Source organism: Hippopotamus amphibius, chromosome 12 (assembly GCF_030028045.1).
Source record: "Hippopotamus amphibius kiboko isolate mHipAmp2 chromosome 12, mHipAmp2.hap2, whole genome shotgun sequence".
Classification (NCBI taxonomy): domain Eukaryota; kingdom Metazoa; phylum Chordata; class Mammalia; order Artiodactyla; family Hippopotamidae; genus Hippopotamus; species Hippopotamus amphibius.
The window spans coordinates 4,130,327-4,272,305 of record NC_080197.1 but is presented as its reverse complement, the minus strand read 5'-3'; the positions used below and the strand labels follow the sequence as shown (position 1 = coordinate 4,272,305).

The window sequence follows — 141,979 nt, the reverse complement described above, 5'->3', positions numbered from 1 at the left end:
ATGGGGAAGCGGGGCAGGGGCTGCGGGCTTGGGTTCCACTGGGGTTTACCTGGTACCAGGCCACCCAGGACAGGAAGAGGAAGATGCAGACCACCTTGTATGCCACCACCTTGCCGGTGAATCCGACGGCAAAGACCATGGCGGCACAGGTGCAGATCCAGTGCTTGACGAGGAGACCCTTGAGGACGGAGGCCAGCACGCCCCTCAGGATGCCGCCGGGCCCCATGCAGGGGGGAGAGGCGGGGGGTAGCCAGGGCCGGGGCCCCCAGTTCCGGCTCTCTCGCCCTCTCCTAGCTCCTCCCCAGCTCCTAACCACGGTGCTGATCTCTGGGGCACTAGTCGCAGCGGTCGCTTCTTCGGGGTTTCTCCCCTCTTCCCTTCCGACGGGAGCTGGCATAGCCGGCAGGTCAAACGCCTCTGGGAGGCAGGAGCAAGGGGACTGTGGCATCAGAGGCCAGCCGGACACCCCCACCATCTTCTGGCCCTGCCCAGCGGCTGGGGAGGTAGTGGGCCCAGAGCTGCGGCACTGGACTCTTGAAGCACGAGGGATCGGAGAGCCTCCGACAAAGGCCCCTACCACCCAGGGGGATGGCCCTTCTCAGGATGAGGGCTGTGGCTCTCTCTATATAGATACACCGCCTGCGACCAGAGAGCTCTAGATCCAAACTCTTGAAGGACAATGCCCAACGCGGAAGAGCCCTTGCCTGATGTGGGCGCCCCCTGGACAGTGGGCTGCCCTTGAGCCCTGCTCTGTGTTTCTGGGCGTGACCCAGGTCACCTGGGACCACAGCTGTGTCCTCTGAGACCTAGCAGGGGGCCAGACGAAAGTGGGCCAGGGCAAGGGCCTGGGGGCTCCCTCACTTTGCCCTAAGATTCTGGGATCCCTGGGGGAAATGGTTAACTTCAAAACATGCACATAAATGTTCTGCAGAGGGGCAGGAGGTGGGCCGTCCAGGGTCCTCACCACTCGCTTCCCCAGGGTCCTCCCTCCAGGCCTCTTCCTCAGCCTCCACCGTCCTCCGCGTCTCCGAGACCCGCGGCCTCAGCAGCAGCCAGGATGCGGACGCACAGAGACTCTGCGGGGGAACGAGCACAGCCTTTACGGCTCACCTGCCATCCCCCCGGGAGACGAATCACCAGTTTCCACCCCGTCGCAGGGGCCAGGGCTGGAGACAGCCTTCTGTTTCTTGCGGAGCCCTGTCGTCTGGGGTGCCTGAGCCACAGTGGCTCGGTGGAAGGGGTGTCGGGGGACAGCTGGGACGTGTCCCTCCGCGGCCTGCTGTGCCCCAGGCTCACATCACCTGTGCCCCTTGGAGATAACGGGGGTCAGAGTGGAGGTGTTCATGCTGCCCCCCCCAACTTGCAGAGGAGGAATCTGAAGCCCAGAGTGAAGACAAAGGCACACAGGGTCCCCTGGATCTGGGGGCGGAGCCGAGGCCAGGCCCCAAGCGCTGCCTCCCTCCCTGCCCGTGCGCCACCGTCCCTAGCCCTGTGCTGCGGTCTCTTCTGCAATGGAAAATCCCCAGGCCCCATCCCCACCCCAGGCCCCATCTTTGCACCCAGGTGGAGACATGGCTGTGGGTAGGGTTTGAGGTCCAGGTCGGTGAGGACCCAGCCCGGGACCCCCGGGAACAGCTCTTCCGGGGACCCTCGGAGGCCCACCACGAAATTGAGGAGGACCAGGAGGTTGGCATAGCCGACCAGGAAGGGTGAGCTTCGCAGGGCCAGGTGGCGGTGGTCCCGGGCCATCCAGACAACGCATGCCCAGAGCAGCGCGGAGCCCAGCCAGCTGGGATAGGAGACACTCCACGCCTGTGGGCAAGCGGCACAGGGGCCAGCTCCTCTCTGAGCACATCTCAGGGACCAGGGGTTCGGAGGCTTCCTGAAACTTCCCGATCCAGCCCCCCCATCTCACCAGGAGCCCCCATGATTGAAGCAGCCGAGCGGGGCTCCCTACATGACATACACTGATTGGATCCCTCTCTCAGATCCACCCTGGCTGTAAAAACTTGGATAAATGCATTTTGTCAATAGCCAAAGCTCTCTTCTGAGCAGGGTAGCTGGAAACTCGGGGTTCCCAGTCACTCTCCCAATCTCAGAGCCCCGTCGGGAGTCACATTCCAGCACAAGAGGACGGGCCGCGCGGCCCAGCCCTCTTCCGAGACCCTCCCCGACCAGCGAGACGTGTTCCTTACGAGAGGTCTTTCCTTCATTTGTAATGGTGATGAAAGCTTGGCCATCCCAGGGACAAGGACAAGCAGAAGAAGCATTTTACCCCAAAAAGGCCTCTGTGAAAAGGACACGTGGGCCTCCATCCCAACCCCTCAGGCCCCTCAGGTCAGGATACTCCCAGCTCGCGTGGGATCTTTCATGATGGATGCCAAGGGCCTTCCACCTCTCTGAGCTGCATTCCAAGTGCCAGGACCAAGAACAAGCAATGGAGAACAGACAGTCTCCTCAGCAAGTGGTGCTGAGGAAGCTGGACAGCCTCCCCTAAGTCAGTGAAGTTAGAACACTCCCCACACCAGACACAAAACTCAAAATGGTTAAAGACGAAATAGAAGACATGACACCACAAAACGCCTAGAGAAAACATAGGTAAAACATTTTTGGACATAAATCGTAGCAATATTTTCTTAGATCAGTCTCCCAAGGCAAAAGAAATAAAAGCAGGGACTTCCTAGGTGGCTCAGTGGTTAAGAATCTGCCTGCCAATGTAGGGGACACAGGTTTGATCCCTGTTCCAGAAAGATCCCACATGCCATGGAGCAACGAAGCCCGTGCACCACAACTACTGAGCCTGCGCCCTACAGCCCGTGAGCCCCAACTACTGAGACCGTCTGCCGCAACTACTGAAGCTCACACATCTAGAGCCCATGCTCTGCAACAAGAGAAGCCACAACGGCAATGAGGAGACCACGCACCACAACGAAGAGTAGCCCCCGCTCTCTGCAACTAGAGAAAGCCTGCACACAGCAGTGAAGACCCAACACAGCTAAAAAATTAATTAATTAATTAAAAAAAAAGAAATAAAAGCAAAAATAAATAAATGGGACCTAATCAAACTTAAAAGCTTTTGCACAGCAAAGGAAACCATTAACAAAATGAAAAGACAGCCTACAGAATGGGAGAAAATATTTGCAGATGATGCAACCAACAGGGGCCTAATTTCCAAAATATACAAGCAGTTCATACAACTCAATATCCAAAAAAAAAAAAATCAACTCGATCAAAAAAAGGGCAGAAGACCTCAGTAGACATTTCTCCAAAGAAGACATACTGATGGCCGACAGGCACATGAAAAGATGCTCCACATCACTAATTATTAGAGAAATGTAAATCAAAACTACAGTGAGGTAACACCTCACACCGGTCAGAATGGCCATCATCATAAAGTCTACAAATAACAAATGCTGGAGAGGGTGTGGAGAAAAGGGAACCCTCCTGCACTGCTGGAGGGAATGTACATTGGTACAGCCACGATGGAGAACAGTCTGGAGGTTCCTTAAAAAACTAAAATTAGAGCTACCGTGTGATCCAGAAATCCCACTCCTGGGCATATATCCAGAAAAGTCAAAAACTCTAATTCGAAAAGATACATGCACCCCAATGTTCATAGCAGCTATGAACTATTTACCATAGCCAAGACATGGAAGCAACCTAAATGTCCATCAACAGATGAATGGATAAAGAAGATGAGGTACATATATACACATACGCACACACAATGGAATACTAGTCAGGCATAAAAAAATGAAAAAATACCATTTGCAGCAACATGGATGGACCTAGAGACTGTCATACTAAGTGAAGTAAGTCAGACAAAGAAAGACAAATATCATATAATATCACTTACATGTGGAATCTAAAAAACTGATACAAATGAATCTATATACAAAACAGAAACACTCACAGACACAGAAAACAAATTTACAGTTACCTAAGGGGAGAGGGAAGTAGGAAAGGGATAAATTAGAAGTTTGGGATTAACAGATTCAAACTACTGTGTATAAAATAGATAAGCAACAAGGATTCACTGTATAACACAGGGAACAATATTAAATATCTTGTAATAACCTATAATGGAAAATAATCTGAAATATATATATATGTATAACTGAATCACTTTGCTGTACACCTGAAACTAACACAATATTGTAAATCAACTATACTTCATTTAAAAAAAAAATTTCCAAGTGTCAGGACCAAAAATGCACTTTCTCCATAAACCCGAGCCTGGCCATCTCCAAGGGCCATGTGATCAGGCAAAGCCCAGGTGGGCTGTCTTCAAGCCCACCCACCAAAGCGCCTTGGATCCGCCTCCAGGATCAGAGGCTGGTAGTTGTGTGGGATGCAAATTAATGTAGATCCACCGGGTGGTTTTTTCCTCAGCCTCGGTAAGCAGAGTCAAGGAAGGCTTCGCCCCTGAACCCTCTCTCCTCCCCTTAAAGGATGAACCGCACGTTCCTGTGCCAGCACTGGGCACACGACAGCCAGAGCCCACACCTTCCCCTTGGTCAACCCCATGGCCGTGCAGTCCACCCAGGTGGCCTCGGGGTTACAAGGGGCTCTGAACATCCGAGTCTCCTTTCGCTGAAGACCTCAAGGAGGGGCTCCTGTTTCCTGGCACGCAGCCCTCTCCCGAGGGAGTGTCCCCCCCGGGCCACCCTCCCCAAGGCAGCATCCCTCCGAGGACTCACCACCATGGTGATCAGCGCGGGGACGTGGCTGTGCCTCGTGGCGAGGTGGCCCAACATCGAGGCGCCACTCGGCCTTGACCCCATGCGGGTGGCGGCAGCAGCCTGTCCTGCAAGCAAAGGGCACCGACAGACTGCGGGTGGCAGTGGGGCCGCTGCTGCAGGACGGACACACCCGGGGCCTGTAGCCAGCAGGGGGGCTGTCGGGGGGCTCTGTCCTCAGCACACAGAGGGCTCGGATCACGGTGCAGCTCACACCCACCCCCGGGGCCACACAAGAGAACCCTGGCTGGCCTGGGCCCTGCCACCCCACCCACAGCTTCCCTCCAAACAGAGAGCACGTCCTTCGAGTCTCGCCTGAGCCTCTTGTGGTGCCTTTGCCAACACCCTCGAGCCAACGTGGCAGCCGTGAGCACCTACCCCTGGAGCCTCCTGGGGGGCCTGGCGATCGGTTGGTTCCCACCAGATGTTTCCAGGATAAATGACCGGGACAGATGTCCCCACTGCAGCTGCCCGGTGCAGGGTTAGGAACTCCCTCTAAGCAGTCCACGATGTACCATCATTCAGGAAGCTATTATTAGGTGCCTTCTGTATGCCCAGCCTGTGCCGGGCATCGCAGGGAGCGCTGAGGGCATCAGCTGTGTCCTCCGAGGAGCTGACATCGTGTTGGACAGAGACGGTCCCAGGACCTCGCTGGAGGACCTGATAAGATAGTGTATCTGTGCTGCAGCTCTCTCACCTCTGTCCCAGAAGGAGGTGAAGACGGGAGACGGGACCACGACCGCCCTCACGTCTTTGGGTCATCAAAGCTTTGCAAAGAACAGCCTAGAGTTCTCAACCTAGGGCGGTTTTGCACCTCCCCCACCAGGGGACACTTGGCAACGTCTAGAGACACTGTGGCACGGGGGGGCGGGGGTGGGGGGGCGACGATGCTGGTAACTAGTGGGTGGAGGCCGGGGTGCCCCACATGGCACAGGGCAGCCCCCAGCAAGGAAGCACCCCACCCGGAGGGCGGCCGTGCTGAGGTGGGGAAGCCGCTCTCGCCGGGATTAAGTTAGGATTAAGTTAAGAGCATGGGTTTTAAGTCAGCCAGACACAGTTTCCTGTGGGCCAGAGTCTTAAGCACTGTGATCCTCTACTTCCTCCTCAGCAGAAAGTCACGACGATAACACTGATTTATGAGGCCCCTTTCATCCCACGAGGACGGAATAAGGGCCACGTGCTCCAGGGCGAAAAGATGCCATTCTCGCCGTTACGGTGAACCTAAAAATGTCAGGCTGGGGCGGACACGCATGCGCTCCACGCCCCCCGCCCGGGCTTTTCTTGCCCAAAGAAGGTTCCCCAAGCAAGTGTGAGGCGTGGCTCTGCCTCTCCCCCGTCCCATCTGAACGGCCTGTGGCCTGGGTGATCGGGCTGCCTCTGGGTGAGGGCTGCTGTCCAGCAATTCACATGCACGCCTTAGTGCCCTGCCCGGGGGGTGGGTTCTGGAGGACAGAAATCCAGCTTTCTCTGTAGCCTCCACAACCCCGCACCTGGGGACTGGCCTGGAGCCGTCCCCCAACCTCCTCTTGGAACTCTGAGGGGAGAGAGCCCCAGAGCCCATGGGAGGTGTGCTTGCTGAAGAACCGCTCCATCTTCTCCTCGAGCAGCGCTGAGGCTGGGCAAATGGCTCTGTGCCGAAAACGCTCTTTAAAATGCATTAAGTGCAGGAGTTTAAAGCGACGGCCGCTGCTTGGTGAATTTCAAAAAGGAGCAAGTGGGTGATGAACGGCCTTGGGTTGTTACCAGGCTGAGGAATCAGGGGCGCTGTCTGTCTGCAGTAAATAAAGTGCAGACGTATATCACCTGTGGGGCTCTCCCGGAGGGAGGCTCCTGAACCCGTTGCACAGGAAAGTGCAGCTCCCAGTTCATCCGAGCATCACACAAACAAGTTCTTATTTTGGATGAAATGTGAAAGGAGTCACAGTGGTGGTAGTGAGGGGGTCTCCTTGCCCATCAAGGGGGACAGTGTCTCAGGTTCATGGCTCCTTTGCAGAGAACTTCTGAGAGGCTGCCTCAAGGCATGGACAAACAAGTGTGATTGCTTTTTGGTTTTTAATTCATCCAGAAGATCCTATGTTTGAAATTTTCCATCCTGGGCACCACTTAGGATGGAAAATTGAGATAGGTCTAAGGCAGTTTTAACCTAGCTGGCTTAGCGGGGGAAGAAATTAGAGTTCATCTATAGTGTATTAGCAACAGCCTTCTGTTTTCCCTCCTCCTGGAGCTATCTGCGAGATTAAATCCAGGGCAAGCCAAAGGCATCTTTTATTGACTACGCCCTGTGCCCAGAGCAGTAGGTTAGGCACGGTGGGGAGAGGAGGAAGAGCTCTCCCAGGGTCTGTAAACAGATGCATGTCCCCAGGTCCAAAGGGACAGGCCCGACCCTGAGAAGTGGCGCTTAGGAAGGCGCTTGGCCTGGGAGTGATGGGGCAGAGTTGGGGAGGTTTGCTCTCACTTCGGGGAATACAGCTGGCTGGTGGCAGATGTCTTTTTTTCATGTATTACGAATCTGTCCCCGGGGTTCCTCTGGGCCTGGGCCCTGGGAGCCGTCATGGGGCTATGCCCAGAAAGAGATCCGAGGTGCAGCACGGGCTCGTCCCGCCCAGGGGAGCAGGGGTGCCATCGCCCTGCAGCGGCGAGTTTGCGGGCAATTACTCACGCAGACCACGTCTCCAAAGATGGGCGGCTTCTCATCTGGGCTGGGGAGGCTGGGCTGGTGACCTTGGGCGAGTGATGTACTTCTGGGAGTGCCCCGCCCCGCGCCCCCCCTCCACGCCCCCCCCAACGGATGAGAGGTGCCTGCCGACCACTCCTCGATGTCTCTGGGAGCCGCCGCCACGCCTGCCACTTCAATATTCCCACCCACGTCTGTCACGTGAAGCAGCACCGGTGCAGAGGGGCTGGCGCCTTGCTCTGCTGCCCGAGGCTACTTGCCATGTGCAGGCCGAGGCCAGACCTCTGTCTGTGCTGCCCAGAGGCACCATCTTGGTTTGCTGAGCTTGGGATTTTCCGGGTGATTTAACTCAACTTTGGCACATTTTTACTGTTAAGACAGAAGCTCTGGCGTTGCACTGTCTGGGTTCGAATTCCAGTTTTACCACCTAACACGGGCGTAACCTGAGCGGGTGATGCTCCCTCTGCCTCAGCTTGCTCTAGAATCACAGTTTTTCTATGAAACAAGGACGATGATGATGTAAAGCACTTGAAGTGGTACCGGACATGGAGGAAACCCTCCACAACTTCCCTTCTTTTAGCAGCTGTTACTGCTACCATGATGCCATACCCGGATGCCGTACGCGGCTGCCGTCGCGGGTGCCCCTGGGGGTGTCTTACCTGCCCCTCCTCACTGCCCGAGGTCCATAGCACAGAGCACAGCTCCCCGGCTTCACCTTCGCTCGGCGACTGCGTGGGGAGTGGCTCCCTCTCTTCTCGCTTCTGGAGGAAAACATGTCTTTTAAATCCCCAGTTATCTGCCCTATGCCACCCACAAGGCTGCTGGGTACCTAAGATGCCCTCCCTCCACGGGAAGAAGAGGCCATGGAGGGGATGTTCAAAACTGAGGCTTGCCCATGGAAATCCTATCTCTGAGGTCTCCAGACCATCAGGTAGGAATCTCTTCCCCCAAATCCTCACTCTGTTCAGCACTTGGGGCTGGGGCTGCTCTCCACCACCGTGGCAGCAGGGCCAGGAGCCCCGTGCCTGTTTGAAACACACAACCACTATTATTTCAGCAGGTAAGCAACACGGAGCGACAGCTCACCTTCTTTTCGCCATAGCAAGTTTTCACAATCTGGTGTGCGTTTTGCACTCCCAGCATGTTGCAATTTGGATACTAAATTTTCGTCGGAAGTACTCGATCTGTATTTAGATTTCATAAAATTTAAAGTGGAAAACATAGGTCCACGCACCCACGTTGTTCCAAACAAACTTTCAAGTTTTCCAATAAGTGTCAAGTGTTAGTTTTGGATTTTCATTTTAATTAAGTAAAATGAAACATCTGTTCCCCAGTCACAGGAGCCATGTTTCAAGTGCTCAAAAGCCACATGTGGCTGGTGGCGGCTGGCGGGCTGGATGGTGCGGATAGAGAATGTTTCCTCCAGCATCATAGAAAGTTCTGGCTACAGGGCAGCGCTGCCCTAGAACAGTGCCCTGGGGGGCCCAGTGAAGATGCAGACCCTGGTCAGCAGATGGACAGGGGCGCCAAGAGTCTGCATCCCTGACAAGCTCCCGGCCAGGACCGTGCTGTAGGTTTACGGACCAGGCTCAGAGTGGCGATACTCTGGAGGAAAGCACGCATCCCATTCCGGCCCTGCCTCCTAGTAAAGCAGCCTACCCACCCCCTCCACATTTCCCCGGGGCTCCTGCCCCATTGCAGATCGGGGCTGGCAAAATCTCCAGGGATTTCCGTGAGCAAGTCATAAGGTAACAGGGCTCGCACAGGTGACGCTCAGTGACCTGTGCCTCCAGCTACAATGTTTTGCAGTCCTTTTGCTCATTCAACTGAAACTTGCCTCTCCGTGACTTACACCCTCCCACCTTCCTTCTGTTCTCCAGAGCTGAGTGGAACCAAGTTGTTCGGCCGCATGATAGCCCTTCAAACATTCTAAGGCATCTATCACATCTCCTTAATCTTCTCTTCTCCAGCTTTGAACCATCATACCCTGTCTGTTTAGTTCCACTGGATGAGAAACCTAGTAAGCAACTATCGGTCATTCACCCTCTAGTGAGAATTTGCTCATCCACTTGCTTTCCTCTGTAGGAGTGGGCAGGTGAACAAATGGTCCCGGCTCTCTGGTAACAACTTACCCTGGGCTGTGGGGCCTGCTGTTGCGGCAGGAGGACCAGTGTGTAGTCGGACAACAACAGGACCAGAGGGTTTACCATCTCTGGGCAGTCGAGGCCGGGATGGAAGTGGAGCTTCCAGAACTCCGTGTGGTTGGTCCTGATAAGTGCCATCACCCCCAGCAGCCTGCACACAGAGAGCCAACTGGGAAGTCACCAGACGCTGCCGTGGACCCCCCAGGTCGGGCACCGCTTCCTGGCAGCACCTACATCTTAGCCTTCTCCGCCCCAAGGAGCCCTTTGCCTGGGGGGTGGAGGGTGGAGACAGGGCAAGGGCGCTCCGTGGGGCCCTGGCTGCCTTGCAGCAAACCCTGCTTAGCTGGCCTTGCCTCCCCAGTGTGCCCCGAGGGCCACCTGCAGGAGTCTCCTTTTGCGTTCCCACGGCCCCTTCCCCTGCCCTGCCATGGTACTGGTCACGTCATCTAGCTGCTCATCTGCCCCCCTGTCAGACTGTGAGAGCTGTCTGCCTCGCGTGTTGCCCTCAGTGCTCGGCCCCCAGCTGCCAGCCACCGTCCTTCTGAAGGGCACTAGGAGCCCGTCTAGAGGTGAGAAACCTAAGCAAGGTCACATCTCTCCTGTTTGTCCCTACATCACCTGCGGCCAATGCCTGGGATACTATAGGACCTTGCTAAAGCTTGCTGAGTGAATGAATGACGTGAGAGCAGGTAGCCAAAAATGGAGGTAGGCGGGCTTCTCTCCCTCTGCAAGGGCACCATTGTGGGCACAGACCTTAGATTTCCCGCCCACGTGTGGCCTCCTCCCAAGCTGGCCACGGCTCTATCCGTGGCTCTCAGGACGTGGAAGCTGGTAGACCTGTCTTCCTCACTCTCCCTCATGTGGTCGAGAAAATACCAGTAGAAGAAGGCTTTGCTAGCTCGAAGCCAGTCCTTTTGGGGGACACGAAAATGCAACCCTGGCTGTCTGAAGAACAGCAACCCCCCCCCCCCCGCCCTGAGGGAGCTTAGGCCCTCTGCATTCCATGGTGGGAGGATGGGCGGGCCAGTACCTGGCATAAATGTCGTCAGGGGGCACGCAGTCCTGGAAGAAGGGGAGCTGGTAGAGGTACCGGCCTCCCAGGTGGCCAGTGGTGAAGATGGCCGTGAAGACACAGAGGGTGCTGAAGGCCACGGCGCTCAGAGCCCAGCAGCATGCCCACCAGGAGCCCAGGCCCAGGAAGGCCCCGAAGTACATAGGCGAGGTCACGGAAGGGGAGATCATCCCTGGGGAGACACCCCCACCCATGTGACGGGCAGCCCTGCCCAGCCTGGAGCTCCGGCCACGTGCTCCGAGACCCGGCCCTGGGGAAGCCAGCTCTGGAAACAGCCTGCGAGACTGGCCCCCACAGCCGCAGGTCAGAGAGGAGGGGGCACCCTGCAGACACCCCAGCTTGGGTTTCCATGGGGTGACCCGAACCCTTCTGTCTGAACACAGACGGAGCTAATGGGCCACGCCACCCCGTCTCCAGGGGCTGCTGTCGCTCTCCAGCCCTCTTCTGCACCAGGCAACCCACCGTCCAGTCCTCGGCTGGGCCTCTGTGTCCCCTTTCTCTCCGCAGCCGTGGCCTCATTCCTTGGGTGCCCCCAGCCCGCCCCAGCCTCCCCAGGGTCTGTCCACCCCATCGGGCGGCCCAGCCCTGGCCCCGCCACCGGGACCGCTCGGTACCTGCCGCGCCCAGGAGCAGGGTCACCAGGACCTTCCATGCGGTGGGGAGGCCGGGCTCCTGGACAGCGCTCAAGCCCGAAGCAAAGGCAGCGACTTTCGGGACCAAGCCCTCACGTGTCCTCTCGGCCTCCTTGGCCTCCTTATCACTGACATCAGAGCACGGGCTGGCGACGTCATTCTCAGAATCGCTCTCGTGATCCTGGAGAAGTCAAAGGAAAAGCCAGAAGGAATCCCGACATCCTTCCCAGCCTGGCCGATGAGCGGCTCTCCTACCCGGAAGGGTCTGGAACGAGCGTCTGTGGTGCGAGGGGCCCAGAGAGGGGGAGTGACTCGCTGATGGTCACACAGCGAGGTCCAGATCTGGGCGAGAGCCCACGCCACGGGGAAGCCAATCTCAGCACTTGACCTGCACTCTGCCTTCACATCTTCCTCCGCCCTCACGGTGATCACCCTGCCTGCGAGGATAAGCCTTGCTGAGTTCTGGGAGGACTTCTAATAAATTCCTGAACCTGAGGGTGGCCTTGGGGACTCTCAAGAGGTGCCGTGGGACGTCCCTGGTGGCCCAGTGGTTAAGACTCTGCACTCCCAATGCAGGAGGCCCGGGTTCAAACCCTGGCCAGGGAACTAGACCCTGCATGCCACAGCTAAGAGCCTGAATGCCGCCACTAGAAGATCCTGCATGCTGCAACTAAGACCCAGTGCAGCCAAATAAATAAATAAATATTTAAAAAAAAAAAAGAAAACAAGAGAGGTGCAGTGAGCTTACAGATCCATCCTCCACCTGGGCCTCTGCTTCCACCCCAAGCTGAGAAGGATGAGGCAGAAAGTCTCCCCGGTCCTTCCAGGGATGGCTGTACTTAACCTGCCTGTGCGTGTGCACTCGTGTTTCAGCTGAAAGAATGAATCCCTAATGCTGGAACTTCAGGCAGCGGCGTGTGGAGGGGGAGTCAGGGGTGCTTCAGCAGCCCAGGAAGCATCCTTCCCCACCTCCACCCTCACGCCCGTGCCTGTCAGCGTGGGCACCGCTGGCTGCAGAGGAGCCCCTGCGGCAGCGCCCTGCTACGTGCTCCAGCCTCACTTGCAGTGGAAGCTGTTCTTGTCCTGCTGCTTACTGAGTAGCTAGCGCAGACCTGGCTTGGTCCAGGTGTCGGAGACACAGAGGCCAGCAGACAAAGCTGCTGCCTGAGAGCCACATCCTCCTGGGAGGGTCAGGGCCCTATCGGCCTTTGAGAAGTGCTGACAAGGCCCTGACAAGGCCCTGCAGGGCTGACCCTTTTTAACTTTGAGGAACTCCGCATTTCTCTCTTTTATGTAAGAAGTGCTGATACGGCCTGCAGGGTTGATCTTTTTTAACTTTGAGGAACTTGGCATTTCTTTTTTGTGAAGGCCACTCAGCGTCTTGTGGGGCACGTGGTCGCACCCGCCTCCTGGCGCCCTTTTCCCACCTGCCTCCACGCTGTCCCCTCTCCCGCAGTCTCGTCCTCCACGTGGCGCACGGCGTCGAAAGGGGAAGACGCTGTGTTCCCAGGAGACTCTGCCAGCTTGCGGCCCAGCCTGGAGCTGATGAGGCCCACAAGGGCCATCCCGGTGTCTGGAGCCAGGAGGCGCACAACGTCCGCTGCATCGAGCCGGCTGAACCTGAGTGGCAGGAGAGAGTGTCCAGCCTGGTGCCTCCCATCCCCCAGCTCCCACCCTTCCCAACAGAGGCAACCGCCATCCCGCCCGTCCTAGGAGGCTTCCCCTCATCTAACCTCCCTGGGCCTCAATTTCCTCATCTGTAACGTGGGGGTATAGCAGAGTCTACACCCTGGGGGTGCGGTGAGAATCACGCAGATAGATTTGTGTTGCCAACACTGGTATTGGCAGCATCGCTGTGATACTACGTGGTACCAACCAGAGTGAACAACTGAGCACACGGTGAAGAGCGGGGATGCTGGGCTCCCCTGCGTGTTGAACCCCCAGCTCTGCCGCTTATACACTGTGTAGCTGGCGAGCTACCTGCTCCCCCACCGGCCTTTTCCTCACCTCCAGGGCTGTTGCGAGATTAGACGGTGCGTATATGTGGATTATTTCAGGTATGTGGAGTGTGGGTGGCGCCGGGCAGATGCTGTGGTGGTCCCTCGCTGACCCCTCCCAGGCCCTTTCCTGATCTCCTCGTGCCTGGGTTATTTTTCCGGGGTGTGGGGCCTGCTTCCTCCCTGGGGTCAGGTCCTCCGGGGAAGGACCGGCCTCACTCTGCTGTCTGTCTCAGAACGCCTCACGTGGGACTGGGCCCCCGGACCCTCCTCAGGCGACAGGAGCTGGGGGGTCTGCATTTGCCCGAGGCCCCTCACCTGATGACCCCAAGATGCTGGAGGGCCTCCTCCCAGACAGCTCCTGCAGAGGACACAGTGGCTCAGGCTCCGGCCGCCGAGGTGCTCTCAGGCTGCGGGGATGCTGGGTGGTCAAGGACAGCGCGGGTCTCCCTGTGGCGGCCCCAGGACGCCTGAGGACCTCCGCTGTCTGCAGGGGGTGGGGACGGCCTTGTCCACATTTCCTCTTGGTGCCACCGGCAGGTAGGGGAGCATTGTGCCCTCGTCCCTGCCCGCGACCTCGCTGGGGGCCAAGCACAGCGTCAGGCATCACCCAGGGCCAGAAAGCGCCCCAGCAGGACGAGGCGGGAGGGGCCTGAAGTAGGGGGCAGGCAGGGGCGCCTCAAGTCTGAGTCCTGGGGACAAGGGGGGCGCGGAACCCTGGGGAAAAGGGGTGGGGGTCCCAGGAGCCAAGCGGCATCCCCCGGAAGACATCCCAGGCAGGCAAGTCAGAAATCGCCCCCGCAGTGTGTTCTGTAGAAATATGGGGAGAAGCCGCTAAAAGAGCGGATTAAGGACCCAAGGGCGTGACAAAGGACTGTCTTTTCCTCGGGAGCATATGGGACTCTTTGGCTTTTAAATCATGTACATGCATTACTTCGATCAAAAGAAAAAGTTTGAGCGGTACTAGGTTTCCTTCATTCATATAATCAGAGCAAGAGGTTCCGAGATGCGGTGATACGGCGGCGGGTGACATCAGGTTCAGCCGCGGGGCGTTACTTACAGGATGGGGAGCTTATCACCTGTGCGTACGCGGCAGTTAAAAAGCACGAGGTAAAGCTGATGTACTGATGGGGGAAGATGTCCACCACATGTCATTGCACGGAGAAGCTGACCGAGCAGAGGGCCTCAGTGACATCACACCTCACTCCAGGCGTGGGGGAAACGCGGCGGGCCGCCCCGCACAGCTCGAGGGAGGCAGGCAGTACCCAGTGGCCAGATCATGGATGCTTTCCCCTCATGTATGACCCATTTCATCAAGGATTTAATTTTTTTACCATAAGCATGGATTTCTGTTGCAATTAGAGCAGAGCTTATGCCATAAAAGTATAGAAAAATCAATTCGGAGGAGATAAATGTAACTTCATGTTTTGACTAGCCCACTACATGACTCGAGGAACACGGGTGGGGGAGGACGGGGGCGGGGAGGAAACAGGAGAGCAGACGGCATCAGCTTGGGGGTGGCGGGGGGGAGAGTGAGAAGGGGATGCTTGGGCGCTGGTCCCCTTACTCTTCCGGTCGGGGTGCCGACACACAGGCCCACGGGATCACATTGGAATTTCAGATGAACAATGGATACGTTTTTAGCAGGAGTCTGTCCCAGGAAATATTTGAGACATCCTCATATAAAAAAGTATTTCTTGTTTATCTGAAATTCTGATGTAACTGAGTCTCCTGTGTTTACATTTACTAACTCTGGCAGCCCTGTGTTTTGGGGACCTGGGCCCTGTGAGAACGTGATGGAAACTGTAGGCCTTTCTCTGAAAAAATGTCCAGGCCCTACTTTGCAAACAATTCCAGGGAATTCACAGAACCCTCTGCAAATCCATCCATGGGTTTAGACCAGGGCTCAGGAAACCTTTTCTATAAAGCACCAGATACAACAAAAGCAGCCATAGACAATACGTGTACACCAACGGGCGTGGCCACACGCCAATAAAACTTTACGGGAAATTCAAATTTCAGTTCCCATAAATAATTTCCGTGAGTCAAGAAAAATATTCTCCTTCTTTTGATGTGTTTTTTTTTTTCCCACCAACCACTTAAAAATATAAAAACCACGCTTGGCTGGCAGGCAGGACGTGGCCCCCGTGCCCTCCTGGTCCTGCTGCAGCCCTGGTGCCCCTGAATGGAGAGGGTGATCCGTGGTGCCCCCAAGAAGCGTGAGGTCTTTGGAAGGTGCCAGGGAGGTGTTTTTAGGTCTCATTTGTCGTGGAAGGAGCACAGGCTGGTTCCAGAGTGTTCTTTCTCTAATGATTAAATCACACGGGAGCCCACAGCCTCAGGGGCCAGGGATGAACGTGAAAGGGGTCTTTACCGTCGGGTGGCCCGGAGAGCAAGGCGACCTGCAGGGCCCCTGCAGCAGGAGGAAGAGGAGGCCAGTGCCCCACACAGCTCACAGGACGTGCTCGGTGCTCCCTGGAAAAGGGGTGGAGGAGACAGGTAGTCAGGGGGCCGCGCGGCCTGGGAAGGCCCGGGCAGCTCTCTTTCTGACGCCGGGCCCTGCTCTCGGCTCCAGCTGCGTCACTGGAGACGTGTCCCCAGGCGGGTAGTGGCTTCACGGGCTCGTTTAGGAGGAGAAATGAAGTGGGCTGCCTCCTGTTTCCTGTCACCCCCTCTCCTCGAGCTCTTCCCTCCTTCGCTGCTGCTCTGCTCTCTGGCAGGACTCACAGCTGGTCTGTGTCCAGCCTGGCCACACGGGACCCCAGGGTGGGACGACGTTGGATCTGTGACCGGGCGCGTCACCATCCAGAGACACGTGACTTCCCCGTGGTGGGGGGAGGGCACAGACTTGCTGGCCAAGTGCCGGCTAGCACAGCAAGGCCTCGACCCGCTGGTCCTGCTCTTCGGGGATGTGAGCCCGACGGGGACAGAGAGTGAGCTTTCACGAGGCCGCGTATCTTCAGTGCAGAGGGTGGTCTCTGCAGGCAGCGGACCTGGTTTGCCCTGGGAGGCTTCTGGCAAATACTGGTCGAGTGAATACGTTATTTCATCAGGCCTGAGATTCAGCCCCTCTTGTTCGTGCCGCCCTTAGGGAGTCCAGATGCTCCTCCTTGTATGCGAAGTGGCCTTAGAAGGTGGCTGCTTCTTAATGGCCTTTCTTGATGAAATAAAAAGTGGCAATCTCCCCCCTAACTTTTTTTTTTTACTAGCCTGTAAAATCCCAAATCTGGGGATCGGTGCCCTAAGTGAAGAGTAAGAACCAGCTCCCAGGTCGTTATTACTGGAAAGGAGAATCCCTAGAGCCCCTGAGACTATTCCACATTTATCCATCCCTCCTATTGCCTCCGAAGGACTTTCTGACATGGGACGCGCCTGCGCTCCTCCCCGGCTTTGTAAGACAAGGCATGGAAAAGTGTTTGACTTCGATCCCTACGAGGATGCTGAGGAAACTCCCTGGCTGGAGCCGAAACGCATGAAAAGACTACTTTTTGGAGGCTGGATGGTGGAATCTACGAGTTTGTCTTGTGATTCTGTTCACGGCCCCCAACCCACCTGCTTGCCATGGGGCGTGGGGGTGACCCACCTCTCACGGAACCGGCCGAAGGGGCGCGAAGCAGTGGGCTTAGCAGCAGAAACACCAGGTAGACCACTGAGAAGCCATCGTACCTGGATACAACAGCTGGAGGAGAAAGACAAGGGAGCTGGGTCCAAGGTACCGAGGAGCCCCCGCCGTGGAAATGAAGAGAAACAGGGGAGGGAGCGGGGAACAGATGTGCTGAAATTTCATGAGGAGGGTCTTGAAAATCAACCTGTCAGGATTAGACGCTTGTTCTTTCTGAATTCTCAGGGTGTGTTTTTTTTTTTTTTTTAAGGAAATAAATAATTCTATAGATTCTTCTCCCCAATCAGTTGCCTGCCTTTGAAATTAACCACGTCTCTGGCTCTTCCTCTGATTGCGATGGCCTCCCCCTCAGTCTTTCTGAAGCACTATTGTGCCGGCCAGGATTCGCTCAGCCACACACAATGTAACTTTGAAATGTGATGGAAAAAAAATTAGCATTTCCAGTGAACTGGAAAGAATGCATCTGATTTCAAAATGTGTACTTAAAAAACGAAAAGAGCACCCAAATTGATTCTACCAACTATAGGGCTTATTCTGCCAAGCCAAATCTGAAATGCATTTTTGCAGAGGGACAACTTTATTTACGATTTTTTTTTTTTTTAAGAGAAAGGAAATATGAAGATCCAGGTACAGGGAAGGGGTGAAAAAAAAGCATCTTGAGGATTTAATATAGCTTGGATTAATCAAAGCGCCGGCTTTTAAGCTGTGTGCCCCCACGGAGGAGTGAATTAATGAGCGATTTATGCAATGAATATATTTTTTTCTTTAATTATCTAAGTATTTCAGACGAATGTGCTTCTTCTGACTTGAATTCTCCAGATACTTCTCTGAAATTTTAGCTTCACTTTGCATGTATAATTACAGCCTCAAGTTGTTCGGAGAGCAAGTCTCAAGGTGGTAGAAAACCGTATCCGGCCCTCCTACCCCCATGCAAATCAAGCCAGTTGCTCACCACTCAGCCTCAACTCTCTCCTGAATCCCTTTGAATGAAGAATCCGTTTTGGGATTATCCTTAGGCCAGGGTCTCCACGGCTGCTTGGCAGGGAGGTAGGGAGAGGTTAATCAGAATCTAGGCCCTGGACCCCACCGCTGGAGACGTGGAGCCTGGGAAGCTGTATTTCTAAAGGTCCACGTAGCAGAGTGGCCAAGCCCTCCCCAGCCCCCCACTCACACACACAGTGAGAAGAAAATGCTCAGTTAGGCAAGTTCGCTTCTCTGCCGCCTTCCAAGAGTGTTGTGTAGACCCAAGGCTGCAGCCGAAGACTGAGAAGATGGCGTTTCCCCTCTCCCAGCACAAACTCAGCTGCAATTTGGATCCCCAAGGAATGAGGGGTGGGGCTGCCTGTGCGGCTCCACGGGCCCCTAAGCACCCCGGGGCCGGTTCGGCCGTCATTGTCCTGGCTTCCAGGGAATGGGGAGGGGGCTGGTGGAACTCCCAGGCCAGGCCCCATCGTGTGTCACGGTCAGCCTTATCTTCCCCTGCAGCTTTACCACCGTGGACGGCCAGGGTGCGAGAAACAATGGGTGAGGACCGCCGAGGTGGCTGGAGCCACCGAAAGCTCGGGCGGCAGGTGTCGGCGGGTGCAATGTCCCTTCCTCCCTCAGAGACAACCGAGCATCTTACCTGAGAGCAGGGAGCACGGCAGCAGGACTCGGAAGAGGAGCCTGGAAGGCACCTCTGCGGCCATGGCCTCCGGGCCACACGGCCAACGTCCTTGTCTCCGCAGGGTCTCTCGCACTCTCCTAGGCGCCCTCCCCGACCCAGCCCCTGTCTTAAGGCAGAGGAGGGGCGTCTGGGAGGGGGTGGAGCTCACTATGATCCAACGTGGTCAGTGGAAAGAATCGATCCTTCTGCCCTGCCCCTCTCCCTGCGGAGTCCGGAGGCTCCAGCACTGATCCCTGGCCTCACCTCTTTCCACCTTGCCCCCCTTCGGGGTGAAGGCGGGGCCTGGTTTTGAGATGAGCTGAGATGAATGCCCCCGCTGGCCTCTCTCGCCTCTCCCCCACCTGAGAACTTTCGGGAACCAGAAGCTTCACGTTCAGGAACGTCCAAGAGTGGCCGTGTTTCCATTAGCACTGACATCGCAGCCTCCGGGGCCTGGGCGGCTTCCTGGCTTGGATAATTATCTTTTCATGAGTTCCATTCACACCCACCTGCAACGTGCATTAGACCCTGGGGTACAAAAGGGCCCTCTCTCGGCACACACGGCCGCTTTGTCCGTGGCCCTGCCCGCCCACCCTCCACCCCACACCCGCTCCCCCCACGGTGCAGGGCGGGCGTCTGGGCCCCGGCCTGCCCTGCACGTTGCACTGGGAAGGAGCTGGGCCCTGTGGCCTGCACACCCTCCCTGGATGCCTCCCCTGATGCCCAAAAGGCCCCTGGGACCCGGGCATTGAGTCACCGTATTCCTGGGCCTGGGGACGTGTGTGGGAAAGATCCCGGCGGGGGTGGGGAGGCAGCGGCTCCCCAACCGCAAGGGACAGCCAGAGCACCTTCAGAGTCTGGAGGGTCCTACCTCTGGGGCTCCGAAACAGCCACCTGTATACACTCACTCACCAGCATGTACTGAGCGCCTGCTTCGTGGCGGGCACCGTTCTTGTGAGTGGACTTGGGCAGGGAACCAAGGAGACCCATCTATGTGGTGACAACTCAGGAGAAGCCTGGCTGGGCCTGGGCCCACCTCCTCATTCTGCCTCTCGGGGTGGCTACCACCTCTGGGGTCAGACCTGGATCTGAGTCCTGTGCCCACGTTCTGGTTCCGAGGGAGCAAGGGCAAGCTGCCCACCTTCTCCGAACCTCCATGTGCCCGTCTGTGAATGGGGATCACACCAGCACCTGCCTCAGTAGATCTGATGGGATGGTGTGAGCACGTCGGCAGCCCGTGCTCAGCCACAGCGCCTGGCAGGGGTTATTTGCTGTTTTCTACGGGAGAGCTGGAGGCCCCCACACAAAGTCTGCTCCCGTCTGTCTGTGCCTAGTGGCCACAGCACTGTTTTAAAACCTCAAAAAGACCTTCCAGGAACTTCTCCATAAACCAGCCAGAAACCCTAGCTCCCCGAGAACCTGCCTTTCTCAAGCTCAAGCCTAAATCAAAGCTGGGCTGAAGGATTAACTAGGCTTTCTGGATGAAAATCACCAACGAATGGGAAGGTGACTGAGAGCTCAGGCGCGGGAGACCAGGCTGTGACCAGTGCCAGATGAGCAGGCACACTGTGTATTTTGAAGGCAAACGGAAGAGCTGGGGGCCTGAGGGATGCTGCCTTTGGGTAGCAGTGACTCCACCTGGCACCCTTAGCCTGCCCCGCTGGAATTCCCTTTGCCCTAATCAGGACAAGCCCCTTCTCCATTAGAACCCTCCATGTGTTTCCACAATGTGATTTAGAGCTCACTTGCATTTAAGTATCCTGTAAAACAATATAGCCATCTAATTTGTTAACCAGTTTTTAGATCTTCTGAGGGGAGTTTCATCCCGAGACCCATCTCTGGCCTTATCTGTCTGCAATATCTCTGAGAATGGGTTTCAGGCAAGTGTTGATCCAGCCACATGCTGGAGTTCCTTAGACTTCCCTTATCAGCTGAGGATTTTGCAACACTTAAGGCATGATTGACATCAGAGAATGAACAATACACTCTAGAACAGAACAGAAAATACATCCTAAAATGGAATAGAAAATGAGGGTCATCGTCTCTGAACAGAGGTGGACAGACCCAGCAAAAGAACACAGTGTACTTTGGCGAACCTCCCCCACCCACCCACCTGATTACAGGACACCGGGATTTGCTTCTCGGCCTGGTAATTGAAAGCTCACTGCAAATGCCTGTTTTTTCCTCTTTTCTTGATCATATTGAGTGAGAGGGTCCAAGAGGCCAGCTCATCAAAAGTCAAGTAGATTTGCAGGGGAAATGGGGCGCTGCTGTGCAGAGCTGTGTGTCCCCAGTTTCAGGGCTCAGGGATCCAGCTCTGTGGTGTGTGCTTATCTGCAGGCTTAGCTGGGCTATTATTTACTTAATATTGTTTTGCTCTTGCATTACTTAAATAAATTATTTGAAAGGGAACTTTTACAGTCCCGTAGTAGCGAATGGAAAAATCTATATCGCTTGCCACACATAGGAAATACCCATAAAAACAAATCCACGCCTATCAGCGTAAGAACCCACCACGTACCAGCCAGAAACCTCACCACCTTGCTTAGAGGAAGGAGGTTCAGAGACAAGAGTTCTAGAATAAGTTGTGGCCCACGACTGGAGGCTGTTGTCAGCACATTGCAATTTGGAGACACCAAAAGATCACAGCGTGTTAGCAAAGCAATGAGTCTGAGAAAACAACTGCAAAATGAAACATTCCAAGACCCAGAGAGGGGCCCGGGTTGGCCCCAGGCGATACACTGGAGTTGGTTTCATAGCAATTCATCATCCCTTCCGCGTGGTGTGTTTTTCAGAACAAATTAGCACGGTGTGTGGTTGTTTTTTCTTTTTAAAAAAACAATTTTATATATTTATTTCTGAGCACTTCTGGTTCAAAAAATCAAAACATAGAAAAGGGCGTGCAGGAAAAAAAAAAGAAAGAAAGAAAGAAAAGGGTGCGCAGGGAGGCGTCCCTGGCCGCCTCTCCCCCAGGTCTTCCCGTTCCCCTCCTGGGACCCAGCCAGCCCCGTTCACTGGTATATACACCCTAGGTATATACAAGCCAACAACACACACGTGTATATGTTTTCCTTTTTTTATAAACACAGATGGTAGCACACTATAAACACTGTTCCCCGCCACGCTTCAACAATGTGGTGACGATGACGCATCTCCTCTCACTGTACAATGAATCTCCTGTTGTCTGTGTTTAGCGCAATGTGGTGATTCCGTCGCAGAGAGGAAAGGGGGCTGTGTTACCGGCCCTCTGTGGCGGGTATCCGTGTGGTTTCCAGTCTGTTGCTATCACCAGCCGCTCTGCAGTGGATAAACCTGCGTACTCAGCACAGACAGCCAGAGCAGGGGCAGCAGCAGGACAAATTCCTGGCAGTGCAATTAGCATGCGTTTCAGAATGCTGTTTCGCAGGTGTCTGTGATGTTCCCATCCCCAAGGGAAGGAGACCTGGGCCGAGGAGGTCAAGGCCGGGGGACATGCGCTCCCGCGTTGCTTTTTATTTTCCCCATTTCAGGAAAATGCCTCTCCCAGCCTCAGTCTTTGGTGGGGGTGAGGGATAATTCCATGTGAGCTGCACACCCCCTGACTGGGTTCTCTATGAATTATGGATCTTTAAAAAGACAGGAAGGGAGGTGAGATATTGAATTTCCAAACTGGTTTTATCTTACTCGGTGTAACGTCCGTCTCCTGCTTCTGAGGCAAGTGCTGGCGTGCCAAGTGGCCGCGGTGGCCCCCGGCCAGGCCCCCTCCCCGCTCCCGGGGGGCCTTGTGCACGGCCAGCAAACGCGGGTCTGCTCCTTGGTCGCTCGGCTGGGGCACAGCCTGTCTGACTGTCATTATTTGCAGGGAAACCGGAGCCCCAGGCCCCACCACCTCTTGGTGGGACTTGTCCAGAGGCCTCGGGGGCTCCCGGACCACCACGGGTCCCTGCCTGGATGAGGGGCTGTGTCTCAGGTTGGAGAGCCACAGAGGGAAGACTTTTGAAGAAGGAAAACATGGGTGGTGACTCCGAAGTGCAGCAGACGGGCGTCCTGTCAGGAGGCTGTACCATTGCTTTGAGGGCCTCTCGTTAAAACACCAGGCGTGCCCGGCCGGTGGCTCCGCACCAGCGTGACCTTGGCACGCCCCCGCCGGACCGTTTGGCCTTGACCGGAGACATTTCGAGTTGTCCCGACTTGGGGGAGGAGGGGTGCTATTAGCATCTTGCGGGTGGAGGCTGGGAGGCTGCTGGACACCTAGAGCGTCCCTGCCCCTCCCCCGCCCCGAGGAGAGACTTATCCCACCTGAAATGTCAACAGTGCCCTGGTGGAGAAACCCCAGCCCTAGCCTGGCCTAGAGATGAAATCAAAATGGCCTGGGAGCTAAATGCGATCTCAGAAAGGTGGGAGCACCCGTTCCGCCCGCCCACTCTGTTTCCCAGTCCCTGGCACATAGAAGACCCTCACTGAATACCAGTCTCCTGAATTTCTATGCTGCAAAAACGTACACATCACCTCAGAGGGAAATATATGGGGAAAGCAATATCTCAGCGTTCTCAACAATTTTTCTCCTCTGAGCTCGGAGAGCCTCTTTCCGAGACAGTGTTACTTTATATTCCTACAATATCACGCAGGAAGGATCGTTCTTCTCACTTTCCAGATAGACATATTTTCCAGAGAGCTGTTCCTGACAGCTAGTTAGTGAGGGAACCGGATCAGAATCGATAAGTCTTGGATCCCTTTTTTCTTTTTACAAAATGAAAACAGCTCTTCTTTTCGAATTATTAAAATGATACATGCACCTTATTCCTTACAAAATTCAAACAGTACCAAAAACATAAGGAAGAAAAATAAAAAATGACCAAAACCTGTTCACCAAGAGATAAACAAACGGAGACACTTTGGTCCTTTCTTTCCAGCCCTTTCTCTGCGCTGGAGCAGACGCATATATTTCACCCACACCGGGGGGCTCCCGACCTGGAGGGCGTTTACATGCTGGGCTGGGTAAGCTCTGCTGTGGGCCGTCCTAGGTATGCGTACAATGTTAACCAGCGTCCCTGGCCACCAGATGCCGGTGGGATCTCCCCACCCCTAAGCTGTGACAACCAAAAATGTCCCTAGAGATTGCCAAATGTCGCCGGGGGGGGGGGGGGGAGGGCAAAACTGCCCTGAGTTGAGAACCACTGAAATCAGTGGAACCCCGTACCCACTGTTCTGTACACACCCGGTGTTCAGCGAGAGAGAAGGGTGAGGCTTATGACTGTTGTGTCCTTTGGCTTTAGCGTCAGAAGTGGGCAACAAAGCCCAGCTCTGGTATTTACGAGGTAAGAGCTCTAGGAAATTAGTTGACTTCTCTGAGCCTCAGTTTCCGGTCTGCAGCCTGGGACAGTGGTAGGACCTCTGTGCCAGGACTGAGCCCATGGGGCCCATCCGAAGGCGGTGCAGCCAGGTTGGTCCCACGTAGGCCCCGCTCGGTGCGGCCTGCTGCAGGGACCCCGGGACCAGAAGGAGGCTGGCCCCTGCCCAGGCGGGGGAGGCGGCCTGCAGCATGATTTAGTCCAGGCACCGAGGCCAGGGGAGCAGCGAGGGGCCTGGCGCAGACCGTGTCGTGATGTTGTGTTTGTGGGCTTTGTTTTTTAATTCAATTCTTTCGGAAAACAGATAAGTGCACGTCTGCTTCAATCTAGTAGGCTAGGTTTTTTTCTTTTCGTGTAAACTTTGGTTTCTTTTGAGCTTCAGATATTAAAAAAAAAAAAGACAAATGTACTAGATCAGTGGAGGTTTAAGCAAATTGGTTTATTCCACTGCCGGGGGAACTGGGGTGGATGAGTCACTATCTGGGTTTGTCGGATTTTTACCAAGAAGTGTATGGTTTCCGTGCTGATGAAGGAGAGGCCTGCAGCCTCCTGCTGGATGGGAAGTCAGGCCCCTGAGCCCAATGGCCCGTTCGGGACCCTCCCTTCTCGACCCCAGTGGCCTTGGCTGGGCCTCTGCTCACTCTGGCCTACGGTTGTCCATAAAATGATCGTGGAGACAGATCTGACCATGTCCCCTCTTCTTATAGCATCAGTGCATCCCCTCCCTCGCAGGACACGAAGCACAGCTCTTCCCGGGACCCCCGAGTCCTGAGCTCTGAGCCCTGCCCCTGCTCCACCAGCTCGTCCGGCCTTCCTTGGGCCCTGCCTGCCTCCAGGGTTCCGTCCCACGGGGCCTTTGCATCTGCTGTCACAGCCGTCGGCCTGGCTGAGCCTCCCCGCCCTCAGCTCTCAGCCCCACGTCCCCTCCTGGTTGGGGGCTGCGGGGCAGGACCAGCCTGGTGCACACATCCTCATCTGCAGCGGTTTGGCAGGTGCGTCTGTGATTAGCCAATTAGTGTCTGTCTCCCATTCGGCCACAAGCAGCCAGGGGGCTGGGGCCCTGTCCAGTTTTGTTCATTACCCACCACCGGCATTTCACATGATGCCAGGCAGAGTCAGTGAATAAAGCTGGAAGAAAGGAAGGAGGGAAGAGGACCCTCCCATCTTTGAGAGAGTGTTTCTTTTTTAACCTTCCACATCTCACTCTTCCATATTCAAGTGGGACATGAGCGGAAGCTCTCTCGGAGGCCCCCTCCTCTCCTGGCCCGAGAGGAGCATCTTCCATTAGTGATCGGTAGCTGCATCTGTTAAGCCACCTGCGAGGGCCCTGCGCCACCAGCCAGCGAGTGGGCGAAGCGATGACTCAGCACTTCCCCGGCACGGGTGACCACGAGGCCCGCCAGCCTTCCCGGGGAGCTGTCCTCGCCAGTAATGGAGAAATTATGTGAGGTGTAATTTATAGTAAAAATCAAATGAACATTAATTCTGGTGAGTCACCCATGCAGAAAGGGCACCCGGCGGCTGTGGACGTGGGCTGCGGGTGAGGGTGGCTGGAGGTTTAATCAAAGGAAGGAAGGCGCTGCTGTCATGGTTCCTGAAGTTTGGGGGCTGGAGCCGGGGGTCCAAGCTCTCCACGGTGACCACAATCTCACATCCGTGCCACCTCCGGGCTCCCAGGCTCGGAGGGGATTTGGCCAGTAACCCACCCCACTCCCTTATTTTACAGATGGGGACTCAAGAGCAGAGGGAGACACCAAACTCTTCGGATGTCTGGCCCCAGAGCACCCCTTCCCCAGCCTTGCCCACCCCTGCCACATCCTTGGTGGCCCCTCTGTGCAGTCCCGGCGGCCAGGGCCACCTGCGCCCAGCACTCTGCCCTCCTCCTCCTGCCAGCTCCTCCCTGGCCCAGCGCTGTCACCTCTCAAGGGGTGACTCCAACAGCCCCCTGCCCACTTGGGTCCCCACTTGCCCTCTGGCCTCAGACGGCATTCTCGAAGGAACTTTCTAAAATGCAAATGTGTTGATGCTTGCCTGAAACACTTCAGTGGCTCTCTCTTCCCTAACTCTTCAGTCAAATCCAAGCTGGGGGCAGGGCTTGGGGGTGCAAGGTCAAGGTCTTCCCACTTGCTGCCCCCTCCCCCATGGGCACACTTCCCTTCTACCTAGTTATCTGGCTATCTCCTTCTCATCCCCTGTACATGCCACCTCCTCCAAGAAGCCCTCCCTGCTTCTCCTGGCCAAGACCCTGCTATTCCCATGGTGAGGATCTTTGTCAGGCATGGGCTCTATGCTCCATGAGGACAGGCCCGTGTCTAGCTTGTCCTCCCCTGTGTCCCTGGGGCCCATGGTAGGGCCTGGCTTGCAGCAGGTGCTCTTATGTCTTCTCACACTGTCTGCAGGGAGAGGTGGGTAGTAACTGGCCCCAGAGAGCTGGCAATGGTGCTGGGCACTCCTACTCTTCTTCTTCCCCTGGCCTTTCCGGGCTTCTCCCCAGAAGGGAGCTGGTCCTCAGGAAAGTTGATGGGCTCCTGGGCTCACACCCACCTGCCCCCCACAGGTCTCTGACTGCCCCATGCCAGCCCCGCTACTTGGCAGCAGGCGACACCCTGCCTCCCAGCCCCAGGCCTGACCGCAGGCCCAGACATCACAGTCAGATGTGAAGGAACAGGCCCCAGATGGCTCCCGTTCACAGGTGGGTGAGAGTGCCCAGGACATGGGCACGTTCTCTTCTTGAGAGTGTGGCATCAGTCGCAAGCCACCAGGATGACGACAACATCCTGCCTTTCAAGAAAGGGAAGAAGGTAGGGGCGGGGAGGGGAGGGATATTTGGGGCAGACCGGGCCTCCCCGCCTCTCCTTCTCCAAGAGGGTGCTCTGAGTTTGCTTTAACTTGTGGAAACCCGTGCCAGCTGCCAGGAAGGCTGGCGCGATGCAGCCTCGGGGCCGCGGGTGGGCTCTGCTAGGGAGCCCGGCCGAGAGGCTCGGGAACTAGCCGTTCCGGCCCGAGGAGGCTGCAGCCTTTCCCCCAGGGTGTCCTGGAGCACACGTCGGGGGCGTGGGGTAGCTTCCAGGGTGTGAAAACACACCACACCTGTCACGTACCTTAAACTCAGACCCAACGCTGCCCCCGCCCCGACTTGCCCATTCCCCTCTTTGGTGCCAGAGCCCCAGGAGCCTCCTGTTCCCCGATGGCCTCGCTCCTGCCCACAGACACCCCCTCATAAGGGACTGTCTCCCTCACCTCTTCCACTTGGATGTCGGCTGTGCCCCTGCCGGGTGCCAGCACACCTGGGACTTGGGAGATGCAGTAGGCGGAGCATAGCAGAGCGTGCAGCCTGCATCCCGGCAGAGGAGGCCCCCCAAGCCCTGTGAATATGCAAGTGTTATAGTGGATGCGGAGACCAAGCGCCAAGAGCTGTCGGGGTGGGGGTGGGGATGGCGGTGGGCAGGCGCTGCTCGAGGGCCGGCTCTGTCCAGGAAGGACAGGTCCTCTGCTACTGTTTCTCACGAGGCTGCGCCCAAACTGTTTCCATGTGTATATGGCTACGTATTTTTTTTATGGTGTCATCTCCTAATTTTACTTCTGTATTGCTTTTCTGTTGTTGTTTACCATTTCAAAGTGCCTTTTTCTTTGCCTTTCTTTTGTTAAACTTTATTGGAGTATAGTTGATTTACAGTGTTGTGTTAGTGTCAGGTGTACAGCAAAGTGATTCAGTTACACATACACATATATCCATTCTTTTGCAGATGCTTTTCTCATAGAGGTTGTTACAGAGTATTGAGTAGCTTCCCTGTGCTCTGCAGTAGGGGTAGGTCCTTGTTGCTTACCTGTCGTGTGTAGAGCAGTGTGTGTGTTCATCCACAACTCCTGATTTATCCCTCCCCTTTGCTAACCACAGTTATTTTTCGATTATCTGTCAGTCTGTTTCTATTTGTAAATACGTTCATTTTATCATTTTTTAAAAATGAGATTCCACATGTGAGTGACATCATATGATATTTGTCTCTGTCTGACTTACTTCACTTAGTATGATCATCTCTAGGTCCACCCATGCTGCAGCAAACAGCATTATTTCATTCTTTTTTATAGCTGAGTAGTAGTCCACTGTGTGTGTCTGTGTGTGTGTGTGTACACACCACATCTTCTTTATCCATTCATCTCTGAATTTTTTTTATTAAAGTATAGTTCATTTACAACATTGTGTTAATTGCTGCTGTACAGCAAAGTGACTCAGTTACACACACACACACACACACACATTCTCTTTCATATCCTTTTCCATCGTGGTTTACTACAGGATATTGGATATAGTTCCCAGTGCTGTATAGTAGGATCTCGTTGTTTATCCAGCCGATATTTAAGTTTGCTGTACATCTATATTTTATCCTATTTTATTTTATTTTATTTTATTTTATTTGGCTGCACTGCATGGTTTGTGGCATCTCAGTTCCCCGACCAGATATTGAACCTGGGCCATGCCAGCGAAGGCCCAGAATCCTAAGCACTAGGCCACCAGGGAACTCCCTGTACACCTATATTTTAAGCCAACTTTGTATTTTAGAAGCTGTGGATTTGCAGAGACGTTGCCAGACACCAGGTCCTGTGTGCCAGCGCCCCGCTCTGCTCTGTCACAGCCGTGGGAATTCATCACAGCTGAGGAGCCGATATCTATACATTATTAGTAACTGAACTCCACCCGTTATTCTGGTCTCACGAGTTTTCCTCTGATGCCCCTTTTCCGTTCCAGAATCCCCTGGGAGACCAATGACCATTTGGAGGAGCACTGGAATGTATTTTGTAGGATGCCCCTGACGTCTGGGTCATGGGTTTGGGGGAAGCCCACAGATGCGAAGGCCTTCTCATCACGTCCCTTCAGGTCCACGCTCTCAACACGGCCCCACCACTGACAGGGGATGTGGCACCGGGCTGTGACATTCCCTCTCCCTCCTTTCTACCCTAGGCTCTGGAAGCAGGTCCCCCGCGTGCTGCCCAGACTTCAGGGCTGGGGAGTTATGTGCCCCTCCTTGAAGGGGCATCTACATGAATTCTTCGGAGCTACTGACATCCGTGTGGTCTCATGGACATCGATTTTACACACTGGGTTATGACCCAGTACTACTTGATTAGTCAGATGGTCCTAGTCTGGGGCTCCAGGCTCATCTTGCAGTCCTTGTCCCAGCCCAGGAATAAGTGCTTTTTGCAAGGAGCCTGGTTCCTTTTATTGGAAAATGGTATTAGAAACCAAAATCTGAGTGTGGGGTGTGGTTGTGGCTACTGGGCGTCATTGCTTCTCAGAGCCCTGGATAGAGCTAGGAAACTTATGTATGTACACTAGCCAGTGTAGACACACCGCTCTAGGACCATTTCTTCATCCATCCATCAGTCTCTAGATCCTCAATCGTTCTCAATTATCAAGACCCTTGAAGGGCATTTTCTTTACAACTCAGCTGCCCTGGGACATTAGAGTCTAGGGCAGGTGTAAAGATGGCAAGAAGTGATGTGCTGAATCTTTTATTTTCCGTTTTTCCCTCCTAAGCAGGTCAAGGTAAAATTTGTGTAAGCTACTTGTACACCAGGAGTTCTCAACTAGGCATGAATGTCCCCCAGGAGGACACTGGGCAGAGTCTAGAGAAATCTCTTTTTCGGCTGTGCTGGGTCTTTGTTGCTGCGAGCGGGGGCTACTCTTTGTTGCGGTGCTCAGGCTTCTCAGTGCAGTGGCTTCTCTTGTTGTGGAGCACAGGCTCTAGGCGTGCAGGCTTCAGTCGTTGCGGCATGTGGGCTCTGTAGTTGTGGCGCACAGGCTTAGTTGCTCCGTGGCATGTGGGATCTTCCCGGCCCAGGGCTCAGACCTGTGTCGCCTGCATTGGCAGGCGCATCCTTAACCACTGTGCCACCAGGGAAGCCCAGGAGACACTTTTGATTGTTACAGCTGGTGAGGGTGGCATCTCGTGGGTGGAGGCCAGGGATGCTACTCAACATCCCACGGTGCCCAGAGCGGCCCCCACAGCAGAGGATGATGCAGCCCCAGGTGTCCGTAGCGCTGGAGGCGGAGAAGCCTTGGGGCAGAAAGATGCACATGGGAAGGAACACTCGAGGGGCCCCCATTTAAAGTCATAACCTGTTTTTTTTCTCATGACATAATACATAAATTTAATACAGTGATGCATTCTATTTTCTCATCTATTAAATTAATTTTAAAAACTTAACTATAGTTAATTTACAATATTGTGTTAGCGTCAAGTGTCCAGCTTCAGACTCTTTTCCACTATAGGTTATTACAAGATATTGACCACATTTCTCTGTGCTATACATTAAATCCTTGGTGTTTATGTGTATATAGTGGGGTGTATCTGTTGATCCCAAGTTCCTAATGTATCCCTCTCTCCCTGCTTTCTCCCATAAGTTCATTTTCTGTGTGTGTTTCTGATTGTAAATATGTTGATTGTATTATTTTTTTAGATTCCACATATAAATGATACATAATATTTGGCTTTCTCTGTCTAACTTACTTCACTAGATCCATCCATGTTGCTGCAAATGGCCATAACTTATTCTCTTTTATGGGTAATATTCCATTGTGTGTGTATATGTGTGTGTATATATATATAAAAACATCTTCTTTATACATTCATCTATTGATGGATACTTAGGTTGTTGCCATGTCTTGACTGTTGTAAATAGCACTGCTACAAAAGTTGGGGTGCCTGTATCTTTTTGAATTAGTTTTCATTTTTTCTGGAAATATGTCCAAGAGTGGGATTGCTGGATCATATGGTAACTCTATTCTCAGTTTCTTAAGGAACATTCATACTGTTCTCCACAGCGGCTGCACCAATTTACATCCCCACCAACAGTGTAGGAGGGTTCCCTTTTCTCCACACCCTCTCCAGCATTTATTATTTGTAGACTTTTTGATGGTGGCCATTCTGACTGGTGTGAGGTGATACCTCATTGTAGTTTTGATTTGCATTTCTATAATAATTAGATATTGGGTATCTTTTCATGTGCCTGTTGGCCATCTGTATGTCTTCTTTGGAGAAATGTCTATTTAGGTTTTCTGTCCATTTTTTATTGGATTGTTTGTTTTTATAATTTTTTAAACCATTTTTAATTTTTTTATTCATATATATATATGAATTGCTCAGCTGTGCACTTGAAACTAACACATTGTAAGTTAATTATACACATATCCATTCTTCTTCAGATTCCTTCCCCTTACAGGTTATTACAAGACGTTGAGTATAGTTCCCTGTGCTCTATAGAGCAGGTCCTTGCTGTTAACCTAGTTATATACAGTAGTGTGTGTATCTTAATTCCAAACTCCTATTTATCCCTGCCCCCCACCATCCCCTTTGGTAACCATAAGTTTCTTTTCTATGTCTGTGGGTCTATTTCATAAATAATTTCAATCATTTTTAGACGCCGCGTATGATATCATATGATAGTTGACTTTCTCTGACTTTCTTCACTTAGTGTGACAATCTCTAAGTCCATCCATGTTGCTGCAAATGACATTGTTTCATTTTTTTATGGCTCAGAAATGTTCCGTTTTATACATACACCACATCTTCTTTATCCATTCGACTGTCAGTGGACATTTAGGTTGCTTCCATGTCTTGGCTATTGTAAACTGTGCTGCTGTGAACATTGGGATACATGTTTTGGGATTTTTTATTTTTGCTTTTTTTAAAAAAATTATTTTATATTGGAGTATAGTTGATTTACGATGCTGTGTTAGTTTCAGGTGTACAGCAAAGTGATTCAGTTATACATATACATATATCCACTCTTTTTCAGATTCTTTTCTCAAACAGGTTGTTACAGAGTACTGAATAGAGTTCCCTGTGCTGTATAGTAGGTCCTTGTTGATTATCTGTTTTATATACAGTAGTGTGTATATGTTAATCCCAACTTCCTTATTTATCCCTTCCCCCTACCTATCCCCTTTTGGTAACCACAAATTTGTTTTCTGAGTCTGATTCTGTTTTGTAAATAAGTTCATTTATATCATTTTTTAAGATTCCTCATATCATATTTGTGTTTCTCTGTCTGCCTTACTTCACTTAGTATGATCATCTCTAGGTCCATCCATGTAGCTGCAAATGGCATTATTTCATTCCTTTTTATAGCTGATTAATACTCCATTGTATATATGTACCACATCTTCCTTATCCATTCATCTGTTGGTGGACATTTAGGTTGCTCCCATGTCTTGGCTATTGTAAACAGTACTATAAACACTGGGGTGCATGTATCGTTTCAAATTAGTTTTCTCTGGATATATGCCCAGGAGTGGCATTGCTGGATCATATGGTAGTTCTATTTTTAATTTCTTAAGGAACCACCATACTGTTCTCCGTAGTGACTGCACCAATTTACATTCCCAACAGTGTAGGAGGGTTCCCTTTTCTCCACACTCTCTCCAGAATTTATTTGCAGACTTTTTGATGATGGCCATTCTGACCGGTGTGAGGTGGTACCTCATTGTAGTTTTGATTTGCATTTCTCTAATAATTAGTGATATTGGGTATCTTGTCACGTGCCTGTTGGCCATCTGTATGTCTTCTTTGGAGAAATGTCTGTTTTGGTCTTCTGCCCATTTTTCGACTGGTGGTTTGTTTTTATGATACTGAGTTATCCGAGCTGTCTGTACATTTGGAACTTAAGCCCTTGTCTATTGCATTGTTTGCAAATATCTTCTCCCAGTCTGTAGGTCGTCTTTTCGTTTTGTTTCTGCATGACCTGTTTTGTTTCTCCTACCCCACTTCACTTTTCTGCAGAATCTATCAGTTTCTAATACACGACATAATTCCTATTTCTCATTTAGGCCTTCCTCTTCCCACCAGAGGAAACTCCACGTGGAAGGGATGCTGGCCTCTCTTGTGTGCTAAGGGACCCACAACGGGCCATGTGCCCACTAGCTTATGGGGGTGGTGGGAAGGGGGAGTGGGAGTGGGGTGGAAGCCATGAGAAGGATGGTCGGCCTTGGCGAGGATGGTCGCATTGTTTTCCCTGAGACAGAAGGAAAGTCTGCAGTGAGAAAGGGTTGACAGTCGGTGTTACAGACGGAGGGAGGCCAAGCCAGCAGCAGTGCCAGGGCAGCAAGAGATGTGGGCCTTGAAAACAGAAAAGGTTTGGAGTGATGATGGGGCAGGTGGGAGGGGAGCAGGTGATCGAGGTGGACAGCTCTGTGCCCCATTCTTGGTGTGGGGGAGCACTCAGAAGAGAAGGCTCGGGAGAGGGGGTGGCTGCAGAGCTCCTGACCTGTCTCTTACACAGCTCCCAGTCACATGACTGTGCTCCTCCCAGCTGCAAGCATGGCCTGGGAGGGAGGGTCTCATCTTAAACCTCATCTCTTGGCCTCTCCCAGAGCCCTTGGCCTCCCTGTGCTGTTCGCCCAAGGCCTCTTCTGCCTGGTACCTTGCTGTGGGGGCACCCAAGCCTGGCTGGCGCAATTCCTGGGGCGGGCACAGGGGCAGCCGTGTCTGAGGGCCTGGCTCCCAAGCCGGCACAAAGCCACTGTGGACCTGCCACCTTTCCTGCGGGCCCCTCAGCTCCACTTCCCCAGCCTGCAGAACCAGGCCACACCCTGCGCAGCTAGTGAATGGGCCCCAGCAACTGGACATGGCGTTGCTGTTGTGGGGGGGGGGGTGGGGGGGTGGGGGGTCAGTTTCTCAGAGGAACCTGTTTTAAAGAATTCATTGCTCTCCTGCGAACAAGGTGTCTTCCTCTCCCCTCTGCCCATACACCCCGGGGACACCTCCTGTCCCCACACCTCCTGCCCGTGCCCAGAGTGTCCCTGGAATTGTCAAGAAGCCACCCTGCACTTGTGACACATTCTTCAACTTCAGGTGCCTTTTTTCATGCCCTCAAGGGTCTGCATCTTTTTGTGCTGTCCCTCCATCCGTCCATCCACCCATCCAGCAATCACCTGAAAGCCTGTTTGGCTCTGCGTATGCTCCTTGGGGGTTAGTGTGGTCGGGAAGACCGGCAGTGAGGAGTCAAGCATAGGATTCCCTGCTGTGCTAAGTGGCAGGAAGGGAAAGAACAGACGGTATCTAGAGAAGTGGCAGAGGGGCCTGGGTGGTCAGGGGTGCAGAAGGTGGGCGTCAGGCCTCCCACGGGACTCCCACAGCACTGACCGTGAGTTCGGAGCACACTGGGAAGGGCAGGCAGGGACAAATGCATATACATGGGCTTCGAGGGCTCCCACGTGCAGAGCTGAGCTCAACGGAGAAAGAACAAAGAGAAAGAGACGCACCTACTCGTTCCACACAAGTTTATTAGGACCTGCGGGGTGCCACGCACGTGTGTAGACAGAAGCTGGAGAGCGTAGCAGTCCACGCGGCGGCTCTGGCATTGCCCTGGGGCTCAGTCTAGAAGGAGCAGAGGCGTGGGCAGCAAACAGTCATCCAGCAAAGAGGTCAAGACGAGGGGGCTGCGACGCCCCGGAGGGCTGGCCGGTCGGGGGCGGGGAGGGCTGGCCGGGTGCAGGTCTGCAGGCAGCTGCAGGCTAAAGAGCGTCAGGGGCCTTTGGAGAGCTGCGGATGCTCCAGGCCAAGGCTGGGTGGACTGCCTTCCAGGTGGTGGGAGACACCAGAGGCCTGGAGCAGCAGAGCGACAGGCGGGGTTTCATCTTGATGCCCGCAGGCCGCCACAGGGCGGCTGACCAGGTCGGGGCCTCCATGGGGGCAGCAGGCAGACAGCGTGGCCAGGCTGGCCTTTCCCTTGTCCTACGCCCCATGTCCTACCTCCTGAGCACACAGCCTGTGGGCGCAGCACTCCTCAGAGCCTTCAGGAAAGCCTCCGCCCAACCCTCTGAACCAAGCACAACAGGATTGGGGGGGGCCCTCCGGAAGGGTCCTTCACGGTCACTTCCCACAGGGCTGCGTCTCATGCCCCTGCCCAGCCCGGCCCAGGGTGGACCCAGACGGACACGGATACCCTGTCTGCACCGCAAGTTCTCACATGGTCATAAACCAAAGACCACCCCCACCCCATTCAAACATGCGCGTGGAAACCTGCTTCCCTACTGCCCGCTTCCCTTCCCAGTTCAAAGGCAGACTGTTTACTTTGAAGAAACAGCCTTTGAACGTGGGCTTGGCAGCAGGCTCAGGGCACCATGGAAAGGAAAAGAATGTGCTGGCGGCTCTACCACAGCCTCACGCGCGACGGCGGCCTCCACATTTCACTTCTGAAGGCTTCTCTCAGAAGGTTCTGGGGCTGCCTTGATTTGAGTGGCGGGTCGCGTGAATGACGTGGTCCCGTGTGGGGCCCCTGGAGGAGAGCTGTGATGTACCTCCCACCCCCAATACCAAACAAAAGCTGCAAATCAAAATGGGCCTGGCAGTTCACCCCGAAGCCAAGCAAAAGGCTCATCCTTCACGGTCACAGGAAGCCCGCCTCGGCCGATGCTCCCGTGTCCTGCCCCGCGGGCCAGCCTCCACGACAGGTCCACGTGACTGACGGCAAGGACTCTTGGCGGATGGGGCTGGACACCCTGCCTGGGGACAGTCGCTGTGGTGTAAAGAAGAGAGGTAGACGTCCATGCATGCAGCCAAAGCGGGAGGAGGGAACCTGGGTGGGGCCGGGGTGGGAGGGACGCCCAGGGCCAGGGGGCCCTGCCCTGCGGGGTGCTGCGTGGGGGCTGCAAGGCCACGCATCTGAGCAGCCTGGCGCCCGGGCGAGCAGGGATGGGGGAACAAGCCCGTGGCTACCTCAGCCAGGGTCGCTGCATCCAACCACCTCGTTTACTACGCAGCAGTACAAAGTGTCTGCTCTAGGGCTGTGCTGCAGTTAATTTTTTATTTTACTTTTATGTTTAAACAGATGGTCCGGAGTTTCCTGCTTATCAACTGATACAGCCTGGCAATAAACTGGTACAGTAAATCCTCTTGTCTAGGCGGCTACGGGCGGTGGGGTGGCCACCATGAATTAATCAGGGCATCTTAAAGAAGCCCAGTGGCTGTGATGAGGTATTTCTAAGAGGCACCCTGCTGGGCCTTTATTGAAAGCCAGACGTGACCTGACTCTAAGCGCCACGTGCAGATCATGCAACATCGAAACCTTAAGAACAGGTGGGCTCTGGTGGAGGGTGAAGGGCATGCCTTACCTCCCAAGACTTTATGCATAAAACTCTATTTTCTTAGCAAACCTTTCCTTCAGAGGGCAAGGCTAGACTCCCATCAAGAAGAGGCTGAAGCTTTAAGATTTCAAATCAAGGAGGTGGCATGAAGGAGGCTCAGTGATACCACACAGAGTAGCGTCAGGGCCCCGGAGGAGACACGGCTGCTGACCGCTCCAAGGACACTTGAAAGCAGAAAGGCTCGGGGTAGGGAGAAAGAGGAAAGGGAGCAAAGGGTTAACAGGATAGACAACCACCACAACACAACACACACCACAACACCCCAAGGACACACTTGGATGGATCTTCAACTTGGTGTCCTTCTTCCAATGGCCAAAACAGCCCTCAGTGCAACGTATATTTACCGACCATCTTTAGGCTGTTGTCTGCTGCTGATTTAAGAGAGAAGTGGTCATGGTTTTGAAAATGTGGCCCCTTTTCAGATGAAGCAGAGCAGGTTATGAATGAAATGGGTTGAGTCGAGATCTCCCAGGCCCTCTATGTGATCTTAGACAAATCACCTGCCAGGAGTTGGCTCTTTTGAGGCCCTCAGTGGGGCAAGGGCACAGCGCAAGAAGCCAGGCTTAGAGGAACTTCTCTGAAGCCCTTCCAGGTGCCCAGAGGAAGGAGTCGGAGCCACGAGCTCCTGCTGATCCTGTAGAGCGGGAACCGGGGTGGGGAGCCGCACCCCGTGGCCTCACTCGTGATGGAACGACAGAGCTGGTGAAACCCATGATCCCTGCACCCAACCATCACACAGACAAGGAAACCCACACGGGTCACGTCACTTACCTGTGACCCCACGGCCAGGTCCAAGAGCAGGTCCAAGAGGTGTCCAGGGTAGGGGGGGCTGCGGCAGCCCTACCCTCCAGGAGTCTCCTGAGACGGGCACCCCCAGCATGGTCACTGCAGCTGCACCATCCAGTGTCCAGGAGACCCCTGCAGGGTGGGCCCACAGCCCCAGGCACCCCCCAGCCCACCCGGCCTCCGGTTTCTGTCAGGGGACTAGAGAAGTGGCTCCCAGCAGTGACCTCTCTCAGGATCACTTTCCTCGCTGGTCAAGAAACCCTGGAAAACCTGTAACACCCAGTCAAGAGGATGAAGATGAGTGGGCCCTGCAGAAGGGGGCGGGTGGGAGGGAGGCGCTGCTGGAGGCCAGGTCACCGTGTACACTGGTGTCGCCAGTCCTGGCTGTCTCCCTGGCGGGGACAGCCTCCCCACCACGTGGGCTCCAGGCCAGAAGGAACGAGCTCCGAGGTCAGGATGAGCCCCAAAAGGCTGAGGAAGGGTCTGGAAGTACCAAGGACCCTCTTCTACACTGTCAATAACCAGGCCTCGGAGGGAAAGCCTCCCAGAGACTGGCCTCGGGAAGCAGATCCCAGCCACCCTGAGTCACGTCAGTCAACTCGGACCTCTCTGACGTGCCCACTGGCAGGGCTGTGAGCCCCCCAATCATCTCAGACACTCTCCCCATCCACGGACGGCTCCAGCCAGGCCTCAACTGGACCAGCTGGTCCCTCATGGCTCCTTCCCGCCTGACCACCCCTCTCCATGGCAGCAGGGAGACTTTAGGAGACGCGGGTTCCGACCACGGCTGAGACCCCCTCCGTGCTCCCGCTGCCCCGCTCACCCTCCCTGCACCGCTCCCCCCCCGACTTCCTGCGCCAGGCTGGCCTCTCGCTGGCCCTACAGCCCACGGCCAGCGCTGCCCACGCCAGGGCCTTGCCCCGGCTTGCCACTTGGCAGGCTCCTGACTCAGCCCAGGCACCGTCTCAGACCCCTCACTGAAGCCCCTCATCTACGAGCAGCATTTGAAGGCGCTGGGTTGGGAAGTGAGCTCGGGAGCCGGACCCGCCACCTGAGTTCACATCTAGGCTCCCCCGCCTTCCAGCTGTGCGGTCTCGGGCAAGTCAGTGGGCACCTCTGTGCCTCAGCTTCCCCGTGAGCTTACTGAAGCGGGCATGAGCGAGTGGATCCTCCGGGCGTCCGGGGAGGGCAGGCGCCACGGGACACATCTGATAAAGAGGAAGGGACACATCAGGAGGAAGGCTTCTCCGCGCCAAGGCCGAGCGTGGGGCAGGCCGGCGGGGACAGCCGACCCTGGGCTCCTCCCACAGAAGACTCAGCCCCTCAAGAGCGGGGCACCCCCTCAGCCTCCGTGTAGGTGGTCCTGAGGCCCAGCCGCGGTCATGGCTGCCGGGGCTCCTTCCAGGGGCCTGACGAGCAACACAGTCTGAGCCGCAGGGAACGGGGAGCACAGGCTGCACCGGAGTAGGGGTTAACTCAGGGGCCGCCTGCCGCCAGCCAAGGGCCCCCTGGGCCCCCTGAGGACCCCTAGCGCAGCGCCCCCTCCTTCCCCGTGCCCAGGAGCCACGCCCCGCCTCAGCCCTGCCCTGGCCCCTCGGCGCCTTCCTACGCCCCACCGGGCCACGGCAGAGAGGCCCAGAGACGCGCGGGCGGCGCTGCAGCCGCAGTCCCTGCCCGGACCGTGTGCAGTGTCTGTCCGGGCCACTGAGTGGCCACGTGGACAACGCTGGGCCCCCCTGCTGGCCCCCGGGCCCGGCTGCGGCCCAGCCACCTGGGGCACACCCGGGAGCCCCGGTCTCCCAGCCCAGCGTCACGGCAACGTCAAGGAGGCCCCGGCCGGCGGCTCCGAGGCTAATTCTGACGGCCCTCGTTCCTCCTGAGATAATCATAGCTGCACGTTAGTGCGGGAGGGCGAGGGCAAATGCCGACAGAGGCCAGGCCCCGCTCGGCCTTGAGCGACGGGGCCAGGTGGCGGCGCGCTGGCGCGTCTGCGGGTCTGCGGGGCCGACGGGGGGCGGCCGCCCCTCGGCTTCGGGGGCCTGTGGACGGCGGGCCCAGACACCCAGAGGCTCCCTTAGGCCAAGAGAAGTCAAATCTCCACAGCTTTTGGTAAAATCTCCTACTATCGAAGCGTCGGCGGCTATCAGAAGTCAGACCTGAGAGAGCCTGTGCGGTGGAAAGCCGCCGTCCCCGGGGGCGGGGGGCGGGTGTGCACGGGGAGCGCTTGCTGTTGACAGCAGCAGCAGCAGCGGCTCGGGCCCTTGATCTCCCGGAGCCCTGGGCCTTCGCGAGAAGGCAGGAAGCGCCCGCGCAGAGGAGCGGTCGCCCAGGGCTGCGGAGTAGACAGGCGGGGCGCTGAGGCTGGTGCTCGGGTCTGTTTGACACCAAAACCAGGGGCCTGGCCCCCCGGCTGCATTGCCACCCCGTCCCTCTGAGCTGGGGGCTTGGTCCCGCCGACCTCCCACCTCCAGACCTGTCCTTGGCGTGTCCCCGGCCCCCAGCACCTGCTCAGAGTCCTCACCTGCCCCTCCTCCGCCGGCCAGGGGCCACCGCTCACTCACATGAGCCCCCTGCTACCTCCTCACAGGCTGGGCTTCTTCCCAGATGATAATCCTGCCCAGCTCTCCTGACCAAATCTAGCCACGGCGAAGCGGTGTCCTCCAAATCCCCCTGCCCCTCTATCCTGCTGCCGACTGGGCTTCCATCTGTCCTGGGACATTTAAAAATATCTGTCTGGCCTTGGCATATAGAATCCAATACCGCCAGCTGTCTGAACACCAGGGCCTCACCCAGCCGGCACATGCCTCCGCTTCCAGTAAACGCATCAGCTGACCCGGAACACGGGGCCGGCCGAACCCTCCATCCCCAACCCGCCACTCTTAGCTTGGCTCCTGCAGCAAGTGTACTGTGAGCTCGAGCCCATTCCCGACCCTACAAGGAGAAGACAGGCGCGGGCTAGGGGCCTCTGGGCCACCTGTGTGCCTGTGACACAGAGCACATGCCCAGAGCGTGGTGTGATGTCCGCCACAGCTGTCCCTCTCTCCCTGGGTTCCCACCCGATGGGCCCCGTGGCCCTGGTGTTAATATAGCACAAAGAGGCCCGGCAGCTGGCCGTGGCAAAATCTTTCCACCCGGACAGTGACAACTGACATCACACTGATTCGGGCCCCGTATGTTCCGAATGTGCATTCTTTTAGAAAGATCATGGCTACAACCTGCCTGGTCACTGGAAATGTGTCTTCGCTTTGGGAACAGGGGACATCTCCAGTGAACAATCGGGGGGGGGGGGGGAGACCCAAACGATGGGTGGTGGCTTTAGGAGCCTCCTGGGGCTCAAGGGAGTGCAGGTCTACTCCCGCGCGGACGGTCCCCTCAGTCCGTGCGGTGACTAAACGCGCTGGGGGAAGAGGAAGAGGAAGCAGGGCCATGACTCCGACACACTCCCCAGGGGTGGCGGAGGAGGGCAGCTTCCACAGACCCCCAAAGAACTCAAAAAGAGTGGGGGTGAAATGGGATGATTTCTGGGATTTAGATGCTTTCAAAGCCGCCCAGAGAAAAGGTGGGGGGACGAAGGAAGCAGGGTACAGGGCTGATGGCCACACAGCTGTGCTGGGGCCCGGGGCCTCATCTCCGCCTCAGGGCGCTTGGAAATTTCTGTAACAAGTTTACAAATATCCACGTGAAACAAATATTCAGCAAAAGTTAGCTGAGGGCCTAGTGTGCACTGGAAGTCTCCAGGCGCTGGTTGGTTTGTACAATTGGCAGAGAAGCGAGCAGGGCCTGGCGGGGCCACTCCCCACACACCCTGGATTGCTGTCAGATGTCCCATTCCACTGGTGCAGACCTCTTAGTCTTAAAAATACTACCGTGAGCCCAGTAACCCTCCAGCCAGCCCAAGAAAGCACAGCTGGTGACCTTATCCACTAGCACCCCCGCTCCCCCGCCCCGCCCGCCTTCTCCGCAGAGGCAGCAAAGACGTGGCCCGGGGTTCACCGTGTGCTACCGCGGACATCGTCTCAGCCTCATCACGCACACTGCTCGCTTCTGAACTTTATGAAACGCAGACCCTACCATGTCTGACTATGGACTTTTAGGCACAAGTTCTTTTCTGGCATTTTCTGGCAACCAGTCAAGAACAGAGAGCACGATGGAAGAAAAGACCCCCCTCTCTGACGGAACCCCCAGAAAAGCCCTGAATGAGAGGAGAGGCCGTGGCTCTGCGGGGAGAGGGCGGCCCCATGAGACGCCTGCGGGAAGGAAGAGGTGCCTGAGCCCGGGAGGCCGCTGCTTGCAATGTGGCTCTGCAGGGGCCAAGGGCACAGGGTGAAGCCTCTGGGGAAAGCCTGTTTCTTGGCTGTGTCTGCAAACAAAAACGTGTGAGGTGACAGGAAATGTCACGGTAAAGGCAGAGCAAGACAACTATATCTGTCGATTTATTATTAGAAGGCAAATGTCATGGAAAGAAAATCCGCCCCAAGTCATTCGGTCCTGCTGAAATTCAACAGGGTGCAGCTGGTAGGAACCAAACGCCTTCCCACCACACCTCCGTTAGGAGCGGCCTTACTCAATCCTGGGGTCAAATCTAATTTGTGCCCTTGGACGGCAAAAAGCCACTGGCAAGGGAGACAGGAAGACCACCTGTCTTCCCTGCCTCCCTGGGGTCCACAGGGGTATCCGTCGCGGGGAAGAGGGTGCTGGCCTAGATCCAGGAGGTGCCCGCGGCGACTCAGAGGGGCAAGGGCGAAGGGGCTGTTGTTTTAAGAGCCACGCGTCGATCTTGACGTGTAGTTAAAAAATGCTCAGCCAGAAGCTAAGTCATGCTGGTATAATTTTCCTTTAAAACCAACCTCGTTTACATAAAAAAAGCAAGTCAGTTTAAAGAACACCATCACGTGGTTAGAGGATGGGAATACGGCAAAGATCGTGAAGGAGAACAGAAATAAGTCAAGTCTGAGCACAAATGGTCTCGATATTTCTAAGAGACTGTAAAGGCTTTTCTAATTTCTACGGTACTGTTGAGCTCAGAAAGTTTTGATGATATCCTCTGCCTAAAAACGGCTGTGTCACAGGGCAGGCCAGCCTCCCGGGCCTGGGCTGAGCCTTCTCTGCGCAGGGAGCTCTGCCAGCCCAGGGGCCCCCACCCCCGCGGCTGCTGCTGCAGGGACTCCCCAGCTACAGGGGCCGCTGGGCTCAGCTCTCGGTCAGGAACCCCAAGGAATGCCTGCAAAAGCTCCTGTGCGTCTCTCCTGAGCTTGCTCTCCTCCCCAGGTTTCCGTCATGACTTCAGAAAGAAACACAGATGAACAAATGTCTCTCTCCATGCAGGTAGTTCACCTCATTTAACAAGCGCGCTCAGTGGCGGACCTTGCTCTCATCACACACGTCTATTTTAAAAATACTTGAGATAGGAAGTGACTCTCTTTTAAACGTGTTAAAAAACAAATATGTTATTGTTCATTGTATTACCTCATTTATTTCTGTATTTGTAGTGTCACATTATTAATAACAGTATCATTTAGGAAAAGCCAGGGTGCCCACACAACCCAGTTTGCCAGGGAAGTCCTGGTCTGCCTGTCATCCCAGAATCCCCCCTCCTCCCCGGTTAGCACTGCCTGGCACGCTCAAAAATGTCCTGGTAGGATGACAAGTGATACGGCTGCCCTGGTTATGCACCATGACTACCTCGCGTCCGCCTGCAGTGAGGAGCACAGGGAGCAGGGGGAGGACCCAGACCTGGATTTCAAAGGCTGGAGAGCATTCTTTAAACTGTGGCCATTCCCAATTTAAACTGCCTAGATCTGGGATTAGGAGGGAGGCCTACCGCGCAGGTGCAAAACCATCAAATGAGGAGGGCTGCGGTCTTCAGAGCCCCGCTGAGTTCTCCACCCCGTGGCAGCGAGTGAACGGTGCTGTTTCTTAAAGAGCTCAGTTACCTTCCGGAAGAACTGAAAGCGGCCCCGACCCCAGCACGCGCGGCCTCTCTCTCCTCAGACCCTTCAGTGAGGTTTCCCTGCCCCTTGTCTTCATGGCAGATCTCTGAAACGAACTTCACTGAAGTTCAACGTTTACTGTTGACTGGTTAGAGACAAGAATGATGAAGCCAAGGTCACGGCCTCACAGACCCAGCCCCAAGCCCTCACTCCCACCCCAGGGAGGTCTGGGCTCTCTGGGCCAGAGGGACAGGGTGATATTGAGGGTGGGGACACCTGTGCTGCTGGTGGGGACAGGCTGGTGGCCTTGTATGGAAGGGCAGCTAGGCCAAAGCCCCATGTCTACCTGTCACCCAGCAGTCTCACTGCTAGAGACTGACTGGACAGACACCCCTGAGAACACATATACAGCAGGTGTGGGATGGGGTGATCTTCCAACAGGGACCAAGCACATGTCAACAGGGAGGTGACTGTCAGCATCTTCTAGTCAGACCAGAGATGACAGGTGACAATTTAAGAGCCAGGCAGCTTATGTGAACCAGCACAGAAGGGTCTCCAAGACATGGGGCCAAGTGAAAAGCCACAAGGTGGCACAGACATTACTTGTGTTTTTTTTTTTTTAAAGCCATTTTTCTGTGGAAACTGGCCGGTGTGTGAAGTCGGTAACCTCAGGTGGATTTGAGAGGTGGATTATGGAGACCACAGCTGGTGGAGGTTCACTAAGGCAGCCTTTAGCCTTAGCTCTACTTAGGATTTTTAACTGCTTACGTAGTGTATCTCATTCACATATTCCACGTGCAATTAAACATTCAATTTTTTAAAGTAATGGCTGGGAGAAGCTGCTGATGTGTCACGGGTTTCGTGGAGTAGACATCTTGAGAATGGGCCCTGAGGAAAATTGACTTGCTTTTCTTGTACCTAATTCCCATATCTGGGGGATGAGCTTTAAGTAATAACTGGTGCTTCTGGAGTTGGCTGGGTGTTTGAATGACCGGCAGAAAGAGAGAGTCACCATGTAATGTTTGCTTGCCCCAGTCGTCCTCCGGGCTGCCATGTGGATGTTGCCAGGCTTGATTACTAAGGGCATGGTATAGTTCTATTTCTAGCTTCCAAACCACTTCTGGCCAGGTCTTGCTTTGCTCTTTCTTTAATAAGGAGCCGGCAGGATGTCACCTCTAAAGTGATGCAGAAAAGAATGTGAAGCTGTGAACTGTCCATTTGGATGCTCACAAAAAACAGATCTGATATCAGGGGGCTGAATCCAAGCCCTTGGCTGGCATTCGTGTCTCCATGAAGGTTCCCCACATGGCGCAGGGAGCCAGGCACTGAACCTGGACCACACAGAAGACCCCGCCTGAGAGGCGGTTTTGCTGCGAGCTAGCAGGTCCCACCCGCCTCTGGGCCCATCTCCTCACCTGTACAGTCAAAAGCTAAGCTTTGATCTCCCAAGTCCCTCCCAGCACGGGGACAGCTTCTGTCCCGCACCAGGGTGCACCCTTGCGTATCCCCTTAGCACCAGATTTCTTCTGCCCCCTCGGCCACCCCTCCAGTGAGCTCCAGACCCATGACCTCTTTCTGCCTAGTCAACTCCTCCTCGCATGTGGTCCAAAGGCACTTCTAACTCCACAGGTTAGGGAATTCCCTGGCACCCCAGTGGTTAGAACTCAGTGCTTCCACTGCAGGGGGCACCGGTTCAATCCCTGGTCGGAGACTAAGATCTCGCAGGCTGTGTGGCACAGCCAAAAAAAAAAATAGGACACTAACTCCGCAGGTTAGTTAGAGTGGCTGCCTCTCACCCCGCTCACCCCGTCAGAACTTGAGGGCCCCCGCCACCGCGAGCCCAGCGAAAGGCACTGACTCCGGCCAGTTCTCCCGGGTGTCATCCTTCACACAGCCCGTGCCCTGCACATCCATGCTGTTGCCAGGCCTTCTTGGTCAGCCTCCTTTAGTTATTTATAACTCCAGCCACCACCATCTCTCCGCCCCTCACATTCCAGCCCCCTACCCTGTGGCCAGAGAGACTTTTGAAACTGACAACTTGATAATGTCACCCCCTGTGCATCAGGACAGGGGCGTCCCTGTTCAAGACACAATAAAGATGGCACTTTGTCCTGCCAGGCCAACAAGGCCCTGCACGCAGCTCTCCCCCCCACCCCACCCCCCAGACCCAGCTCACTCTGTGCCCCGGTTCTGCCAACCTTCAGCTGGTTCCCCTAACACGCCATCCTCTCCACCAGAGGGCCTGCGAACACGCTACTCTTGCACCTGGAACTGGACTCCCCACCCCCACCCCACGCTCATCCTTCCGTTCACAGCTCAAGTGTGCACGTATCCGTTTCCCAGGAAAGTATTCCCTGACGTGCCCGAATTCAGGGTGGCTTCCTCTGCCGTACACTCTGAAAAAAACCACATTTCTTTTCCAGGGCCCTTAGCTCAGGTCAGGTTGTAATGAGAACCTCCTGAGACCCTCCTTCACGTGGTGATTCATTGTTTCCAGGTCCCCAGCTCCGAGTGCAGAGACAGAGTGCGCGAGAGCTCCCCTTCATATCCTGGTGCCTACTACAGGGTATGGCCCAGAGCAGGTACTCAGTGCGTTTCTACAGATCAAACTATGGCTTCTAAGACCTTCCATTGAGAGGCCACAAAGAGCTCACACAGCTTACTATCAAAAAAACAAACAACCCAATCAAAAAACGGGCAGAAGACCTAAATAGACATTTCTCCAAAGGAGACATACAGATGACCAACAGGCACATGAAAAGATACCCAATATCACCCATTATTACAGAAATGCAAATCAAGACTACAACGAGATATCACCTCACACCAGTCAGAATGGCCATTATCAAAAAGTCTGCAAAAAACAAATGCTGGAGAGGGTGTGGAGAAAAGGGAACCCTCCTACACTGCTGGTGGGGATGTAAGCTGGTGCAGCCACTATGGAGAACAGTATGGAGGTTCCTTAAAAAACTAAAAACAGAGCTACGCTTTGACCCAGCAATCCCACTCCTGGGGATACATACGGACAAACTATACTTTGAAAAGGTACCTGCACCCCTATGTTCACTGCAGCGCTATTTACAACAGCCAAGACACGGAAGCAACCGCAGTGCCCACTGACAGGTGGATGGATAAGGAAGATGTGGTGTATAAGAGGCCACTAAGAGACAAGACCCAACATGCCTGGCCACTCCAACTTTCCGTTAGCTTCGTTCTGCCTCGCCAGGCTCCTCCCTTCCTGATTCTTGGCCTTTACCACCACCACCATCAGTGACAGCTACCGTCCACTGAGCTACCAAGTCAGCAGCTCAGCACCGGTTTGCTTGCTGTTACCCACTGCTAAGCACTTCCTGTTTCTTTTCTCATCTGATCACCTCCACCACCCTGGAAGGCAGGTTTCTTTGGACCCTAGAAGGACCTTAATTTGCAACTGTGGAGGCCGAAGACCAGATAGGTAATGTCACTGGTTAACTATGAAGCAGAAGGAGGCAAGATGTATATCCAGCCCAGCCGGTCCCAAATATGGCTTCTTGCCTCTCATCCCAACTCCCCCTGTTGAGTTCCTCGCATCAGATACCATCTTGTTTCCTTTTAAAACCCACCTAAATACTGTCAGAGAAAAGACATTAAGAGAAAACCCCTTCAAAGAAAGAAACACAATGAGGAAGCCCCGTCGCACCCATGTCATTTAGAAAAGGAGCAAAGATTCTTGTCTCATAGACTTTCACAGAACATGGAGACACAGAAAGGAAGGGTGAAGAAACCAGGAAACGATGAAAGAAAAAATAAAAACATCAATCTAACTAAATGATATGACTAATTAGAAGACAAAAGAATAAACCAAACATTATTTTAAAATTTAAAAGAGAAGCCTAGAATTACCAAATATCACAAAACTGTGAAGTCTGAAAGAACATGATTTGGAAGTTACCGGTTCTGAGGTTTTGGACAAAATGCTAAAATCATAAATAAACATGGAATGCCAACCTGGGTTGCCCACCAGTTGTTTTTTTTTTAATATGCTAAATCATTTAAAAAATTAAATAAAAGCCAAATTAAAAAAAAATCCTCAAAATACCCTCTAAAATCTTAAAGCAAAAAAACCCAAATTACTATCTATTGTCATTCACAAAGAAATAACGCTGAGATACCAAAACGTAGGAAGCTCATGAAGCCTCTCTTTCAGGGACAGTCCCTTCCCTGAATAAATTTAACCTGATAAAAACCCCACTACATCATCTTTATTTCTCTCACTTCACTGCGCGTTGGCATTTGGCAACCACTGACTTGGCTCAACTCTCCCTCGTGCAGGATTCCCTTCCACAAAGTCCTCCCGCCACCTCCTCTGAGGCTTTGCTCAAGCAGGCTTGCGGCTGCCTCACACACCAGCCAATGCTAAAGGCAGCAGAATAGGAGAAAAATGCACAAAAATCAATGCCATTCCTATAAACACATAGTAAACAGCCTGAAATATAATGATAAAAGAGAGCCCGTTCACAACAGCAACAAAACACATCAAATATTTGGGAAACATCTAATACATATTCACATGCCAAACTCCACATGTATATACTAGAATCATATAAAGAAAACACAAATCCTCAATGGGAGAAACAGAAACTCAAATAAACGAAGAGAGACCATACTTCTGGCTGAAGGCTAAATACAGAAAAAAAACGATGCTATTTCCCAACTTATAGATTGAATGAAATTCCAGTCAAGGCATCACCAAGGTCATTATGGAACTTGATAAGAACGATTCTTAAATTCTATAGAAAAATAAATGGGCAAAATCATCAGAGGATTCTGAGATAACACGCAGTAAGAAGATTCTTGCCCCAGCAGATCTTAAAATGTAGTATGAAGTGATGATCGTTAAGGCTGTGAACCAACTAAAACTCTGGGGAAAGAGGCCACAACTTCACAAACACAGCAGGAATACACTCGCCACCAATAAAAAAAATACATAAGCCACACTATGTCTCCAGTCTGAGGACAGATTGATGTTTTTCAAAACCTTCCCGTCTCAATTTTGAACAGGAAGTTTTAGAGTTTTTTTGTTGTTGTTTTTTGTTTTTAAACTAATTAAGCAACATCAGAAAATTTCAAAGTGGCAAAGATGAAGATTTCTTGACAATCTAAAAATATGTTTCGAATTCCTGTGAATTTTCCTAGGGTCACCCTAAGCCCCCACCTCCTCGTTCCTAGGCTCTCCGAAGCACAACCGGAAATCCTTTAGATTCACGTTGTTTTCTAATTGTGAGTGTGAGGGTGGGCTTGGGAAGACACTGGCAGCAGGCGCCGGAGGATCTTCCGGGCTTCTCAGCCAGGGTCCCCAGGCACCCAGCAAGGCCCCCCACAGCCCTCTTGCTGGTCCCGAACCACACAATTAGGCTTGAGGTCCTCACTTGCTGCAAACCAATCAGACCTCAGCAATTTGGAAAAACAAAAGTCTTGGTCTTCCTTCTTCCCTCATGAAAGAAGAGCTGGGAGGAAAGTAATGGCTCTTTTAGGAAGGAATTTCTAGACCAGCAAAGGGAAAACTCCCATTTTACAATGATTTTTAGCCCCCCTCCCTCCCCCCCCAAAAAAAAACATTTAAAAAAAGGATGAAGGTGGGAGGGTCTAGAAGTCATCACCAGCCAATAATGAGTTTTCATGTCTGATTTGAGAAGACCTGTTCTTTTATTCTTCCAGTTTCGTGACTTTTTTTTAACCTTGGGCAGTTCCTGTCTAACTGTGGGCCCTGCTGGGACCCGTATTAGCCTGCTACTGGAGGTGACCTTGTCTATCATCTGCTCCAGCATCTCAGGACCCTCATGTGCGAGGGAAGGGGGCAGGGGCTGGCCTCCGCCGGAAGCAGGAAGCAGAGGTCCGTCACCAGGACCACACCCGGCCGTGGACCAGCTGATGGGGAGCTGACCCAGAGCACCCCCGGCCCCTGCCTGGCTGACAGGTTCCACGGCTTCAGGGGCCACAGCCCCTCACACCTGTGAGGGCAGGACGGCCCTTCCCCGACCGCCTTTGGGAAAAACAAAGCCGAGTGCACCTAACAAACAGATACCTTAGAATCCTCTTCAACTTGAAGCACTGCCACGTGAATGAGGCTGATCCCCCCGTTACCAGGACAGACTGATTACAGAGCCAGCGTCATCTGCCTGAAGATAATGGCCTCAGTTCTCCACTTCACTTCGCACGTATAGAAATGGTCCCAATCTGCCGAAGCCTTGGTGACTAGACATGTAAAATTGGTCTAATCATGTCTTGAAGAGCTTGGGCTGAAAGAACAGCTCTGAGCGCCAGCCTGAACCATGACACCAGCGACTCTCTTTCCCTCGGGCCCGCTGCCGCCTCACTCCCTCAACAAGCCTGAAGGGGTGAGTCAGACCCTTAGCAGAGGAGAGAAAAACAACTTTGAGGCTCTCTGTCAGTGCCAGTGTCCGGGGGACAAGGTGGGAGAGCGGACGAGCTGCACAAAAGCGAAACCAGGCGCCAGAGGACATTCCTGACAGCTGAGTGGTCCTCTGCCACCAGCAGCGTCTTCACCGCCGCCCACCAGCCCCAGGAGGGGGCTGCTGCCCAGGGCCGAGGGCACGGCTGACACCAGCATTCCCTAGGCCGTGGCCAGTGCTGGCCATGGAAGAGCACCAGGCAAGCTGCGCAGGGCACGTGAGAGGACCCAGTCCCCAATACTCCAGGACAGAGCCAGGAGGCGGGCCAGGGGCCAGTGTGAACCAGGGACCACATCACATGGAGCTGAGAGCCAGAGCCAAAGCAGAGACAGGGAGGCACCACGCCCCAGGAGGACCTGTCCACCCAAGCTTACACTCTGCGTGGGGGAGGGGCCGCCTTCTGTTGGATCAGAAGCCTAGAAATTGCTCCTCCCGTGACAGGAGTAGGTACGTAGGTAGGTAGGCAGGCAGGTGGATGTAGGGTTGGTGGGAGAACCTCACCAGAGCACAAAGTCAAGGGAGAAGAAGGCCCACTTCTGAAAGGACAAGCCCAGCAGCTCCGCACAGGGACGGTTCACTTCTGATCCTATCTCCCTTGAAAAACAAAGGGCACAAGCAGAGCATTGTAATCCCAACAAAGGCCTGGGCAAAAGCCAGCCATGTCAAAAAGATGATGATTTCCCCCTATTGTTTGCTCCTGGATCTAGATGGCATGCCCCCAAAATCACAAAACCAGGAGCCCGGGCTTGTGGCCTTTTCTACTGGTGACAGCCAATGATAGCAGCGCCATCTGAGTGACAGCCACGTGGCGCCCTGGGGAAGCAAGCCAAACGCTCCCGTATTGCACCCCGACCTCTGGGCGGGGTGGGGGGGAAGGAGGGCAATGCCCGATTCCCAGTGGAGTCGAGCCTTTCTGATTGATCGCCACAGTCAGCGGTGGGGAGCACTTCAGACTCCCTGAATTCATTTCTACCCAAAGGAAAGTCTGAAAAGCTCTCCATCTCCAGAAATAGTCCTTACAAATGACTGTCCAAAATATATGTTCAAGAGTGATCGTACCCACTTGCCTGGAGGAGCAGGACCAATCTTTTATCTTGTGCCTTATCTTGGAAAATGTATTGGTGCCAAGGGAACCCACGACAATGGCCTGGCAAGCCCTTTGAGAATTCATGTGAGTCATCTGTCTCCCCCAGAGGGACCAGAACAGGGCTTTGCATACAGTAGGCGCACAGGACCAGGTGGCTTGAAAGCACTCCTCTAATGGGCTTCAAAAAAAAAAAAGAAGAGAAAACCTCAAAATCCAACGAGGTAAAAGCCCACCCTTCTGAAAACCACCAGATGAACTCCCCCTCGATTGTAACCACTGCCAGGCAGCTTCCCTCCCTGGTTTATGTATCTGGGGAGGATTTAGAATCTGGCCCCCGTTGGCAATCCACCAGTTAATAGTTGGGGGCATTTCACATTGACATGCGTGCTGTCAGATGGCAGGAGGTGGTCACTTCTCAGTCACCTCCATCTCCCCATGATGCCTGGAAGAGTGTCTTGGTCACAGAAGTGACTCAACGGGCGATTGATAAATAGCCAATTTCGTTTTTAATTTCCGAGACAGCTCAGGGAGGGGAGACAAAGAGGCCCGATATAATTAATGGGCAGATGACAGATTTCTTTGCTTCAGCAAGAGAGCTGCAGAGCGGAGAGCCACAGAGCCCTACCCTGGTTACAAAAGGTCCACCACTGGCCACAGCCCCATCACCAACACCTGTTTGCTCGTGTCCTGAAACTGCCACCTAGACATTCCCTCCTGCCACTGAGCCACTTGCACTTCAAATGCTTCTAAAATAGAAGCCAAGTCGGAAGAGCATGTCTGTCAACAGAGCCCCCAGCCCCTCTCCCGGGGCCTCCAGATTGCTTTCATTGAATCAGAATCTGACTTGAACTCAGTGAGCCTGGAGTTCTAATTCCACCCAGCTCAGGAGTCCCAGGGAAACATCTCCAATATGTGGTCATCTGTCCTTTGATTTGATGCCGCTTCTGACAAAGAGCCAACCACCTCCTGACAGCCGTTTCATTTCAGAGCTCTAATTGTTCGAATATTCTTCCTTGGGCTGAGCTGAAATCTGCCTGTTGGAACTGCCTCCCACAGGTTCCATTTTGCCCTTCCGAGCCACATAAAATACATCTTAATGCCTCTTCCACAGGACAGTCCTTTAAGGGGCTACAGACAATATTCTTCACGATTCAGCCAAGTAAGACCCTGACCATGTAAGGCTGCAGTGAACGGGGAACGGCGCCTACCTGTGCGTCCGGTGCAGCAGCCTCCCTCCGGCAGAGCCCCACAGGTGATGTATGTCCACATTTTACTTACCACAGACAGACAGAGCCCCTCATTCCCTGGCCTGGTAACAACCCAAGGCCGTTCATCACCCACGTGCTCCTTTTCAAAATTCACTCGGAAGCAAGCACTTTTAAAGTCACGCACATGACGCATTTGAAAGAGCGCTTTCTGCACTTAGCCGCTTGCTTGGCCCTAGCACTGAGTGTGAGACAGGGCAGTATTTCAGCGCGGGCCTCCTGCCCCCAAAGCCAACGGCGAATGCCCGCCAGAAATGTATCTGTAACTAGACATGACTGGGGCTCTAAAGGCAGCGCTGTGTTAAATGTTCATTTGCTGATTAAAATGCATCTTGCAAAGAAAGTACATTACTAATGCAGAAGGTAGTCCAAAAGTATGTATTATGTAATGCACGTTTTTTAATAATACAGGCAACCCCAGTGTATCCGCATCAGTGGATTGGCTCCGGGCTGCCATCTCCATTACAGGCAGAAAGCACTCCTCCTGCAAAACGAAGTACTTCTCATGTCCACTAAAGGGTCATCGTCCACCTCGGTGCTGACAGCTGGGATTTGTCTCCACTGAAAGTGTACTCAGCAGTAACCACATATTCCTGATTTTTCCCCAATTTTCCCTGAGAACCACTTGAAAGATGTCTTTATGTCCCACTCACTGTCAGGGGGGCTGTGGTGATTGAAAGAAAGAACGCAGGTGGGCCACCATGAGCAGACCCTTTGGAAATCTCAGGTTGGGGCTGAGAGACCAGGATTTGAGATCTACAGGTCCAAAGGGCCCTGACCCATGTCCTATAATAACATCTGAAAGGTGACTGGAGCCATCCAGACACCTGCGATAATACAACCCTTTCAGTCGTTCTGGAAAGTGGTGAGGAGAAGGGCACACAAGAATGCAGACATTTGTCCTTTGACGAGGTTTGCAAATCAATCCCACCTGATCAGACCAATCAGTATTGTAACGCTACAAACCAACTCTAAGAACACAAAATGCAAGGTAGACGCAGCCAAGAAGTCAGATGCAGAAACAAAACCTCCACAGGTCAAAAACAGCTGCTAGGGTCTCACTAAGGTCTTAACTCTGGGCTCAACAGCTCTAAGGCAGGCATGATGCTCAAGGGATGAGGGTGAGACCCACCATGCCGAGGGTGCAGGACATTTCGGCGCCAGGAAGCAGCACCAGGAGGGGACGCCTGGTAGACCACATTGGAAGGGAAAGCAGAATTACCTCATGGACTCTTCAAGTTTCCCCCATGGTGACTCAAAGACAAGAAAAACCACCTGCCCCACCTATAAAGCCTTGTTGATACTTCCACGGATTCTAGGAAGAGAGTTTTGCTCTAAGTTATACCACCGGTGGACCTGTCCCTAGGGCAAAAGGGATGGGGAGGCTCCGTATTTTAACAACCCGGAAGCAGCAGTCAGGTTACATCTGGAACCCCACAACTTCCAGAGTACCATCCTTCCTGAGCAAGGACCACTCCAGGGATCTCCCTCCAGGAGGACATGGAGCTCATTTGATTTTCCAGGGCTGAGAAAGGGATGTACTCATTTCCTTTGGGGTTCAATGGCATGATCTAGGGTGTCCAGCTGTCCCCTAGCCCTAATGCTCCAGTTGATCCAATAATTTTCTCACTAGAATGCCCACCGGGTTAAACAACGTTGGTGGGTAAGGAGGAAGTCCTGAGTGTTAATGCTCTGATTAACAGCGGATTAATCCTAAATATCCTTTCCTTACTGTAAGATTTTCTTTTTTTCCTTTTCTTCCTACTCTACCTTCAGCACCTAGAAGAGAGCTTGGCACGTGCCAGGCACTCAGTCAGTATTTGCTGAATGAACGCACTTTGCTGAAAACCTGTTTATGAGAAGAGCCCCGAGCCGCACGCGGCACTTTCCTTGAGCGCTGACCGCCCTGCAGCGCCCCCCAGGGGCAAAGAATCGGTGCGCCTCCTAAACACCAGCACAGAACGTCTCCCTTAACTCACGGTTCCAGGTACTCAGACTTTCGGCGCGTGTCCTCAGCTAGAGCTCAGGGTGGTCCACCAACGGGTTTAGGGACGTGTAAACCATCACCCCGTCTGTCTGTGGGGGTCCTTCTTAGGGAAAATGATTATCTATCCATTAGGTAATTCATTAGTCGCTTGAGACCACATGGGGCGGGGGGGAGGATTGGAAACTTCTCAAATTACAGTCACTATAACAGATCTACCAAAGGTGGTCTCATGGTTAATGACTGCCTGAGGTTTCTATGCTCAAACTACTCGGCCCTTGGAAAACGCCCGAAACCGGACCGTTAATACTGACGTACAGATGCTCATTCCTCCAGAGTATCTGCAATTTTGCGGTCTGGTTTTTAGCTGCTTCGGGCTTTGTTCAACTTATCGATAACCCTGGAGAAGCCGGGGAGGGGTGCGGACTCCAGGCAGAACCCATGACCAGCTGCGCAAGCACTCTAACCTGTGGCTCGCTCGTTCCTTGGCACCCGCCGGGCCCCCAGCCGCTCGCATCGCCCAAATCCTTTCAAACAAGGTTCCCTCCTGCCACCTGCCGGCCCACTAGGCTCTGCGCCGCAGCGCAGCTCGCGGAGCCGCCCCCGCCTTCCTACTGCACATGCCCGACAGAAGTCCGGGCGCGCAACTTTGCAGAACCTCTCCACCCCGGCTGCCTTCGCCTCAGTCTCCTCTTTCCTCTCCCAGGCGAGAGGACCAGCGGAGGCACCTCTCCCGAGTCTTAGGCTGCATAGTCTAAGACTTAGAGAGAGGAGCCTGGGAGGAGACAGACTTTTTCTCTCCTGTTCCCATCCCTTCTTTTTGCCCAGAGAGGCAAAGAGAGGCGCGGAGGTTTAGAAAGTTGAGTGGTCAGGAAGGTAGGTGCTTCTCTTTTTCTCCTCCCGCCGAGGTGGGGCTGGGACCTCCGGACCCAGCTTCTTACCTCGCGAGGAGCATCTTTTTCGGCTCTAGCAGCCGATGCGCTTCGGAGCTGCTCTCTGCAGAGCCAGAGGGTGGGTCGGATTCGCCGAGTGTGCGTGAGGATGGATCGTAGATCCCGAGCTCAGCAAGGGCGCCGAGCTCGCCACAATTACAACGATCTGTGCCCTCCCATAGGCCGCCGGGCAGCCACCGCACTCCTCTGGCTCTCCTGCTCCATCGCGCTCCTCCGCGCCCTCGCCACCTCCAGCGCCCGCGCCCAGCAGCGCGCGGCTGCCCAGCGCCGGAGCTTCCTTAACGCCCACCACCGCTCCGCCGCCCAGGTGTTTCCCGAGCCCCCCGAATCTGATCACGAGCACGGGGTGGCAGATCTCGAGCTCTCCCTCCCCGAGTGCCTAGAGTACGAGGAAGAGTTCGACTACGAATCCGAGACCGAGACCGAGTCTGAAATCGAGTCCGAGACCGACTTCGAGACCGAGCCTGAGACCGCCCCCACCACTGAACCCGAGACCGAGCCCGAGGACGAGCGCGGCCCCGTGGTGCCCAAGCGCCCCACCTTCGACCAATCTCTCACCGAGCGTCTCAACGCACTGAGGTTGCAGAGCCCCGACGCCTCCCCGAGTCGTGCGCAGCCCAGCACTCAGGAGTCTGAGAGCCCCAGACAAGGGGAGGAGCCCGAGCCCGAGGACAAGGATCCGAGGGACCCCGAAGAGTCTGAGGAGCCAAAGGAGAAGAAGCAGCAGCGCCGCTGCAAGCCGAAGAAGCCCACCCGCCGCGACCCATCCCCGGAGTCTCCTTCCAAAAGGGGACCCATCCCCATCCGGCGTCACTAATGGAGGACGCGCTCCAGGTTCTCCTTGTTTTCTTTGACTCAGGTTAGTTGCCCGCCGCTAAACTGGGGAGTGAGGGGTCGGTGCAGGAGCGGCGGGAGGAAAGGAGGGAGAAGGAAAGGCAGGTTGGAAGGAAAGCGGGAAGAGAGCGCGCTCAGCTAGCCAGCCGGGGAGACAGCGCGAGCTGGGAAGAACTCCCCAAATCTCCCCCAGGGCGCTGGCGGGCGCCCAGGTGGCCAAAGGCTTGTTGGACGGTGGGGCGCTCCTCGCACCCCTCTGGAGACAGCCTGAGGTCTCTGAGCTGGTGTCCAGGACGCACGACTGAAGCCCGGGCGCGCCGCAGGTTTCGAGCCGCACACCCAGAAGGCACGGGTAAGTCACTTGTTTTACGTGCTTTTTTCCCTCCTAGAGAAACTAGTCTCAAACCAGTTGGCCTCGGCGGGTGCCAGAAACGTGGTTCGGAGGTGCTCGTGCCAACTTTCACAAAGCAGAACCGCCGCGCTGTAGCGACACTGTTGCAATGTGCGAAAACTAACCAGGCAGGGATTGCGCGAGAACTCCAGAAACTGCCGGCTCCTGGGAAAGTCGCGCGCGCGGCGCTTAAGACACTCGGAGAATGGAGCCCGGGTCGCGTGGCTGCCAATTTGGAGCCGCCGAACCTCGGCGCCAGTGCCCCCCGCGGCTGTGCGCCAGTTCTGGCCGCCACCGCCCATCTCCGGGCGCTGGCAGGGCTGGAGACCGCCGCAGAGAGCGTGCGCACCTGCCCGCGAGCCCCAGAGCCGACCTCTCCGAGCCGGCCGACGGTTCCCCACGAGTCACCCGTGCTTGGAGGGCAGGCAGAGGAGGTACGAGAGTCTTGGGAGGTGCCCAACGGGTTACCAGGGTTGGTGACGCGGACTTGGTCACGTCGGGACATCGCCAGCCTTTTGGCGCAGCTGGTCTGGTGACGACGCTGAGTGCAGCTTGGCTGGAGACGTCCCGGGCTGTTTGCGCAAGTGCCTGGGGATGTAAGAGAGGGGCTAAGAGGTCAGCGAGGTGGTCGCGAGCGTAAAGGTAAAGTGGAACAAGGAACAGGCTGGAGAGGGAGTTGCGCCTATCATCAGAGAACCCTACAACGCGTCCCCAAAGAGCGCGGCACCCGCCAAGCTGGGGAAAGGTGCTGGATCGGACGCAAGTCCTTGGGCGATCGGTCGGTCGAGAGGGGGCAGGGGCCGACGGCTTCGGCAGCCTCGGGGAGGGGTAGAGAGGCGGCGCGCACCGGCCATTTTCAGCTCGGGTGGAGCTAAGTTTGGAATCTGTAACCTGGAGGCGAAGCTGCCCTGGTGTCGGAGCACAAAAACGGCCGCAATCCGGTAACACATCTTCGGTGCGGAAAGTGTGCCTTTCTCGCCAATCCTGGGGGAAGAGACTGGTTAGTGAAATGTATTTACAAAACCTCCCCGATTTGGAAATTGATCTTTTCTTGGTGCGCGCGCGTCTCCTGTGGCGCCGGTTTGAGCTACTCTCAAATGATTTGGGGGGAAAGTGAAGCGTTTTGAGGCTTGAAAAGACGGGTCAGGTTCTTAGATTCCTAAGATAAGGTTGCGGCCAGAAGGAACACACGTTAAAGGGTCTTCCTTCCAAGGTCTCTTCCTGAGGAAAGGCATCGCAGCGACCCAAAACTTAGTTATGCTTGGCTGCGGCGCTGACTAATGGCTGTTGGGTGCTGTTGTGGTCTTCACTAGCAAACACCGGGAAGGGGGCTTCCCTGGGCAGCGGGGAAGTGTCCAGAAGTCCGGAGGCTGCTGGGGACTTGTAGAAGGGTACGGCGTGCCCTGTCTTTGGCTTGAAAGGGTGCAACTGCGTAAGTGAAATGGGGCTCCCCAAGGCTGACATTTCTACTTAGTGTAAAAACCGCGTTGCTGTGTTGCTTTCCGGGGCATTGTGTTCTGTTTTTTTTCTCTGGTAACGTCTTAGCAGCCTGAGTTCACCCAATAAAATGTCTCTGGTGAATTGGCAAAAGCAGCCGGGGTGCACTTGGCTTTTTTGGTGTGCTTTTCAGTGTGGGGGCTGTCCTCACAGGCTGGGGAGTCTGGGGGGACCCGTTTTCGTGCAGAGCTGGGTTCTTCATTTGAGAAATTACCATGCTGCCTTGCTGCAGGATGAATGTACAAGTTTTCTTTAAAAAGTCCTCAGTGCCTAGCCCACCCCTGCCCCCCCCCCCCAGTCTTAGGCTGTTTTTTAACCAGAAGCCTGCATGTGGAGAGGCTGGCTTTCTTAACTGTAAGCAATATGCCAGGGTAGTTGTTGGGGGCAGGGGGGGTGTCCGCCATCTAGGAACACAGTTTGCCATCTTTCAGACACTTCTCCATAAACTCCGATTGTGAAAACCTGTTAACCTACCCACATACCCCCTCCCCCCCTCAGCTCCCCTCCCCCACCCCTCTCCTTCCATCCTGATTCCAGCGGGGAAGCATCATTAGGAGCATTAAACAACTGAGGAATATACCAAAGCCCTGTGACCAGGACGCGCCCCACAGGAGGGGATTCCACTACACCAATGCTTCGTAAAACTCCTTCTACCTGAGGCACTGGTGTTCAGCTGCCTTTCTTTTCCAGAGGCATTTCTGGCAAGTTTTCCAAGCACTCCCAACTCACTAATCTTCCAACTAGCCCCTCTGTCTCGCCCTGCTCAACTGGGATGTTAGCATACGAATGGCCTTACTTGCCCTTGCAATTTAGGAAATTATCTTAAAAAAAGCAGACCTTCGAGTTGACCACAGGGGTGAATTACCAGCTGGCTATAAGGTTTCGATTGGAGAGAAAAAGAGGAAGAGGAGGGGGAGGAGGGTAAAGCGGGTTAAATAAAGTGAGTTAAATTGTGGGCTCCAATATTCAACATTTTTTATTTTGCTATATTAATCATTTGTTTAATAGAAGTGTGCTTTTTCTTGGACAAAGATGCTCTTTGAACTTTTTGAGTTGGAAAACCACGCAGCAGTGTTCAAATGCTGTGTGGTGTCAACAGTCTGGTGCAGGTTGCTTCTAAGGTTTGGCAGAGAAAACTTAATCTGTGTTGATCAGAATTCAGGGATTGGGAATCTTAAAGTTTGGAATTGTTTCAAGATAATGTTTCCTTAACGCACTAGAAACTTTCTCCCCCTGGAATTGCTATCAGCCCTTTACTCTTTAGCCCTCATTTTTAGCAGCTGTCATAGGTTTACTGAGGAAGAAAGCTGAAACGTCCATGTTGTTAAGAGTTGGGTTTTTTTTTTTTAATCACCTGCATGGATTTTATTTACTTCGCCTGTACTATCACTGCTCTTCACAGAAAGCGAGGCTATTGAGAGGAATCTGAGCAGAAAACCTGGTGTTTGGGAAAGTATGTTTCATTAACAGAAAAGTGACCTATAACCAACAACAAATCACTAGAATCAAATTAAGCTTCCAGAGTAAGGTCACATGCCAGCTGAAGTGCTGCGCTTCTCTTAAAAAACTGTCCAACAAAGGGGGAATGAGATTCTCAAATTATGTCTTTAATCCCCATGTTGCAGAATGAGGAATGGAGTTCCTCGTCCTGTCAAACCTGAGGGTTTCACATTCATGACACCCCAGAGCTGGGCAGCAGGGTCTAAGCCCTCAGGCTCTTCTCGCCCTGCCCCTGCCCAGAGGCCTCAGGTCAGGCCCAGCCGCCTCTGCCTCAGTTTCCTCACGTGAAAAATGAAGTAGCTGAAGAGATGGTCCTAGCATCCCTTTCTGCTCCCAGCACTGGCAGGTTGATTAAAAAGCCCAGTTGCCCAATTTGACTCGCATCAATGATTTTAATGCCAAAGAAGCCCCCCAAATGTTAAAGGGTTGATAAAATAAAAGCACCAGTTGTGAACAAATCTGCTTTGTGTTGATCTAATTTGATTTTCTGAAATCTGGTTTTGAATTAGGGGCAAAAATGGTTTCAGGGCCAGTTAGAAATAAATAAATGAATAAGCAAGTGAACAGGCAGGTTAGAGAATTCAGAATTCCACTGGGTCCTATTACTAACCGGAGGGGGGAAATGGCCTCCTTAAGAGGCCAATACTTAGTGTTTGTCTTAGGTGCGCTCGTTTGCCCGCCTGCCCTCTCTGATCTCAGGGTGGAAGACAAGCTTCTCAGGGTGGGGGCAGGGAGCCTTGGAGCCAGCCTGGCCCTGAGCATAGCAGCCTGGAGATGCTGACCGATTTGGGAGAGAGCAGACTAACAGCCCTGCTGTTTAGCTGACCACACGTATTGAGTATATTCTTTGGTGACACTTTAAGTGCCCTGATTAGGTCAGACCCGAAAAAATGGCTCAGAGGCTGCAGCCAGTTAGGATAAACCAGTTTTCTCGACCTTTGCTTTTTTTTTCCCCCTTCACTATCACTCCCTTCCAGGAGCTTCTTCAGACATCTTTTTCTTAATTAGTCCTCGCCCACGAAATGTGAATACCACAGATACAGAGATAGACCGTGTATCAGTTTCTGTACTGTGGGGTCTGATAATAGCTAAAATATTTTTTTTTTTTTGCACTTCACCCAAACCAGTCATGCCTGTTGCAAATATGTGAGATAAAGCAAATGTTAAAAAAAAAAAAAAAAAAAAAAAAAGGCTGGCTTATGTCAAATTAAGTGATTTAACATTCCATTTTTGTTTTATACTTTAACATTTTGTGGGGCTACATATTACAAGGCTATATATAAGCTGAATTTTACTGATGTTGTTTTCTCTTTTTTAAATCTCATGGTTTTTTTTCTCCCAAGGACCCTGGTACCAAAGCTGGTACTAGTGCCTCATCAATTCACTTGGTCCAGAAGCCAGAGTAAAGAGCCTAGTGACTTAGTTCTCCCAAGGCCACAAGCCTGCAGTGCAGGGCTGCCGTCACCTGTTGACAGCGCTCAGCCAGTAGAGGCAGGACATCTGAGAGGAGCTGGCACCACGCACCTCCCCAGCTCCCTATTCCAGGGTAAAACTGGGGAGGCCGCCTTCCTAGCTTCACGTGTGCGCTTATTCTATGGGCTTATTTTAGGCTGAGCACGTTGCCAATTAACAGGGGAGCACAGCTATCAGAAAGGCCAGAGTAAGACGAGGCTTCGCTGACCAAGGGCAGGTGGTGGCTGTAACGTGGGGGAAGATTTGGGGATGCCAAAAGGAAAAGAAGGTTTGGGGGGGATCACAGGAAAAAAGAGAGATGGAGGGAGACGAGACACCTGGGATGAAAAGATGAGGTTTGGGGAGGGGGATGCCTATAAATGTTAGGGCAAGAAAGAACAGCTGGAAGCAAGAGAAAGGCAGGGCAGAAAGGGTTAGGGCAGAAAAAGATTCAGGGGAGATTTCATGGTGGTCTTCAAATACAGCAAGGGCAACATCAGCTTAGCATTAGGAAGGGCATTTTTCACAGGCAAGGATGGCGGGGGACGGCCGCTAATGGGGGTCTCAGATTAGTCACCCTTAACATCACTGTCCCTCTGGGAGTCTCTTACAGGCCCGGCCCAGAAATTTCAATTTCATAGGTGCACCTCAACTGCTTCAACCAAATGGAAAGATTCACAGCCTAGGAAATCTTGCTTTGTATGGTTCAAATCCTAAGTCTTGGATTCTGGTTCAGGGAGAGTCCCCGAATCTCAAACTTGAGGGGTATGAGGGGCACAGGGCCAAAGACTGCCCCCCCACCAGCTGAAGAAGACAAGTGTCTCCTCCCCGCAGGCAGAGCAGGCTTCTGAGTGCCCTGGCTTATGTTGTTGTCTCAGTTAGATTTCATTAGGAAACTTCGCTCTGGGTAATTGAGGTTGTGCACGAAGGTGAAATATACCATTCCCCTTAAATTCAAATCACGTTGCCAAGAAGCCTCCGGGGTGCCTGGAATTTCCACCATGAATTACCGAAATTTCAAACAGAGCTTCCACTAAAGCCAATTTCTCTTCCGGGAATCCCTCCCGCCACCGCAGCCCCCCACTTTTGCCTCCTCTCTCGGTCCCCTTCCCCAGAGGCACTGGAACCCCCACCTCTCCCCTGAAATCCTCTGCTGCACCGGCAGCCGGCCCGGAGGGGTATCCACACCCCCATCCAGGTGACTAGAGAATGCCTGGACCCGCCCTACAGGCGCAGGGGGTCAGATGCCTGCTGGCCTGGCTGCAGAACTGGGGGGCCAGTCCAAGGTAAGGGCTGCTGAGTGCAGCCAGTGAGCGGGACACGCAGGGGTCTGAATTCATGGTGGAACCCTTGGCCCCCGGGGCTCCAGTCTGGGCCTTTTTAATCTGAGCAGATCAAGTCTTCTCATACGTCTGGCTGCCACTGTCTGTAACATCAGCCCTGCATCCGCTCCTAACCCTTATCCATTTGAGGCATTTTCCCTGCACCTGGCCTTTGCCTGAAAGAGCCTGGCCCCGCAGACCCTTGTGCGGACGGCAGTAGGCTGCTGCTGCCTCCGCCGGCCAGGGCTGGCAGAGGAGACTCTGGAAGGGAAAAGGACGGGCGCAGCGAGTCCTAACTGAACACTAATTAATTGAACAGCTTCGAAGTCTTATTGCTACTCAGTCAGCACTCAGAAAACATTTGTCAATGGGAGGCTGAGAAAAATAATTGTTGCCTGAATTCTCTTCCCTTTGTCCTCCTCTTTCTGCTTTTGCCTTTTCCTCACAACTGGTGAAAAGATTCTCCTTTTCCTCATTTGAAAGTAACCCACTGACAACCAATGACGCGAGGGGGCTGCAGAGAAGCCTCTTCTGCAAACTGCCCCCGAACCCCCCCCCCCAAGGAGGAAATGCCTCCGCCAAAGGAAGGTCGTTTATTTCCTGGTTTCTGCTCTTTTCTCTTGCCTACCTCCCCTCCCTCTCAAGGGACCCTCTTCCACTTTGCTTTTTTCTATCTTGGATACAGGGATGAACTAAAAAAGAAAGCTGACAGGCAGCTACTTAAAATCTGAACGGGCCTGGTGCCTTTGACAATGAGTAAGAATCCCCAAACGTAAGTGCAGTGACGCCCGTCCACTCATCATGACGCGCGCTGCCGTGGACGCGTCAATATAGCGGAAGACGGAGCCGGGGAAGCCCAGGACATCATGGGGGCTGCCAAGGCGGGGGCCGTGTCCCTGCAGGTGGCACTGGTGCTGTTCAGAGTCGACAGTTTAGAAATACTGTTTTTCCACTTGAGGTCACCTCTTTACAAAAATCCTGCTGATGGCTACCTGTGGCACCTGGGCCATCTGGTCTGAACAGACTGACTTTCCTTAGAAGTGTGGCCTTTAACTGAAACACGAGTAGCGTTTCCCACCCTCTCCTATCGCATCAAGTGTAGAAAACCTATCTTTTTGAAGTAGCTGAGGGTACACAGTCCTCAGGCACCCTCCACCGGCATTCTGCCAACCCATCCTCTCCTTCGCACACCGGCACCTCATTGCACCGCAGCCCCTCATACACTCCCCATTGGGGAGGATCCAGAACCTGGCCCGCAGCTTCACCCCAGCTCAGCCTTCCTTCAGGCACCCTGACTAGCCTATCTTACCTTCCTCTTCCTGGGCTGTGTGAACCCAGTAACTAACTTTCCTTCCCTCTTCCTGCTCACTCCTAGAAAATATCTACCTCTTCCCCTGAGAGAAATCCATCCATCTATGCCTCAGATACTTTGCGATTATAAAATTATAATGGCAGATCCTAAAAACCATGCCCTCTGGCCATCTGCAGCCAAGTCAAGGCCATACTTCTGTCTTAGCCAACAAGATCGCCAGCCCTGAATGGGCTTGCCAGACAGCCCCACCAATCAGGGTGGCCCGTCAGCCTACCAGCTGATCACCCCCAGCTCTTACCATACTGGTTCCTCGGGTCCCTGTGGCCAGGCTATCCACCTGCCTTTTGGGTTAGTCACCTCTTTCAACATCTGGCCACACTTATGCAGACTCTCTCAAGTCCCAGTGCTGATCTGTGGTGGAGTTTCAGCCCTGATTCACACCCATCCAAGTGATTTGGGATTTTCAGATTCTGGCAGCCAGTCACTACAGAGGAATAAATAAGGGTGGACAGAAAGGGGAACACTGGAGTTAAATGCTGGAATGTTTTCTCCCTGGTCCAATTTATCTTTAAATTAAGGCGGTTCCTACTGAAGTCTAAGGCTCCTTTCTCAGCCCACAGCAGTGCTTTCAACTGGGGGGCAACTTCTGCCTCTCAGAGGACATCTGGCAAAATTGAGTGATATTTTTGGTTGCTACAACTAAGGGGGTGCTACTGGCATCTAGCAGGTAGCAGCCAGGGACGCTGCCAAGCACCCTCGAGTGCACAGGACAGTCGCCACAGCAAAGGATTACCAGGTCCCAGATGCCAACAGTGTGGAGGCTAAGAAACCACCATCCAGATGAGATCTGCTGACCAGTTCTTAAACTCTTCCCCCCGATGTACCCCTACCCATCCCTTCCTAGGCCCACTGTTCTCTCTTGTAACGTCCCCCCTTTTCCTCTCCAGTGCTCCAAGAGTTTGAGGTTCTATCAGCAAATATATTTCTCCCTTTGAAGGTTTTATCTGATCTAAATTCGTATCCTAATAAGGATAACTGTCCCTTTGAATTTGGGGTTCTTCTAAACTTTGGTCCCATGCACCTAAGTAACAGGCTGAAAAAAAACCTCCACCCAGACTGTACATCCTTCCTTCCCCTCTGCCACCATGCCAGCGTCTCTCCAGATCCTCCATGACTTCCCTATCCCACAGGTGTCCCATCATCCAGGTGCCAGACTTTGGCTCCCCCACCCTTTGTGTGTGGCACAGAAGTTGCTAGAGGGTCCTCTGGGATCCCTCTTGAGTCCCTGCCTCCAGCCTTCCTGCTTCCTTCACCATGCGTGGTTCTCTCTTTTAAAGGGCATGACCAGCCACAGCCTCCTTTGTTCTCTTCAACAGGACCATCCTGCACGCTGCCTCAAACCTATCTTAAAAGTAGGCTCAAATCCCCACTTGAAGGACAGGAGGAAAAAGAAAGAAAGAAAAAAGTTCAGTATCTATACCATTTCCTACCAATATAGCCTCAAAACTGCTTGCCCTGATATTCCCTGGCATCCTCAGAGAAATCCTGCTTGGTTTTTCCTGCCTTTCTCTGCCATCGCTCCTCCCAGACCCGGCGAGGTGGCCTGTTCCCTTTACCCAGCCACGTGCCGTGTTTCCTACTCCTGGATCTTTGTTCGTGGTAGGCCGACGTCTCCCACCCCCGCCTTATGTTCACAGCCTAGACATCTGTGCCTCCATGGGGGCCCGTCTGAAACTCCATCTCCTCCGACAAGGTCCCCCGCAACCGCAGGTCTTTTCTTTCATTTTTCTGCCGCTCAGCCTCTACGAGGGAGGACTGTCCGGCCCGTCTCTATCCCGCCCGCCCGTGCGTGTGCTCTCCTGGCGAACGGTCAAGGTGCTGCCGGCACCCGAGGACGCAGCACAGAGACCCCGCAGCCCCTCCCTGAAGGAGGATGCTCTGGGAAGGGGCCGAGGTGGCGCAGGCTGCGCGCGAGGCCTGGCGAGAGCAGGGCGTCCCCGTGGGGGCCCCCGTCGCGGCCTCCCGGAGGCTCCAGCCCGCGACGGCTACTGACCTTCCGCTCGGGCAGGACTCAGCGTGCCCGCGACCTCGACGCTTCTGCATCGGGGCAGGAGCCCCCTCTCTGCCCGGGGTCTTGGCCCTCTACCTCCGGGCCCTGGAAAGCAGCCGCCTCCTCGCCTCGCCCCGTCGGCGGATCCCCGGGAAGCGGGTTCGCCCATCGCCAGCAGCGAGCACAAGGGTGGGTCCCTGGGAGCCCCCAGCGCCCCCCCCCCCAGCCTGGGTGACTTGGGGCGTCAGCCAGAGTGACCCCACGGCCTCGTGGCGGCCCAGGCCTGGCCGCCCCACGCGCGCCAGCCCAGCCCACCGCGTCCCACCGCCGCGGCCGTACCACCTCTCAGGGCGTTCCAACGCGGCGCCCCCTATTGGACCTCCCACTCATATCCGGTTTCCGGTCCGGCGCCCCCCCGCTCATTCGCCAGGCAGCCTTGATTGGCGTGACCCCAGCCCAATGACTGACCCAGCGCTGGGGTCGCAGGGGAGTGAGTAGACGGTCGCGACCCAGTTGGCCCATTCAGTGGATGCCCGAAAGGCTGAGCCATTACGCGCGGGGATAGTTGTCCAAAGTTTGCCCCAAAGTTCAGTGTTGGCACCTGGGAGCGTGTAGACACGAAGAGCCGAGATGATGCACCCTTGGGGGGCTCCAAACGTTAGCCTTCCTCCGCGCAGCGCGGCCGCGTGGGTGGTGGGGGGTGCGCTGCGGCTGTGACCCCCTCTTTCTAAGAGGGATGCGTTAGGTTTAACGAGATTGGAGCGTGCGTGTGTACGTGGTCCACCCGACTGCGGCTCGTAGATACAGCGATCCAGGCTATGCGATCCGGGCGATGCGCCCCGCTTGCCGCAGCCCACCCCTTGTAACACTCATCCCGCCACCCCTCCCCTCACCCTAAGGCCAGGCGACCACCTGCCTCTTGCCCAGCTGTCTTCCACCTGAGTGGCTCACAGGTCCATGTCACCCGCTGGCGAGACAGATAGGATGCCCGAGTCCCGGGTCTTACGTGAACCGCAAGCAGGAAATTTTTCCCAGGGCTCAAATCCCTCCACAGACCCCAAACGCATGTCGGTGTGCATGCACGCGCTGAGCCCACCCAGATGGTGTGGGCGTTTATCCCCATGGGCTCTGAGCCCACCGCGCGCTACGGCGACGGGAGCGCAGCCGGGCGACTGCCGGGTTTGTGGCCGGACTTGGTGCCGCCTCAGCGGGCTCAAGCACTGGAAAAGTAAAGCAGCTGCTCTGGGAGACCCATGGCGAGAGGAGAAGGACTGGAAGGGGGCTGGAGTGGGGCTAGAGGAACTGACTGACCCTAACCCGCAGCCGGTGCCCGAGGCGGGGAGCAGCGCACCGCGGCCGCAGCTGCCCGCCGCGGCACGGTGTGTGTCTTTGGGTTCGGCGCTCATGGGGATTTTCAGTCTCCGAGACCACCTTAAGCGGGCTATAAATCTCAACTGAAATTCCATTTAGCCCTTCCCCAGAGCAGTAGGAGCCCCGGAACTCTGGGGCCTGCGGTCTTTGGGGTCCCTGTGTGTGTCCCATGCCCCCCGTTCTGTGCCACGGCAGCTACCGCTGAGAAAATCTCGGCGGTAGATGCCCAAGACCCTCTTATTCCTCTGTATTTCTCATCATCCCCATAAAGTGGGTAGGACCCTGCCTGCGCCACCTTAGGCCACTGTGGAGACCCCAGAGTGTGGTGGGGCTGGGGGACATTGAGATGCCGAGGAGCCAGCTCGGCAACCGGCAAACGAAGGCTGCAGAAGCGATGGAAAGTACCCCAACACGTTTTAAAAACAAACTGCGTGCCCACACTCAGCAGCCCCTTGTCCCTCGCCTTCTGTCTGCTCCGCCGGTGGGCTCACGACCACCTGTCGCATCCTCGCGCGCGCGCCTGCACCCCCTTTCCACGCGCTCAAAGCCTTGCGCTCCAGACTCGAAGCTTAGGATCCGAGGCTGCTCATGGCTGGGGGCTGCGGCTCAGGGGTTCTGGGGTAATTTAGGGTTACGAAACACTCCTGCAGTCCCCCCTCCCCCCGAGGAGAGTCTGTTGGGTCTGGGAGGGAGGGTTTCAGCTCCTGCGCTCAAGCAGCCGGGGGCCCACGTCTTGCGTCACGTGTCCAGCAACGCAGGAGAGCTCTCTCTCTGGCCAGGGGAGAAGAGAGGAGAAAGACTCCAAATCAGTCAGGGAGAGGATTGGAAGGAGCCAAAACGTCCCTGCAAGGCCTGCGCTCATCAGCCCCCTTACCCAAAGTCCGGGGCTCCCGGCGCCTGGAGCCGGCACCCGGAGCCACCTCGGCACTGGGGCCGCGTCCCCTGGTGGCAGAGACAGAGCACTACGAGCGATTTTCGGACCGATTCGGCGCGCTCCTCTGATCCAAGCAGGCGGGGCTGGCCTGGAGCTGAGAGAAAGAGAGAGGAGGGGACAAGGCAGGCCAAAGAGGGGGGCCAGGGGCAGCCTGAGGGGATAAAAAGTGGGCAGAAAGGAGCCAAGACTCAACCAGCAGCAACAGACTTGCTTCTGCCATGGTCTGGGGTTTGACACCCTGAACCCCTAGACCTCACTAGGGTTGGGAAGTGAGGTTGGAGCACTTTCCAGCTAGTACTTTGTTTAGTTTTGCTTTGGGTCTTTTTTTTTCTTTTTTAATATTTTTTTCACCCTAGTTTGGTTGGGTGCTCCGTCTTACGGGGCCCCAAGTTTATTTTAAGAAACCGCCACCGTGTTATGGGCGTGCGCAACTGCCTCGACGGCAATAATATGCCAGGACAACGCAATATCCCCCTTGAACTCGGGGAACAGCCCGAGCAACCACCATTGGAGGCCCCAGGGGCAGCTGCCCCCGGTGCTGGGCCTGGCACAGCCGAAGAGATGGAGACCCCACCGCCTCACAGCGAGCCCGTCCCCGTCGAGATTGAAGGCGAGGCCTGTGGACCCCCAGAAGTCTCCAGGCCCAACTTCCAGGACCTCGGCCAGGCCATCAAGGAAGCTGGAACCCATGGAGGCTACAGCCCACCTCCTGAGGAAGCCATGCCCTTCGAGGTCGAGCAGTCCAGCTTGGGAGACTTCTGGCCTACCCTGGAGCACCCTGGAGACACCACTGGGGCCCGTGCAGGCCTTGAAGCCTTCAGCCCACCGATCGTGGAGCCCGGAGCCCCCGGTGAGGCCAGGCCAAGCCTGGGAAGCTACAGCCCTCCGCCCGAAGAAGCTATGCCCTTTGACTTTGAGCAGCCTGCCCAGGGAGGCTGCAGCCAACCTCTCTTGCAGGTCTCAGACCTTGCTCCAGGAGGCCCAGGTGCGGGGGTCTTCAGGGCTCCTCCCGAGGGGCCCCGAGCCCTCAGACCTGCAGATGCAGGCTTCAGAGGAGGCTGCAGCCCTCCCCCTGAGGAGGAGATGCCATTCGAGCTTGATGGAGCAGCCTTTGGGGACGACAGCCCACCCCCTGGGCTCCCCCGAGCTATCCCACAAATCGACGGCGGTGGCGGCAGCGAGATCACGGCAGTCGCGGCTCCGAGTGCGGTCCTCCTCGCTCCCGCCACGAACGAGCCCCCCCTCTGGGTCCCAGGCATCATCCGCAGCCCATCTCGAGAGGCTGTCAGACCTCCTCCACACTTCGCGGGCAACAGCCCCCCGATGGAGATCTCCGGACCCCCGTGCGAGGTTGGCAGCGCCCCCATTGGGGTCGACGACGCTCCCGTCAACGTGGACAGCCCCCCAATGGCACTTGGCAGCCCGCCCATCGAGGTCTCCCGAGCCCCAGTTCAAAGAGAGCAAGCAGAGGGAGAGAGACCCCCAGCTGAGGGAGAAGCAGCCGGGATGGAAGGAGGCGCAAACACCGCTGCCGCGGAGGGAGGCAAAGTCCCCGATCCCAGGGAAGAAGCCCCTGCCGCCGGGTCAGCCCCTGCCTCTCCTGCCGCCGGAGCAGCCCCTGCCGCTCCAGCCGCCGGGGCAGCCCCTGACGCTCCAGCCGCCGGAGCAGCCCCTGCCGCCCCAGCCTCTCCTGCCGCCGGGGCAGCCCCTGCCGCCCCAGCCTCTCCTGCCGCCGGGGCAGCCCCTGCCGCCCCAGCCTCTCCTGCCGCCGGGGCAGCCCCTGCCGCCCCAGCCTCTCCTGCCGCCGGGGCAGCCTCTGGCGCCCCAGCCTCTCCTGCCGCCGGGGCAGCCTCTGCCGCTCCAGCCGCTCCTGCCGCCGGGGCAGCCCCTGCCGCTCCTGTCGCCCGGGCGGCCCCTGTCGCTAGGGCAGCCCCTGTCGCCCGGGCGGCCCCTGTCCCCCAGGCCGCTCCTGCCGCCTGGGCAACCCCAGCCTCCGGAGCCCGACCCAAGATCAGCTTCCTTAGACCCCCCAGCCCCGAGATCCAGGCTGCTGACCCGCCTACTCCGCAGCCTCCTCGCGCGTACGCCTGGCGGGGCAGGTATGAGCGCAGCTGCTACCGCGACGACGACGAAATATCGGTCAGCAGCGACAGTGGAGACGAATCCGACGATGGGACCTTCGGATGCCGCCGCTGGTTTCAGTCCAGGAGAAACCGCCGCCGCCGAAAGACCCGGCGCAACTTGCTCCGCAACTTCCTCATCCAGGCCTTCGGAGGCTGCTTCTGCCGATCCGAGAGCCCCCAGTCCAGAGGCTCCCTCAGCCCCAAGGTCAAGAAGGTTGCCCTGGCGGAGAAGCGCAGACAGACCCGCAAGGAAAGCAAGGAGAAACGCGCCCAGAAGCGCGCCCAGAAGAAACGCAGCAAGCTCATCGACAAGCAACTCCAGAACGAGAAGATGGGCTACATGTGTACGCACCGCCTGCTGCTTCTAGGTAACGCGGCGGACTCTGCCCGCGCGGAGCAGGGCCGCCCGGGGACCCCGGGAGCGGGTGGCAGGGCTGCCCGGTGGGGCTCGGGGCCTGGCGGCGGGAGGAAGGGGTCGGGCAAAGGCGGGAAGAGCCTACTAGAAAGTTCCAGCAAGGGGCCCTAACTTTGTCCCAGGAGCGGGAGGGATCTCGGGTGGGCTTGGGTGGCGAAGTATGTGCCCTTTAGGGAGGCAAGTGGTGCGGTACAACACTGAGGGTCATTTCCAGCTGGACAAACCAGCGCCAGCGACCGTAAGAAGTCGCCGAGCCGTGGGGTGGGGGACGGCAAGAAAGGCGGGGGCTTCAGGTGAGCCAGGAACTGCAGGGGCGGGCTCCGGGGGCGCTCAGGCTAGGCTGGCTGGGGCCGTTGGTGGGTTGGGGTCGTTGGGGAAGGTGCGTCCCCGCCTCGCCTGGCACGGCTGCTTTGGACGAAGACAGCTTGTTGTCGGTGTGTGTTGGTGTCCATATTGTGTCCGCCTGTGCATGATATGCTCGAGTGTTCTCCAGTCCCCCCCCCCCCGGCACCCCCAAGTTACCCGCCGACTGTGTACTTGTACCGGGGAACGGGCTGTCTTGTGTTTTGCGCCATTGCGCGGGCAAAAACTTTCCGTGTTCGCACAGTCCGGTGGTACCTGTGCGCTGCCGCTCTGCAGCGGGCGGCGGCGCGAAAACGCAGGAGAAGGTAGCGGGAGATGCTGGGGAGGATGTCGCGTCGCTGGCTGGGCGGGGGGAGGGGGCGGCCTCCGGCCGGCCTCCATAACCTGTTTTCTGTCTGTCTTTCTCTCTTTTTTCCCTTTGCGCTAAGTGTTTCCTCACTTCTCATTCGTTCGCCAAACCCTCCCGCCTTTACGGTTGAAAAACCAGACACTCAGGTATCTGGGGCGTCCGGGGCTGCGCGCAGAAATTCGGTATTCTGCACACACTCGGCTCACCTGGTCGGGGGATGGAGGGAGGCGGGGGGAAAAAACCCCACTTAACCCGGTGTAGGCGAGTCCCGGATCCCAAACCACACTGGGCTGGTTCCGGGGCGAGGGGGTGGGAGGGTGGGGGTGGGAGTGGCTATGTTTAAAAAATACGAAATCATTTTTTTTCCTAGGGAAGAGCCTGAGGTAAGCCAATCATTTACCCTTGTACAGAATACAGTAGGAGGGGCTTGGTTTAAAGACAGAGGGGTTATGCGTTGGGAGTGGAATGCCCATCTTGTGTTTGAAATGCAATTAAAATAAAACTTTAAAAAAAATGCTTCCAGCGTATTTTAAGTGTGTGGACAAAATGTGATAAAACTGTGAGACATGTAAATGTTTGCATGTGCATTTTTTCAAGCAGCTTTAGCTGGGGGCAAAGAGGCTCAAAGGTAAGATCCTCTGCATACGGGCTTGGGATGCAAAAACATTAAAAAGATCTCATGTTAATAATCCCATTGGAAAGGTACTTTTGGTGGCCCTGGCCTTCCCCTTCCTCCTCCCTTCACCTGTGCCAGTTCTCAGGGCCCCCTCCCCTCTCCAGGACCCCCCCTCCTCCCCCACAACAAGACCCTATCTCCAAGTCCCTCCCCGGCCTGCCCAATTCCCCCCTCCCCCTCCCCTATATTCTGCTCAAATCTGGGGTTTGATTCGTGTGCCACAGTTAACCAAAGCAGCAAATTAGCAAAGGTCTGAATGTGTGGCTTAAGTGAAAATTTCAAAAGTGAAACTCCACAATCCTAATTTCTTTCTTTATTCTCTAAGACCTCTCAAGGGATTTCAAGATCACAATTTTTCAGACTGTGCTACATTTGTTTGCTAAAGATTTTATAACGTGTGATGGTTTCTATTAATGACCTTATGAGCATAACTGTTTGCTATTGTGATATGTGCCTCTTACGAATCACAGTTTTAAATATGATGGTCATTTTATTTATGCCCACCCAGGGAAATAAGGACAACATCATTTCCCCGAAAACATACAGAATGGAGACCGTTTTACATTTCAGATGCCCCACCTGCGCTAAAGGCACAGAGGCTCCAAAGACAACAGGCTGCTTTCCTGCAGAAAGCGGATTTTGCCAGAACAACCCCATTTCAATATTCCAAGCACAGTGCTGGGTAGCAAACCTGTGCTGGGGGCGGGGGCCATAACTGGGGGCAGACAGGAGAGCCAAGTGACAGTGTGCACTTGACCCCTGATTAGCAGTGTCCCTCACATGCTGGGGCCTCAGTTGCCTCATTTGTGAAATGAAGCTTTTAAGCAGATCTTCACTAAATTCACCTTTGCTCCATGTCCTGAAGCCCCTGTTCTGGGGGTTTGGGGTGGGGTGGGAAGCACCATCCACTTCAGTCAGAACTGGAGCCTCAAACCATAGATTATGCAAGCACCAACCCTGCAGCAAACAGTCTGTGTCTGGGACTGAGCCGCAAGAATATTAGAAGTTTCCCTTGCTTCCAGGGGGAAAAGTTCACCTTAATTAAAGGAGATTAGTTGGGGTCACCCTGCCATCATCCTGGCCCTGTGCCCAGGTCAAGCACGTTTGCATGCAGTGTAGTCCAGTGAACCCTGGGCCCTGTCTAGCATGAACCTGAATTCAGAAAGCCAGATTGCCTGCTGCGGCAATGCGGCTTGTCGAGCCGGGCTGCAATCCGACAAGGTTTCATTTTGCCAAAGTGACAAGAGAGGTACCCTCACTGGGTCTGAATTACTGATGGGGGAGGGGGAGAGGAGGCAGGATTAAGGACTTGTGTTTAGGACAAGCCTTTTCACTAACATTTAAATCTTAACGTATAAAACAAGATATCTGTATATGCCTACCACTGAAAATGCAGATCAAATGACCATCCTTTGATAATTTGTAACTTACAGATTCATCTGTTGCTTTAAAAATGTGTGTGTGTTTCTGTGTATATACCCTCTCCATTTTTATTGCCCAAACAGCTTAACCACAATGCAGGGAATCTTGAAAAGGAAAAAGATAGATAAATAGACATAGACAAACAGATAGATAGATAATCAATAGCATGACTGAAATTCTAGAATAGCTGAAAAGTTGAAGCCTTTTTCTTATTCAACACTAGCCAATAATTGACTTATTTTCATGGTTCTGTTGCCTTTCTGAATAATTTCAGTGGCTTAAACATGTTTTGGAAACCTAATTTGAGTGATTCCCTCATTTTTTTTTTAACAATTGAAGGGACTGCTAGATTAGAATTTGTTAGTAGCTACTGCATTTATTAAAATCGTGCAGGCAAATGCTGTATATAATGGCTATTCTGCCATGACACTTTATTTATACAGTAAGTCTCAATTAATTGTATGATAATTTATTTATGCCACCAGGTGCAACAGTGAGGCATCCATCTCATCCTGCTGGAGTGCCCTTTTTCTTTCTTCTTCTTCTTTTTTTTTTTTTTCAATTCAGCCATTTTTCCGTATTCAAAATGCCTCTACTGAGCTGTTTGGTACAGTGGGAAGGGCATGGCTTATCTGACCGAAAATCTCTTCCTTGCCTTTTAATGTCCAATTTCCCATAGGTTTTTCTCAAAAAAATAATGCCTTTCTATACAGCTATGTTTATTTGTATCATTTGCCTACATTACATATACCATGGAAAACTGGTATGAAGCAAAAAAAGTGGGGTTTGTCACCTTTTCGTAGATTCCTCCCACCCCTACCCTCTTAACCGCTCCACCCCCAGCTTGAAAGGGGTAGCCTCACTGCCTTCAGAATTATTAGCAACCTGTAATAGACATGATTACACATAATGACACCACATTCTTCCTGTATTTTTAAAAGCCTTTCCTCTAGTCACATTTGTCTTTTGCAACAGCCTTGGGCAATAAACATGTGATGGGACCCCATTTCATAGGCAAATAAACCAAAAGCTCAGAGATTAAATGTCAGGGACTTTTGCTCAAAGACTGCAAGGTAAGTGAAGGAATCAAAAGTTTCTAATTCAGTGCTTACCCTCCAGATGTGGTAATAAGCTATAAAGCATCATTTCAGGGTGAGGCATGATTATTGTAAGTGTGCTGTGTGCTCTTAAAATCCCTTGTCAGATGACAGGTGCCCAGCAGTCCTCTGCTTCCAGAATTATAGCCAGAAGCAGACAGATCCCTGGTTATAAATGTCCATTGAGCGTACGTGAAACCCGAGCCTCCTCATTTCTGGGATACCTGTCACTGCTGTGGTGATATTTTGTTTCCACATTTGCTGTAACTCATCTGCCAACACTGTAGTCTTAGTTTGTTTGTTGGACTTCTTTTTTTAAATGCAGGTTTTCTATAAAGTCTTTTTAAATCTCCCAGAAGTGTTCTTTAGCAAGGTCTGAAGTTTTCTCGTTACTCAGGTTTCCAGTAAAAAAATCATCATCATGTAAAAATGCAGCTGCTTTTATGCAGAGCCTCCTCCATTTTTAGTGTTCAAGTGTGATAGACTGTTTAGAATCTCCTGGCCTGGATCTAATGACCCTATTAAAATAACTCTTGCTCAATATTCTTCATAGTGATTATTTTTTAAAAGTACTCCTTCCTTTTAGTTGGGGCTAATTCCTTCTTAGTGAGAGTCAGAGCGTAATCTTAGAAATCACCTTTGACTTTTATGGGGAATGTTGGTATTAAGCAAAAAAAAAAAAAAAACTTTTTTAGAGAAGGTAACCTAATTGCCTATATTTGAGATTCTCCATACCAATCATATGTCTTTTTAGAGTCAATTTTCCCACCAAATAACACATACCTCTCACTCCCAGCAAAACCGTGGCCCTCCAAATCCCTCTCTATTAAGTGATTTTTTAGGAGGCCTGTAAATAGCAAATGAAAAACTGGTCTCTACACTTCTTGCTTTCTTTAACTTGTGGCAGAGGTGAGGTTCTTCCCAAGCCATCTTTCGCCTCCTGGGAGTCCTACTGAAATGTGAAATTAACATGCTCGCTGTCCATTTCATAATCTGATTCCTCGGGAAGTATAGCTATTTTCAAAAGAGAAAGGGCAGGGCTGGTTGATGTGACAGGGTTCCCACCAGCAATTAAAACAGTCAGTCGAGGAGGAAACCCTAAGCATCGGTCAGTCTAATTAACCCTCTCTAGGTCTGGTGGCCCCCCAGTAAGAGGGACTAGGACTCTGGCCCTGTTAACACCAACCTCAACAGATTTCATTAAATTAGACTGAAAGGGTCTTTGTCGCATCAGATTCCTGTTCAGGCCTACGGTCACCCTGGGCATAAGATCCTCTTCTCCTCAGGGAGTGAGAGAAAGATGGGCCTGAGTCTCTCTCTCTTTGGGATTCTGCTAAAGAATCAGCAAGTCAAAGTGGCCTTTATAAAATTGAGGAAGGCTAGTGGGAAGCCCCAGATACAGACTGGCCATTGGAATAGGCCAAGGAGCCTCTATGTAAGGGAGGGGAGGGGCATTTGCCGAAGAATCAGAGGAGGATGTGTCCTTGTCCTTAATTCCTCTAAAATGGGGGCCAGATACCAGACACTGAGAGAAGCCTTTAACCCAGGGCCCGGCACATGTTAGTGTCCGATAAATGGTAGCCATTATTTTCAAAAATTTACTTTTCTTCCCGGACTTTTCTCCCCCTGATCCAAGTAAGGAGTTTTTTGGTGTTTTTTCCTTGTTTGTTTTTAATATTTTCTTGGCCACGCTGCACGGCATGTGGGATCTTAGTTCCCCAACCAGGGATCGAGCCCACACCTCTTGCATTGGAAGCTCGGACTCTTAACCACTGGACCGCCAGGGGAGTCCCTGCCTGCTGTATTTTGTTTTCTGTATTCCCCATGAGACCTACAAGTTCTAAAAGTCCCAGGCACCCATCCTGTCTTTCTCTCTCGACGTTTCAGAGTACACTCTTTGTACACGTTTTATGAATAAGGGTCAACCCAAGCAGTAGACCGACGACACTTGCCAAACTCTTGATCATGTGGAGTCACTGTCAGGTGAGCCGCAAGATGAGGTGGGAACTTGTTTTCTACCTGTCCTGCAAAAGTGTCGCCTACCCTCCTCTCGGAGCCCTCACATCCCCTTTATCCCCCGCCACCTCCTCCTCTTTTTATTAGCCCCTAAGTATATATCAACTCAATACTGTGGCTGAGCCCAGGGTCCTGAGCACAGATTGCACTGTGCTTATTACACATGCAAAAAAAAAAAAAAAGATTGTCTCTAGTTTTCCTTCCCAACAGCTAGATGATGAAGAAGGCCAGCCACGGGGAATAGAAGATGAGGAGACCTCCAAGAATGAGGTAGGGAACTACACACACAAAAAACCGTGCTTGACTTTTCCTGACTGTTGACCATTGCGTGCTCAGTCGAGCTATGGGATGCTCTGGTCTGGGACAAACAGCAAACACCTGAGAGGTGTAGCCCCTCCAATCAGGATTACTGGGGTAGTTTTTCCCAGGCAGTGGCTGGGGGCTGGGATAGACAAGGATGTTAGGTAACTGATCTGTGACAGAGCAGTGAAAATCGAGGGAGTGCGCCTCTGCCGTCCTTAGTTAGAGGGAAAATCCCACGTTGCATTGCAGAGTAATTTGTTAAACCTCAGGAGAATTTCCAAGCATTTTGACTCGTGGGGTTCTGCCCACAGAACTTGAACATTAGATCTTACTAAATGTTTCTTAATGATTCAATTTGGGGCGAGGAGAGAGGTATAAAGGTATAAATTGTTATCAGATCCCAAATTTATTATGAGTCAGTCAATGTTGCTGAAGTTGTCACACACATTTGGTGTGTGGGACAGAGTAAGTACCTTCAACTTCCTTTAATGAGGGATAATGGAGACGAAAGTCTCTTGTACCCACTTTCTAAGGAGTGCCACAGTCAAGCTTTCTCAAGCTCCATGTCAGCACGGAGCGTCAGTTCTTCTGAGGGAAAAAGAACTCTCCCCCTCAACGCAAAGACCAGAGTACCTCTCTCCTCTTTCCTATTTGAACAGTTTGGCCTCGCCTCAAACTGATTGCTAGTGTGCAAATGACCGTGAAGACATTTGTTTATAGGGAGGCTGCATTCAGGTAAGTTTGCAGCTGTGGGATTTTTGCACAGAAGGAATAATTCACGTGATGAGCACTCAGACTAGAACCAGGCATCGCGAGAGAGCCAGGGCCAAGGAGGGCTGCTTGCCAGCGCTTTACCAAAGGACATAGGGACCAGGCCCTACATCCCCGCTGCTGTCCATCCCAGCACCCCACCGACCTTAGGGACCACGTGCCGGGGGGCGGGGGGGGGCCTCAGTTTCTCTAGCTGTAGAGTAGCTGATCGGTCCCTTTGAAAAAGCAAACAAACCAACCTGTAAAAAAGAGGCTGTGTCACTTGGGACGTTTACAGCTAGTTAAATTGCTGGGGCCACTTGGACACCCCTTCTAAGTAGATGCTACTTGCTTATCTGTGGTTAGATAAGGAACCTCCTAAGCTTTTTGGCCTTTGTGGGCTTCTGGAATCATAGAAAGTGTCCACCTTAATTCCTCATAGCTGTTCTGTGTCTAGGTCTGTTAGGCCTACAAAATGCTTAATTATTAATAAAATCATGTACGTCATTCAGGGGTCCTTCCACCCAGTTACCCCCCCCCCCATGCGAATTTTCTTAATGATTGAATCTAGAAGGGCCCAGAGACAGTGCAGGTGAGTTGATATTTCTGGTGGCCACTAGATGGTGAGACGGCATAGGCAGAAGAAAGGTGTCACATCTATAGTGAAAATGAGAGGGAAAGGGAGAGCCAGCAGAGGCAGAGGAGGGCACCCTCCTTCCCCCGCACCCCCCACCCCACCCCAGGACAAAGCCTAAAGCTTTAGTCAGGCCTAGCCTTTTATTTTTAAGCTGTGACTTCTCCCTGCTGGCTCTGTGCTGGGATTTTAGCAATTTCAGAGGGCTCTGTCTAACAGAGGGGGCTTCCATAGGTGCTCCGTGGACATGTTGCCATGGGAACCATCCTGCGCATTGTAGGGTGTGTAGTAGCATCTCTGATCTCTAGATGCCACTAGACGCCAGCCACACACACACACACACACACACAGCCCACCTACCACCACCACATACACGCACAGTGTGACAACCAAAACTGCCTATAGTCATTGCCAAGTATCTCCGGCAGGCGGGGAGGCGGGCGGTGGGCAGAAATCATCCCCAGTTGAGAACCACTGCCCTGATGTTATCAACACCAAATCCTGGGGAAGGTAGAGATCATACAGGTCAGAACTTGAACACCTTAAAAATCAAAAGTTATCTTCAGAGAAAAGGCTGTTAACTTTGGTTACTAATAACCAGTCAGAAATGTCTATGCCCGTGGTGGTGATCCTACATGCTGGGGTAGGACTAATCTCCAAAGATCTCTGAAAAGAAGGTGACCTGAAAAGTCACCAGCTGACCCTAAATAGAATGGAAAAGGGTGGAAATAATGAATCGTCCAAGACGACTCTGATTAACCGAGTCAGTCCCGTAGCTAATCAATGGGCCAGGATAAATCAGGGTTTAAATAGATTTTAACCCTTAAGTGATCACATGTACCACTTAGGGATTCTTTGGGGGCCTCTGTCTGCAGCAGGCGAGGAATTCTCCCCATCTGATGGGCATAAATGTGTTCACGCTGCATCGCAGAGAAGGGCGGCCGAGGTAATAAGGACCAGTGCTCAGATGGCTGCTGGTAGTACCTCAGCTCTGGGACGGCCAGGGCCCCGTCGTGCGTGGGTCCCGCCAAACACAAATGGAGCCTCTGATGGGCCGTGTGTGCGCACCAGCCATGGGGCGTGGGCCCTGCTAGCTGGGTCACCTCGGTCCCAGGGCCACAGGGAAGCAGCCCACTGCATGGAGGTGACCCCTAACCTTGAGCAACTGGTATTTCAAGGCAGGAAGCTGTAGGGTTGGGGTAGGGGCAGTGGGAGGGATGCCTCTGAGTCACGGTACTGAGGAAGGTAAAATAAGATCTTTTAGAACTAAAACATGCTTTTGTGCCACAGAAGTAAGAACCCAAGGACATTTCCTGATCAACAGAGTGGCACTGGGTTTTTGATAAGATGGTGCATGCGTACACCCCCTCCTCCCCGCCCCCCCCCCAGCCGCTCCCCAAGCCCAGGGCAGATTCTATAACCAGTACCTGGGAATAATCTTAACGGAACTAAATCATTATTTTATTTTTTACAAATTTTTTTTACTGAAGCATAGCTGAATAAATCATTTTATTTTTAAATAGTGGTCTAGCCCCCAGCTTGCAACTCACCAGCCTCTCCCCCAAGTAACCCCTTGCGGAAGGAGACTTTATTGCTTCTTTATTATATTTTGAGCCTAAAGCACTTATATTTTTGCCCCCTTCTGATCTTCCAATACAGCTGTTACAGATTCATCAGAGATTTAACTTTTTTAAAGAAAGTGTTTTTTTCTTTTTCCTTAGAGACTTTGGAATTGGTGGCCTTTACGTTCATTGCCGAGGCTAGAAGGAAAAACAAAAAAACAAAAAGCCTATTCTCCACTCCAGACGCCTAGATGAACTCAGACTTTTGCTTTTACTATTAAGATTACTTTAGGGTGAAGGGTAGAAACTGATTAGTAGTTTGATAAATTATATATTGGACATGTTCAATTTAAAATATCACTTTTTTTATAGGTTCCAAGTTCAGTTAAGTGAAGTGCCCCCTACCTAAGGTCTTCTTATTGCAAAATCCTCGAAACTACCCAAGGCATGTTTTTTGAATGTTGATTTTGACTTTTTGCCTGGGACCAAGGGCAGCATCTTTCCAAGGAAATGCTTCGAAGGCTTCAGGCAGAACCCAAAAACAAATGCCAGACATCAGGGGAAAATTTTTAAAAGTTGGATTGCCAGAAAACTAATAGCTATTTATAATTCAACACTTAGGTGATTTCATTTCTTCCTTTTTAGCTGCTAAAAGGGAAGCATATTAGATCATCTGGTTTTGCCGACAAGTGGCCAGGGCTGGTTTTAAGGTGGACACTTGATGGAGGGTTCCCCTTTCCAAATGGAAGTCTTTGGACGTTTTCCTGATGGGATCCGGTCATTCCGGAGCGCTCTCAGGAAATCTGTATCCTTGGCCGTTTGGTGTGGGATGAGCTTGTGGTGATGGATCTTTGATGTTTTCCCACATTACCTTGATTGCGGAGGGGTTGGGCAGGGGAGCCCTAGCTTCTCTGGAGGGTCCTAGGATCGCGGAAAGAGCACAGTGGGGAAACGTTGGCGGGCTCTCGTTTCCGGAACCTTGGTTGATTCCGCTGCTCTATTCAAGGATTCCATGAGTTTGCCAAGTGACATCCAGAAAAGGCCAAAGTGTGATTTTTAAAAGTACCAACAAGCCTCCATGGTGATGATTCTGCCATGGTCGGGGAGGGGCTTAAATCTGGTGGGCAGTCCCAGAGAAGCCAGGGGCATCTCTCTGTGTTCAGCTTGAGGGAGAAAGAGGTGAGGACCAAAGGGACAAACCCCAAACCCTTGCAGACATTGTATCCTGAGACTTCAGTTGGCAGGTGGCAGAGGCCTTGTCTTTTTCTTCCTGGCCCTAAAACCTTGATTCCCCAGAGATAGGGTCTGACTTCCCATATTAAGACAGGCTCCAAGCTGGGCACCGATCTTTCATTCTGCCAGGAAGAAAAGGTCAGGAGAAAGACCACCAAGGCTGCCTTTGATGGGGGGGGGTGGGGGGCTGTCGCATGCTCCCTGGAGGTCCACACAGCTCAGAAATGAGGGAGCAGACATCAGCCTCTTAGGAGAGTCCCTCATTTTTTCCTTGCTTTCCCTTTTCTCTTTCTCTTTTGATTTTTTTTTTTTTTAGTACGATTCTTATGGTGGGGGGGGGGGTCTGTTCTGAGCAAGAAATACCTCTTTCTTTTTTTAGGGAAAGAGACGAGGATACCAAGTATTCAGGGCTGGGAAATAGAGACAAGAAAATGAAGTGAGGCTGCTCTGGACTGGCTGGCAGATGGCGCTCGGCTTTTACTCTTGAGAGCTTGGCTCTTCAAAACTCCCAGTGTGCTGGTGCCTAAGGCAGAATTCCTCAGCCCCCTCCCCTAATCCTCTTTCCCAGAGACACAGCCCCCGCCCCCAAGGCCCAGGGATAGTTTTAAAGGTCTTCCAGTTGAACAATTGATATCTGAGGACAAATCCTGTCCCTTTTAACTTGTGGCTCTGTGAGATCCTAGCTAGTGCAGGAAAACACAGTATCACAGAGACCTCTAAATTCCCAGCCCATGTGCGTGCCCTGGGGCTTCTGGGAACCAGTTCCGAGACCTTTGGCAAATCGCTTTATCTTCTGGGTCCCAGTATTTCTCATCTAAAAAATGAGAGGGATGTCCTTCTCACTTTAAAACGTCTTTAATGCTCTTATTAAAAGTTTTAATAGAACAGGTATGCCAAACCACCCCCCTGCCCCGCCACACACACTCTCTCCCTCCTTCCCTCTCTCTAAGTATCCTTTTCAAAATGGCAGCTTGCACAGGAAATTTAAGGCCTGTCTTTTGCCCTTTGGTACATAATAATTTCTGGGTACCCGTCACTGGGAGAATCTCTGCAGGACACAGAGAAGAGTAGGACATTCTTTCTTACCCCAGTCAAGGGCTAGAAAAGAAATTCAGAGGTGGGCAGAGGTCCTTTTTTCCATCAGGGAGATCCAGGGAGGCTTCCTGGAGGAGTCAGCATTTGAGACAATATGGGAAGATGCAGGGAGATGAAGGAATAGACTTTGGGGTGGATGCTCGGTGCTGTCTTACAGAGAAGGTACTGGCTGAGGGTGAATCCGTATTGCTTTTTAACTTACAGCAGCATCACTGGGTTTTTGAGAGTGTCTGAGATTTCAGGGCTAGTTTTAGTGTTCTCCCCTTTACAACCCTTCTGTTCCTCTCAGGGCTGCAAACCCGCTGAGCATTCAGGGGCATTCTTACTAAGAAGAGTTTTCCCATCTAAGGATGGAACCCCCACCCTCCATCTCAGGCCCAACCCTGGACTTGGGGGAAGGTCACTTCTGTCTTGTTTAGGCCAAGCTTCCAGCGGAGGGGAAGTGAGATCTGACGGTGTCTGGGACCAAGTTCCTTGGTTCTAAAGAGAACAGGCATCCTTGCCCCATTTCTCCCTCCCCTCCCCCACTCCCCTCCTCCCTGCAGCAGCTGTAAAATCATGAGGTCATCTATTTGAGAAGGGCCACGGTGAACTTCCCATGCCAGGACCTACCAAGTCCTGTCATGGGAGTTTATTTCTTTCCAACGAAACTTACACTCCATACACCATTCTTAGATGCTTTGTCTCCCCTTCCTCTTTTATAGTTGAGAAAAGTAAAAGGAACCGAATAAAATATATTAACTTCAGGCAAAAGCTTCCTCCACCCTGCTAGTAAAATCCACTTCTTTCAGTTAACAAACTTTATTCCAACATGCTTCTCTTAAGCTCCTAATCTTCTGGGGCTCCTTTAAAACTTTTCTTACCTTTTTCCTCCCCACACTTTCCAACCTATAGCCCTGAACCTTGGACAAAGCAGGTTAACAAAGCCTCCCCCCCACCCCAGGGTGGGGGTTCCTCTGGATGTTGGGGTCCCTGGGAAAGCAGGGCAGGTGGGCTGCCGTGTTTCTAACACCTTTTCTGGGCCAGTAGAGCTCCTCCCCCACCAGAGGTCAGCAGAGAGCTCAGAATGGCTGGGATGCTCGCAGGAAGTGGGATCCCTTAGAATTTTCTAGATGAAATGTAGGAGACCCTATGGGAAAAAAGTCCCAGGTTTTGGGGGGTATCTCAGGTTGGGGTCCCATCCTGTGCTGAGTCCCTGGGAGTTTATTTTAACACCAGTCCTGCCATTCTGTGCTTTGGGGGAAGGGGAGGGGGGGCTTGGGTCTGTTCATCTCATGGGTGTCTTTGCCAGGTTCTCCCCCCGTCCCGGACAGCACACACATCTGTGCCTTCTAGGGGGTCATGCCCTCTTAGAACTCAGTCTCCCACATGGGGCCAAACTGCCCACTTTCGCTGCCCGTGGGACTGGGAATCCACACCCCATACTTTCCCTGACCCCTTTCCCTTTTTCTTCCAGAAGTTGTACTTATTGTTAAAATGACATTATAATATGACAGGAAATCCCCCCGCCCCGCCCTTATCCTGTCAGGATTTTATATCTCCTTATCTCCTCCTGTCCTTTACCCAGACATATGGACGTTTCTAAAGGACAATCACGGTGCGCAAACAACTTCACCTTCAGCTCACCCCCGCCCGACCCACGCGGGCTTCCCCAGCGGTTCCCACATTCTCCATCGCGTCTGTCTTCTCACAGCTCTTTCACTTGCTCAGCGCTTTCCCTGGGGTGGGACGGGGGAAAGGAATCTGAATTCCTCTTTCTGTGTTTCTTCCCCCAAACTTTTGTGAACTACCCCGGAGTTAAAAACCAACTCCCCTCAAGCCAGTTCCTTATTGTTGAAAGAGAGAGAAGGAAGGTACAAAAGGAAGGAAAGAGATACAGAAACACAGAGATGAGATGAAAAGTTTGAAAGAGAGAGAAAGAGGAGGGAAGAAGGGAGGGAGAGAGAAGAAGAGAAAGATAGAAAGAGTGCCTCTGCTGAATGTAGCTCTAGACACTAGACGGGTCCCTGCCCTCCTGGAACTTACAGTCTGGAAGGGGGGGTGGGGTGGGGGCGTGGATCAGGTTGCAAGGAATGGAAGCTGCAGCAGGCAGCGGGTGGAGAGCTGCCAGGGTCCTGCTGAGGGGCCAGGCTGCCCTTGCCCAGAGGGCTGGGGAGGCAGGCCCAGGAGTGTCGGGTAGGGGGTCGGTGCATTACCCCCGCCCCATCCCACTGCCCCGTGGGGCCCCACGTGCGTCCCCAGGAGCCCACTGAGTAGGACAGGGACCCGGGGGGCTGGTGGTGACCAAGGCCCCTGCCTCCCTGTCCCCTGAGCTCCGACCACTGCCCTTTTTCTCCCACAGTCGGCCCCTTTTCACTTTCCTGAATGTCCCTCTCCTGACCTTAAAATGATTGCCCACATTTTAACAAATTAGTAATAAGCCCCCTTCTAGCATGACCTAACTTTCCAAGTGTTTTCACAAGCCTTACCCCACTGAGTGGTTTGGTTTTAAGAAATCTGGCCCCCCCTGGACTTTTTGACCTTAAAAAAAAAAAAAAGCCAATCTTTATGAGTTCTTTGATTTGATAATTACTCAAAACAAAGCAAAGCATATCTTAAGGTTGAAAGCAAACACCCTGTATATTACGTATACATCTCAGACGTTGAGGAAATCCTTAGAAGTTTATAGGTTAGTGTCCTGGAGAACTTGGCTCCGGCCAGACCCAGTATAGGCATTGTGTGCTTTTTTTTTCCTTCCTTCCTCCCTTCCTTCCTTTCTTCCTTCCCCACACTTTTGCAAAACAAGTTTTATTCTCCTGGGTATGTTCATTAGAGAGGAGAGACAGTTCTATTCAGTGAGGAAGGGGGAGGGGGATTCTGCAGCAGGAGACAAGATTGATTGCTTTGTGCTGGAGGCCCCCAAGTGCACATCACACCCAGATGCAAATCTCTCCAGCTGAAAAAAAAAAAAAAAAATACAGCACGAGAGCAGATTTCAGCTTCCTGGCTTTAGTGGGGAAAATATTCCGTCCGTTGCCTCTGTGTCCTGTGCCTTATTCATTGGCTCCAGTGAAAAAAAAAAAAAAAAAAACAAGAAAGAAAATCAAAGTCTTGTCCTAATTTGTTGTAGTAGGACCCCAATCTCCCAAGTTTGGGCCTTTGAAAAAAAAGAAAAAAGCAAAAACAGAGCCCACAGAGGCAGAAGAGGCTTGCTGGGTTGACCAGAATTTGGTTGGTTCTCAAGGTTTAACTTCCCTCCACCAGGAAAAGTTCACACTTTTCCCAAGCCCCCAAAAGTTAGAAATGTGTTACTAATTGATTGGAGGTAAATTTGCATTGCTTTGAAACCCAGCAAAATGGCCGATCAGGGGCCAGTTGGGGGGGAGAAAAACGATTGCTGTCCTCATAGCCAGGAAAGAGGACTTGCCACCAATATGCTTATCAAATGGGCCTTCTGTGACCTTTAAGAATTGTTGGGGAAAAGGGCTGCTCTTCAGAAAAAAGAAAGAAAAGGTTGTTGGGACGTGTTTAATGGGAATTTAGCATAAAATGACACGGCTAATTGAGGGAAATCGTGGTTCCAAATGAAAACAGTTGTCATGGATTAATTTTTCAAATTTTTGACTACTGGCAGATCTGAGGTTTACCTCATAAGTAGCCTGTGGCCAACTTGGCAAAGAGCATGGAATACTGCCCAGTTCTCAGTTCAAATGCTCCCATTTTCCCTCACGGATAGGTTACTTCCTAACTTGGGGGTTAAATGGGGTGTTGAAATGGCTGTGTTTCCTTTTTGCCTTTCTAGTAGCATCTCTTAACTTGCAGTAGCTGCTTGTGTGTCTGCCAAGCCTCTCAGGAAGATGAAATCTTTGCCGGGTCGGTGAGTCTGCCTCCATCAGGCATTTTCATTTGTTCGTTCATTCACTCAGTACACGGCTAATATGTGCCCTTCCCCATGGGGAAGGAAGACAAAGGTGTAAGACGTTGCTGCTCCCTTCCATGGTCTTACAATCAGAGCAACCCGGGAGGTTCACCATGGACCCTTGCTGCTGGGTGACTGGACAGGGAATAGACGCGGCAGCTCAGAAATGATGGAGAGGTGGTCAAGATTTTAGCGGCCTTCCGACACTGGTCCAACCTAGTTGCGCAAAGCAAATCAGCGGTTACAAGAAAGTACTGCTGAGTCCTGACAACGTGATTGCAAAAAGCCCAGAAGGATGCGCTTAGGGTGGCAAGCATGCCCCGCTCCCCGTGCCGGTGCAGGGCCGAGCAGCCAGTCCCACGGGCAGCGGGCTTCCGCGGGGCAGGCCGGGCCTCACACGCGCTCTCGGAGGGGGCTCCCCGGGCGCGCGGCGGGGCAGCCTTGCCCTCGGAAGGGACCCCCGAGGCCCGGCCCAGGGGTGGAGATGCAAGCCGCATTGAGCCAGCTCCCGCTCCCTTTTCCCATCTGTCTGGAGCCTATCTGTGCCTTCCAGGATCTCCTGGGACTGGAGAGCCTCTTCCCCTTAGAATCTTCTGTCTGTGTCTCGGATTCGTATTCTTAGGGCTGGGGTGAGAAAGTGTGTGCAGTTTGCTGCCAGAGTCCAAAGGTTCTGTGGAGTGTTTTCGTCTGAGCTTGGGCCCTCCATCTTAGCTTCTGGGCTGCCCTCCATTTTGGGCTGCAGTCCTCCATCTTAGATCCTGGCCTGCCCTCCATCTTAGCTTAGCTTCCGCCCTCCATCTTAGCTTCCGCCCTCCATCTTGGATCCCGAGCTCTGCGCCTCTTTTTCCTGTTTCCTAATGCAAATAGAGACCCTCGATATTCAAGTGGTATAATTAATTCCCAGTCGTTGTGGAAAGAGAAATGCACTCTTAGTTCCAGAATATAATTCCCAGCTTTTCTTTCGCAAACACTTCCCAGCGATGCCTTTGGCAGCCTCCGGAAAGCCGTTTGGTCACTAGGCCTCCCTGCCGGCACCACCCGGGATGCATGATTTTTATGGAGAGAGAGAGAGAGAGAGAGAGAGAGTGAGTGTGTGTGTGTGTGTGTGTGTGTGTGTGTGTGTGTGTTTGCCCGCAAACAGGCAGAGGGAGGTCTATGTCAGCTGCAGGAGGAGGGAGGCGCTTCTGTGCGGTGACCGGGCCGAGGGTGCGCCCCGACGCGGGGACCGGCCCTGTCCCCGAGGGCAGCGCAGGCTCTTGTCTGGGGCCGCTCTCGCCCTGCGCCCGAGAGGCGCTGCGCCATCCACGTGAGCGAAAACCCACGTCCAGGCCAGAACGCGAAGCTTGTTTGCCAGCTCAGGGAAAAGTCCATGTGCCAAGGCACTTTGAAAACGTCCTGTATTAGGGGTGGCCGCCTCTGTGACTGGGTTGGGTATGCGCGGTGACCTCCCCACCCCCCGCCGCCGCCGGCCCCAGGCTCCTCTCCTGAATCCCGACCCCTCTGCTAGGATGCCTCAGAAACCATGCCCGTCCTAAGAGAGGCGATGGGGGCGCCAAGCGCTGCCCCTGCTGGGACGCGGGCCCGGCTGCAGAGCCCCCCTCTCGGAGTCGTGGGAGGCAGGGAAGGCTGGATGGTGCTTTCTGCCCGTTCGGGACCAGCCTGTGGCAAATGTGAGGAGGGGGCATCTGGCCCCGGGCCTCCTCACCTCCCTGCAGGTGGCTGTGTTCTGTTCAGTGAATCCCATTAGCAGGCAAAGGCTTCTGGGGCTACCCTTAAGGGACGCTTGCATTTTAATAAAGAGCTCTCTGAGGCCGGAAAGCTGAGAGAGTCACATTTTTAATCGTGGAGTAGAATTCCCCCAGGAGGCGGTGGAGGAAGACAGGGGAGGGGGCATTTGGGCAGCTGACACCCCGGCCCCAGCACCCCCGGCCCCGCTCTGCGCGCCGCAAGTGCAGTGAATGCAGCACTTTGTACCCCCCCCACCCCACCCCCCAGCTCTGCAGGTACAGCTTCGCGGTGGTGGAGTGGGGGGGGGGGGGCCCATCCGAGTGGCAGAGTCAGGTCCAGATCGAAGCTTCGGGTGCCTGACTCATTCCGGCTCAGGCCGGTAATAACAAGCCCCGTGTGCGTCTCCAGTGTCCACTGCTCTGACACACAGAATAGCCAGGAAATAAAAGGTTTGAGTACTATACAGCTGCTTTGCTTTCTCTAAAAGGGGGGAGGAAAAAAAGGCGGGGGCTGTGGGGGGAGAAAGAAGCAGGCAGGCAGGAGAGCAGGCCGGCAAATAATGAAGCGGGGGAAAGGAGCGTGTTGCTGGCATGTTACATAAGCAGCTCCACCGTCCCTCGTGGCAGCCCGAGGAGAAAGTGGTGCTTTAGTGACACTTGGGTTGGTTTCACACCTGAGCTCAGAGTCACTCAGAGGTACATTAACAGCTAATGATTCAATCGAGGGAGGCCTGGATTGGCACTTTGACTTGCCAGATATTAGTGTACCCTTCTAGAAACCCGGAAGCCTGCCAATTAAGCTCCCCGGTGAAACTCAGAAGGGGCCTTTCCAAGAGGCATGATATTTAGGAAAAGGAAATTAAGCTAATTTTGAAAGCTCCTGACATGTTTCCTTCAAATCGAAGTCATTGAAGGCTGGGATGAATATGGTGAAGCCCTCACAGGATGACATGTTTGAATAATGGGTCATGGATCCAAAGGCACAGCTCAGAAGGACTCGGGACCCTGGGTTCCTTTTTGTCCTTTTCTTCCTTTTCTTCTTAATAGTTTTTCTCCACCCCACCCCCCACCCCCGCCGCCAGACGCTACTGCGTTGTTCACCTGAAATGTCCTTTTCAGAAAGTTCTCTGATAGCTAACAGGACGGAATGACGTTTTCACAAAATGAGATGAGTTGCTGTTGCCTGGGCACTGCAGTGGCTGTGACACGAGTGTCACCCGGGGCTCGGTAGCACTCGGCGGGGAGGCGGCGGGCATGTCATTATGCGTGTAAGGTGTAGCTTTATTTCAAGCACAAACACGCAGACCGGCGAGGGTATTAAATATGCAGTCACGCTTTCCCTCGGAGCGAGGAAGGCGCTTGGATTTTATCTTCCCAGATCCAGAACCTGTTTACTTCCTTCCAAGCAGCTTCCTCCTGCCCCTTAGATAAGTCAACGGGGAGACTCGACCTCCACATGTGGCTAAATTGCGACCCCTGACAATGGTAATCAGGGAGCCGAGCGCGGGTGGAGCGGAGGGATGCGGCAGCTGGGAAATGGCCCGCAGCACCTAGGCTGCTGCTGCTGCCAGGCCGGCTCCAAAAGCATCGATTTTTTCTCCCCACCCTCCCAAGGTTAGGATTCTGCTTAGAACTCTCCGCTTCCTGCTAAAATTTCCATCACCAAAGGGCCTGATTTCAGGCAGAGAAAGGACCACTTTAGCAAATGAGAGGAGAGGAAAGCAGAGGGTCATTTCAACTGCGGCAAAAATCAGCCATGCCATTTTCCCTGACAGCACTTTAATTATGATGAAAGAACAAGATGGTTTTTGGTTTTCTACCGAGGAGGCTTGTGCTGGAGGGAAGGGGAGGGGGCTCTGAAAGAGGCAAGCGGAGTGCAAAGCAGGCTGTCACCGCAGGAGGATGGATACAGCGAAGACGGGAGGGAAGCCCCCTCCCCACGGTCCTGGGTCCCGGCCCCAGGTGTGCCGGTCAGGCTCGCCGTTTGTAGCCAGGGCTGAGCCGGGCATGGGAAAGGCCTGCAGGGCAGAACTTAGCCAGCTGCTGGGTACCGGCTTCTCCTTTCCCCTCCTTGGGGGTGAGCTGTGACTTTAACCCCGAGCGGGGGGGGGGGGGGGGGGGGGGGCGGGGAGAGTCTAGCCTGTGTTCTGCTCCATCGAGGGGTTTTCAGTGGGCGTGTCTCATTGTTGAAAATGGTGGTGTGTGGTTTGTGGGGTTTTTTGGGGGGTTTGTTTTTGTTTTTGTTTTACAGTCAGGTGCGTGGTTCAAATAGCCATTCCAGGGCCTTGAAACTGCAGAGGAGGCCAGAGAGAGGCCTGCAGACCTGGGGCTGCTCTTGGGGAGGCAGAGGCCCTTTAGGCGATGGGGAGAGAGGTGCAAAGCTGACGTTAGTCAGTTTCATTCCGCTCAGGCGAGAATCAGGGAAAGGGCCCATTTCCCCTTCCACCCACCCTGCCTTGACCTTAGACCTTGAGCGCTCAGGAACTCCCACCCCCAGCCCCCAACTGGGTTGCTACAGCCTCTGAAGGTGGCCCTGGGCAGTGTTTACAGGAAAATAAAAGTGAATTCTAGACTCTCTCAGCTGAAAAGCGCCTTAGCTGCTGGGCTTGGGAACGGGAGGAAGAAAGCAGCCACGTGCAGCTCCGGGTCCCCAGGGATGGGGGGGGGGGACAAAAAGACAGAGAAGGTGCATCCTTTCAACCCCTCCTCCGTTTGAGGACCCTTTCAAGCCCTGCAAACACCGAGCGCAGGCTGCTGGAGAGAGATCTGACCCTGCTCATCTCGCCTGCTTCTGTGTAACTGAATTACCCGATGTCTCTGTTAAAAGTGATGTTGCCCGGGGACAGCACCCCGCAGCCTCGCAGTAAACACCGAGGGGCCTTATTCCCTTCCCCCAGGGAGGCTCTCTATGCAGCACATTCTCCCAAACAAGTCATGCTTTCCCGGGGTCCCTCACGCCCCTCACCCACGGTCATGCTGCTAGAGACCCTTCTGAGGTGGATAATTGTTACCGGGCAGAGAATAATGAAAGAGCAGGGACTTAGGGCTTTGTGGTAGGTGAATGATGGACATGTCCAAGTAAAGCCACTTTATTTCTTAGCACTCACCAAGAGGATTCACAAGCCAAATGCAACATCTGCAAGCTCTTCTGGGAGGGGGCAGTGGTCTTGGGATGCTGAGGCGGTACTGCAGGGATGCAGAGATTTCTCCTTTTTTCTAGGACAACTGCAGTATCCCCATCTGAGCCAAGCCGAAAGGCAAATTCTTTATCTAGATGCACGGTGCTTCTGCCTGCTGCAGAGATGGGAGAACCGTGATCCTGCTGATTTCAGTGGACTAGTTGAGGAGGAAATGCGAGAAAAACATCTTTTTCTCAGTTTTCCCTTTTCTGCTTAGAAAACAGTGTTAGGAGCCGGCAGTTCAGTCTGGAAGGAGAAAGATGCAGGGGCAACATCCCAACTGATGACTGTTGAGGTGTTTAGATATTTTAGAGGGATTTTAGTTTGGAGGGAAAAACAAAACAAAACAAAAAAATATAAACATAAAAAACCAGACAAATAAGATACAGAAGCTTGCTGAATCCGGAGGGTCAAAGCAGCCCACATGAGGAGACTGTGCCTTTTCAATGTCAGAATAAGGAAAGTGTGAGGATTTGGGTCGGCTCTTAGAAATAAATAGGCACTTTGGAAAAGGAAAATACCCCGTTCTTTGAGAAACAGGGTGAGGTGATCGGTTAATGTCAGGCAGCGGTGATCCTAATCCTGTCTGAAGAATTGGTCTCATTTTTCATGTCAGAATTAATATTGCTTGAGATTAGATGGCTTCTTAATTTAGACCATTTACATTTTATAGAGGGCTAAGAAGGAGGGCTGCAAGCCACTTTGTGGCAGCAGCAAAGCCAAATAAATAGGTACAATATAACCTTTTTAAAAATCCATTCTTTCTGCCGTGTCTTCACTCTGGCAAATTTTGAGTCATTTAGCATAACCTGAAAACTCAGATTTTTGTTGCTAGAAAAATATAATGCTTCCTACTATAGTATGGTTTTTTTGTTGCCCACAAATTTCCTATTCTGGTGACCTTTTTGACTTGAGTTTTTGTCTTCTCGACACCAAAGCATCCATCAATTTGGTCAAAAGTTCAATCGTGAAAAAGCATCTGGTTGTTTTGTCCACAAACAGCCAGCTTGTCGAATATCTGAAGATCAGCTCATCTGACCATCTACCCTGTCATCCCCCCAACCCAATGCCCTAGGGAAACTTATTTTTAGGAATCAGAGGGGTCAGACCTAGAAGCCAGTCTGCTCTCTGAGGAATGAGGAAGGAGAGGGGACACAAATAAGACGTTAGACCCTCTTGCTTTCTCTGCAGTGGCCATCTGAAGTCTGCTGCAGGGGGGAGGTGGGGACGCTGGTCTTTACAGGCAGGCACACAGAGGGGAATCTTTATGACTAGGTTCTTGGCAACATCATTGCCAGGGTCAAGATTTGTCTGGTGCCTGCGGCCATCTTAGAACGTGGCGGAGGCTGAAGCCACCTGCCCTCATTTTGTCTTAGGTTACCACCAGCTCAGTGCAGCCAGTGAAAAATAAGGATGAGAAGTGTTGCTTTTATAGCAAAAGAAAAAAAATGGTCATGATTCAGTTTCTTGAAAAAGTGCCCCCCCCCCCAATCCGTGTATCTCAAAATCACCATAACTAGGACTTGATCACCCATCGTTTTCTTTCTCTCTTTCTCGTGTGGATAACTAATTGACACTCTCTGGGCTACAGGTTTTTCTTCCTGCTCTTTCAAGGCACTGAATAGCCAGGCAGGTCGGGGAGGAAGGGGACGTTAGGAGGGGCAGAGGAAGGGGTAAGTGCTCCTTGGCACACCCCCCTGCGGGACTTCAGTCTCCTGCAGAGTGGTTCTATTTGCAAACAGCTCAGCCCAAAGCAGAGTCTTGCTTTTACCCCCAGATGCTGTTTCTAATCGATCTTACTTATTTTCCCTCTGGGGTGCAGGCAGGGCACAGCCCAGATGTGCTCAGACCTCCAAAGCCACCCAGCCTTGATCCTTTATTTTTATGTTACAGCCACAAAACCTTGAAAATGTGTCTTCAGCCATTTAACCACATACCAAGAATTTCAGGGGAAAAAAGGTCAAGAATCGAGGACTTACGTTTATCAGGAGCTCCATGAGGCAGACCTCTGAATTCTAATAATGACAAATCAGTGTCACGTTTCTAAAAGGAAAAGAGCGACAGCTGGGTGATTTCACAGAATTATCAGGTGTTGGGAGGAAGATAAAGCAAAGATTCAATTACTATAAATCAGAGTGATTTTTTTGTTTGTTCCCATGGGCTTTTCATGCTGCTAGTACTTGTTCTTGGTGTGTTTGTAGTTTTGCTGAAATTACGTATATATTTTTCTCTCAATATCTCTTCTACTTTGGCATCCATTTCAGAAACTAAATTTTTGTTGTAGCGTTCTATTCTTTAGTTTTCTTCTTTTTTCTTTACAGAGTTCCCCTTTTGTGCCTTCTGTACCCTCGGTAAATCTAGAGGATATGTAGTTATGGCAGGTTGAGGAATACACATCTATTTAACACATTTAAGAATGTGCAAGGTAAATGAAATATAAAGTTATATCTAAGACAAAAGCATTGTGTCCTTGGGGATCACCCTAGTTAGTCCACAATTTGTTTTGTTTTGTTTTTTCCCATTTTGCATTCAAGTAACTCATGGCAGATCACTGAAGTGATGTATTTAGACGAATTACTAATTTAATAAGAAAACTCAAGTTCACGTTTACAGCTGAGAAGGACTTTAAGTTCCCCTGCTCTGGGGCTCCCCCCTGAGGCCTGGGTTGATAATAACATCATGATTGGAATTGGAGGTCAGTTAGGTTTTTCTAGACTTTAAGATGCTTTGAATGGTTCTGAATAAACGGAGTATGCATTTAACTTGCAGATTAGATGTCTTTGGGTTCCAACTAAGTTTTATATCAACTTCCTTTGAAAGATTCTTTCACAGGGAGGCTTTTTGAAGCAGCTCCCGGGGAGTGCAATTATGAAAACATCCTGGTCCTCAGAAGGTAGAGATTTGTCTTTTCAGAATAAGGAAGCAAAAAACCTAATACTGCTTTAAGTTGGCTGATACCTTCAACCATCAGGTTAGCGAGAAGCATCCTTATTGGAACCAGTCCCCAAAGTGGGAGATTTGTCAACTTTTGGAGGTCGTTCTCTGCCCGTCAGCCACCTGGCATCATCCTGCCAGAACATAGGGCCCGGGGGCCTTTGTGGTAGGTGGGATGGACCACGGAAAGCTTCTTGGTCCAGGATCCTCCTTGGCTTAGCCGAGCCTTCTGTCTGCCCTCTGCAGACCAGGACACCCGGTAGGAATTTTGCTCAGGCCGGACTTTGACATTCTAGAGCTGCCCTCTCACCAGCACGCTGACTTCACACCAGAGCTCCCAAGGTCTGGTCTGGAGGCTCAGTGGCCTTCCTCCACTGTTGCCAAGTTCCCTTGAACATCAGCTACCTTCATGAGTGACTGCTGATTTCCAGCCTCAGGTCAGATTAAGGGACTCAATGAAACCTTTGCCCTGCGGCCCCTACCCTCAAGATGTTCATGTCTTGTGGACATGAAAGGCCAGTTTTCTAGAGTTTTTACTTCTTGGTGTTAGGTCACTGCAACCCTGGGATAAAAATAGGTGTAATTAGTATGTTACAGATTAGACTCCACGTTTCTAGCTTTGTGCCACTGCCTCTAATAATACCAATTTTGGTAACACATTTCCTAGAATCCTGGGCTTGCTTCGATTGTTAATATCCTCCAAGAGCCGGTTAAAGGACAGATCCGTTTGCTTTAAAACCTAGAAGGGTCTGGTCCTGATCAGATCTCTCGGCTCCCACTTCCTCTTTCCCCTGTCTCCTGAGGTCTGTCTCAACTTTCTTGTTTTCTATTCAGGGAGCAGGGCCTCCAGCCTCCCCCCAAGGCTGGCATTTTTGTTGACGGCTGAGCACACATGGTCTTCCGTGGCAAAAGGCCCTTTCCTGGCTGGCTCCAGAGTCCCCACCAATTCATCGGGAGGAAAAACTTGAGTTAGGCATCACAACTTCAGCCAAGCTGGGCATACATCGAGTACACCTGTCACTTGAGCTGGTGTCCAAAATTCATCCCTAAGGGTCACAGCTGTGGTATTATGTGAGCATGCCCAATTCAGCGTTTAATGTTCCTCGGAAAAATCAATCATTCCAAGCTGCTACCGTTCGCCCATGAACCCTTAGAGGGCTTCATAGCAGGAGGGCAGGGGTGCCATCCATGATTGTCTTGGCCAGCAGCAGGCACTTCCCAGTGTTGTGTTTTAAAAGACCATTTCCTATATAACGGAGAACAGGGGCTACCACAGCAGGACCCTGGTTCTGCGGCAGCCACAACCTTCCAGGGTGAGAAGGTAGACTTTCTTTTCCTTTCATTTATATTTTTACCCGCATAGGACGTAGTTTTCTACATGTCGGCATTCCATTTCTTTCCTCTTTTCAGCCTAGCTTATATTAGTCTGCCATCATTGGCAAGGCTTGATTTACATTTAAGTGCTGGGGAGTGGGCAAAGTTCATCACGAATCAGATCTTCGGATTTTATGTAAACGGCCCCCCAAAGCAACACGTTTCAGATGTGTCCTCCCTTCTGTCACCTGGGTCTTCATAAATGAATCGTCCATCTGCAGTTAATCCACAGAGTACAGATCGTTTGAAAGCTCAGTTGTCTGCCTTCGGAAAGAAATTGGCTATATTTAGTTTTTAAAGCAAGCCTGCTTTGTGTTCTTTGTAAAGTCAGCGACATTCTTTCAATTTTTTCGGTGTAATTAGCACAAAAGGAGCCGTAATCTGAGAAGGTAGTGGAGACTTAAGCGACTGAGAGACAGAAATGTTCGAGAAGGGAGACAGGAATGTTCGAGAAAGCGGGCAGAGGTCTCAGTTCCCCTTCTGGGCGGCAGGCAGAGACCCCTGGACGCGGCTGTGGGTAAAGCTGAGGTCTGTAGCTCAGAAAAACCTCTCCTTTCCATCTGATCCCCAGACTGACTGCAAATGCCTGATGCTTTGGCTGGGTCGATTTCTCTTCCTCATAACTTCCAGAGGTCGGCAGAGCCCTTAGGAAGGCACAGTGCCATCTGGGCCCCGCTGAGTGGAGTGGGCTCCTGACTTGTCAGGGAGCGGGCTGTGCAGGCTGCCAGGCCCTCCATAAACTGCTGTGTAAGGGAGGGAGTGGAGGGCACAGCCTCTGGGCTCCCCAGCAAACACTGAATTTTGACCAAATAGAGGCTAAATGGAAATGGGGGAGGGAGGGGGCAAAGCTTCTGTGTAACCCTGTGCAGAGGAGGGGGCAGCCTTTGTCCTCTGGGAGCCAAGCGTTTGTGCCCCTCAAAATAAAAACCCAGGGAAATAGGTGGAGCTAAACTATAATTACACATTTTTCAATTTCAATTTCAACATGTGTGGGCAAACACAGAAAGATGAAAAGATACCTACTTTTTTAGATAAATTAAACGTGTGACTAATTATGTCCCATTAATTGCTTAATTCCGGGTTTACCAACAGCAGATGGAAGTGGGTTTAGAGGGGAGGGGGGTTCAGCTGTGAAGGCAAGTGACACCCACAGCCCCATCAGAATCTCACTTGTCGCAAACTGAGGCCAGTAGCTAATTGCAAGCCTGTTTGAAAACGGCCACCCACACTTGGTTGGTAGGTAAATAAAGTAAAAACCCCAAGATGTAAAAGTTGTATTTAGCAGTTGTTTCCTTTGTATGTATGTATACACAAAGCAGCATTTAATGAATGGAAATTTATTACCTGATTCATCCAGAGTGTTTAACGCTCTAAACTCTTAATTATATGGGGCTAAATTTGAAGAATTGAATGCAGTGAAAAAAAATCCAAAGTCTTTAAGATCTGAGCAATCAAAGGGCTTTTATCTACATAGATCTTATCAGGAGTTTAGGACTCTTCTTATTACACCAACTTGCTTTTTGTTTTGTTTTTTCCTGTTGTTACTTGTTTAGTAAGACATTGGATCAAAATGTCATTTAAATAAGGCATCTTGTAAATAAAAACAAAAGTTAGCTGACCCGCACCTATTTTTAACTAGTCCTCCCTGCATTACTCCCCATCCTGGATGAGTTTCCATCCTCAGCGCCAAATTAAAAGTTCTAAGCAACGGCTTTCCCATTACCTTAGTCCTCGCAAAATCCTGCCCCCAAGGGAAGTTAAAGATATTTTAGTTGAGGAAAATTGACTTTCCTGCTGTCCAGTGGTAACAATTTTACATCCCCCCTCCCCCTGCAAGATCTCCAGTAAGTGGGTCCATTGGTCTGTGGTTGATGTCAGAGGCCCTGATCCAAGTTATCCTTCTAGAATCTTTTCAAGGCCATCATGTGGATCTTATTATTTAGATTTAAGCTGTTGAAAGGACCAGTGTCACGCACAGTCTCTACTTTGTCTCCCTCTTTCAAAGTGCATGGTGGCCTTGTTAAAGGTCTACTCCCACTTTCTCTGGGGCTCCTTTCGATGTCCTGAGAAAGGCACTCATGGTCTTGGGAACTGGGCATCCACGGAGACCAGAAAGTTCCTCTCTTCCACCCATCAAAGTCGAGGAAGAGCCAGCACAAAAGTCCCAGTTGCCCTCATTTTGTGAACCATGGTTTTAAGTAGATGTTTGGTATCTCAAAGTCATTGGCTCAAGAAATCGGGTCCAGACACGTTGGCCAGTGGGCCCCCATAGTTTGTCTGGATTAGAGTCTGTCCTAAATTAAAAATAAATTATTTTAAAATCAATTGATAGAAGTTAAATAGGGAAATTTCATAGGGCCTTGTAGTTAGTCCCTTAACATCAAGTCTTTTGAAATGAAGTCTGGCTAACTTGAACACCATGTTTAGTTTTGAATGCAAGTTTAGGATACCTTTGAGATTGTCATTATTAACTAGTGAATATGACAAGGGGAAAAATGTCCTAGTTAATCACTACATTTGATTTTAAGAACTTTATGGTCCTAAGTAATAGAACCTTCTCACCAGGGATTAACTGGGACTAGGAACAGGCTTTTCACAATACCTGCTTCATCACCTGTATGGTGCAGGCTTCAAGTCACATTCATTTTCAACAACAATTTCAGTAATTCTAGTTAAGTGCGAAACGTGCTTTAAAGACAGAAAGCACTGTTGCAGTGCTAAACATTTTTACTAAAACCTTACAGCTACGGTTTCTGTTTCAGTGGAAACTTATGTATTGTTTCCTAGCCTATTAAAATAATATCACAATTCTGTTTTCTCTGGGATCGTACAATGACCCCATCTAATGAAAGGCCAAGAACACCCTTGTCCGAAAACTGAATTACATCATTAAGTGTAAAAATGTTTTCACGATTCTAAGCTATAGCAAGTGTATTGCTTTTAAGAGCAGATGAGGCATTCTTTCGCAGACAGGAAGATGCAAAAGAGCCAAGGAACACATCCACTCATAAATATGAAGCTTACAAGACCATAGAATTCAAACCCTGACATGTGAATCCATCCGTTGTTGTGAAATATGCATTGCTGGAAAGAGCTGCTGCTAGGCTGGCCCTGTGCATAGCGGTGGGACCCCGTCTGTTTCACCGAGTTGTATCATGAGGTGACCTAGTGCTTTAGGTTATGGGTGTGTTGTTATCCCAACTTGCTGGCTCTGGCATGAAGCAAGTCACCTGAACCAGGCATTTTACACCCGGGACATTCTGGCCCTTTGCCCCTCTCTGGAGCTTGAAATTTCCACGACTTCCATCACTCCCTGAGCCAAATAAGAGGCCCCTTCCATTGGAAAACTCTCGAGTCTGGACTGGTCCAAGAATTATGCTAATGGATTGCTCCACTCAAAGCATAAACCAGGCACTTAAAATGGTAATGACCTATTAAAATAACTTACGAATTCATATGAAAAGGTCACGCGTGGTGGCCTCCAAACCAGAAAGCCTTTTTTTTTTTTTTTTAATTAAAACTTTTAAGGCCCGGGTAGGTCAAATGCTAGACTGAAAACTGTAGACGGTATCAGCTCACCATGCCAATTAAGTAAAATCTCATTTTTCACTTTGTGTCGGGTGAAAACAGAAAGCTGGACAGACCGCAAGCGAGCTTGTGTTTCAGAGCTTAGTGGCCTTTGCTTACCTGTAAACCCTTGATTCCACCTGCTGTCCTTTATTTACAAAGTAAATGCTTTATTTGTCCATCAGTGGTTGGTCATAACAAAATATAGGTGAAACCTACACTTTAAAAAAAAAATTTTTTTTTTTTTTTTTCAAGGATGGCCTGCCAGGTTAGAAGTTGAAGTGACTGAAGCCTGACCTTGCTTTACACATTCTAGGACAATAGTCTCAATTGTGCCTTGCCTGGAATATGTGTCGGTATATGACATGGGACAGCTTCACTCCTTTCAAAGTTCAGGTGTGATATTTATCTAAAAGGGGGGAAGATAGTAACCCCACTCAGGGATTTCCAAATAAGGAGACTCTTCATTACATTCACTGTAGTAAGGTGTAGCTACTGGCGTAAGTATCAAGGTTGTGTTGGTTAGTATTCACCTTGCTCCTCTTAAATACAATGTATTTGCGCCTTGCCACATTAGAAGCAGGAAGGAAGATGCTTTGGAACAAATGGAGCATCACACAAATTTCTGGCCTGTTCCTCCTCCTTATAAGTCTTCACCAGTTTTTAAAAATGACCATCGATTGATTCATCAGATTCACCCAAGAGGTTTTTATTTAATATAGGAAGATATAAAACTCGGGCCCTGTCTTTAGGTAGTTTCGAATCTAGTTGGTGAATGATTGAGTCACGATCTTTTCAAACAGTCTTACTGTGGAATTTGCTTACGCGAGAACATTCTGGTCTACAGGGTCAATATTTTTATCGGCTTTTGTTTACGTGAACGGTAGTTGCTTTGAGTTTTCGTCCAAAGAAGGTGTATTTCTGTGTGGAAGGAGAGGCCAGGCCGTATCCAGAGTGTGATCAAGACCTGGCTTCTTTGGATGTGCAGAGGGACGGGCCAGCGCAGCAACTTTTCTGCCGAGTTCGAGAAAGTCTGAGCCCCGCAGTCAGGGGAGGTAGCAGATGTAGATCATGAGGGTCTAGCGTGAAGATTTCGCTTCCTGTTCTTAATTCCAAGTGCTCTCTGCTGACTTTGAATTGCCCTCCGCTGTCTTTCAGGTTCATAAAGTGAGGCCTTGGTGGTGGGGGGGGGGGGGGTAGAGGTGTACCGGATGAAGCCAAAAACAATAATAGCTGACATCTTCCTCTGTCGCACCTTTTCTTACTCTGAGTTGAGCAAACTGAGGGGAAGAGAGGAATTTCAACGGTCCCGTCGAATTGTTAACTGCGTCTTTCTAGTTTCAAAGAAAACTTAAAACTATACGGACAGTTTACTCACGGCCTCTCACCGAACCAGTCACCCCACCCCCGAAGTGTGTTAGCTGTGTTTCCAAGTAGGCTGCCTGCCTTTCTTCTTGTCCCCCCAAACATCCAAAGTTTTACTGACTGTTTCGAAGTGAAAGGAAGTTAAAGGCGGGAGAGAGTTCACGATTACGTTCTGGATTTGGGTTGACCGGCAGGCGGCCGCGACCCGCCAAAGGCGGTGGCCAAGTCTCAGGTTGACGGCCGGGCCACTCCGGACTCACCTGGGCACCAGGTGGGCCGCGCGGACCAAACTTTTAGTCAATGAATGAATGAATGAATGAATGAATTGTACCCAAGCAGACGCCCGCATGGCTCAACCAAGTGACTCAACCAAGGTCCCAGGAAAAGTGAGCCGCGGCCGAGTCGCCGAGAACTTGGTGTCACTGCTCGTAACCCACTGCGCTCTCCCGCGTCCTCACATGGGACAGGGCCGGGGTGGGACCCTTGAAAGTTTTTAAACAACTCTCAAACACATTCGTGTTCAATAAACTACTTTTCCGTCTGTTCCAGAGTCCGCCCCCCGCGGCGCCCAGCCCCGGCCACGGATAACCGGGACGCCCTGGCCCGCCACCTGGCCCGCCCGGGACGACAACGGGGGCGCCGAGTCCGCGCCCCCCGCCACCAACGCCGCTCGGCTCTCGCGTCGCCGGCGCCCGCCTGACCTTGCGAGGCTCGTTTTTCGCGCTCACATAACACCTCTCACCCGACGATCCGGGCGCCGCGATGAATTAGGCGCCGACACCCACCTCCGCGGGCACGCGCCGCCGGGAGGGAGGGGTGGGTGGCGGTCCCCGCGCGCGCTAACCGGGAAGCCGGAGGTAAGGAGGCGCGCGGCAGGGGTAAGCGCCGCCGTCGCACACTTTGCACGCCGCCCAGGGCTACACCACTCACCGAAAATTGGGAGGCAGGTCTGGGAGGCGGGGTCCGGCGCCCCCCGCCTTGGGCGCCCCCGCGCCCCCCGCCGCCGCGCCCCGCGCCCACTCCCGCACGGCGCCCGCACCGGCCCGCGCCCCCGGGGTGTGCGGCGGCCCGTTTGGGCGCGTCCCCGGCCGGCCGATTTTTCGGCTTCCCCTTCGGTTTATAGGGGCCGCCGCGGTGGGCCCGTCCTCTGAAGAGGCTGGGGCGTCATCGGGCTGCTTAGGAGCGCTGCTCCCCGGCGGGGACACTCAGTCGCGTCGGCACCGCGGAGCGGGCTGCGTCAGGTGGCCGGCCCGGCGCGGCTCGCTCGCTCGCTCGCTGCTCCCCGACTCCGGGCTGCGGCGCCGCGGCTGGAGCGAACCCCTGTCCCGGCGCGGGGCGGCGGCGGGCGGCCGGCAGGCAGGCGGGCGCTGCTTTGCGTGTGAGTGCACCTCACTCACATGTAAGTCCGGGGGCACCGTGGCCTCCCGCGGAAGTGCGAGGCGCCCGGTGCAGGGAAAGAGCCGCCGGGGCAGGGGCGCCCCGGCGCTGCCGCCCGCCCGCACCTCCCGGGCACCCCCGAATTCTCTCTCTCTCCTTTCTCTCTTCTCTTCTCCACTGGCGTGCCCAAGAGCCTAACCGAGGAGCGCCTGAGGGTAACAGCAACTCGTGCCATCGCGCCTCTGCACTTTTCTTTTTTGAGTTGTTTGACATTTCTTGGTGCTTTTTGGTTTCTCGTGTTGTTGGGTGCTTTTTGGTTTGTTCTCGCCCCTTTTCTGTTAGCTCACCCTTTTTGGCGCTAACTCTTAGGCAGCCAGCCCAGCAGCCCGAACGAAGCCCGGCAGCCGCGCTCCGCGGCCCCGGGGCAGCGCAGCGGGGATCGCAGCCGGCTCCCCCGACACGGGGCGCACGGCGTCCGGCCAGCCCGAGGCCGGGGGCAAGCAGGGCGCCCGAGCCAGGCGAGAGCCAGGCACCCCGCGGTGGCCGAGCCACCATGCTGAAGATGGCCATGAAGATCAAAGCTCGAGCGCTGGAGAGCCAGAGGAAGACAGCGGTGGCCGCGGCCGAGGTGGCTGCCGAAGCTGCGGCGGTGGCTGCGGCGCTGGCCGAGCCACGCGCGCCGCGGAAGAAAGGGGACGCTGAGAAGCCCCCGAAGAAGCCGGAGCAAGAGGTGCCCCCCGAGAAGTTGCTGAGTGAAAGGGAGCGGCGGAAGATGGAGAAGAAGCTCCTGGAGCAGAGAAGAAAAGAAGAGAAGAAGAAGGAGAAGGAGAGGAAGAAGTTGGAGAAGATGCAGAAGAAGAAGAAGAAGGTGCCAGAAGTCCAGGAGGAGGCCCGAAACCCGGAGGGCACCGCCGCTGCCGCCGCCCAGGGCGCCGGCGTCGGGGCCACGAGTAGGATCTGGATCGAGTGGGACACGGACTCGAGCGACGAGGACGACGACGAGGGCGACGACGACGAGGACGTCGACGACGACCTGTTCGACGCCTTGCGAGGCTTCAGGGGCGCCGTGTGGGGGTCCGGGCTACTCCGGATCAGCGCGCTGAGCGCCCACCTGCCGCTCCTGACCTTCCTGCTCTTCACCGTGCGCAGCCCCGCGTGGGTGCTCGACTTCCTCCTGCAGAAGCGCCCGGAGCAGGGCCGCGGCTGCGGCTTCTTTTTCGGGGCGACCTGCTGCTTCCGAATGTTCCTGGGCTGCGCCTTCTTCTCCTTCGTGGGCGGCCGGGCCAAGCGCAGAGGCCGCGGGCGCCCCGGGGCCTCGGGCGCCTTCGGCCCGGGCCACGGCGCCCGGCGCCCGGGGCGCGACGAGCGGCTCGTCTAGTCAGACCCCCGCCCCCCCTGCCACCACCCCCAGACACCACCATCACTGTGCAGTGTGCAGTTTTTATTGAGCATGTGTGTGTGCGTTTGGACACATTTTCCTTTTCGGTTGCTCTGTCCTTTCTTCGTGCTCGCCTCGCTTTTTCCACGCTCCCTGCGCTCTAGCTCTCTCTGTGTCTCTCTCTTCTTTTTGAAAATTTTCCTAAGTCCGGGCTCCGGCTCGCGCTCCCTCCCCTTCCGCCCACCCCGGCCCCTCGGCGGCGCCCGCGGGAGCGGGGCGGGGGGGAGGGGGGCTCGGCCTCGGGGGCCGCTGGGCGACGCGGCCCGGGGGGTGGAGCGTTGGCGTCGTGCGAGGGGTCGTCACCGGCTCGGAGACGCCCCCTCTCCCCCAGCGGCCGGCCCCGTTCGGGCCCCGAGCCGGGGGGAGGGGGGCGGGGGGGGCGTCTCCCGGGCCCGTCCCGTCCCGGGCCGGGCGCGGGCGGAGGGAGCCCCCTCCCCGGCTGCCCGGGGGGCGCCTCCCTCCGCCAGCTCCCGCCCTCCCTGCCGCCGCGGCCGCCGCCGCCTCCTCCTCCTCCTTCCACCCCCCTCGCCGCCGCCGCCTCCTCCTCCCCCCGCCTCCCCCCGCCCGCCGCGGAGCTTTGGGTCGGGGCGGCGGCGGGGCCCCGGCCGAGGCAATAAGAGCGGCGGCGGCGGCAGCGGCGGCAGCAGCTCCCGCGGCTCCTGCTCTGGTCCGCCTCGGTCCGCGGCGGCCATCAGACCCCTCGGCTTCGGCGCGAGGGGCCGGCAGCCGCGCGCTCCGCTCGGTCCGCCCGACACCGCCCTCCCCGCGCGGCCCGCAGGCCGCCCCGCGCGCTCCTCCCCGCGGAGCCGAGCCCGCGCCCCGGCCCGCCCGCCCGGCGCTGCCCCGGCTCTCTCGGCCCGCGTGAGGCCGCCCGCGCCCGGCCCCGCCGCCGCCGCCGCAGCCCGGCCGCGCCCCGCGCCCCGCCGCCGCCATGGGCTGCCTCGGAAACAGTAAGACCGAGGACCAGCGCAACGAGGAGAAGGCGCAGCGCGAGGCCAACAAAAAGATCGAGAAGCAGCTGCAGAAGGACAAGCAGGTCTACCGGGCCACGCACCGCCTGCTGCTGCTGGGTAAGGGCGGGGCGGGGGGCGCCGGCCCCGGCCCGGCCCGGCCCGGGGGCCCCTCGGGGCGCCCCGCAGGCCGCGCGCGCCGAGCCCGCCCCCCGCCCCGGGCGCGCGCTCCCGAGCCCGCCGCCCGCCCGCCCGCGGGCGCCGTCTCCCGGGGGCGAGGCCGGAAGGGGGACCCCGGGGCGCCGTTGGCCCGGGCGGGGGCCCGTGGCGACGCGGGCGTGGGTCCCCCTCCCCTGGCCGCCCGCGCCCCGTGCCCCCCTCGCCCTCCTCTGCGCGCTCTCCTGCCTCTCCTTCCGCGAGGCCTACACGACGCCCGGGGTTTGGGTGCGTGTTGGGGAGGGGGAGGGGGAGGCCCGCTGGGCTCGGAGACTGCGACAGAAAAGAGGGTTTCGGGGACAGGAAATGGGGTGGCGGGGGGCGGGGGACCCGCCTCCGTGGGGTGTGTGATTTGCTGGGAGAAGGAAAGGGCGAGAGGCAGCCAGCCAGGGGGGCCCGCGGAGGAGGGGGCCCGCGGGGGGCGCGCCGCGGTGGCAAAGGGGGCCTCGTCGAGGGGAGCTCCGGCGGGGGACCCGGCCGGGGAGCGTGGGGGGGGCGGGTGACATCAGCCCCTCGGAAGGGCTCCGGGCGGCAAAGGTGGTGCAGCGAGGGGGAGGGGGCGCGGGCGAGTCGTGGCGCCGGAGCGGGGGGGCCGCGGAGGGCGCGCGGCGGCCGCTGGGCGCGACTTGGTGCGTTGCGAGCAGGACACACTGTGTGCGCGGAGCAGACGTGTCCCGGGCCGGGCCGGGCCGTGGAAGGAGCAGCAGGAGAATCGAATAAAATAAGGCCGAAAAAAAAAAATGGAGTTAGTACTCTAAGTGCCCAGTGAAGCCAAATGACACGTCATTTTACAGTATGACCTTTTTTTCCCCTTCTAGATATGCAGGCTTTTTGAAAAGCAAAGAAGAGAATTAATTGTAGCAGCTGCCGTCACCCCCCCCCCCGCCCGCAGCAGCGCCCCCCTAATAAACCATTAACACACATATTTTCCTGTTAGTCGGCCACATTGAGAGTGCTTTGTGAAAAAAAGGGAAAAAAAGACATGCACAAATCAGAACTGGAAAATGACATTTGTCTGTAAATGGCTTCTTGGTCTGGAAATGGCGTGGATTTTTTTTTTTTCTTCTGTCCTTTTCAAGGTGGGAGGGGGGCACTGAGAGCGTTTTAAGGAAAAGATTTTTCTTCCAGGTGGAAGGAGATGAGAATACATTAATTAGTTGTTTGTCAAGTGACGTTTGGTTGTTTGGTTTTGGGTTTTCTCTTTTGATTGCGGTTTTTCCTCTTTGGCCAAAAAAAAAAAAAAAGCGTTGGGGGGGGTTGTTAACTCTAAGGAGATGGCCTTTTCCCCCCTTTTTCTTAAAGGTGCTGCTTTGGAAAAATAAGTAAAACAAGAAGCATAAAAGAAATTGTTGAAATGACCAGAAGAATTACACAAGCATTAATTAGTATGGAAGTTTTCCACTTCCTTAGTAATTTGGCTGAGTTAATTTGTGAATTTGCTAGGTTAAGACTTAGTTCATGATCACATATCAACAGAACAGCTTGATTGTAGAGAATAAAATGTAAAGGACTGTTTTTTCCTTTGTGGTGGCGTCTGTTTTGCTTTTTTGGATGGGTCACGTCTTTGTTCTCTTGGGTCCAGATTTATGTAAAGCAGAAAATTATTAAGTGAAAGTAAGTCTCTTTGGTGTTACATGCACTTGCAATTACAATAATTAAATGGTATATATGTTGAGGTGTTGCAAAAATTTCTAAAGGTGGAACTATGCTATGTGAATATTAATGTGCACATAATTTGATTTCAAAGTATAAGCCTAGAAAAGTCTAGAATCTTTCCTAGGAACACTCTTGCTAGCTGAACACTAAAACAAGTGTGATGCTAATGGTACCTTAAATTTCTGACACTTACAGGGTGATCACAGTCTGCACTTAATTTGAGATGGTTACTCTGAACACACCTGGCATCACTGGGCTAACCTTCCCCAGGTGTCCTACTCCTGTTAGCATAATTCATTGAAGCCTCTGGCTCTGGAGTCTGCAGCACAAGCCAGTGCCACACATTTTGCATCTTTAAATGGTGATTCTCACCAAATGATGCCCCCCCCCCAAAGAGGAAACATAGGGATGCCCAGAAGCCTCCTTTTTAGTGTAATGACATAAAATTTGAGTGACTTACAGTACCACAAAAGCTCTTGCAGTAATTTTTCAGTCCAATTCTCTAATTTACTAAGTGTGGAAACTGAGGTACGGACCTGTTTGTGCCTGTAAAAGAGAGGCATTACACATTTTAACACTTTCGAAACAAGAATGTTGGAGATTCTGATTAATACTGTGTATTCGCTTCATGGAATCGCTTAATTGTGCCTTTAATATTTTAATTTATGAGAGTTAGGCTCATTAAGGTAGAATGTTTGCTTTGAAATCAATGTTTCTGTGGAAACTAATTTTAACTTTTTACAGATATTGATTACAGCCTGTGAAAAGGCAAGAGAAGGAGGAATGCTTTGCTCTCTGGGCAGTAAAACAAAACAATTAATAAAATTAAAAGTGAAAAAGGGGGCTAAAAAAACCAAACAGGTTTGTGTGGGCGGAGGACAAAAAAATTGTCCACTCAGGATTATTTGTTGGAGAGTATCCATTTGCAGAAACAGAAAATGAGCGAGTCCTCCCTCTAGCCTGGTGGAAGGGTGTTTTTTCCATAAAATACACGTTTTCACAAATGACAGGTGATTTTAAATGGGGCGTGTGCCCTTTTTAGCTCTGTTAGTTGGGAAGGGCTAGGAATCTTTGAAAATTCAGTGACTCCCAGGAATATTTTCCCTTATGATTGAAGTCTTACCCTTTTAACATGTTCATAGGGTTGTTCTCAAGCACTATATTTAATATTTAAACGATTTTCCAAGAAGGTGAGAGCAAATCGATGGTCTTCTATCCTTCCCGCCCCTCCCCAACATGGTGGTTGTATGCAGAGAGTTTATCTTTAGGAAAATAAAGTTTGCAGGAAAAGGGGAGGGGTGTGGAGAAGTGGATAAAATGTAATATTGTGAGGCTTAGGGGTTGGTTTTTAAGTAGCCCAGGGGGCGAGAACCCTGCAGAGAAAGCAGCCGCATTGAGAACATGGTGACAGGGAGTTGGTGCGTCAGTGCGTGATCTGGGGGTGCCTGCAGGCCCCGGGCATTGTTTGTGAATCCTGGGGTATTTTAACCACGAAACATCTGACAAACAATGAATTATGTGGCCATATACATTAACGTGTACACTTTTACCACTGAACGTTCATAGTTCAAAGATCCAGTTTCATAGTTTTAACTGCAATTTTCTTAACCCCCCTAATGACAAAATTGCGTCATTCTTTCTTTGCCCACTCCACAAATTTTAAAACAACCAAGAGGAAAATTTAAAAAAAAAAAAAAGGAAAAGAAAGAAACAAAACACCTAAACAAAGCAAAACCTTTCATTCTTGTTTGTTCTGATGGTGAAATGCTGCAGGTACACACAAAGTTGGATGTTTATTTCCTTTTCTCTGCGTCGAAATGTCAAGGAAAACTGCAAGCCTTGTTTGTTTTCTTGCGTGTTGCTTCTGTGGAGAACACGGCAGTCCTCTCTCTCCTCCCTGCCCAAAGTGTGTAAAATGCCTCCTTCTTAACCTGAGACTTACTTTCATTTTCTAGGTGCTGGAGAATCTGGTAAAAGCACCATTGTGAAGCAAATGAGGATCCTGCATGTTAATGGGTTTAATGGAGAGTAAGTGTCAAATCTGTGCCCAGGGCAGTCAGAGTAACACATTTTATACTAACCTTTAGGAAGTTTAGGTAGCTTTGGGGGGGCTGGGCAGCCAACGTCCACTTAATTTTTTTCAGCCTACCTATTAGAAAATCCAGGGAAGAGCTCTTTAGGGATTGTTTTCCTCTCCCTCCTGTTTTACTCTTTGGTGCAGCAACAGAGGGTAATGGTAATAATAATAAAGCCCCAGTGTTGGCCCCGTAACAGGGCTGCGGCAGATTTTGGTGCAGTGGGTCTCCGACACGGCTGGCACTGTCCAAGGCCACCCCTTTGCCTGGCAATGCTGACCACTGCAGGGACAGTTCCCCCCCTTCCCCCGGGACCCCCCCCCCCCCCAGCCTCAGCACATTTCAGCACTGTGCACCAGTGCAGGATATTTTAAACTATTAGGGAAACATTGTTTCAATAATATTCTCACAGAAAACAAAGTTGGAAGAGTCAGCCCTTGTTAATAATTCTTAGGGCCCCCCCCCCGAATTATCATGGGCAAATCATTGTTTCCGTTTTTAAAAATCGATAGTCTTGCCTAAAGAAAAACACATTTAAATGATGGAAAGGCTGGGAGTTAGGTACTTCCGGCCACACCAAGGGGCACTTTTGCCTTTGAAAAGTCCTTCAAGGCATCTTGCCTACAGGACAATGTAACAATACCGCAGTGAGAATAAAGGTGAAAAGAGAGTGCATCTATTAGGGATGTAAAAGGTAGGAATGGGGTCCTGCTTGCCATGAAGAATGCACGTCAGGGGCACAGGTCTCCCCAGCCCCCGCCTCTGGTTTCACTGGGCTGAGAGCAGTTAACCTCACTACATTACAAACACCTGAAGGCACTAGTTTGCAGTTACTAGTTGGTTCGCAAGCCTATTCCTTTTCTTAAACCTGGGTTCAGTTGAAAGTTGCATTCCCCTTTAGTTTCAAAAGGGGAGATTGAGTCAAAGGGGCATAGTTTAATTGTTATGCACCAACCCCCCCCAAAACAAACCAGTTTAAAAAAAAGTACTGTTGCCTGCTATGCACCAAGCACAAGGAAAAACAAAGATGAATTTTATCACCTTTCAGAGGTAAAGGAACTGCGCTGAGGGCAGCTCTCTATGGAAAATTCTAGAATTTCGTAGACCAGATAATGGGGGGGGAGAGAAAAGGATGACATCACCCATTACAGATGGACATTTTTGTTTAGGATGCGTTTTAAGCTTTAAAATTCAGAGGGATGGGCTATGTTACCAATTTTATGAATGGCTCTCCCGACAAGTTACCACAGTGCACATTCATGCTGTTAAGTAAGTCACGTTCACGTGTCACAAACCAGTTTCTGACAAACCCTTCAGTAAAGCCTTGTCACCAGAGATTGCCATCCATCAATTAAAACAAAAAACCTGAAACAGGCTTCTTGCTATGATTTTCTAATTTAATTTTGCATAATTTGCCCCCCTGCAACTTGCCGGGGAGCACTTCTTCATGAGGCTAGTTAAGCAAAAATAATTTGACCGTGTACCCTCTAGATAAATATTTTGATTAAAACTGGACGTGGCTCGCATTTTTAAAAGGATGCAGCAGCCGCTGTTTACCTTAACTCGGGTCTAGTAGAAGATAGGACATCCTTGAAATAGTTCACTTAAAGTTTTATTACTCTGCAGATTGCCCTAAAATTTTTTAATTTTTAGAGAAAGGATTCTCCTAAGTAAGCCCATCTGTAATGCAGACGAGGCATTTAAACCAAAACTTCTCTTTTCTATTTTCTTTTTTTCAAAAGAGGAAGCGACATTCCCAGTTTGCCTGCTTTGTAGAGGAAGCCATAGGTAATCTCCAAGGATGTTAAATTTAGCCCGTGAAAGTGACATACAGGGGAATTCTTCATGTGAGTCTAGAAACCTTATTTTTATCTCGTCCAACTGAGCCTTCTTTTTTCTTTTTCCTCACTGCGGTATTGCAACAAAAGCGGTTTCCTTCTCCACTAGGAATTCCCTGTGAAGTGGGGACATCCATCCACGAAAGGGTGTTTTGTGTTGTTCAGGGTCTCTCCCTCCTTGCTCCGTAAATGTGCGCTTTGTCAGGGCTGGGCTGAGCTATTACATTTGCCTTAACTGCCCGCAGCCTGCTGTGCCGAGTACATCTGCAGAGTAACGTGTCACATTAATCTGACCTTCAGAAATAGAGGTCAAATGCAGATTTTCCTAACTCAACGCTAACTCTCTTCCTTACGTTTGAAAAAAAAAAAGTGCCATTAACATTGGTTGAGCTAATAAGCTAATCAATTACAAAACCATGTAGACAGCTTAAGCCATCCTGCCCTTCCCACCTTCAAGGAGGAGTTCCTATCATTCATGAAGATTGGATTTTTTGGGGGGTGGGGGTTTGGTAATAGTAGGTTTTATTTTTATTTTTTATTGCCTCACGGTCCGGGCACACTTTAGATAATGACAGTTTATGGGGAACAGTTATTTAGAAATAAAAACAGGTAGTTTCCCAATTACAGAAAGGGAGAAAATTAATATTGCACTAGGAAATCATGGGCCAAAAGCACCCATGTCTATGCCTTTGGGTTCAGATACAACATGAAGACTGAGGTCTGGGACAATCAGGGGCCTTATGTGCTGCTCTATTCTCCAAAGAATTGTGAGATAGATCACTGCGTTAGCTCCCTGATGCATGTACATTCAGTGAAAGCAGGAGAAAATAATTATCCGTCCCTTCTGTACCCGACGGGAGTCTCCAGAGGGCTCTGCTAATACTGCAGCAAAGGTGTGGAATTCTTCCCTCTACGGCCTGCAGTCTCAGTACACATTCCAATTTAGCCAGAAAGGCGACCTAAGAATGAATGGGAGGCTGGTGGCCGTTTGTGTAGGAATGTAGAGAGGCTGTGTGGGGTTTTTGTGAAATTGCGGTGCCTTGCAGATTAGGTGAGCTTTCAATCTCTCTTTAAAAGGGGCGGCGAAGAGGACCCGCAGGCTGCAAGGAGCAACAGCGATGGGTAGGCACATTCAAAAACAGAAAAACTTTTGAACACACACATTTGACATACACGAAGATCATACTGGGAAACTGAGGACACAGAGACCCGGGAAGAAAGCCAAAGTCATTTAAGGGCCATCAGCCATCTTGGTATATGTTTGCAAACAACATGATTTCTTAACATTTCAGAGCAAGTGAAGTGCAAAACAAATTTTTTTTTTTTTGGCCATCTTTAAAGTATAATTCTGTCTGGCTGGGGGAAAGCTATAGGTTTCAGCATTAACAGTTTAGGATTTTGAGAATTGATGTTTTTCTATATTTTCCATATGGTTTCATTCCTCCCCCCACCCATCCCCCAGCTTTCCGTTTGAATTGGCTACTTGCTTTTGAAACTGGCTACTTGTTTTTAAAACTACTCAATTCCATCTACCCAGTGGTTGGTCTGATTTTAAAATTTCAGACATCCTCGGGAAAAAATTTTTTTACCTCTATTAAGATACGTGGTGCCACACCCTCCTTAATATTGGAGGAAAAAAAATGCTCGGCACCTTGAGGAAGAGGGAGGTCATTGTTGAGAATGATCTCGAAAAGCCTCTGGTCTTTTTAAAACTGTCAAATTTATTTTAATCCAAGGCACTACGTTATCGAGCGGATAGGAAATTAACGATGGCTTCCGTCTTTTCCCATTCATTATCAAATTATTTTTTTCTTCATTTCCTGCATCCGCACTGCCCATCACACGCGCACACACACGCACACGCATGCCAGGTAACCCTCTCCAAGCACTGCCTTGCGTATTCAGCATGCAGTGAGGGAGCAGCTGTCTCTCCTGAGAACATGCAGAGCCCACTGACTAGCCTAGGGCATCTCAAAGAAATAGCTCTGTGGCCTGGGAGGGGAGGGGCAAAGGATACTGGGGGGTCGGGACCAAGTAACTGACACATGTTTGTTCATCTGTTTTTTTTAGACAATATTACCCCTAGATGATGGCTTCAGTTTCTCATCTTCCCGGCTATGTCCTATCACACTTTGCATGCTGGAATTGCCCGTCTTAGGAACTTCTAATAAGAATACTATTCTGTTGTGGGGGGGAGGGGGTATGGGGCCCTACCACCTAACCTCTGAAGATAACTGGGGGAAAAAAAAAAACAAAAAACCAAAAAAAAAAAACAAAAACAAAAACAAAAAACCAACAAAAAAAGTAATCCCTAATTAACAAACATGTAGTGTATCAACCATCCAAGGCATCTATGTAAAAAGTGATTGACAGTTTACTGTACCAAAAGTTGGCATTTGAGAGCTCTGACACGTCCTTCTTGAACCACCTACTGTGTACTAGATGCTGTGCTAGACCCCTGACCCCTATTCATACCTAACAGCCTGCTCTTCTATCTGTGACTCTGTCCTACAAGTAAAAATAAGTATTAACATATGTGATAAATAAAAATTCTCTGCATGTCTCAGCAATCCCTGTATCTTGCGTCTGTCTTCTGTCTTTTGCCTGTCTTTTCCCACCCCCCCCCACACAAAAAAAAAAGACACAAAAAAAACAAAGATAAAAAGGGTATAGAACTTGGTATAACATAGCCTTCCCCTGATACGTAGCCGAAGTGGGGGACAGCGTTTAGAATTCAAAGGCAGCATAGAAAGCAGGCCTGCTCTGCTTTATGCATTGGGGGGTGGGGGGGGGCCCTACGATACCCTAAAAGTACCTCCAGCCCCCCTGTTTCAGTCCATCAGCATTCTAGCAGTTGGCATACAATCTGGCTTTGTTAAGTCGTTCAGAGACATCTGAGGAATCGTCTCTGAATGCCACAATCCATGTGACGTTCATTAAGCGATAGTAAAAACTACGATCCACCTGCCAGGCCCCAGAATACTGTCTCCATGTACATAGTCATTGCTTCCGTGGAGGAATTTTTTTTGTTTTAGTATTACACGCCCGAATTAGATTTTAGATTTCTATTTTAGCTGTTTTATACTTGATATACTCCCACACCTATTCACATACGTAGATGAATACTGAACACGTTCTCAAAATATCCGTATTTAAGACTGGAAGTGTTCCAATTATCATACTACTACTTAGACCAAAATATCAAGCTGAATGAAAGAACCAGGTTTCTGGAAATGACTTTTCTCTTGCTCTGTGTTCATTTGGGTAGTAAATACCCGGACACGACTCCTGTTAACTATTGTGGGACCATAAAACCAAAGGTTAACGGCTCTTAATACCATGCAAATGGAGTTTGTTTGTAATGAATGGGGATGGATTTGTCCCATGGGATTTTAACTTCGAGTTTCTGAGTGAACGTTAGGGACAAACACGTCCAACGTCAAAATGCCTAATTTAGACTGTAGCTTCAAGTCTGGGCGTGATGAGTAATTTCAGAAAGGTAGGAATCAGAGGAGTCCCACAGAGGGGTCAGGACACTGTCCCTTTAAATCTAGGGGGGGTTGCATGAAGAGTCTGGGGGCTTGGGGTGCGAGTCCCACACTCTTGGTTAGCAGCCCAGCTCATATGCGCGCCCGGGGATGCCCGGTACCACCTGTCGCCCCCTCACCCCAAAACGTGCACACCCCCAGCCCCTGATGAGGACAGCACCTCCAAACCAGCTCCTGATTGCGATGTGAGAGCGGCGGGGTCTCAAAGGCCAGTTTGGCCCGGACAGGGAGGAAATAAGATGCAATCATTCCGAAGACGAGGGCCCCCCTCCCCCCGCCGCCCCGCTCACGCCAAGGCTTGCTCATTTCAAAAGAATAAAATGGAAGGAGAGGCCAGGTTCTCTGGGGGCGGGGCTCTCGCGGGCGAGCACGTGACTGCCCCGCCCCCGCGGTCCCCCACCCGGGGCCGCCTCCCTCCGTCGCGCGCTGACCTCCCCGCTGGGCTGCGCTGGCTGTTAGCCGCCCCTGCGTGTCCTGCATGGATGTCCTGTCATGTTCTGCCCCGGAGGGGCTACGTGTTTAATTTCTACCTCCGTCCCACGACTCTTGGTGAATTAACCCTGTGAATATGTCAAAAATTGGGACGCTCCTTAAAGAGATGTCTTTAAAAATCCCAGCAAGAAAAACATAAGCTCTGTCCTCCTATCTCTGCCCCTCAGACCCTCCCTCCCTCGCCTCATGACGGTGCTGTCACGTCCCTGGGCCTAATGCTCAGTGGGTGTGTCGTAGGTGTGGGTCCAATCCCCTATCCCCGCCCCCCCCCCCCCCACACACACCCAAGAGGTGACCTCTGGGCAACAGAGGGACAAGATTTACACCCCAAGCAAACAGGCCCTTAACCCCTGAAAACACCAACCGGAGAATCTTCCCTGGCTGTGCCTGTGATGCAGGACAGTGTCTGGAAGACACATGGGGACAGACATAAGGTCAAGGGGCCCCAGAGCCGAAGCGCGTGGCCTTCACCTGTGGTCCCAGGGACCCTAAATGTGCATGGTTCCATGCGGACCACCCAGGCCTTCCCAGGTGCCCGAGTTAAAACCGAGATTAATAAGCAGCAAACCTGCTAACTTCTACTTGGGGTGGGGGCTTAACCGGGGGAACTGGGCCACACTGCCTCCCCCCCATAAGTCCCAGGTCATAAAGACTTCTGGGGGCAGAATCTCATTTTACCTTTTTCACATGGAGGGATCAATGTATATTAACATCATCAACTAGAAATGTCATCCACTGCTGCTGGCTGCAGTGACAGATACACAAGGACTAAACAAACAAACAGGGCCCCAAAGCCCTCGAATCTGTAATTAACACTGCCACCTGCATTTCATTCACTGGTTGTCCCTGTGCTAATCCAGTGACAGAGGACGCCCCAGGGCACACCTTGAACGTTTCCCCCTCCCAACCCCACCCCTGACACAGGGACACTAAGGAGGGCCGGTAGGAGCCTTTTAGGAAGTGCTGGTGTGCAGTGGGGGCCTCGAGAAAATGGAAGCACCTCTGCATAGTAGGGAGCCAGCCCCAACTTCTGGTACAGTAGCCTCCATCCTTATCTAGATGCCGACTCCATAATCTGCCCCCACTGGGCATGTCCTCGGGACGCAGTCCGGGAGGTTATCATCTGAAACCACCTTTATTCAGGAACCTCCAACCTCTGCACCGATCTGAACCCACCACTCCTTCGAGAACAGAATACTATTTTAGTTGGAAAGTCGTGATTGAAGCGACACTGTGAGTCAACGTGATGCAATATGATTTTTTTTTTTTCTTTTCAATCCCACTGTAGTGAGAAGGCCACCAAAGTGCAGGACATCAAAAACAACCTGAAAGAGGCCATCGAAGTACGTGCCTGGTCCTTTCTGTCATTCCTTTAGCCTCCCTTTCAGACCGCGCTGTCCCCCTGACCGCTTTGCTCCGTCGTTTTCAGACCATCGTGGCTGCCATGAGCAACCTGGTGCCCCCTGTGGAGCTGGCCAACCCTGAGAACCAGTTCAGAGTGGACTACATTCTGAGCGTGATGAACGTGCCGGACTTTGATTTCCCTCCCGTAAGCTAAGCCCACACCCCTCCCCACCCCACACTCCATCAGGGACACCCCCCGCATAGGCACACTGCCAGCAAAACCCCATTCTGTGCTATTGATAGGAGACAGTTAACTCCATAAGAATCCTTATTCTTTAACCAGCAACAACTCGTAATAATAGTCACGGGGGCTCTGGTCAAGATGGATGAGTGCCTGTCTATCCCCCCTTGTCAATCTTGGCTCACCCGTCCCCACAAGTAAACATCCCAGTTCAATACTACAACGCTCACTCTGTTAGACTGGAAATTTTTATGAGAGAAAAAGTCATGAGCCGTGGCAGCCTTAATTATTCCCTTATATACATCTTGTGACAAAGGAAACGGTATGTTAAGCGTGCCACACAAATGCTAATTGTCCAGCTAACTGAAAATACCCGTAGATGCCAAGGGACGCAGGAACGAAGTGCCACCTCGGAGTTTTGTAAATGGAAGATAGTCTCATTTTAAACAATTTGCTCTTGGGCTTTTATTAAGGTTTTTCTAAAATCAGTCCTTGCCTTGGGGCAAATGAAAAGTCTTTTCTCATTATTAAAAAGGAAAGAAAAGAAAATACCTCCACCTAAATCACAACCCCAGGGGTTGTCTTCTGTGCGCCCTGGCTGGCGTGCAGGCCTCTGTTTACGAAGATTTGTCTGCTCAGTAAAGAACTATTTTTAGGGAGCACAAAACTGCCCATGGCCCAAGCATATATGTTTTGACCCCTTTGCGGGGGGAAGAATAGTTTATAAGAGGGGAACAGGAAACAAGATGGAAAGATGGGCAAGTTTATAAGGCCCAGAAGGAAAGGACTTGTCTGCAGGGAAAACAATGACTTATTGTTGCCTTTTGTCAGGCTTTCGTGGGAATTTGTGTTTGTGTATTTTAAATGGGTTTGGCTGCAAACTTCTCCTAGGGAGGAAGCAGTATTAATAAGTATGGCTAGGTAAATTCTTTTAAATAGAAAAAAGTCAAGCAGCACACAGCATACATAATGCCAAGCAGACTTTTTCATGAGACGTGATTCTGTATTTCTGATAGAAGAAAGGCAGCCCATTAAAAACACACCAGGACAGTGACCTCTTGTGTTAACTTAACTTCGTGTTCCTGCCTACTTTTGACCCTCTTCTTGTTGCATTCACATTGCAGAAAAACCTCCTCTTTCCTTGGAAGGGACGATTGCCCCCATACAATTAGAAATGTTTTTACATTCAAATGAAACGTGAATCATGACCCCCTGCAATTGAAAACCACGCAGAGGTCATTCCTGTCTTCATCGACAGGCATTAACTGACAAGGTCACATTTGCCAGTGACTCCCGACCATAATATTTTTTGCTAAAATTCAAATTTTCCTGGAAGGAATATTTCGATCCCACCACACCTTCACACATGGAAAGGTCTTGTTTCCACATCGAATCATACATTGGCGTAGTCTCCCAATTCGCTTATAGTCCTCCTAGATCAACAGTTGGATGAAGAAACAAAGTTATCCAATAGTTTACTCTGGCCCCTCCCCCACTCCCGAAAAGATAGGATGAAACCTACCCAAGATCAAGACTAGTCATTCACAATAAGAGAACAGCTGAAGTCCTTCACGAATGCTCATTCCTTCGTTTGCCTCGGAATTGGGAATGCTCACACCCAGGGCTGGTGGCGGAGTGAACTCTGGTCTCACTGACTTGGAGCAGCTCCCTTGTCTAAAGCTTGCCGCTCATGTTCACTTTCAGGAATTCTACGAGCACGCCAAGGCTCTGTGGGAGGACGAGGGGGTGCGCGCCTGCTACGAGCGCTCCAACGAGTACCAGCTCATTGACTGCGCCCAGTAGTAAGTAACCCTGTCTCCACATCAGCACACGAGACGGGCCCACACGGGCACACGGAGAGCGTCTTACAAACCTCGCCTCCCACTTTTCAAGTTGCTTGTAAATGAGTTCTTTTCATAGAAGCCAGCCAGTTATTCCCACCTTCAGTTAGAAAGTTCTCGTCTGATTCCTTTGTTTTATAAAGCCCCTGATTGCACTTTTTAGTGCGGTGACATTGTTTTTATACAAACAAACAATGCCTGTTAGAGCAAAATGATAATTACCTGCAGTAAAGGGACGTTCATAATTAATTAGCTTGAAATAATTAATTGAATTGACCTCCAGGCATTTAGGGGGATAGGGCAGCGCTCACACTTTAGATCAGGTAGAAATATTCTATTGTATTGCTGTCATTTAAAAACCTGACAAAGAGGAAAAAGGAGGACAAAAATATGCCTTCCCCTCCTTGGGGGCTGAGAAGTTGCTTTGCTGTTTCCGCTCTCAGGTAAGTGACTGCAGGAGCTGCCAGAGTCCAATATTTCTAGTTCATCTAGCGTTGGGTGTCGTGTTGAATTCCATTTCCTGTCCTTATGTATTCATTCATACGGGGCCTTGATTCAAGGATGCTTCCCCTGTGGGGTCCTTGCTCTGTCCCTTCACGGGCTCTCTTCCAGTGGAGGTGATAACACAGCTGGAAAGTTGCCTTTTAAATAGTTTACGACCTTCCTTCTCCTCTACATAATATAGCAAATATGTGATGTTCAGAGCCATAAAAAATATTTTAAAGATACCGTTTGTTTGCTGATGTTGCACAAATGTACTAAGTGGTCTCAGTGATCATTTTCTCAAGTCGGATTGTCGTTTATGGCCGGGGGAAGGGCAAGAGAGATTTGTGATGTTTCAGCCTCTCTTATGTAGGTAACTGAAACTCACAAAAAATTCTGCTATGGAGAATATTAAGTAACCAGGACCAAGGTACCCGGCTGGCTCACAGAAAGCTACAGTTGCATGACTTAGGGCCCGCATGCCTGAGGAACTTATTGTGAAAAGGACTCAAATAAACAGGAGGGAGAGGTGACAGCACTCACACAGCCAACAGAAAGCGAGCTCTCCAGAATCCTGTTATTGACCCATCACACAAGCTGATGTTAGGGGCTGGGAAGCCTATCAGTTTATCTTTCCCTGGCCCTGCTCTCCCATCGGAAATGCATTTGATTATTTTCAGTTGTCACACATATAGCTATTTCGTGATGTAATATACAAGCAAATTTGTATATTTTTTCAAGGAGCAGAAAAACAGTGCATCTCGGCCAGTCCCTGTGACCCCCCCCCCCCAACCCCCACCCCTTCTTCAACAAAGTCCCTGATTTTCTCAAAAGTTTGAGCTTAAAGCTGGAAGTGCTAATTATAGTAACGCAAAACAAATGGAAATCCTGGAATTGTTTGCCTTTTGTGTTTGGATCCAAGTCAGAAGCACAGGTACAAGATTAGGAGGGTTTGACCATCCCAGTTTTGAGTGCTCTGGAAGGGGGCAGGGTGTGACAACTTCATTAATTAACAGTTCAGCCAGCCCTTTTTTTTTTTTTTTTTTTCTTCTTTTCTTTAATCTGACACCGTTTAAAAGTTTTTTGAGGTTGTTTTTGTAAAGCAACATTCAGTTACTCCTGCAACTTTATCTGAAAATGGCAACATTTGCACAGTTTATGGAAAGTTTTAAGGAAACTCCGAGAAAAAGAGAACATAGTTTGAATCTTATAAAATGTCTTCCCCGGCCCGATGATTAAGGCAGTCCTGCCTTTGCAGTGACCAACGTGTTGCTGGTTTAACTGCCTTTATGTTAAAGTTGAGCTCCTGGTACCTTGCCCATTTCTTAAGGTGCCTGTTTTTATTTGTTGAGCTGGGGTTTGGCTGGCCCCACTCCAGATGTCTCTCTCACAAGATTTGGTGCTGATGAGCTATTTATAGAACTGTGGTTCTGTTGCCATGGCAACGTGCTGGAGGCCAGGGCGGCTGGGGAGCTATTTCTGGCCTGGTGCTGTAATGTAAGACTGATTGGGCAAGTTAGTATATCCTCTAAGTCAGACTAACTTTAAACTGGTAAAAAGGAAGGAGGGGGGAAGAAAAAGACCAGAAAAAACTTATACAATTTCTTTAAATAGACCGTTCTCTCTTTATGATTTTCTTTTCTGATTAGACCACTTTACAACAATTCCAGACCCCTCCCCCCCAAAAAACTGGTTTTAACATTACCTTTCCAAGGTAATTAAATGAGTCCAGGCTTTTAGAAGTTATTTTTCCTAACAGTATATCTAGTGAGGCAACACAAGCAAGATACTTTTTTCTTTGGGAACAGTTATGGCTGTGCAGAGGGAGGTAGAAAACACTGCTTTTCCCTGTAAAGCTTTCTCATCAGTAAGGATGGCCCCTGAGACCTGCACCACCCCAACCCCTCCACTGTGTGTGCTCCCTGCCCAGATAGGGGCCCCTACCTGGATGGCCAGTGAGGTTTTCTGAAAACTCAGTTTAATATCTGCGCTGTTCTATTTCATGGACCAAGCAGAACGGAAGGGAACTTTGTGTCTGTTTCCTGTTCAGTGTGGTAAGGGCCAAAAGGGCCCCTTCTTAAAAGAAGGAAGGGATACCCTTTCTGAGTAACTCAAACAATCTCATTTTCATTAGTCCCTTGGGGGAAAAATCCTTGCTGCTTTTAAGTGTGCCTTTTTTTTTTTTTTTCATTTTTAAAAAAACTGCATGACATGGAATGGTACAGTTTTCAAACTGCTTGCCATTTTTGTCAAAGCCTAACAATTTGAAATTTTGAATTTTTTACTCCGTCGTTATCAAGTGACACAAAATCACACCTGATTCCGGGCCCTCAGCTAAGTGATGTGCACAGGACCAGCCTTGTAAAATTAAAGTAAGACCAGAGCCCCGCACGGGCCTGTGCGGTACCTGAGAGCCCACCCCTAGTTCCTGATTGCTAGACCTACTGGCCAGCCAAGTACATTTAAGTTAAAGAGGATTTAAAGAGGCTTTAACCGTTCTAAGGCGTAAGTGTGGTCATAACCATCACGAACGCCAGCGAACTTCCCGCTGACCTAATGCCCTTTAATTGTGGAGTGGTCATTTCCACTCAGCTAGACTTTGCAGAGGGGCAGTAACAGTGGGCAGAGTGCCACGTGCACGTGGTCACCCCCGTGCATCTTTCTTTTCCTCCCAGCTTCCTGGACAAGATTGATGTCATCAAGCAGGCTGACTACGTGCCCAGCGACCAGGTATGCATGCCTTCTTAAGAGCAGAGGACACGGAGCCCTCATTCCAACCTAGTTAAGAGTTTTGTTCCAGATTGGCAATTTATGACGTTTCGGTTGGTTTCGGTGAGACTCCTTTGACCTAAGGTGTTGTTTTAGGACCTGCTCCGCTGCCGCGTCCTGACTTCTGGAATCTTTGAGACCAAGTTCCAGGTGGACAAAGTCAACTTCCAGTAAGTAAATGGTTCCCTTTAAAAAAAAAAAAAAAAAAAAAAGACTTCTTGACGTCCCCTCTGGCAGGGAGTGCGGTGGACCAGTGTCGGCCTTTGGAGTGACCAGGTGTCATCTCTCCACAGCATGTTCGACGTGGGCGGCCAGCGCGATGAACGCCGCAAGTGGATCCAATGCTTCAATGGTACGGAAGCCGTGGGCTTCTCTGCTCTCTAAGGACATTTTGCTCTTTTAATTGTGAAGGAGCATTTTCTCTCTAACGTGCATTGTGCTTGCTTTCTCGTGCTGAAGATGTGACTGCCATCATCTTCGTGGTTGCCAGCAGCAGCTACAACATGGTCATCCGGGAAGACAACCAGACCAACCGCCTGCAGGAGGCTCTGAACCTCTTCAAGAGCATCTGGAACAACAGGTGTGTGCAGCGACCCCCCCGGTCTCCTCCCCACTGAGCTCCAGGTGGCCTGTTTGCGTGGTTAATGTAAAAGAATCTTGTGCAAGTTCTTGTGCAAGCATCTCAGACCCCCTGCAGAAGGAATGCTTTCTTTTCCTGGGCGTTAAACCTGCGTCTCTCCTCCTCAGATGGCTGCGCACCATCTCTGTGATTCTGTTCCTCAACAAGCAAGATCTGCTCGCTGAGAAAGTCCTTGCTGGGAAATCGAAGATTGAGGACTACTTTCCAGAATTTGCTCGCTACACTACCCCTGAGGACGGTCCGTGTGGCCTTCTGTGGTGGATTAGTGCCCATCGGTCCTGTGGGGTCTTGTAGATGTTACATATTTCTGTTCTGGATTTTAAAAATGAACCACCTCTAAGAACAGAACCCCCCCACCCCCCAGCCACCCCACTGCACCATAAGGGATCTGTAGGGGGAGCAGAAGAACCTTATCTTAATGACTTAAGTAACAAAGTGTTTATATTCTTTGCAGCGACTCCCGAGCCCGGAGAGGACCCACGTGTGACCCGGGCCAAGTACTTCATTCGGGATGAATTTCTGGTGAGTAGAGACTGTCTTTCCTTCCCTCTCTCTGCTTGTTCTCTTATTCTTAGGGGCGTACGTTTACTTCATTCTAAATTTGGGGGTCAGACCATCCAGTTCTTCAGTGTTATTTCCCCTATAGCCAGTGTGAATCTTAGCCTTTGTGCCCCTCGACTTGGGTTTGTTTTACCGTAACATCAATAACTGGTGAGCAGTCCTTGCTAGATAACCCCACTGCGGACAGGGGGAGTTACTGGAGAGGCGGCACTGACCGAGTTTCTCTCTGTGCCCACAGAGAATCAGCACTGCTAGTGGAGATGGGCGCCACTACTGCTACCCTCACTTCACCTGCGCTGTGGACACAGAGAACATTCGCCGTGTGTTCAACGACTGCCGTGACATCATCCAGCGCATGCACCTCCGTCAGTATGAGCTGCTGTGAAAAGGGAACCTCCAAATTTAATTACAGCCTTAAGCACAATTAATTAAAAGTGAAATGTAATTGTACACGCCGTTGATCACCCACCATAGGGCATGATTGACAAAGCAGCCTTTCCTTTCCCTCAAGTGATTTTGCGAAACCCCCTTTACCCTTCAGCTTGCTTAAATATTCCAAATTTAGAAAGCTTAAGGCGGCCTACAGAGAAAGATAAAGAAAAAAAAGGCCACAAACGTTCCCTCTCTCTTTAAGTAACATAACAGCAGCAAACAGAAATAAAGACATAAAAGAAATAAATGAAACAAATGAAACAAATGAAATAAATATTGTGTTGTGCAGCATTACAAAAATCAAAATAAAAATTAAATGTGAGCAAAGCATGTGACGCCCGTGAATCATTTGCGGTTTCGAGCAAACACCCATTGTTCCGGGTGTTTTGACTGCATCAGAAGTTGGGAGGCTTGAGGTGACAAGGCCCCAAGGTTATGAGTGGGTATAAAATCTTGCCACTCTATGTTTTTGTCGACCTAATCCTGGGTTTCTGAAAACAGTTTGCAGACAATACAAAATGTCCACCCCGCCCTCCTCCCGAACCCATGCCCCGCAGAAAACCACTAAGCCCCATCAAAAAATTCTGTACTTTGACCATTGCCGCCCTCTCCAAAGATTCCACCAACTTAGAGCCTTATATATTGTCTCACAGTGTGCCTGCTTACCTAGTCTCCCCAAAATAGGTGTTTGATTTTCAGCTCTCTGGCCAGCATTAAGATGGGGACTCGGCTTGGGGGAGGGATTTAGGAATGCAGTTTCAAATCAAGAAAAGTAGAGTTAGTCATGACATGGTTACAATGCATATTAAGTCATCACAATGAACACTTTAAATCTCAAAATTTTGTCAATTATATTTCAGTAAAGCTGGTTGGGGGGGTGGGGTGTGAGGAGGAATAAAGCTGGTACAAAGCTATCAAATAATTAGAAGGAAATGGTGTAGCAATTTGGGGAAAAAGTTAAGCTGGATCCCTACCCCATTCCATACACAAATGAACTCAATGTGGATCACACACATCTATTTAAACACAAAATTTACTTTTAAAATGGCCGTTTTTACAATTAAAACCTTGGTTTGTAGAAGGCCTAAGTATTACCTAAGATTAAAAAACCATGAAGGGGGGTGGGGAAGGACGGTACAAAAATTAGTATCAACTGTGAATGGGGGGTGTGGGTGGAGACGGGGCAAAAATCTGCAACAAAGGGTGACTTTCCCTAATAAGCAAAGAGCTCTTAAGAATTCATAAACAAGCCTATCACAAAAATGGGCAAGGTACTTGAACAAGCAATTTTACATTTTAAAAAGGTACAAATAACTAATTATCCCTACCTCATGCCACATTCAAGTAAACTCAATGTGGGTCACACACACGTTTAAATACAAAGTTACTTTAAACATGGCCATTTTTATAATTAAAACCTTGGTTTGTAGACGGCCTCTCTAAGTATGACCTAAGATTAAAAACCATAAAGAGGAGTGGGGGATGACTACAAAAATGAATATCAAATATGAATGGGGTGGGGGTGGGGGGGTGGAGACTGGGTAAAAACCTGTCAGGAAGGGTGAATGTCCCTAATAAGCAAAGAGCTCTTAAGAATTAATAAGCCCGTCACGAACATGGGCAAGGTGCACAAACAAGCAATTTTACTTTTTAAAAAGGTACAAATAATTAATGAACATTGGGGAAACCATGCAATCTCACCCATCATGAAGTGAAGTACAAATAAAACAATCTTCCACCATGGCTGGCCGAGGGGGTGGCCACCTGCACTCAGGGGCCCACATAACACTCTGAATTCTTGATGGGTTATGGCTTGGACCGGGGGTCCACTTGGGCTCCCTAGTCCTTCATCCCCATGCTCATCCCTTAAGCGTGTGGTCACCCATGGTGTGGTTTCCTGGGGTGTGCGAGGGAGAGACCAGCTCACTCCCAGCGTCAACCACTGCACCTATGAAACCAGCCAAGGGGGACGTTAATCAAGTTGATTCTGGCCAAAAACTCACTTCCTGTTCTATTTTCTAGGTCAAATTAATCCCAGCCAATTAATCCTCAAGTAGAGTATACCAGAGGTAAGCAAAGCACACCCCAGGGAGGGCAGAAAAAGTAGCAATTACCCTACATCCATAAACCTTCCCAGAGCTTCATATGTAACATTCACTTCACATAAAAACTGTGTGCTCACTCCATAGATTTCATTACAAAACAACCCTCAACCCCACCCCCGCAAATTAACATACAATCTACATGAGCGTTTGCTATGCAGATACAGCCAGAAGACCAGCCCCGAAATCCCCATAATCATTCCAAGTGCGCCAAAGAAACACAATGAACTAAAACTTAGGCAGCAACCACAAGACCAGCCCACCATACAGACTCTCATCCAAGTGCACGGCTGGCAGAGGATAAAGTCCCAAAGCCCCTCTTCCAAGATGGCCACCTGTATGCCCCGCCCACACACAAATTCTAGAACCTTCTCTGAATAATCCACATAAGGTTGCCATAGTGCTAGCCACATATCTATCGCAATCAGAAAACAAATTCTCAGGCTATACAACCTGTATACACAGAAAATGATACCCCAGAACCCTTAGCCCCTGCTGGTCAAAATTGGCAGAGACGTTGTCATGATGTCCAGAAGGAGGTAATAAGAGTCATGGTTCTCCAGCACCTACTATGTGCCAGTTAAATCACTGCCCACTGAGACAGGTTCAGCTACTCCTGCCATTTTACGAGGTGAGGCCTAGAGAGGCCAAAGTACCTTGTCCCAAAAGTTAGTGGCCAGTAAGCAGGGAGAATGGCCTTCAAACTCAGGTAGCTAAAGCCCACCGCTTGCCTGCTACAGTATCCTGTAGTTCTAAAAGATATAGAAGAAACGAGAAGGTGTCCTGCTGTTCTTTCCAGGATGCCAGTGGTCAGGAGTCCATGACCCACGACCCCAAGGGGAAATCCTGCATTCCATATCCAGTGGTGATGGGGCAGGGGTTGTGACTAAGTGGGGGAGGGGAGAATGGCATCCTCGACCCTCAGAGAATGGCACTGGACACACTCCCGCCTTACCCCCCCGCCCCGTTCAGAGGTGTGCCATCAGGCCACCTTCAGTCACTCAGGTGTGTTTCAGGGTCTCTTCTCATCCTTGGGATTTATCCCTTCTACTAAAACATTTCCATTTCCATTTTCCCTTTGACTTGGTACCAAACATAACCCTTATAGGGCTATTTTAAAATCTAAATTCTAGGATCTTCAGAAATCAAAAAAATTATGAAGAATTTCATCTAAGTATTTGATTACAAGAAGCCATTAGTTTTTTAATTGTTAGCTGAATTTTACATCTCTATTCAAATGCAAAACAACATATTTTTCTAAAAGTAACAATTTATGCCACACAAATTTATAAAGGCATGTAGGCCAAATATTACAAATAACTATTCTCTGATCTTTTTGAGATTGAAAAAATTAATAATAATAAACCACTAAGCCCCCCTGAGGGTCTAGTTTAAGGAGGGTTTAGAACTGGGCAGAATTTTTACCCACCTTCACTTTTATTTAAATGTGGGCAAAATTATCCTCAAAGAAATGGGCACCTGAGCACAGCCCTTCCATGTCAAATGGCATTCTCTTATCATAATGCTTTCTTGGCCATTTTTGGTGATCCTTTTATTCAAAAAATATATAGAGAGTAAAGAATCTATGCCGGCCACTGGGAGTTCTGCTCTCATTGGGTTTATGTTTTCTCAGGGGAGACAAGCATTTACCAAATAAATAAGTGAAAGAATTACAGATGATGACAAGGTCTCTGGGCTAATAAACAGGATTCAGGTGATGGGGAAAGGGAGCTACCTGGGGAGGGATTCCACTTGAGATAGATTAGCCAGGGAGGCCCTCTCAGAGGAGGTGACTTTTCTTATGGGAATGCAAAGGATGAGAAGGAGCTAGTCATCTAAGTATGAGTAGCAAACATCACTATTCTTTATCAACATTAATTATTAAAACATTATAATTAACGTTTACTGGGCACTTTACGGTGTGCCAGCCACTGTCCTAGGCCCTTTATGTGGACTAGCTCATTTAATCATTCTGAAACCCTAGGAGGATGTACCCTATCATCTGTACAAGATGTACCCAATCTGTATCCCACTGCACAAAAATGAAAAGGTAAATATATCTAAAACATTGTGAATAATTTATGCAAATTATGCTTTTAACAATGGTTACCCTAAAAAGGTAATGCAACATGCACTTAAGTTGTGTAATTGCTACTCAGACTCCTAATTTAGAGTTAGGGAATATGGTGTCTCTACAATAATTTTTCTATGAATACACATTTGTATACTATGAACAACTTAAACTGGTTTTGCCTATCTTATTCTCTATATCAGTTAGGAATGTATTCAGCTGCAAATGACAGAATCCTGACTTGGAGTGACACAAATAGAAGCTTAGACCTCTCACTTACCAAGAATTCTGGAGGTAGGTGTTTCCTGGTGTTATCTCAGCAGCTCATCAATGGCAGGGCCAATGCCTCCACAATGCTCACCGCTTCTCTCTCCTGATTGCAAAATGGTATCATGTCTTAGCCTAAGGCAGAAAGGGGAAGAAAAGGACAACCCAATCAACTCTCTCATCAGGAATGCAAGTGCTCTGTAGATGCCCTTCGTTCCCTCTACTATGTGAAGTACACATAGATACCAGGATAGCAAGATAGCTAGATGGCTAGATAAACAGCTAGGTAGCTAGAGAGACAGAAAAGTATGTTCAATAACAGTATTACACACACACACACACACACGGATTTATAATTTTTTGTTGCTTGGACCCTGCTGGAATATCTAGAAAGATACATCTAGGACCTGTAGTTTCTAAGGTTTAGGGAATATAACAGGTGAAAATATTCAAATCATAAAGGGCTAATTTGCATAATCACATATAAATCAGTTTGAAAGCCTGGATGAAATAGATAATTGTCTAGAAAAATACTGTTTATCAAAATTGACTGGAGACCAAAAAAATCTAAGCAGACCACTTAGTATAGGAAAAAAATAATAATAATACAGAGCCTAGAGAGTACCATGACAAAAGGGCTTCAGACTCTTGCTGTGGGAAGCTAGTGAGTGGAAGAAAACATGAAGGAGGCTTCTGAGACACCAGGGTCTGTTTCTTGATCTAAATGCTAATTAAACAAATATATTCTATTTGAGAATATTCACTGAACTGTACACCTAGGATGTGTTTTTTTTTTTTTTTCAGTATGTATCCTGAAAAAAAAAATTAAGGATGGAAGGGAGGAGGAAAACTTTTTTTGTTTTTTCATAATGAGGAAAAGGAAAAAGGCACCAGACCCAGGTAGTTCTATAGGGGAATTCTACTAAACCTTAAAGGTCAAATAATTCCAATACTACTTAAATTATTCCAGCATATAACCAAAGGAAAATTTCAAAATTATTTTTATGAAGTATAATTCTGATTCTAAAATGTGCCAAAGATTGCATCCAAAAATAAAATTACAGACCAATCTCATTTATGAATATCAATCATAAAAGCTCAAAATATAAGCAAGCAGAATCCAATATTAGTTAAAAAAAATCATGCCTAGGTGAGATTTATACTATAAATTCAAGGTTGGTTGAATATTAGCAAAACAGTAACATTTGCCAAAGTTAATACCATTTACATTTTTAAAAGTTTAATAAAATAGTGATTAATGGACGCTCCTCAATATGATGAGTCCGTGTGGCATGTTATATAAATGTTACGTATATGATACATATATAAAATATATTTTTCTCCGAAACCCAGCATTTTACTTAATGAGGAACATCTAAAAGCTTTTTCATCAATGTCAGGAACAAGAATCAAAAAAGACAAGATGGGGACTTCCCTGGTGGCGCAGTGGTTAAGAATCTGCCTGCCAATGTAGGGGACACGGATTCGATCCCTGGTCTGGGAAGATCCCACATGCTGCAGAACAACTAAGCCCGTGTGCCACAACTATTAAGGCTGCACTCTAAAGCCCATAAGCCACAACTACTGAGCTCTTATGCCACAACTATGGAAGCCTGTGCACCTAGAGCCCATGTTCTGCAACAAGAGAAGCCAGCACAATGAGAAGCCGGCACAGTGCAATGAAGAGTAGCCCCCACTTGCTGCCCTCGTGCAACAACAAAGACCTAATACAGCCAAAAATAAATAAATTAATTAAAATTTATTTATTAATTAAAAAAACTAAAAGTTAAAGAAAAAAGACAAGGATGCCTCACATTGCCGTACTATATTTATTTTATCGAACATATAAGCCAATTCAATTAGATGAAAGCAATTAGAGGTTTGAGAATTGGAAGAAAGAAGTAAAATTATTTTTTATTGCAAATGATATAATTAAATATTAAATTCTCCCCCAAAATTCACAGAAAAACAATTACTAAAAAATGAGAATTTAGTAAAGAAAAGCTTTATAGGATCAACGTGCAAAATTCAGTGGCCTTTCAATAACTGACTTTTTTCCAGATGTTCTATCCAACAGCTGACTTGAACAATACAATTGACCACAGACACAAAAACCTAACAGATATATACCACTGAATAAACATTATTCTCAAATGCACATGAAATATTCTCCAGGATATATCACATGTTAGGTCATAAAACAAATCTTAACAAATTTAAGAAGATCAAACTCATTCCAAGTATCTTTCCCATCTAAAATAGAATGAAACTAGAAATCAAAAAACAGTAAGAAAATGAGAAAATTCACAAATATGTGGAAACTAAACAACACATTCTTGAACAATACTGGGTCAAGGAAGAAATGGAAAGGGAATTTTAATAGTATTTTGACACTCTGGAGCCCACGCACCACAATAGAGAGATACCCATGCACCACAAGGAAGAGCCTGCATGCATGAGGCTAGCATCACCTTGATACCACAGCCAGATAAAGATACCATAAGGAAAGAAAATTACAGGCCAATAACCCTGATGAACATAGATGCAAAAATCCTCAATAAAACACTAACAAACCAAAATTTTGTTTTTTGTTTTGTTTTGTTTTTTGGTTTTTCTTTTTTTTGGCTGCATCCAGTCTTAGTTATGGCATGCGGGCACTCAGGATCTTTCATTGTGGTAGGCGGGCTCTTTGTTGTGGTGCATGTGCTTCTCTCTAGTTGTGGCATGTGTGCTCTAGAGTGCACAGGCTTAGTTGCTCCATGGCATGTGGGATCTTATTTCCCCAACCAGGGATCAAACCCACCTCCCCTGCATTGGCAGGTGGATTCTTAACCACTGGATCACCAGGGAAGTCCCTAACAAACCAAATTTAATAACACATTAAAAAGATCATATACTATGAACGAATGGGATTTATCCCTGGGATGCAAAGATACTTCTACATGTGCAAATCAATGGATGTGATACACCATATTAACAGAATGAAGGGTAAAAATCACATGATCACCTCAATCAATGCTGAAAAACATTTGACAAAATTTAACATCCATTCATGATAAAAACTCTCAACAAAATCAGTATGGGGGAGAAACTGAAAGCTTTTCCTCTAAGATTCAGTACAAAGCAAACCTGCCCACTCTCACCTGTTTTGTTCAGTAGAGTACTAGAAGTTGTAGCCAGAGTAATTAGACAAGAAAAAGAAATAAAAGGCATCCAAATTGGAAAGGAAGAAGTAAAAATAGCTCTGTTTGCAGATGAAATGATCATATATGTAGAATACTCTCAAGACTCAACAACAATCAAAAAAATTGTTAGAACTAGTAAATGAATTCGGCAAAGTTGCAGGATAAAAAAATCAACATATAAAAATGAGTCACCATTCTATACAAACAACAAATTATCCTGAATGTAAGTTGAGAAAACAATTCCATCATAAAAACAAGAAAAAGAATAAAATACTTAGAAATAAATGCAACCAAAGAGGTGAAAGACTGGTACACTAAAAATGATAAAACATTGATGAAGGAAATTAAAAAAAACATAAGTGAATGGAAAGATATTGTATGTTCATGGATTGGAAGAATATTGTTAAAATGTCTGTACCCAAAATGATCTATAGATTCAATGCAATATCTATCAAAATCCCAAAGACATTCTTTACAGATATAGAAAAAAAAATCATAAAATTAACATGGAACAACAAAAGATCCCCAAATAACCAAAACAATCTTGAACAAGAACACCAAAGCTGAGGGCAACACACTTACTTATTTAAAAATATATTACAAAGCTACAGTAACCAAGATAGTATGGTACTGGCATAAAAAAGGACATAAGGAAAAATGGAACAGAATAGAGAGCCCAGAAATAAATCCACACATCTATGGTCAATCGACTTTTGAGAAGATTACCAATGAGGAAAGGACAGTCTCTTGATTAAATGCTATAGGGAAAACTGGATATCCACAAGCAGAAGAATGAATCACTTCGCTGTACCCCTGAAACTAACACAACATTGTAAATTAACTATAATTCAATTTTTTAATGATTAAAAAAAAAGAAAAAAATCGACTCAAAATGGATTAAATATAAAACTCAAAGTCATAAAACTAAAATAAGAAAACATAGGAAAAAAGCTTTTAGGTGATGATTTTTTGGATATGACACTGAAAGCACAGGCAACAAAAGCAAAAGTTGACAAGTGGGATTGCATTAAACCAGAAAACTTTAGCATAGCAACAGAAACAGTCAGCAGAGTGAAAAGGCAACATACGGAATGGGAGAATATATGTGCAAACCATGTGTCTGATACAGGGTTAATATCCACAATATGTAAGGAAGTCACACAACTTAAGAGCAAAAAATAAATAAATAAAAACCTGATTATAAAATAGGCAAAGGACATGAATAGATATTTCACAAAAGAAGACATACAAATGGGCAACAGTTACATGCAAAGGCACTCCATATCGCTAATCATCAGGGAAATGCAAATTAAAACTACAATGAGACATTGCTTCACACCTGTTAAAATGACTGTTACCAAAAAGGCAAAACAGAATTGTTGGTGAAGATGTGGAGAATAGAGAACCATTGTACCTTGTTGGTGGGATGTAAACTGGTGCAGCCATTATGGAAGACAGCATGGAGGTTCTTCAGAAAATTAAAAATAGAGCTACCATATGATCCAGCAATCCTAATTCCGGGTATTTGCCAAAGGAAATGCAATCAGGGGACTTCCCTGGTGCACAGTGGATAAGACTCCAAGATCTCAATGCAGGGGGCCCAGTTTCACTCCCTGGTCAGGGAACTAGATCCCATATGCATGCTGCAACTAAGAGTTCCCATGCTACAACTAAGGAGCCAGCCTGCCACAACTAAGGAGCCCATGTGCCACAACTAAGGAGCCAGCTTGCAGCAACTAAGACCCAGTGCAACCAAATAAATAAATAAATAAATAAAAAGGAAATGCAATCAGTATCTTGAGAAATCCCTCCTTCCCTGTTCATTGCAGCATTAGTCACAACTGCCAAGATATGGAAACAACCTAAATTTGTCTATGGAAAAGTGGATAAAGAAAATACTGTACATACAATGGAATATTATTCAGCCTTAAAAAAGAAGTAAATCCTGTCATTCATGATAATACGAATGACCCTGGATGACATTATGCTAGGTGAAATAAGCCAGACACAGAAAGACAAGTACTGTGTGATCTCCCTTATACATGGGATCTAACAGAGTCAGACTCATAGAAGCAGAGACCAGTGGTTGCCAGGGGTTGGGGTGATGGGGTGGGGGTGGGGTACTGTTCAGGAGGTAGTTTCAGTTACACAAATGAATAAGTTCTGGGGGTCTGGTGTGCACAATGTGACTAGTTAACACTGCATTCTGTGCTTGAAATGTGTTAGGAGAGGACATCTTAAGTGTTCTCTCTACAAAGAAAAAAGAAAAGAAAAAGAAAACGCTAGTTATGTGAGGTAATGGATATATTAGTGAGCTTGATTGTGGTGACTGGTTCACAATGTATAATATATCAAAACATCAAGTTGTACAACTTAAATATATACATTTTTCGGAACTTCCGTGGTGGTGTAGTGGTTAAGAATCCGCCTGCCAGTGCAGGAGATGCAGCTTCGAGCCCTGGTCCGGAAAGATCCCACATGGTGCAAAGCAACTAAACCTGGGCACCACAGCTACTGAGCCTGCAATCTATAGCCCACGAGCCACAGCTACTGAGCCCACACACTGCAACTACTGAAGCTCACATGCCTAGAGCCCATGCTCTGCAACAAGAGAAGCCACCGCAATGAGAAGCCCTCGCACTGCAATGAAGAGTAGCCCCCACTTACCACAACTAGAGAAAGCCCACACACAGCAGCAAAGACCCAATACAGCCAAAAATAAATTTTAAAAAATGCGTTGTTAAAAAATATATATATACTAGGCATATACCCTAAGAAAACCATAATTGAAAAAGACACATGCACCCCAATGTTCACTACAGCACTATTTACAATAGCCAAGTCATGGAAACAACCTAAATGTCCATCAACAGAGGAATGGATAAAGAAGATGTGGTACATATATACAATGGAATACTACTCAGCCATAAAAAGGAACAAAATTGGGACATTTGTAGAGACATGGATGGACCTAGAGACTGTCACACAGATTGAAGTGAGTCAGAAAGACAAAAACAAATATCGTATATTAATGCATATATATGGAATCTAGAAAAATGGTACAGATAAACCAGTTTGCAAGGCAGAAATAGAGACACAGATGTAGCGAACAAACATGGACACCAAGGAGGGGAAGGGAAGGGGGTTGGGGTGGGATCAACTGGGATATTGGGATTGCCGTATACACACTACGAATAAGAAAAAAAAATCAAATTGTACACTTTAAATATATGCCGTTTGGGCTTCCCTGGTGGCACAGTGGTTAAGAATCCACCTGCCAATGCAGGGGACATGGGTTCGATCTCTGCTCCAGGAAGGTCCCACATGCTGCGGAGCAACTAAGCCCGTGCGCCACAACTGTTGAGCCTACGCTTTAGAGCCCGTGAGCCACAACTACTGAGCCCATGTGCTGCAACTACTGAAGCCCACGTGCCTAGAGCCCGTGCTCCGCAACAAGAGAAGCCATGGCAATGAGGAGCCTGCACACCACAATGAAGAGTAGCCCCCACTCACCGCAACTAAAAAGAAAGCCCACGCACAGCAAAAAAGGCCCAACACAGCCAATAAAATAAATAAATAAATTAATTAATTAAAAAAAGAAAAAAGAAAAAAGAATCTGCCTGCCAATGCAGGGGACACAGGTTTGATCCCTGGGCAGGGAAGATCCCACATGCTGAGGGGCAACTAAGCCCGTGCACCACAACTACTGAGCCTGTGCTCTAAAGCCCGTGAGCCACAGCTATTGAACCCACATGCCACAACTACTGAAGCCCACACACCTAGAGCTCGTGCTCTGCAGCAGGAGAGGCCACTGCAATGAGAAGCCCGTGCTCCATAACAGAATGGCCCCCGCTCTCCACAACTAGAGAAAGCCCGTGTGCAGCAAAGAAGACCCAACACAGCCAATAAATAAATAAATAAATAAATAAATAAATACATTTTAAATATATGCAGTTTATTGTATGTCAATTATATCTCAATAAAAGTCCTTAAAATATACATATATACATTTTTCATTGTCTATTATACCTCAATAAAGATGGGAAAAATCAATTAGCATGTGAAAGGGAAAACAATAGTTTTTAGGAGAAAGCATAGGAAGCTACTGCTTGGATAGGCCCCACATGTTGTATTTGGTTTATATGACTCTTAAATTGTGTTTAATTTGTAGGTTTCTCCCTCTCCTCTTTTTTTTTTTTTAACAACCCTTATTACAATTTAGTTGTTGAAGGAAGAGTTATTGGTCCTCTATAGTTTTCCATAGTTTAGATTTTGCTGATTGCACCCCCATAGTATAGACCTATTTGGAATTCTTATTTGAACAAACCAATTATTTTTTTAAATTATAAAAAAATAATGAAATTATCAGAGAAATTTGAACAATAAGCAGATATTTGAGAATATTTTAAAAATTAGTGTTAACTTTTTAATATGCAACAGGGGAATTATAATTTTGAAGGAATTCTAATATTTTAGGTGTACCCACTGAAACAAAATAATAAGATGTTCCGAAAGAATCTAGTGGGGTGGGAGTAGGAGCAGTGGATGGGCTGGTGTTTCCTTAACAACAGGCTCTCCAGCCAAAGCTGGGGCAGAGAGGGAAGTCTTGATTTGTAGTATCTGCCAATTTCCATGGTGTAAATACTCCCATGATGGTTGGCTGCAAAGTCCCAGCAGGGTGTCACTGAACATGGAATTGGGGGAAAAATCAGGCTTGGCAGGCAGAGCAAGCTAGCGCCAGGACATCACTGATAGGGGCAGAGGCCACACAAGACTGGCTGTGAGCTGATACTGGTTGCACCCGGAGGATGAGTCCATGGGGGTTCATCAGATAATCTTAATTTTTTAAATTGGGATATAATTGACATACAACATTGTATTCACTTTAGGTGTACAACATAATGATTTGATTTCTGTTTATACTGCAAAATGGTTACCACAATAAGCTAACATCCATCACCACACATAGTTACAAACTTTTTTTTCTAATGATGAGAACTTTTAAGATCTGCTCTCTTAGCAACTTTCAAATAGACAATACTATCTTATTAACTACAGTCACCATGCAGTACATGACAACCCCATCTCATTTTGAATGTGCGAATTTTGTATCCAAAATTTTAGAACATGGAAAAAAAAAAAAAAAGAAAAATCCTAAATCTGAAGATTAAATTTTAAAAAACTTCCAGTGTTACGAGTGGCCATTGCAAATAATGATGAACAAGAATCACATGTAATCACATCAGTGGTCCAAGAGAGACGTGCCAAAGTCAATTGATGACAAAAGGAAGAGCTACAATGTTGAGTGCCTACTGTCTGCTTGACCCAGTTTAGTGCTTTACAAGGAAGAACTTGAGGGGCTACTATTATCTGTGTTTTACAGATGAGGAACTCGAGCAGCAGAAAGCTGAACAATTTCCTTTGATCACATAGTGGCAGAGCTCGGATTTAAAACCAGGTACTTGGACTCCAGAGCCTGTGATTTTAAACTCTGACCCAAGACACTTGATTAGGTGTGTCTTAATAATAATAATAATAATAATAACAACAACAACAAAACACCCAAAATTGCTGGATTGGAAATAAGCTCAGTGATGTTGCTGAATGACAGCCAATCCGTTATCTCCATCACTGATTCTCCCAATGCCTCCTGGAGACCAGTGTTGGACCAGCTGGGGGCGACCAGGAGGATTGGCTCCTGTCCTCAGGAAGCACCTCTCTACTGAGAGGCAAAGTGCATTTCCCTGATGGGGATTTCATTTACATGTGGCTCAGTGGAACGGGGGCAGGGGGATTATTAATACAAATTTCCGTGTTCCTTTCTTATCGCCATGGTGTTCTGGTAGTCTCTCTGCATAAATCTGTTGACATTTTTTTGTGTTTCCTCTCTTTGCCCCAGCACAGGCTATTTCATCCACTCAGCAGATATCTATTGGACACTTACCGTCCCCCAAGCGCTGTGCCAGGCACCAGAGAGACAGTGGTGAAGAGGACGGGAAAGCTCTGTCATTCCAGAGATTGAGACGGTAACATGGAAACCTAAGACATAATCAAGGTGAGTCAGAGGGTCACAAGGTCTATGTAAAGTGACGCAATGGGATGTGGTAGTGGAGTAACTTAGAAAGATGTGCTCAGGGAAGGCCTCTTGGAGGAGGTCACATTGGAACTGAGCCCTGAAGGGTGAGAAGAGGGTGAGGGTCTGAGGAAGGAGCTCGAGAGACTAGGCACAACCCCAAGGAAGGCTGGGTGCCCTCCGTGTCTTTCAAGCACACATTTTGAGACACAAATGTGTTTTTGTAATTAAGCGCTTTTGGGACTTGCTATGTAGCTGGTCTACAGCCTTACATCCCAGATTCCTTCCTTTCCAAAGTGAGGTTCTACAGAAAGACAAACTAAGTGCCAAGATTCTGGCTGGGAGGAGGTCGGACTTGGGGGTGGGGTTAGGAAGACAGTGAAAGATGGAAAGACTCACATATCAGAATCTAGAATCAATGGCCTTGACCACAGAGCCCAGAACAGCACCCAGCACAAAGTCATGAAGAGTTTGGGGATGAAACACCTGGAGAAACAGGAGGGCGTTTCTATCAATTTTCTCTTGAAATTAATGAGCTCATCAATGTGGCTCTTCCAAAATAGGAAGGTGAGTGCAGGACCTCCCTGACCCCACCTCTCAAGACCATTCCTCCACTTTGCTGCTTCAGAGATGAAGTTCAAGTCAGAGAATCATTGAGATCAGCTGCTAGAAACGAGAATCCATGGACCAGCACAAGGATCGGTCTTCTCTTTTTCCAAGAGGAGAGAAATAACTAATGAAAAAAAGTACTGTGACCCTGTTGCCCAAGGTTGGGGTACCTCAAAGGAAAGAGAGTCTCTACTGAGTTGGGTTTCAGGGAACAAGGTCTTTGAGGAATGGAAGACCACACACAGGGTTGGGATTACCAAACAGCCCCTGAAGCAAAGGTTCAGAATGCTTTTGTGTATGCGAATCATTTATTCCCTGATTGTCTGGTATTTGCTTTAAAATTTTAAAGATCATCAACAAACTGGGGACATTGTAGTAACTGACTAGTAAGGGCATTCTAAACTATGTTCTTTGGGGTTTTATGATTTATTAGTGTTTAGCAAACATCTGAAGACCCATTATAAATCCCATTGCATTTGGTAAATCTTTAGTTATTCAATATTTCTCCCTTTTTCTTCCCAATTATCAAGTAGACTTTGGTGGCAGAGTCCACAATGACAAAGTTTTTTTTTTTTCTTTTTTAAACTGAGAGTCACTTTTTAAAAAAATATATTTATTTATTCAAACTGTGCTGGGTCTTCGTTGCTGGCACACAGGATCTTTAGTTGCAGCACACGGGATCTTTAGTTGTGGCATGCATGCAGGATAGAGTTCCCTGACCAGGGATGGAACCCAGGCCCCCGCATTGGGAGCACAGAGTCTTACCCATTGGACCACCAAGGGAAGTCCTCCAGATTTTTCTGATAGCTCTCAAGATTGTAATGTCTTAGGTTCCTAAAGTTTGATGAACTCTTTCAATGTAGTTTCATTCAGGTGATTTGATGCTACACTTTTTCTCCCTTAATTTCAAACAAAAAACTTTTTTAGTAGCAGATCATAAATAGCTTGGCCACTAAAAAGCTGTAGATCAGAGAAATAGAGGCTCCCAAAGAAAAAACAGTAAAAAGGTGAGGGAGAAACCAGATTGGTACAGAAAATTTTTAGAAGAAAATTCAAGTTTTCTCACCTTCTCAAAAAAAAGAGAATCATTGTCACTGAAACAGCTAGAATAATTCTTATTTGTCTCTAGGAACCAGACTCCAATGCAGAAATGAATACATTTCACAAAAGTGAAGAGGCCTTTCCTTAATTAGGAAATGGAAAATCTAAAAATCAGCAGGTAATCCAGGTCAAATTCAAAATGACAGCACATGATGACGAAGCATTAAACCTTTACCCATAAAATTATAGCTCATTGTACAATCAGTTGACAAATTACCCCATATAGAATTCCATAACCGCTTCTATCCACAACTATAAACACTTCCATTATCTTCATGTAGAGGTTCAAATATTCTTATAATAGTTTCAGCAATAAATTGAAGTCGTAATAGTAGCTTATCATTTGCTTTAAGGCTTTTCCTTTTATTAAGTAGTAATAGCAGCTGAGACACCATGAGGTCCCTGGCGTGTGCCTGTGACAAGGTCAATCAATGAAGGGTCATCCCTTGATGAAATCCGTTGTGTGCTCAAAGTACAGCTGTCTCACTTGTGGTTACCACAGGGGAAACGTAGCGGGTGGGACACATTAAGAGCTTGGGATTAACATGCACACACTATTATATATAAAATAGATAACCAACAGGGAGGGACCTACTGTATAGCACAGGGAACTCTACTCAATATCTTGTAATAACCTGTAATGGAAAAAAAATCTAAAAAAGAATGAATACACGTATATGTATAACTGAATCACTTAGTACTCCCAAAACAAACACATTGTAAATCAACTATACTCCAATAAAAATTAAACAAACAAAAAACCCAAAGTAAAACTGTCTTCTATTTCTTCTTTCTCCATAAAAAAGGATTTGTTTTACACCTATGTACCGCAAATAAAAATTTACCTTATCTCACGTTTTTCTTCTCCCCAGTCAGGAGTTTTAAATTCGGAGGTAGAATTAACTCACCTTCACATCTGATTAGGAGCTTTTCCAGGTACAATTTAGTGTGTCTCCTGAAACTCTAAGAGTGTAAGTTCAGACGAGTTTTGAGTCAGTTTCTGCCCTTGTCCTCAAAATGAGCATTTCTGACAGATTTAGCTTGGGGTTTGTCCAAGCTGGTTCCACCAGTTGCTGACATTTCGAGGAATGCTGGCATGTTGGGCTTGGTTCTGGCTCATTTGGTTCTTCCCCCAAATGATACTGATCCTTTGTCTCCTGACCGTGATGCCTGAGGTACTTTACAAAGTAAGAGATGAACTGAATCGTAGCAAACAGGATTGAGACCTGAACCAGATGGGTTTAGAGATGGAAGGCAAAGGTGAGCATCACAGAATCAGTCAGTATGAGTCTCCGTTTAACAGGTCAAAAGAGAAGGCACCTTCAGTAGCTCAGTGGGGGCTGAAAAGGCATTTGAGAGCATTGGGTGCCTTCCTGGCTGGTTTTTTGTTTGTTTGTATGTCTGTTTTTTAAGGCTTTGGCAGAATAGTAATAAAAGGACACTTTCTTAATATTACTGCTTGTGAAATGGGTCCAACAGCCAGCAATACTCTCAACAACAACTCATCACTGTAATTTTGCTCTGAAATTTTCCCTCTAGTACAATTAGACAAAATAATAATAATAATTAGAATTAAAAACACAAGAAGTAGAAGGTAATATTGTCATTATGTGTGGATGATATGATGGTATAACTTAGAAAACTCCGAGAGGAAACTTACTAAGCATACTACAATATAAAATCTGCACTTATGAGCACCAGGCACTGCATGTTTTAATACTCACCTACTATCTACCAGTAAAAGCCAGCACCGATGGAGCAGCTACCACGGGCCAGGCACTCTTTAGTACTTTGCTGCTCATAAACTATACAACTATGACAATAACACCTGATACTTACTGAGTGCTTACTACAGCTAGGCCTTGTCAAAATACTGCAATACTTTTTCCTTTTTTTTTTTTTTTTGGCCACGCCGTGAGGCTTTTGGGATCCTAGTTCCCTGTCCAAGGATGGAACTCATGGCCTCGGCAGTGAAAGCACATAGTCCTAACCACTGGACCATCAGGGAATTCCAATACTTTGATACTTTTAATGATTGTAAGAGGATTTAAATCCTATTTGTGTCGTATGATATTATATATTATTAAAAATGTATTATTATTATTTTTTTCCTTCTTTCTACATAGGTGCTTTATTTTTTTATTTTTTTTTTATTTTTTTGGGGGTACACCAAGTTCAATCATCTGTTTTTATACACATATCCCCGTATTCCCTCCCTCCCTCGACTCGACTCTATATATTACTATATATTTATATAATATAGTCTACATTATGATTACACAGAGGTGAATTTTACATATTCACATATTACATATTATTATATATTAACTTATATGTAATTTATATTATACTATAATACATTATAAATTTTATTTTATTATAGCTTATTAGTAATGGTTATATTTTTCTATTACTACATATTTATAACATTGCATGTTATAATTACGCATGTATAAGGTGACATATTATACACATGTATAAGGTGACATATTACCAATTATATATAATTTATTATACTAGACTATATTTTATGATACAGGTTAATATCTTAATACATTACATTACTATATATTTATATATTTTATATCATAATTACATGTGTATACTGGGATATGACATTACACATTAAATTATATACAACTAAATTACATTATATACTACATTACGTTTTAAACCCCACCATCTATGGAGGATGAAACTAAGGCACAGGGAGGGATGCTTGTCTGAGGTTGCGAGGCTCCCGGGACTCTCATCCACTCGGGTTCCAGAATCCCTGCTCTTCTTTTTGTTTTTGGCCAGGCGGTGCAGCTCGCAGGATCTTAGTTCCCCTGCCAGCGAAGCAGCCCAAGTCCGCTGCAGTGGAAGCGCTGAATCCTCGCCAGTGGACCGCCAGGGAGTCCTCAAAATCCCTGCTCCTCACCTCTGCCCCCACCCTCCCTAGAACCGGCCGTTGCCTGCTCTGCCCCTCCACGCCGAGGGCCAAAAGCTCCACGAGCGTGTCCGTGTGACTGTAACATTCTAGATGGCCTCCTTCTCCCAGCTACAGGGGACTGCAGGAGGGAGGAGCACGTGGAAACGCAGGGCACCTGCAGGGCACAGGCAGGCGAGGCGATGCGGTGAGATCTCCTCCCTCGGGGATATGAGGAGAGAACCACATCGCAGCAGCCACCTGGCGATGGACGCTGCAGAGGAAGCATCACGGGGGACCCAGGCAGGGCAGCCTGGCCACTGTGGAACTGAAATGATAACCAGGAGAGCGCTGGAGGAGCCAGATGGCCCAGCTGGGCCAGTGGAGCCGATAGAGCAGGTAAGCAGATACGCCGCGAGGGCAGGGCAGAGGCCCTCCGGAGAAGGCGAGCCAGCTGCTGGGGTCCGCATTGGCCCCCGAGGTCCAGGGCCTCCGCGCTCGGCCTCGCCTCCTCACCTGGATTCCCCCCGGCCACCGCTCAGTTTCCCTAACGCCCGACACAGACACACACACACACACACTTTGATTACTTTGAGGGGGTCTATTTCTTGCAATAATGAGACCCACCCTAAAACCACTTGAGGGACTAGGTACAGAATAAATACACAGAGTCCACAGCATATGCACTGACAATAACCTCTTATAAAATGTAACTGGAAAAAGACACCAATCACAACAGCAGGAAAAATTATAAAAGAAGAATAAACGTAGGAGTGCAGGGTTTTATTACATAAAAACTATAACTTTACTGAAATACAGAGAGGAAAATTGGAAGAAATGAAAAAAAAATCCCTCCTTGTGCTTGGCTAGGAGGACTCCACATTTAAAGATGACGATTCTCTCTAAACCAGCCTCTAAATGTAAGGCAACCTCAAGGTAGCCTGACTTCTTTTTTCTGGCTGCACCACGCAGCTTGTGGGATCTTCGTTCCCTGACTAGGGATGGAACCTGTACCCCATGCAGTGGAAGGGCAGAGTGCTAATTGCTGGACCACTAGGGAAGTCCCTACCCTGATTTTTTTTGACAGTGGCAAAATTATGCTATAGTTCATCCAGTTCTGTATCATATAAAAGAAAAGCAAATGAAATTCTGAAAATGGAGGTTGTGGACAGACTTTGATTAAATATAAAACATTCTAAATATTATAAACATGTTATAAACAGAGCATTGGAACAAAACAGGAAGTCCAGAAAAGAGACCCACGGGTATGGAAATCTAATATAGGATGGAAGTGGCATTTGACTGTATTGGTCAGGGTTCATTTGGTTACATGTAACAGAAACTCAATGTGAAACAGCTTAAGCAAAAGGGGGATTGAATGGAGATTCACAACACTCTAGAAAGATCAAGCATCTTGGATTTACTCTCCCAGCTTTTTTCCTCCATATGGTAGCAACGCTGTCCCATGTCCCAGCTCTTCCAACCTCACCATCAAAAATGGATTGAGAAACAAGCAGCTTGGTATGCTTCCATTTGTACGAAAAGGCTGCAGGCCTGTGTGGTGTTGGCAGAATATATATCTGTTTGCAGATGTTTAACACGCCCCCAGCAGGATACATAGTAAACAGGTATTACTGGATGCCTCCAGGGAGGAGGTACAAGGTGAGAATCTTTTTCCCCTGATTGGACCGCAGGAAAAGGGTTAACGATGGTCCCCAGGTTGCAGCCAGGCCATCACTGGTCTGTGCAACCTGCCTCTGGTTTTATTGACCTACTTATTCCCTTTTAGCTGCATTTCCCTTCCCACCGCTGACAGCAATCCCAGTATGCTTCATGTATATCCTTTTGTGTGTCTGTGTGCCTGGAAACATGTGTACGTTGTTTGGGGCACACTTTAAACAAATTAAAACAAGTTTATATATTAAAACAGTACAGTCACAGCAAAAGACACATCAGATGTCATGTACTTGGATCCATTCTGCATTTTCTACATCGTCACCGAATGATACTAATATAAATTACTGGTTGTATTTTTGAAGTCACCTATCTTGAATTTGTATGTGAATTTAATATGAAACGTTTCTCGTTAACATACAGATATGATTTCAATATTTTGAAGAGAACGCATACATCTAATCAGTATTTGTGTTTGTCCAGTGAGTTTATAACTTCGGATTCAGCAAATGTGATAACTCTAAGTGGAAAACATGTATGCCAGCAACAAACAAAATGATGTATTTAGGATTAAATATGTGCTAGTTACTGTGCTAGGTACTCTTATGGTATCTCATTAGTCCCCAGACAGTTAGATGGTGGACTGCAACACCTACTCTGATCAACTAGCACCAACAAACTTGGATTCAGATTAACCACCAAACTAAACACAAACACAACAGACTTCACCCACCACTCATTTACCTTCAAATTTTACTTTCAACCCTCTATTATTATTTTTTATCCTCCTTCAGGGATTATAGTTCACTGTGCACCAGTTTTCAATAATCCCAACAGCTCTGGTTGCCTATTTTCAGTCATTACATTTTTTTTTCCGGGATTTTTT

At 50.5% G+C, this 141,979-nt stretch overlaps 2 protein-coding genes and 1 long non-coding RNA gene across 18 annotated transcripts; 2 read left to right on the top strand and 1 right to left on the bottom strand.

Annotated features, from left to right (window-relative positions):
* The first annotated feature begins 54,545 nt into the window (after positions 1–54,545).
* Positions 54,546–55,310, top strand: LOC130832515 (neuroendocrine secretory protein 55). The gene has a single exon (XM_057700848.1). It carries the CDS (start codon positions 54,546–54,548, stop codon positions 55,272–55,274), a length of 729 nt encoding a protein of 242 aa, XP_057556831.1. The 3' UTR covers positions 55,275–55,310.
* Positions 55,311–67,537: 12,227 nt separating this feature from the next.
* On the top strand, positions 67,538–121,430 carry GNAS (GNAS complex locus). Of its 14 annotated transcripts, XM_057700835.1 has the most exons (15): positions 67,538–68,939; positions 69,051–69,611; positions 69,832–69,951; positions 106,795–106,867; positions 109,830–109,874; positions 114,081–114,135; positions 114,222–114,341; positions 116,082–116,179; positions 119,377–119,431; positions 119,567–119,640; positions 119,764–119,822; positions 119,930–120,050; positions 120,218–120,348; positions 120,565–120,632; positions 120,910–121,430. In XM_057700835.1, exons 1-15 carry the CDS (start codon positions 67,538–67,540, stop codon positions 121,054–121,056), a joined length of 3,129 nt encoding a protein of 1,042 aa, XP_057556818.1. In that variant the 3' UTR covers positions 121,057–121,430. The 14 variants fall into 14 exon arrangements, with proteins under 14 accessions (XP_057556818.1, XP_057556821.1, XP_057556820.1 ...); XM_057700838.1 differs by lacking the exon at positions 69,832–69,951 and having other exon boundaries at positions 67,538–68,850; positions 69,022–69,611; XM_057700837.1 differs by lacking the exon at positions 69,832–69,951.
* On the bottom strand, positions 89,940–100,060 carry LOC130832516 (uncharacterized). 3 transcript variants are annotated; one of them, XR_009048309.1, is made up of 3 exons: positions 99,945–100,060; positions 91,942–92,005; positions 89,940–90,249 (listed from the first exon to the last, which is right to left on the bottom strand). It is a non-coding gene; the product is annotated as an uncharacterized LOC130832516 (long non-coding RNA). The 3 variants fall into 3 exon arrangements; XR_009048310.1 differs by having other exon boundaries at positions 89,940–90,208; XR_009048311.1 differs by having other exon boundaries at positions 89,940–90,119.
* Positions 121,431–141,979: the final 20,549 nt, after the last annotated feature.

Bases quoted from the DNA above. Each gene is read 5' to 3' on its own strand.
- LOC130832515 (XM_057700848.1), top strand. From the start codon at position 54,546: ATGGATCGTAGATCCCGAGCTCAGCAAGGGCGCCGAGCTCGCCACAAT.
- GNAS (XM_057700835.1), top strand. From the start codon at position 67,538: ATGGGCGTGCGCAACTGCCTCGACGGCAATAATATGCCAGGACAACGC. The intron at 69,952-106,794 runs GTGAGCCAGGAA...TTCATTTTCTAG, and splicing joins AAGAAAGGCGGGGGCTTCAG to GTGCTGGAGAATCTGGTAAA. The intron at 106,868-109,829 runs GTAAGTGTCAAA...TCTCTTTAAAAG, and splicing joins GTTAATGGGTTTAATGGAGA to GGGCGGCGAAGAGGACCCGC.